At 37.9% G+C, this 107,639-nt stretch overlaps 4 protein-coding genes across 10 annotated transcripts; 1 reads left to right on the top strand and 3 right to left on the bottom strand.

Annotated features, from left to right (window-relative positions):
- Window positions 1–27,595: 27,595 nt before the first annotated feature.
- LOC104602129 (Core-2/I-branching beta-1,6-N-acetylglucosaminyltransferase family protein) lies at window positions 27,596–41,226 on the bottom strand. The gene is made up of 4 exons (XM_010265709.3): window positions 40,501–41,226; window positions 40,302–40,377; window positions 40,054–40,169; window positions 27,596–28,486 (listed from the first exon to the last, which is right to left on the bottom strand). The coding sequence occupies exons 1-4, from the start codon at window positions 41,069–41,071 to the stop codon at window positions 27,912–27,914; spliced, it is 1,338 nt and encodes a 445-aa protein (XP_010264011.1). The 5' UTR covers window positions 41,072–41,226; the 3' UTR covers window positions 27,596–27,911.
- Window positions 41,227–41,355: 129 nt separating this feature from the next.
- LOC104602130 (hydroxyethylthiazole kinase family protein) lies at window positions 41,356–48,618 on the top strand. 2 transcript variants are annotated; one of them, XM_010265710.3, is made up of 3 exons: window positions 41,356–41,945; window positions 44,262–44,677; window positions 47,132–48,618. In XM_010265710.3, the coding sequence occupies exons 1-2, from the start codon at window positions 41,499–41,501 to the stop codon at window positions 44,652–44,654; spliced, it is 840 nt and encodes a 279-aa protein (XP_010264012.1). In that variant the 5' UTR covers window positions 41,356–41,498; the 3' UTR covers window positions 44,655–44,677; window positions 47,132–48,618. The 2 variants fall into 2 exon arrangements, with proteins under 2 accessions (XP_010264012.1, XP_019054127.1); XM_019198582.2 differs by lacking the exon at window positions 47,132–48,618 and having other exon boundaries at window positions 44,262–44,783.
- A 1,649-nt stretch (window positions 48,619–50,267) lies between these two features.
- Window positions 50,268–51,296, bottom strand: LOC104602127 (dirigent protein 16). The gene has a single exon (XM_010265702.2). The coding sequence runs from the start codon at window positions 51,248–51,250 to the stop codon at window positions 50,483–50,485; it is 768 nt and encodes a 255-aa protein (XP_010264004.1). The 5' UTR covers window positions 51,251–51,296; the 3' UTR covers window positions 50,268–50,482.
- Window positions 51,297–67,201: 15,905 nt separating this feature from the next.
- LOC104602128 (Serinc-domain containing serine and sphingolipid biosynthesis protein) lies at window positions 67,202–103,574 on the bottom strand. 6 transcript variants are annotated; one of them, XR_016083358.1, is made up of 14 exons: window positions 103,387–103,569; window positions 102,470–102,705; window positions 95,847–95,923; window positions 95,217–95,376; window positions 94,740–94,764; window positions 93,499–93,585; window positions 84,245–84,416; window positions 80,700–80,773; window positions 75,937–76,006; window positions 69,027–69,098; window positions 68,775–68,908; window positions 68,589–68,662; window positions 68,141–68,323; window positions 67,202–67,554 (listed from the first exon to the last, which is right to left on the bottom strand). XR_016083358.1 is itself a non-coding variant. In XM_010265705.3 (14 exons), the coding sequence occupies exons 2-13, from the start codon at window positions 102,702–102,704 to the stop codon at window positions 68,159–68,161; spliced, it is 1,266 nt and encodes a 421-aa protein (XP_010264007.1). In that variant the 5' UTR covers window position 102,705; window positions 103,387–103,569; the 3' UTR covers window positions 67,202–67,554; window positions 68,141–68,158. The 6 variants fall into 6 exon arrangements, 4 of the variants coding, with proteins under 4 accessions (XP_010264007.1, XP_010264008.1, XP_088755638.1 ...); XM_010265705.3 differs by having other exon boundaries at window positions 68,141–68,244; XM_010265706.3 differs by having other exon boundaries at window positions 67,202–67,538; window positions 68,141–68,244.
- Window positions 103,575–107,639: the final 4,065 nt, after the last annotated feature.

Genomic DNA, 107,639 nt, shown 5'->3' with positions numbered 1-107,639 from the left:
TGACCAGTTTATTTTTGCACTTACCTAGTGGGCTGTTTTCCAAATACATCGGTGTACTTTTATATTTATACTAGATCCAAACGTAGCGTAAGGGACCTGATAACATTTGAAACCGAAAAGTTTACTAGCTTGTCTTTTAATGAATAAGATTTTAATAGAAATTGGTTGTTTTTATAAAGTCATTCAGTTAAGCAACTTCAAAACCCTATATAGGTTGAACACCAACATTGGATAATGACATTTAATTGAAGTTTTACCATCCCTCCCTTCTCATAAAAATTTGGGTTCAATAAAGAAAAGAGACATGAGATTCAGCTCATCTACCCAAATGAAGGCGACAATGGCAGCAATGAAATTGATTAGCAAGTCAGCATAGCTCCATCCAAATTAAGGGTACATTTGGTTTGCAGTTAAAATTAGAATTGGTTTTTTTTTAAATCAGAATCAGAATGATTCATTCTCATAATCTATTTGGTTCAGATAGAAATGAAAATGGGAATTAGAATTAACAGGAATGGGATTTCATTCGTAAGGAAAAAAACAGGAAATGGCCATTCTCTTAAATGGGGAATGCCATTTCAGCAGGAATAGAAATAGGATTCTAATTCCCAGAAGAGCCTATTCCAATTTTAATTCCAAACCCCTATTCCTGTGAACCAAACAAGGCCTTAATTATGATGAATTATCTAACCCCATATAATTGGGACAAGGCTTTCTTGAGTTGAGTTTAGGTACCTCCACTGTGTTGGAAAAGATTTTCAAAACTGAATTTGCCTCAAAAGGTAAAGCTTAGTGGATGTGTGCACTACTGTTATTAGTGGCTGAACCCACATCCACCTAATCCCACTATCACATTTGGACCCCTGACAGCCCAAGGTCCGATATCAAAATTATGGTAGGGCCAACCAGTACCCATCACGTCATTTAAGTCCTTAACGAAGACCCGACACAACCACCAATGCCCACGTGACACAATTGACATGGTGTATGATTGTAACTCAGGTAATTTGTACCTAGAAGAACACATATATTTTAGAAGTTTAGGGTGTGTTTGGTTTGAAAGAAAAGCTAGAAAATGAAAGAAAGGGTAGAAATACCAAAATTCTTAACGAATCTTATATAAATTTTCCTAATTAGAGAGAGAGAGAGCGCTTCTTTAGTTACTAGCACCAATGTAAATGCTAAAGCTAATGTGGGTGGGCCATTTAAAGGTACAATCTGATCGATCTACAGCTCACACTTAATGCCACCATCTTCCTAGCTAGTGCAATTTCTTGCAACCACCCAATAGAATGTCGACAGGTTGCTGTTTTAAATTCAAAAGCATCAGGTGATTTTTCTTCTTTGTGAGATTTTATTCTTACAAACAAACGGGGTGCGGTACGCTAAACCTAATTAGTGAGTTAGTGGGGTAAGTGACAGGGCGTATCCACTGCACAACATCAAGAACTTGTCGGCCTATGCCTTGTCACCAACTCCATTGTGAGTGGATTGCAATGTGCCAACCAAGTTATTGATAACGTCATCATCGGGAATGTTCCTAATACATGACGGGGATGTGTTGTGAGGCATTGTGGAATGGTCTCTTGTGAGGCAGAGATGTAATTTTCTATTTGTCGTAATCTGTTTGCACCCGGATGAGTTGAGGGATGGGCTATCCCCCAGTAATCCTTACATTTTTCCTTCAAACCAAATATAACCTAAGAAGACATTAAAAAAAAAAGCGAATGGATTGCTTTTAGGTTAAGGTTAGATTGTTGATATGTATGTTATTATTGTGCAGTCATAACTAAGAAAGTGTTGTAACCGTGAGTAGGCATGAACAAATCTTTTGATCTGTTTAGGAATATGAGGAATAGTAACAAGTCAAGCCAGTGATAATTGACAAAGGGAAATTCTGAAGAGGAAAAGAGGCCATCTTTGGTTCCATGAAATACGGAACCTACAAAATTGGAGTGTCATGTACTTTAATCAAGCAATTGGTAACTTGGAATATCCTCCACGTTATAATGATCATACTATTAAACCACCCACCAATTGATAGAATGCAAATCAGGCATCCAGTTTAAATATTTTATATTTTAAATTTTGACAAAATTACAACTGTTCAATTTACCCCAATAAATCTTAGATCCACCGTACAGTTGGGATAAGTAATAGCTGAGAATTAATGCGAATGTATGAGCAGGTATTGGTATCAAAGAGACTTAGGAAAAATCTAAATCTGGTCCCAACAGCCATTGCAGTACACCAGGAACATCTCGCTTGTCCATCACAATGAGATGTTACCAATGTACGGCTACTTTTGCTGATGGGACTGTGTGTTGGGACCACAGACTTAGTGGAGGTGTGAATTGGTTCAATTGGAAGTATCTCAACCTCGATTGTGTAGCCCCTTCCTCTCTTTTCTAACAAAAAATAGAAATAGACTCAAGAGGCTAGGGTATTAGGTGCATATAAGGCATTCCTTATAGTCTCGTAGACACTAGAGTTCGTTCAGTGGGCTTGATCTTGCACTTCCACCATTTTTTGAAATAGACAATTAAAGATCTAAACCAAAAAATTAGAGATGGTCGTTCAATGGAGACAGGATTTTTCTGAAAGCAAAATCCATGCAAACATCCTGAAAGCATCGCATCTAATCAGTAATCACGCATTGGTAATATCATCTCCCCATCAATTTAACATATAAGCATGGAGGTGTTCTGATGCGCGACAGAATGGCTTTCAGGGGACTGGGTTCAGTCCAATGCGCGACTGAATACAGTTGAACCAATGTGCGAACACTGACATCCCATGTGCTGTGTTTGCCTCAACCCAAATCCAATCCAGACCGGTTAAACAAAGGGATGATAGAAGTATAGAACACCAATTCATTTGTCTTATATATAGTATATGTATACTCAACAAAGCCTATAATTACAAATATTTCATTTCTACAATATCAATGGGCTGGATTTAGCACAGATCCACCTCAACCCTGGATCCAGGGGACCTAGGGGAGCCATGCCCCCCCCCCCCCCTCCCCCATGGTCCAAAAATCCCCATTTATGATTAGGGGTATCTATAGTTCGGTTAATTGAATTGTGGGCAATTTTTGTAAATTAAATTAGTATCATTATTTTTTCATTTCTCTAAACCGAAATTGAACTGGTACCATCGGTTAATCAGTTCATCAGTTACAGTTTTTGATCAGTTTGGTTTTTTAGTTTTTTATATTTATAATATATATTATATAAATATATGTATAATATTATATTATAAATATTATAAAAATATATAATATTTATATAAATAGATTGTTATAAATATAATACATGTATATATTTATATATAATATATAGAAAATATGTGACATATATGAAAAATATATATAAAATATACATATAAATATATATACCAGTCGGTTCGGTTAACTGCCAGTTTTTTTTGTAGGTTAAACAAAAATCGAACTGATCATTTGGTTTTTCAAAAATATCAAATTGATCAATTCAATTAACCACATTTTCTAATTCGATTTTTCGGTTTTTCATGGACACCCCTAGTTATGATACACTGTTCCATGTAAATTTTCCCATCTCATTCCCCACCCCAATGGGTTGCCCCTATGACCATCCATATTTATTCTCCCCCTCCCCCTCCCAATTTATCTTAGGTTTTGGCCTCTCTCATAAAAATTTTCTAACTTTGCCCCTACCCGGATCAATCCTAAAACCCAATAGGGCTGGTTAAGTATGGATTTACCACTTAGCCCGATCTACTGACTACTGGCATCTAGACTTGTTTATGGGTCGGCCCCGCCCCCAAACGGGCTTGAACAAGAATATGGGCCAACGGGATTAACCTCGGGCCAAAAAGCCCGGCCTGCAATAAATTCGAGCCGGGCTCGGGATTTGCCAAAATAGCCCGGCCCGAGCCCAGCCCGGCCCAACCTATAATTAAACCTAAAAACCCTAGTCGAATACCCTTCTTTTTTTCACCTCTTTGCCTCTTTCCCTTCTTTTTCTAGCCGAACCCTTCTTCTCCACATCCTCTTTCCCTTTTTTATATTCTTTTTTTAATGTAAATAAGTTCTGATTTATATTGATTATTGAATTCAGAATTTATATTATTTTTTAATGTAAATAAATTCTTATTTATATTGATTATTGAATTCAGAATTTATATTCTTTTTTTAATGTAAATAAATTCTGATTTATATTGATTATTGAATAGGGAAAAATTCTAATTCTTTTATTAGGTCGGGATTCGGGCTTTTTGTCAAAGTCGGGCTCGGCCCAAATTATAGGCCCGTTGGTCGGATCGAACTCAGGCCCAAGTTGTAGGCCCATTGGTCGGACCGGGCTCGGACTCGAGCCTAACATATTTCCATTAATAAAGAATAAAAGCCCAGCCCAAGCCCGGCCCGGCCCATGAAGAGGTCTAAATAAAACTATCATTATTCATTCATGAATGCTCAAGGATGGTTGATGATGAAGGGAAATTTGGCCCGACCTCACAATCGCCCGACACATGGCAAAGGCTAACAACTCGGGACAGTAGAGCGCCCGAAGCGAACATCGGAAGCAAGTCCAAGCTCACTACCGAGCCCGAACTCCAGACCGCTCTACTAGGAGTCCGAGCTCCCTATTAAGAGCGAGCTCCCTACTGAACCCGAGCTCCCTGCAAGGAGCACGAACTATACTGGGCCCCAAGCCTCACAAAGCTGTGACCCGAGCTGGCCCATGGCAGCTCGGAACACTCTCCAAACCGAACTCAAGACACCTCGCTCGCCACTCCAACACTTAGCTTCCGAAACACCAGGCTGACCAAACGTACCTGACACCAAGGACGTCCATATCCAAGGGCGACGCACTTGACTGATTTGGGATCTGACGCCTGACAGCCGCACTTCAAACGGCCTCCTTCTACCGCCACCTGCAACCGTCATTACTAGCCGCAGAGACGGCTCCGACAAAGGGAGCAGTGGCGGTTCTGTCCGGCCAGAGGAAATGGCATCCGAACTGGCAGGGGTTCAGAAGTAATCATGCTCGATCTGACGGAAGCCTGGAAGTGAGTGCGCGAGGTGGTTATAAAAGGCTCCTACCCCCCAGGAACGAGGTATGCTAATTTTTGCGCTATCTGGTCTATCTTGCCTTTGAAAGACTCTAACTTGAGCTTCGGAGCCCTTATGCCGGGTTTTCCCCGGAGCTTCTCTTCTCATTCCGTTCCAGGTCCCTGCCACTCAGTTCAGAGGCAAGATCGTTGACAGCTAAGATCGGCCGGATTGTGCATCATCTGTTGACATGAAACATATTGGCACCACACCCATGCTTGACCCACCTGCTTAAGTTACGCTTACAATCCATTAGAAACCAAAATTTTAAATGGATCCCACGTTACAATTACGAATTCCTATTCTCTCATTAATATAATTCAATTTTTTATTTTTCTGAAGGAAAGGCAAACTTGTAATTTGGGGCCGGAAGGAGGGCCATAAGTGAGTGGGCAAAATCAAAAGGGCTAAAAGAGGCGGGCCACTTACGCAACGCTCTTCCCCCTACGCGACGACCTCAACGATGCTCGCTCCGATGAGTTCGACACTGACACGTCGTATCCTCCAATCACACGCCGACACGTACCCTCTCCCTCCGCACGTGGCGGCAACGATCATGTGAGCTCCCTCCACGTGTTGGTCCAAAGTATCTAGTCATATTTTAATTAGATAGCGCCTACCAACAATCAGAGGCACACTCAAGACAGTCAGACTTAACTTCAATTCTTCAGAGCTCAGAGCCACGGTGTGAACCAACGTTGCCACGTGTCTATCATTCCTTACCTACCGGTTCAGCCGCCCCCTGGCCGGCTCAGGGCTACTATCAAGAGGGGTCCCATTCCCACATGTGAGGTCAACCATATATAGACGTAAGATTGGGATCTACTCAAAACTCTAACATCCCTACCCCACCTTAGTATCGTCATGGGTCTCATCTTGAACCAATCCGGCGGTGGAAAGTTGGCCCTCCTCATGTGAGAGATGAGAATGAGAGGTCTGTATATAAATTTTTGAAATGGAGGTGGGTGACGTCCGGACGTGAAGACAATTCAGGAAAGTGCTACGAAAACAGGACAATTGATGGTGTCCTTATTAGGCTAAAACCATTGACTAGGACTTTTGATCTCTGACTGCTCCACTAAAGGGACAAGGTGGCTATGACCAGAGACCGAAGATTTTACTAAGAGAGTTGTTAGAGTCCGTTTGGATCGTAGGAGTGGAGTGGAGTGGATTTGAATTTGAAGTCCGTTTGGATCGTAGAAGTGGAATGGATTTGAATTTCAACTTTAACTTTATGTTTTCCGTGAATTAGTGCTGTGCTGGTACAATTCCATTGAAATTGGGTCAAATAAACCTGAAAGAATTGAAATTGTTACCAAAAATAAATAAATAAATCGATTAAAAATATCATTTCCAAATAGTGTCGATTTAACAAATTTGCAAGTTTTCTTTTTGTCAAATTAATTACAAGCTAAAAATAGGTTTTCGATTATAATCAGGTCTACTCTGGCCCAATAGTTCTAATTGATAATTGGGTTGGTTCTGGGTTTGTAATAACAGACTTACAGACTCTATAGGGTTTGGTAGTGCGTGTAATTGATCTGAGTCGAGTCGAGTTCCGGGTGGTTCGACTTAAAACTCGAAACTCGAAACTTGATTCCGGTTCGAGTTTTGAGTTTCACATTCGATGACTTGGCTCGAGTTAATTATAAATAAACTGCTATTAAAAATTAGAAATAAATTAACATTATAAATAAAAAATATATTAAAAAATTTTGATTATAAATTAATTTATTTATATTATATATAAAAATTTATTGAAAAATAATATTTATTAAATGCTCAATTAGACTTATAAACTATTCGAATCATGTAATACAAGACTCGAACTTGTACTTAACTTGAATTAAGCTTGACTCAACTCGATAATCTTCGAGCTGTGTAGTACAAAGCTCGAACTTGACTCAACTAATTATTTGACTTAGTAAAGCTCGACTTGACTCGATCATCTTAGTTACGTCCACTATATTTATAATCCCCCATCCCCAAAGTTGGTGGTTGAAGGATTTGAATCTTTATCTCTGTTGTAAAACGTAATGAACTGGCTAACATACAAACTGAGCCACCCCTAGTTGGTGTAGACGGCACTAACTTAGGTCTACTCTATCAAACTCCATTATTTATTTTTAATGATTTCACCCATTTGATAATGGCTGAACTAAATGAATTATCGCCTTGTCTTTTAATGGATAAAATATTGTAGGGGCATATGATGATCAATCTAACTTCAGTTTCAGCCATTAAAGAATTCATAATCTCCTTAATAATTTATTCACTAAAAGATAAAGTAATAAATCATTTAAGTTTCATTTGGCATGTCTTTCCATATGGGTTATCGTATGTTTAGAAGCCTGGTAGCTTGTGTTTTGATATTTTCTTATTTGGTTGGAAAAAGATCTAATCATTAAAAGATGACTCTCCAAAAAGATGCACGAAGCCCGTTTTGGGCTATTTTCAGGAAAATCCAAGTTAAGCTTTTCGACCTTTTTCATCACGTCTTCGCATGGGAAGACACGCTTTAACCAAATGGCCTTCAAGCTGCTAAAATCTTAATGCAAAAGCTCACATCATTCATTGACTATCAAATCTACCGAAAAATCTTTCAAAAAAGGCTACCAAATGGTACCTTAATTAAGCCAGTTCAACTATCATCAAATGGCCTTTTAATGAAGCTATTTCTCATTGATAATCCAAATCTAATGGGTTGATCTCAAGTAGAACATAGGCTATACAAATGTTGTGACTCGGATCGCATATGACAATAGATCATGAAAACTTGGTTAAATGACAGTTTTTATGGGTTAAAACGGTCTAACCACCTAGTTAACTGATAAAACTGACCCATTGAGGAATTCAAATCAGCCCCCCACAAGATTGCCTCCCACAACGTTCCATAGCACACCTCTGCCGTGTATTGGAAATATCTCCCGATGATGACATCATCATTTCTGATATTATCATCGGAAGATGTTTTCAATACACAACGGAAATGTGTTTTGGGACGTTGTGAGAGACAATCTTGTAAAGGACTGATTTGATCTCCCCATTAAGCATTCCAATTTTTAGTCCAGTCGAATCCTACACGTTACAACATTGGGCTATACAAGGAGGGGAATAGGGTGTCAAGGTCAATTCAATGTGATGGTAGAAAAATTCTATCCCATCCGTGTGAGGGACTCCTATTAAATCACAACCCTTTGGATTTTCTTCCTTTTCAAATTCAATCTGACCAAATCAATATAATAATTTCCTTAGTGTCTTATGTCTAAATGCATGTATTGATGTGGATCTTAAAATTTTGATTCAATGAGAAACCCCTCACATGGGGCTAGTCTTTTCTCTATTTGTTTGGGATCCACTTACTAGACACTCCATGTGAGGATCTCCCTAATACTGATCCTTGGCCTCTTGTATCAAATCAACCATTAGAAAGATGGCTCCTTTAGGGGCCCCCATTGGATCGTGACCTTTTTGGTTTTTCATTGATGCAAATTGTCAAACAGGTTAGCCCCACATGATTTAAGTCTTACCCTCCTCAAATCAAGTTTAAGTTTGATTCGCAATTGGAATCAGAATTGGGATGGTCTATTTTTATAGTTTCTTTGTGATGAGGGGTAATTTGACACGACATAGGAAGTAAAGGTCACGTGAACGTGATTTTCCCATAGGATGACAACTCAGCAAGAGGAGTCTAGTCAATAGTTTTCAGAGCTCGGGTGTTCAGTCATCTCGGGACAAAGCTACCTCGGTATAGAGTCACGTCGGTATGGGGGCACCTCGGCACCTAAGCCAGTTCAGGGCCCAGGGACCGAAGTGACACATAATCGACTCCAAAAGCTTCTCAATGGACTCCAAGCCTCCTGGGATCATGCCACGTAACGACAAGCCTTATCCTCTCCCCACCCAGATCGAACAGTAATGGTAGACCTCATTAACTGATACGTTACTCCCCATCTAAAGCAGAAACAAATCTCATCTACTCAGACCGAAGATACCGGAACCATTTTGTGAGACCCATGACAACTCAACTATATAAGGGCATCAACCCCTCCAATGCCCAGGTACACACGATTATTTACATTCTAGCTCTCTAGCATTCAAGCTTTTAGCTCGCAACCACAACAAGAATACTAACTTAAGTATCAGAGCGACTTCACCGGGTCATCCACCCCGGTCTCTCTAATCCCTGTTTTGTAGTTTGATCCAGCTCACCACGTGAGGAACGTCCAAACAACCTTCCAGCTAGGAGCTTCCAAATCGTGCATCATCAATTTGGTTCAGACAAGAATTAGAATGAGAATTAGAATCAGCTGAAATAAGATTTCATTCCCAAGGAAGGGGGAAGGAATGGTCATTCCACCACGAATGAAGATGAGATTCCAATTCCACCCAAACAAACAGAGCGACCTCACCGGGTCATCCACCCCGGTCTCTCTAATCCCTGTTTTGTAGTTTGATCTAGCTCACCACGTGAGGAACGTCCAAGCAACCTTCCAGCTAGGAGCTTCCAAATCATGCATCATCAATTTGGTTCAGACAAGAATCAGAATGAGAATTAGAATCAGCTGAAATAAGATTTCATTCCCAAGGAAGGGGGAATGAATGGTCATTCCACCATGAATGAATATGAGATTCCAATTCCACCCAAACAAACAGTTGAAATCATTCCGGTTTTAATTCCAAACCCTTATTCCTGTGAACTAAACGGGCTCCTAAAATCATTTGATGGATACATTAATTGATAAAACATAGCAAGCATTATGACTAGGGGTTACTAGAAACAATATGATGGGTTTTGATAGATGATGGCTCAGAAGCCAAAGCCCTAATTGTAGCCCAATTGCAAGGATTTTAAAATTGAATCAGACAATGAACCAGTTAGGGGTCCAGTTCCTAGGTTGAATGGTCCAATCGTTCAAACTGAACGGATGGCCCATTTTGACAAAAAATATTAAAAAAATAAAAAAAATAAATAAAAACCACTAAAACTGTTGGATATTTCGAACAGTTTGACTACTTGGATCAATGGTTTTTGACAAAATAACGGTTCTAGGGTAAAACGGAATCGGTTCCCAGTTTTTTCTGGTCCAACTGTCCGGTCCAATCTAGTTTTGAAAATCATGCCCAATTGCATATCCAATAATAAAAGAAAAGGAAGATCAGCCTGAGGTTGACATTCAAATCTGCTACATGGTTTTATTGGTTCACTGGGCGGTTCACTCATTCTGACTCTGAAAATTAGGACCCAGAATGGTCATTGGATCATCGAATCATTGGTTCAACCGTCCAGTCCGATCCAACTCGGACAAATCGACTCAACAGTGAGCACCAAAGAGGACCGGCACCCCTAACAATTATGGATTCCTCTGTTGGAAAGATGATGATAGTCTTGTTTTCTCCCCTTTTATCATCAAAATGAATTACATCATTAATATGTTGGAGTGGAGAGAGAGAGTTTGATCAGAGGCCATGTTTGGGAGCAGTGCGATTGTCTAGTGTTTCCACATCAGTCAAGGCCTATTCTAAGATCATCGAATTGACGTCTCAATCTAGGGGACATGAAGCAACCCCTTAGTAAAGTGGCATATTGCGCAAAAAAATGAATTTGCTTAGTTTTCTGATTTGTCCAATTGTAATTACTTTTAGTTCCACCAAACACGTTTTTAATGCATTTAAGGAAGAAAATGTTGAAACATGAGTAGTCATTGTTTTCCTAACCTTTTTTTTTATTATTTTTTTCTAGAAGATCACATGCTAATTGGAGCTGGTGAGACAAAATAGAATTATTTATGTCTGATCAAGTATTTAATTTAAATAACGTTAAGTCTGTGTTATATATATATATATATCTATATATATATATATATATATATATATTAAAGGAAGGTCTTCAGGTTATATCCCTCATCATTCAGACATATAGCATTATCATTTTTCTGAAAAGTTAGACGTGTCATTTTTTGAGTAGTTGCTGTTAAAGCCCACAACCCACTACCACCATTGTAACTTTCTCATTTTCTGGAAAGCTAGACATGTGGCATTTTCTAAGAATTTGTTGTTAAAACTCACAACCCACTACCATCATTCAGACTAGTGGCATCCTATTGATTCAATAAATACCACCTAGGGGAAAGTTGCCAACACTTGAATGGGACAAAAATGCCCCTTTTAATAATATTTTTTTTATGGCTAAAATGGTCTTACTTTATTTACATGAGAAATAAAAAAACATTGGTAAATGCACTTACCTGGGTAAGTGTTTCGTAGGAAAAACTTACCCAAGTAACTGCATTTACTTGGGTAAGTAACTTACCAAAAAGCGAACGGGGCCTAAGTTCATCCTACTTTTTTTTTATGAGTATACAAAGTTCAACAAACTTAACAACATGATTTGTGTAGTAAGCTGGGTTTCTACTTAAATAACACTATGGAGAATATAAAGAAACTTATTTTTTCAATTGATAAAAAAATGCACAATGGGGTTAATAGGCATAACCTTAGAAATTAGGAAAATTAGTGCATGGATTTCATTGCACTATACTTGATATTAAATCAAGGATTAAGGTATTGATATGACACTCCCGATATGGGGCATATCGTATCCGTATCCATGTATATAGGATACGCTACAACTGGATACGTATCCTATGATTCGTGTGTATCAGTACGATATGCCTCTGTTTCGGGTCATATCGCATCATATCGGTGGATACGGTCCGATACACACCGATATGGAGGTGTATTTGTGTCTAGTTTGACAAAATTGTACATTGAGTGCTTTTGGATTATTTTTCATCTTTAATACAAGTTAAAAAATAGTATTATGAAAACTGAAATAAATATTTTAAGATTTATTTTTTCTAAAAAATTAATAAAAACTAAAAATGATAAAAATAATATATTTTATCTACCATAGATGATTTGTATATTTTATTTTACACATAATTATATGTTAAAAGTGAAAACATATTATTTGAAAAAATAAAGTTATTATATAAAAATATTAAATAAATAAAATTTCCCAACAAAATTAATGGAAAACAGAAAATGATAATTATAAAAACTAAACCAAATAATTGAAGATTTAATTTTCCCAAAAAAATAAATAAAAACTGAAAATTAAATATAATTTATTTTATCTACCTTAAATGATTTATTTGTTTTGTTTTACAATTATGTGTAAAATAAAAATATTATATGTTAAAAATTAAAATATATTTAATATTTAAAAAATAATTGTTATTTAAATGAAATACTAAATTAATAAATATTCCCAAAAATTAATAAAAATTGAAAATTATAATTATAAAATTGAAAGAGTGATAATTGCTGTACAATGTTTGAATGTTCTAGAGTCCCGGTATTGCTTATTGTAATATTTCTCTTCATATAATCTATTGGAGTATGTATTTTTCATGTGTTTATATCTTGTTCAAAGATAATTCAGCTTTTGGTTTAGTATGACTAATGTATTTATGTGATTTGTATGCATTTCACTAGTGTATCTAAGTACTTCTATATCTTTCGTTCGTATCCATGCATTTCCAAAGTGTATCCATATTGATATCCGTATCTAATTTATCAAATACGATATCCAATACCGATGTATCTAGTTCAAGTGATGATAACAACACAACCTATTTTTAATCTGATCAATTAAGGCTGCATTTGGCATTTTTTATTTTAGGCTTAGTTTGGAAGGAGTATAAATATAAAAATGTAGAATGCAAAACTTTATATTTTGTATTATTTTGTATATATTTTTACTGTACATATTTGTATTCATAATCTTATCAAACTGAGCCTTAAGGACTTATCTCCTTTTGTGGTTAAATTGCCCCTATGAACACTGAATTTTTATCTGTAGAAAGGAGATAAGTCCTTAAAATAAAGAATGCCAAATTCAGCCTAAGAGTAAAAAATTGTACAAATTTAAAAGATAAAACCATTAGATCTGAAAGGATCACAAATTGATGGATTTATGGGTTGGTGAATTAACAAAATGTAAAATTCCTACAACCAGATGTATCTAGTTCAAGTAGTGATAACCAAGGTTCAAAATATCGATACGTATCGTATCGAGAGCTTCCCGATGCGCCTCTACAAAGGGTGTATCGAGGTTTTGACCAGTTCAGGGGGTGGACAGACCTTAAACTGACCCCTCTAAACCGGATTTGAAAAAGAAAAAACCACCAATACTGCCCGATACACCTTTACCAGTGTATCGATATTTTGAACCTTGGTGATAACAAAACAGCCTAAAAGAATCTGTTCAATATGGATGCATTTGGCATTTGGTGATTTATCTCTTTTTTGTGGTTAAAATGCCCTAGTGAACACTGAATTTTTTTAGCGTAAAATGGAGACAAATCCTTAAAATAACGAATGCCAAATGCAACATAAGAGTAAAAATGTCAAAATTTAAAAGATAAAACTTAGATAACATCTAAATCTGCAATCAATTCTCTCTCATATTAAAATGGGGATCACATCATCTTTCTTCCTGTTTCACTTGCACACAAATAACCCTCCTTGCACCTTCATTCTCTTTCATATAAGGTGAGGGCTACATTATTTTACTCCTCACAAAATATAAGACCAAGTCAAACCTGTTACACTCAGCCAATTTCCGCTCCCAAGCATTTACACCAATGCAAATGAAATTCATACCATAAACATGTTGAGCCTAGACCTGTTCATGGGCCGGGTGGCCCGACGGGCCGGCCCAGCCCCCGGATGGGCTTGAATGTGGTTATAGGCCCGCAGGCCTAAATTCGAGCCAAAAAGCCCAGCCTGCAATAAATTCGAGCCATGCTCGGGTTTTGTCAAAATAGCCCGGCCCGAGCCCGGCCTGACCCGACCCGACCTAATATTAGACTTAAAGTGAGTAATGTGATTATGTCCATTTGAATAAATTTTTTGACTTAAGAATGTTAAATTGTGTTTTAAAATATAAAAGAAAGGGAAAAAAACCTTCTTGTAGGCCCATTGTTCATTTAAATAGGAAAAAAACTATCTGAATTTTTAATTCTAATTTGAATAGGGAAAATTGTTTTTTTTTTATTAGGTCAGGCTTCAGGCTCGGGCTCGGGCTTCGGGCTTTTTATCAGGGCCGGGCTCGGGCCCAAGTTATAGGCCCATTGGTTGGGCCGGGCTCGGGCTCGGGCCTAGCATATTTCCCTTAATGACAAGTGAAAGCCCGGCCCGAGCCCGGCCCGGCCCATGAACAGGTCTAGTTGAGCCTAAGGATCCAAACTGTAATCTGATCTAAGTACTTAAGATGGATTGAACTAAAGATACACATTATAAGATCTTATGATGATTCGAGTCTGGTTTAAAATTCCTACTAAAACATGATGAAGGTTTATGTAATCCCTTTCATACTCCCTCTAAATGGTGGATCTGTAAATCTGTAAATGCTTTCCTAATATTCTAGGGTGATCTTTCTTAGCTGGTTAGCTCGATGCGACCAAAACCCTCCTGTAAATTTTGATAAATACCACCTGATTGGTTGTCATTTTTATGATACCGGTTTATTGGTTACAAGGTTTTTTGGTATCATAGTTCAACCCATCGTATTAAGCATAACTTATGTTTTATATATAAGTTTTCTCCGGGTGTGGGCTGGCTTGGGCCTAGGGCTACGTTAAGCCCTAAGCTCCTTCATTCTATTCTAGGTGCTAAGCATGGCCCAATCTGTGATAAACCCTAATATGTTAAGCACTTTTTGTTTGGGAAAATTCCCGATTAGTACCATGTACTTTGTGTCTAGTGCCACTTTGGTCCCCAAACTTTCAAAACATGACAATTCGGTACCTATCATTAATCCCGATTAGTACTATGTATTTTTAAGTGATACTTAAAAATGATACAATGCCCTTTAAGTGTCATTTAATTTTCTTTATCAAACATCTAAATGTTGACAAAAAAGAAAATAACAGTCCCAAATCATTATTTCTTCCATTCAAAAAAGTTGAGGTAATCAGGAATTTTTCCTTTTTTTCTTTTTTTATTTGCTGTGAGAATGCAGCTTTTGTGCCCCATAGGGGAGGGACACCCTAGACCTAGTTAGAGGTTTAGTGTAATAGGGTGCATGTGGGTGCTCACTAGCACTACATAGGAAGGTTGTCATTTCACGCATTTTGTCAAAAGTGATGGATGCCCACGATAATATGTATTCACTTACTATATATATATATATAGGCTTTTCATGCATTTGAGTTTATACGATGTTGAAAAGCAACCCTAACCCCAAAGGAGCCTTAAGATTCAGAGTCAATCCATCAAATCTTGATCATCCCACAAAATTATGAAAAGGGGATATTGATTCTAGTTGGCATTAAACCATGGTTTTGAAAACCAGACCGAACTGGATGGTCAGACTGATTCACTTAGGAACCAGTCAGGTAAACTGGTTCTGTTTCACCTTAAAATAGTTTTTTGGTCAAAAATCATTGATTTAATCAATGACCCACTAATTCGGGAGGTCAAACTTCAAACTGTACGTAGACAATGGTTTTTGACTATTTTTTGTTTTATTTATTTATTTTTTAAATTAGAACTAACTGTCTGTTCGAATCAGATGGTCGGACTGTTCAACCCAGGAATCGGTCCCTAAAATAATCCCGTGTCTGGTCTGGTTTCTAAAACCTTCATTAAACAGAACATAATGGCAATGGCAAAACAGAATTCATGTTAAGTGTAGCAGATCTCATATAATTGGGATGATGATGATGATGGCCATTGCTTCTCTAGTACACAAGTTGTCATCTTGCAGTGCAATCTTTAGTGCAATAGAGCTAGCTTCTTGTATTACTTTAAAAGACAGGGCATTAATTTCATGAAAATCACAGACTGCTAATAATTGAAACTAATCAACCGACATCATAGACTTTTTTTAGAGAGAATTGATGTAGGAGGAAGGTGGTGTAAATTATGCATCAGTTTTTGGGACGTAAAACTTGCATTGCCGGTGAGTGCAAATTTGACAAAAATCAGGCAGGAGTGCAAATCACAGTTAGAGACAAACAGATGCAAAACTGAAGTGGGTACAATATTGGTATGTGAGTCAGATTTGCACCTGCATCTATATCTATCTATACTAAGTGTCAATGAGGTGTAGATTCTGGATTTTTTTATTAAAATACTCCTATTTTTTAATTTGATTTGTCTTTATTATGTGGTCAAAAAATGTAATTTGAATTACTATTTTTATTAAATTCATTCTCTTCCTTCTCATTAAGTCTTATATTTATATTTCCTTTCACTAAATCCTAATATCTAAGGTACATTAAATAGATGGACTCTGTGGACTTTTCTTGAGTAAAACATCCCTCCTTATAAATTTGCTCCCTCTGTAACTTTGTTGGCTGCTTTCCACTTCATTCAATTCCCTCTCAGTAAAATGTTGACTCCCATTCTCTCTCCTTAGATGCTTTATTTAAAGTATTCTTTTTATCACCAAAAAAAATTATACTAATTAAAGTTATGTTTAATATTTTTAATAATATAAATTGAAACATGTGTTCAAAACCAAAATGATGAAAAATAAACCACCCATTTTGTCTTGTTGGCAAGTAAGTAGTTCAACAATGTTCAAACCGAACAGGCATCGACCCAAAAAAGGGAGAGAGGTTCATGGGTAAAAGGTTCAACTGGGGTCATGTGTGTGTGTGTCAAAAAATGTAATTTGAATTACTACTTTATATAAAAGATAATGGAGGTAAGAGGAGGGTTTGTTTGTTTGGGAATGAGGTAAGAAGTAGGATGATGTGATTCCCATGTTATATGAAAGAGAGGGCTTTGACTATAATGCCAGGAAGATATGATACCAGAAAAACTTATAACCAATCAACCAACATCATAAAAGTCTTAACCAATGAGGATGCTTTTTATCAAAATTTTAGTATCATATCTGATGCAGTACAATCTAGGCACTCCTAACTGGCTGAGACTTGGCTCCTAGCTGTGACGAACGACACCTGAGAGGAAGAGGGAGGTGAAGGGTTCCCGGGGAGTTCTCCCGGCAGGAACACTCCGATGGCTAAGTTAGAACTCAGAAGAAACTCAAAGAAGACACAGAGAGTTAAGAGTGCTGAAAGTGCTAGCTTCAATACCTTTGCTTCGTGAGGGTCGGGCTCCTTTTATACCGGAGCTCGGTCACATCAGGCGCAACCGCCACTACCCTAGTCGTTACTGCCAGGGCTGGGGTGGCAGGTACAGGCTGCTACCGCAGGGTACGGACTCGTCAGGCGTGCCATGCTTTTTAGAGACGGCAGGCAGAACGCCGCCTGGCAAGGGATGCGGGCACTACCACCCGGGGCAGGTTTGCCTTGCACTAAGTGCTGAGGTACGCCAGGGTGCTCGCATTGGAGGCGAGCCTTAAGCAAGTACGAACAGGAGTCTTGACGGTGCTGTCCCGAGGTGTTTCTTCCTCGGGACACTTAGCCAAAAGCTGGGGTGCTCCCTTCTTAGGAAGGGAGAGCTCGGGTCTCAAGAGGAGCTCGGGTCCCTTTGCACGGGGGGGAGCTCGGGGTGCCCCACCCTCAGGCTCGGGGCGAGCTGGGCCTTTCTTCTCGGCAAGCTGTCACACCCACCGAGTCATTTGGTCGGGCCTCGGCGAGCTTGCTACGCCTAGTTGTGGCCAGGCTGTCGCGCTGAGTTGTCACTTAGGCCAGGTCATATACACGTGTCCCCGTACTACGAGGTTGGGCCAAATCACCCTATATCAATTGCCCCCCACTCCCCATGCTAGGGGTTCTGACCCAGCGCAGGGAGTCCGCGATCTGTCGGGTGGATTTGGCTCGAGTCTTGAGCTTTCGTACTCACCCATAACCTGATTGACCACGAGCTGGGAATCGCTGCGGACGATAATGTGTTTGGCTTTCACTTCCTTTGCCAGATCCAGCCCGACTAGTAGTGCCTCATACTCTGCTTCGTTGTTGGATGCCGCGAACTCAAAGCGTAGTGCGTACTCCAGTTTCACACCACTTGGCCCATACAGAATGATCCCAGCTCCGCCGCCCTGCCGGTTTGACGAGCCATCTACGTGAAGGATCCAGGGTTCCTCGTCCCAGTTCGCGCTCAGCCTAACTAGGAAGGAGGTCGCGCTGGTTGCTACTTCACGACGCTCGAGCTAAATCAGCCCGGGAACCCCGGGCTCACCTGCACTGGGGGCCTCGTGTTCCATCGACCTGGGGACTTCGAAGCTAAAGGTGCATTTTGTGACAAAGTCTGCTAAGGCCTGGGCCTTGATAGCTGTTCACGACTTATACTGTCGTTCATATTCCCTGAGCTCGATGGTCCACTTTGTCAGCCTTCCCGAGACCTCGGGCTTGAGCAATACTTGCCTCAGAGGTTTGTTGGTAAGGACAACGATGGTGTGAGCTTGGAAGTACGGGCAGAGCTTTCGGGCTGCTATGACCAGTAAATAGGCAAACTTTTCTATCTCTGGGTACCTTGTCTCTGCTCCCTGCAACACTTTACTAACATAATAGACATGTCATTGGACCCGATCTACTTCTCTTATTAGTACCGAGCTGACCACCTCGTCACTTGCCAAGAGGTATAGCTCTAAAACATCACCCTCTTCGGGTCGGGTTAAGACTGGGATGCTGGCGAGGTGCTTTTTGAGCTCGTCGAACGCGAGCTGGCACTCTTCGGTCCATTCGAAACCTTTGCTCTTTATGGCCTTAAAGAAGGGCAGGCAGCAATCTGCTGACTTGGACATGAAGTGGCTCAAGGCGGCTAACCGGCCGTTCAACTTCTGAACCTCCTTTAATTTCCGGGGTGGTCTCATTTCTAGGATGACTTTGATTTTGTCTGGGTTGGCCTCAATGCCTCGCCGATTAATGATGTACCCTAGGAATTTACCCGAGGTGACACCGAAGACACACTTGTTTGGATTTTGTTTCATATTAAATCTACACAAAATTTCAAAAACAGAATGTAAATCTTGTATTAAATCATGTGAAAATTGGGTTTTGACGACCATATCATCTACATAACACTCTACTTTTTTGCCAATTAGTGGCTTAAACAGTTTGTTTACAAGTCTTTGAAAAGTGACCACAGCGTTTTTCAACCCGAAGGGCATGACCTTGTAACATTACAGGCCGAACTCTGTTATGAAAGCAGTTTTCTCTTCATCAGTTGGGTCCATCCTGATCTGATTGTAGCTCGAATAGGCATCCAGGAAGCTCAGCAACTCGTGCCCCGAGGTCGCGTCCACTAGACGGTCGATCCTGGGAAGTGGGAAGCAGTCCTTTGGGCAAGCTTGGTTTAGGTCGGTGTAGTTGACGCATATGCGCAATTTACCGTTGGCCTTTTTCACCAGAACGGGGTTGGCCACCTAGCTCGGGTAATGAACCTCCCTGATAAAATCGGTTGCAAGGAGCTTCCCGACCTCCTTGTCGTCTGCCCTCCATTGCTTTGGGGCTAGGTTACGTTTCTTCTGTCTAATGGGCCTAACTACAGGATCAGTGCCGAGCCTATGAGTTATAACGCTGGGGTCAATGCCGGGCATTTCTGCCGCTGACCATGCAAAAACATCTAAATTTTCGAGTAAGAAACTTACCAGTTGAGACCGCAGGGTTCCTCAATAGAAGAGCCGATCTGAAGTACTCGAGTTGGGTCCTCTGCCGAAGTCGGGATGGGGATGGTCTCTTCGGTAGGCGCGGCTCGCTCCACGAACTGCTCCGTGGGTCGCTCTAGCTCGAGGTCGTCTGCTACCTTGGCCTTTCCTTTGAAGGCGACTACGTAGCACTTGTGGGACTCGAGCTGATCACCTCGCGTCACTCCGACTCCGAAGTCTGTAGTGAACTTCATTGCCAGATGGTAGGTGGAGACTGCTGCTCGTAAGGCATGGGTGATGGGCTTTCCTACTATTGCATTGTACGAGGAGGGGGTCGCGACCACCAGGAACTCGTGGCTGAGCCTTACCACACTAGGCCAAGTGCTGACCTCCACCGGTACAGTGACTCTCCCTAAAGGCCTGACCTCCTCACCGCTGAATCCTACAAGCGGAGTGTTTGCGGGCTTCAGATCGCTTTCCTGGAGTTGAAACTGATCGAAGGTTGCCTTGAAGAGAATATCTACTGAGCTACCCAAGTCGACTAGGACTCTTCTGACCTCGAAGTCGTTGATCTTAATCTTTAAGACGAGCGCGTCATCATGGGGGTAATGGACTCCCCGCGCATCGTCTTCAGTGAAGAAGATTGGTTCCTCCATCCTTGGCCGCTTTGGGAGGTTAAGCTCTTCCCTAGCGGCCTCGCGGGCTGATGACCGAGTTGCTGCTGAAGTGCAGCCCGCAAATATTGATCCTCCGACAATTACATAGATGGTCCCCCGGACTGGTCTCTCATCGGGAGGCTGCTTTTGCGGCTGCTTTGCTTGTCTGCTGGACTCGGAAGCCTCTTTACTCTGCTCCCCGTGCCGACCTGCTTTATTATTATTATTATTATGCTGTACAAAATTTCTAAGATGTCCACAACGGGTAAGTTCTTCTATCTCGTCGTAGAGGTTTTTACAATTTTTGGTACTATGACCGTGATCTTTATGAAAACTACAATATAAGTTTTTATTCCTAACATTGGGATCGGCCTTAAGCCGAGGTGGCCACTTCACATATGGGGCGTCCTTGATCGCCATGAGGATCTCGGCCCGCTTTGTGTTGAGGGGCGTATAATCCCTTTCTGTTGCCGGAGCTCGGAAAGGCTGAATTGGCTTTGCCCCCCGAGTTTGGTCCTTCTTCTTCTTGCTTTCACTTGGAGCCGGGGGCTCCGTTTCCCTTTTTCTTTTTTCAAGGGCCTGCTCGCCCTTTTGGTTGATCTCCTCCTCTGTCCCTATGAACTGATCTACCAGTTCAAGGAACTCGGTCACGGTCTTGGGTTGGTTGACAATCACGTGCCATCTGAACTCCTTATGGGTGATGCCCCGCTTGGCCGCAGTGAGCCGAACTGCAGGGTCTAGGTCGGGTATCTACAGGCAAGCGTCATTAAACCACTTGATGTAGTTCCGGATGGACTCTCCTTCCCTCTGGACTATGCTGAGGAGGCTTTCTTGGGTCCTTGGGCACCTTTTACTGGTGACGAAGTGGGATGTGAAGACCTGCACGAACTGCACCCAACTCCTTATTGAACCTGGTGCGAGGTTTCGGTACCAAGTGCGGACTACTCCTTTGAAAGTGGTGGAGAAGGCCATGCACATGCAAGACTCGCTCGCTCTGGCCAAATGTTTCTGGGACTGAAAGGCGTCCACATGGTCAATGGGATCGAAGGACCCATCATACTTGTCCAGCGGGGGGAGCTTGATGTCCCTTGGCATGGGGACAGCAAGGAGCTCTGGTGATAGGGGGGAGGGAACTGAAAGAAGCGGTATAGCTTTTACCTTGCCCAAACTCACCTCTACCTTGCCTTTGAGCTCGAGCAGGTCGCGAGTGACAGCTCGGTGAGCTCGGCGATGCCTTCGCTGCTTCTTAGCCGGCTCGACGTTGGTGCTACTGTTCTCGGTATTACTGAGCTCGATGGGCTCAGAGAAATGCTCGGACGGCTGTCGGTAGCTGCGAACAGAGTGACCTTGTTCCAGGTCGTCGGCCAGCACTTCGAACCGGTTTTCGGCAAGCAGAGGTTCAAACTGCGAGCGTTGAGGTGATACCGGTCTAACCGGATGGGAGGCCCTTGACCTAACTGCAGGCCGCAAGGCGGGGGTAGGGGGTCTTTCCTTCCTTCCATGGGATGATACCGAGGTCTCTCCTCGGCGGGAAGGAAGTTCACTTCGGCGGTGAGGCTTGGTTGGCTGCACAGTTGGATGCCGAGGAGGGAGTGAAGGAAACTGTTGCTGATACTGATATTGGGAAACTTGGTGCAACACTTGCTGTTGGTGGAACTGGAGTTGTTGGAACTGTTGCATTTGAGCCTGCATGGCTCGCATGCACTGCATCAGATCCTCAAGCTGACCTTGGCTGGCCACCGGAGGGAGGATGGCGAGTTCAGCGAAGGTTGTTATGACTGCAGAAGGTAGTGGAACAGTCACGGGTGCTATCGTTTGAGGCACATTCGGACTTGGAACCCCATCCACAGAGAGGGGGACAGTGAACTGCCCAATGCAGACGGTGGGTGGCTGGGGTTGATCCTCAGAGGTGTTCTGGTGTCCGGCGTTGCTGGAGGAAGCCATAGGTGTTGGTAATACTGATGAGTTCTTTGAAGAGAGTTGCACAGAAGTTAATGAAGGCCTTTTGAAGCGTTTCCCATAAACGGCGCCAAATGATGCAACACAATCTGGGCACTCCTAGCTGGTTGAGACTTGGCTCCTAGTTGTGACGGACGGCACCCGAGAGGAAGAGGGAGGTGAAGGGTTCCCGGGGAGTTCTCCCGGCGGGAACACTCCGATGGCTAAGTTAGAATTCTGAGGAAACTCAAAGAAGACATAGAGAGTTAAGAGTGCTGAAAGTGCTAGCTTCAATACCTTTGCTTCGTGAGGGTCGGGGTCCTTTTATACCGGAGCTCGATCACATTAGGCGCAACCGCCACTGCCCTATCCGTTACTGCCAGGGCTGGGGTGGCAGTACAGGCTGTTGTTGCAGGCTGCTACCGTAGGGTACGGACTCGTCAGGCGTGCCATGCTTTTCAGAGACGGTAGGCAGAACACCGCCCGGCAAGGGATGCGGGCACTGCCACCGGATCCGGCAGGTATGGATGTCAGGCAGATCTCCCCTGCAGTCTGCCGAGCTACTATACACTGAACCACTTGGGGCAGGTTTGCCTTGCACCGAGGTGCCGAGGTACGCCAGGGTGCTCACACTGGAGGTTAGCCTTAAGCAAGTATGAACAGGAGTCTCGACGGTGCTGTCCCGAGGTGTTTCTCCCTCAGGACACTTAGCCAAAAGCTGGGGTGCTCCCTTCTTAGGAAGGGAGAGCTCGGGGTGCTCCACCCTCAGGCTCGGGGCGAGCTGGGCCTTGCTTCTCGGCGAGCTGTCACACCCGCCGAGTCGTCTGGTCGGGCCTCGGCGAGCTCGCTACGCCTAGTTGTGGCCAGGCTGTCGCTCTGAGTTGTCACTTATGCCAGGTCATATACACATGTCCCCGTACTACGAGTTCGGGCCAAATCACCCTACATCAATATCTTTCCAGCATCATATACTTTTCTGAGAGAGAATTGATGTAGGAGGAAGGTGGTGTAAATCATGCATAATTTTTTGAGATGTAAAATTTGCACTGTCAATGAGTGCAAATGTGACAAAAATCAGGCAAGAGTGCAAATCACAGTTAGAAATGAACAGATGCAAAACTGAACTAGGTGCAATATTGGTATCTGACTCAGATTTGCACGACAAACAAATACATCTATATCCATCTATACGAAGTGTCAATGAGGTGTAGATTTTGGATTTTTTTGACTAAAATACCTTTATTTTTTAATTTGATTAATTTTTATTATGAGGTCAAAAACATAATTTGAATTACTACTTTTATTAATTCTTTCTATTCTCTCTCATTGAACCCTATATTTATGGTATTAACTCTTATTTCCTCTCATTAAATCCAATATTTAAGGTGCATTAAATAGATGATCTTTGTGGACTTTTATTGAGTAAAACGTCCCTCCTAATAAATTGGTATCATTCTAACTTTGTGAGTGGGCAATTTAATTTGAAGTACTATTACTTTCCACTTCATTTAATTCCCTCTCATTAAGGTGTTAACTCTCATTCTCTCTCCTTAGATATTTTATTTAAAATATTTTTTATCACAAAAAAATTCTACTAATTAAAGCTATATTTAATATTTTTAATGATATAAAACCTATGTTCAAACCCAAAAGGAAAAATAAACCACCCTTTTGTCTTGGTGGCGGGTAAGTAGTTCAACCAATGTTAAAAAAAACAGACCAGGCATAGATGCAAAAAAGGGAGAGAGGTTCATGGGTCAAGTGTTCAACTGGGATCGAACTATAGGTCAAACTAGAGGTCAAACCATGTATGTATGTATGAAATAATTATAAATTATATATTAGATTATAGTATATTCAAATTATATAATTATATTCTTCTAGAACATATATTCCTACATTTTAGTTTCAATTTTTATATTAAAAATTAAAATTGGAGTCCAAAAAAGGCATTTTTAAAAAACTTAGTGGGACAAGGTGCCTTCATTCCCTCAAGAACAAGTAGATCTTGAAAAGTTACCCAACATAAAAAAAAAACGATCCCTCCAATTGCACATCCAAGCACAACATTATGCATTTATATGCTAAAAAATTTCAAAAAACTAGCTAGTTTTCTAAAAGTGGGATTAGTTCATCAGTTTTCCAGTTCGACCATCCAGGTTGGTAGTCAGTTTTTTATCCAATCCGATTTGGGGTATGACTGAACCAACTAGGGGCCCAAGTCGTGGTTCAATCGGCCCAACTAGCCAGTGTGGTTCAATTTTCTAGACAACCAACCACATCTCTAGTATTATATATTTATTGAATTAAACAACAATTAAGTATGACAAATAAGAAGTGTTTTTATTAGTGATGGAAATGGAATATAAGATTTAAAACTAACCCAAAAATCAAATATTTCAAATTCAAATTGTATATGGTTCAACCTTTTAAGTCAAATAGGTCAACCCATGTTGTCATGATTAAATAATAAAAATTAAAAAAATAAATACACAAAAAATTATTAAACATATAGAAATTTTGTAAAACACAATTAAGTGCTTCTCTAATATTATCTATTCATCATATTAAACAAAAAAAAAAGTGTAATAACTAAGAATTATTTTTGTTAATGATAGAAATAGAATAAAAAAGTAAACTTCAATCACTTTTGCATTTAATTGGTGGTCAATGGCCCATAGAGATGCAAATTGGGTGGACTTAACTTGAGCCCGATTGACCCCGGCTCACAACTTTAGATAGGCTAGCTTGGATTTCACTTAGGCTCAAAAGTTTGGGCTTTTTATACTTTTCGTGTTGGGCTTAAGCCTAACCCTTAGGTAGCCCAAGTCAAGCCTAACTATATACATATAATTATATCAAATTTTGTTGTGAGACTGATTTACAAATCCAAGTCTAAGCCTAACCCAAATGTAACAGGTCGAGCTTAACCTTGGTCTCGAGCCTTAGGCCCAATACATAGGGTTGGGCATAGGTCGAGTTTAAATTTAGCCCAACCAACTTGACTTGCACCATAATGGTCCAATCGTTTGGGTAAAATGGATCAACCAATGGTGCCATAATTAATAATAAAAAATAAAACAATATAAAAATTTCAAAACTTCAAAATACATAAAATTTGTGGAAAAACTAACTATTTAACATATAATAAATTTATCGTATTAAACGAAGCTAAGTACGATAAACAAGAATTACTTTTAGAATTAATTATAAAAATGGAATAGAAAATTTAAAGTTGCCAAAAAATGAGATCTCTTTTTATTTCAACTCAAATAGGTTAACACTTGATCCATTTGTATTGGACTCACATTGGACTGGATCGGATAGAATCAAATCTAGAAACAACGATACTCCATCTCAAAACCTTAAAGATCCAAAAACAAACAACGATACTCCATCTCGAAACTCAAGGCCCAGGTTATGTTTCTTGATATCATCTCAGTTTTTGCTTTGTTCTTCATTAGTCTCATCATCTTTCTTTCTCATCTCCGGTACCGCTGACCCCACTCTGGCACCACCCCTTTCAATTTTGGCACTCCGCTGAAGCTGCCGAGGTTTAACTTCTGAGAGTGAGAGATTCAGTTGATCACAAATTGATTTAGGTTGCGTTTGGCATTCTTGATTTTAAGGACTTATCTCCTTTTTGCCGTTATAACTTCAGTGTTCATAAGGGCATTTTAACTACAAAAAGGAGATAAGTCCTTAAAATAAATAATGCCAAATGCAACCTTAGTGACGCTAAATTGATTGAAAAAAATGGGTATGAGACTATATATTAGGGTATTCTATGTGCTAGAAAGTCAGTTGCTATGTAGGGGTGACTACGAGCTGAGCTTCTCACGAGTTGTTCGAGCTTGGCTCAGCTTAGTTTAAACCAAGCTCCGAGCCAAACTCGAGCCTGATATATAGGCTTGTTTGCTAATCAAGTTGAGCTCAAGCGTAGTGAAACTCGGCTCATTAGGCTCGCGAGCCTAATCGAGCCTATTATAATAAATAAATAATTTTTTATTATATACATACTTACATATACATATAAATATATATAATAAATCATTTTTATTATATATATAATAATATTTTTATTTTTTATGTATAATAGTAAATAATTTTTATAATCCTTATTTTGTGTATGTAAAATAAAAATATTTTTTATATGTATAGTGATAAATAATTTTTATAATTCTTAATTTTTTATATATGAAATAAAAAATATTTTTATATATATAATTTTTATTTTTTAGAAAAAAAATTGGCTTACGGTTAAGTTTGAGCCAAGACAAACTCAAACTTGCGAGCTTTGAACCGAGTCAAGCTCAAGACTTGAGCTTAAACTCGAGCCTAATACAATTTTAGCAAGCTGAGCTCGAATAATTAAATATTTGACTCAACTCGACTCAAATCCACCCCTATTGCTATGAAGAAGTTGGATATATCATTGTTGCAAGTGGATATGTTAGTTTCAAAATGAATTTCAGATTTTAGGTGATTTGACGTTGCTATTTGCTATTTCATCATCACTTGAAGTATTAGCAAAAGGTGTTTCGAAACGATTCAAAGGGTTTAAATGCCAACAACTACAGCGGAGACGTTTTAGAATTCTAAACTTCTCTGTTTCTCATTCGCTATAAAAAAAGAAGAGAAAATAAAAAAAGAGAAAAAATGATGAATGTCACATCAGACCATTCCGTTTTCATATATAAACTAGAGAATGACCCTGTACTAAGTATGGGGTAACTAAATGTGTGTATAATTAGTTATCAAAAATTAAATGAAAAAAATTAATTTGGGTCTTGCATCTTTGTAATTGACAATCTATTCTAACCTATTTTATTTAAAACCCATTATTAATTTATGATTTTTTTAATTTAATATTAGATATTAAATGAGATCTTATTGGTAAACAATAACCCACTTTATTTGGTATTTACTATTCATCTAATAAATCTATTTTGAGTTATTTATTTTTAAAATTTATATTAAGTTGCTTCCTAAAAGTTAAATCAAATTTATAATTAATAGACTGTGGATAAACATGTGTTAAACTAATAAATAACTATCTATTGAGAATGTTTAAGAGTGAAACTATCCACTTTTTGAATCCTATTAATTGATATGGGAAAGTTATTTATTCACTTAAGATATTAAGTGATACCTTGGAAAATAAACGTTCCATTGTCCCCCTATAAATCTGAAAAACAGAACATGGGATTCTTACTCAATGGGAACCAAAATCCCACTGACCAACTTTTTCCCCTCTCAAAATCCAAAAAAAGAAAGTCCCCTTAGTACTAAATTTGTTGAGTTGCTGTGCAGAGAGTTCATTCACACAAATTTTGGGTTAACGTAAGTGGTTCATTTTCTAGTCCATTTGATAACAATGTCAGGTTTCATAAGATGATCAATACATTTTAGTTAGATAAAGAATTGACAGACGCTCAAGTGTGCATTAATTGGAACCAATGTTGACCTGCTAAAGCATGTGGATCATAATCTGACCGCCCAACCCAACCACCCAACTGTATGAATAGGAAAGACAAAAGAAGGAAAAACCCTATAATTATAAAGTAAAAATATTATAAACCGAGGAAAAAACGCTAATTTTCAGACATTTTGAAGTATTGGTTAATCCTTTATTAAAACAACTGCCTATTCAGTCAACCGAGTTTTGGTCCGAGGTGACATTCTGGGCAGTCTGACTATCCTCCTCGGTCAGGGTTTCAGAACATTGATTAACATGTAATGTACCATTTGAGAGCAATTCAACAATTCGTTTTTCAAGTCTTTTGGCCCCTGGACCAGGCCTGAGCACAGCTGTGTCTCCCCAAACTGTACATGGATCATTATTGGAGTCACTTATACACCAACCTCCAGGGATGATCTTACCAGCAGTACGGTTCAAGATCTCTTCATCGATGCGGTCAAGAACTGGATCATTTTGGAGGAATTGACTACCAAAGGCTGCTCCACTGTGAATCATCTCATCAAAGTCATTAAGAGTAAGAATGCATGGCTCCTGTCTGGGGGGCTTATCCCATGACACATATTGCAGGTTGTGGTTGACTGTTGTCTTTTTGAACTCCTGAGAGTTACACAGTACGGTTTGGAAGTAGCTGGCAAGTGATGAAGGCATATTTGAGAAGAACATGAGTAGAACCCTTGGTAGATTGTCTGAACCCAAGATACAGAACTCCACAAACTTGCGACTTAGAATAGCAGATGCTGAACCTGCAAAATTTTAAGGCATAAATCTCAAACTGGAGCTAAGGGAGAGTACTAAGTTTTAATTCATTCTAACACATCCCTCCTGCATGCCATGCAGGCAAGCTGCTTTTGGCTCACTGAACAATGCCAGAGAACAAAATTTAGTGGTCCATTTGGGAATTTCACCATATATATTTTTTTTCCTAGCTGTTGATTAAATCTATTAGGGTTGGGATAAAATTCATTCAACCAGGCCAAGTTTTTGGTTGATCCAGATCTACCAGAGGGGTAGGTGAAATATGAATTTCATACTGCACTAAGATGCTACTTCTTTGTGGAAAATTAGCATTCACAAAGAAACAACAACAATGGATTCAATCTCCTTCGGACTACCCATGATTTTGGATGTGATGGCTATTCACTTCATGACAATTCACTCCATGACAATCTATGAATGTAGTAATGTGGTATAAAGTATAAAATGGTTAAAACCACGATTATCAATTTTCTGCACAGGGCACTATGTAATTGAACAATGGGAAACCCATTGATCCAAATAAGTATTGTTTTAAAAAATAAAAAATAGGAATTTAACGCAAAGAGTTCTGAAAAAGCTAGCATCTAAGAGTTTGCATGTAAAAAGTTCTTAAAATGAAAAATATAATAAATAACTATATTATTATCAGTAATTGCATAATATCAGCCAATAAAGAATGACTTGGAGGCCACTTGACAACAACTGAAAGGACTGGACTGAACTGAACGACCTATTGCTTTGTCTTTTAGTGATTAATTTAATGAGGAGGTTGTGAGCTCCTTAATGGCTGAAAATGAAGTTTGGTTATTTACCATACACTCCAATATTCTATTTTTAACTATCTTACCCACTGAAAGAGAAAGCAGCAAGATATTTGGTTCTGCCAATGTGTTTACCTTCAGAAGGAGGGGGTGGAGGGAAGAGAAGAAAATAGCAAATCTGATGTTAATCAAATGGACTCCTAAAGTATGAAGGTGCACTGTGAGTCTGTGATGAAGACTTGAGCTCCAAACAATCTATAATCCTCCAGGAAGACCCACAGTAACTGATTGATAAAACTCAGATGAGCCAGTAGGATTTGGTATAAATGATGACAAAAGAAGAAAGAATGCTCAAAGGGGAATATGATAGTTATAGACGTTCCGAATATCATGGGGAATAAAAAAAAAGCTACCAGTACACATGGACTAATACCACACAAGCCAAGAAGACATTAAATACATCCAGTAAATCATACACTTGTAACCTTGTCACTGCTCAGCTCTTAATCAGGATTTAGGACTCCAACAATAAGTTGGAAACAGTGAATTGTAAGCTAAATCCATGCAATCCATCCAATTGCTATTAAGCATCAATTATCAATAATTGTTGCTCAACCTCCATTTCAAATAAGCCCTACTACTGCAACAAACATTACCACCTGGCCTACATAAAATATAAAATTACGTCTCATCATCAAGAAATAACCACCTCCTGCCTTCTTTATTTCCAACTTTATAAGGCATACGAGATGTTGGTTTCCAGTAATAACTTGATATTTTGACAGACAGACTTCAAAAAAATTTTGAATGTTTATTAATGAATGAAAGGAACCACTTGAAACATGATAAACGCACCCCTTATGATAAAGAACAACTCTCCGTATGAAACCCCTTGAACCAGAGCTTTGGCATGAGGTGATAGTCAGCATTCATGGCTTGGTGGCAAATGGCTGGGACACTATACTCGACCCTAGGGCATCACACTCTTCTTTTTGGGAAGCTATCCTTGGCACTTTACCCTCCATTCTGTTTATAAGGTATAATGCTTGTTCTGATAATAAAGTCCTCTTCTGGGAAGATTTTTGGCTTGGGGAATCCCCCCTTAAGGATCATTTTCCTTCTCTTTACTCTACTCTGTCTTTACATAAGTTAACACCCATTTCTTTCATCCGTAGTGGTGGGGTGTTGTGGGACTTGGGTCCAAGGAGAGGGCTTAGGGAAGTTGAAATGGGGGCCATTGATGAATTCTCTCTTCTGAGTAATCTTGGACCAATCTTGTCCAGAGAGCAGGATCTGGATGGCCTGCCCTTCTAGCTCCATCTCTTGTGCTTCTTTCTCCACTGCCCTTCTCAGCTCCTCTAGTCAGGCTTTGTCCTTTCCAAATAAAGAAGTGTGGTGTAATCCAGTGCCTCCTAAGATCAGGGATTTTTACTGGGAAGCAGCATAGGATTAACACTTGTGATATGCTTCAGAAAAGAAGGCCATCTTGGTGCTTTTCTCCTCACATCTGTATCCTTAGCAATAAGTCAATAACTGTGGTGAGACAATAACACACTAATCTCCTATTCATTTGTTTTTAGTATTTGGGCATAGTTTTCCTCTCTCTTTGGTTGTAGGCAGTCTCCTCTTTCTATGGCAGCTCTGTTTGATGCTAGCTTTCTTAGACAACCAAAGAAGAGAGGAACGTTTTTGTGGAGAGCCACTAGTGAAGCAATCTTGTGGATAGTTTGGGAAGAAAAGAACAATCATATTTTTCAAGGTTCAATAAAATCTGAGGAACTAATAGAAGACATTGCCTTCAAAGTAGCACACTAGGTAAAACAAGCAAATTGTTCAAGGTTTTTTTTTTGATAAATCAAGTTGTTCAAGGATTTTTCCGTGCAAGATATAGTTAGGGGATAGTATTTAGTAGCTAACTCTTCTTCTATCAAGGATGTGATTCAGGAAAGTTAGGTCCCTTCAGCAATTCAAAGAATTAAGCTTAACTTTGATGGGAACTCTTTTGGAAACCCAGGACCATCTGGTATTGTTGGAGTCTTTAGAGATGAAGAAGGAAGGGTTTTGGCTCTTTACTCAGGTCCAATAAGGGTGGGAGACTCTTTGAGAGCAGAAACCATGGCCCTCCTCTATGGGCTGAAATTGGCCAAACAGTTGGGACTTCAGCAAAGAGAAATGGAAGGTGATTCTAATTTAGTGGTAGGGTGGATGCAAATTCAATCCACCTTCTCCATTCGATACCAAAACCCACTCTTTTGAGCATGTAGTCAACAAAATTCCATTGGACATGGTCATTGGCCTTTTCCATGTCCAATTTCACCATCACACCAGGCTGACCAGCTCTTAATCTAAAGTCAGTGCATTCATTGGCTATCAAGGATCCATCAATTATTCCCTTCAATGAATACCCCTTGTGAAGGTGAGATGATTTGGTTAAGGACTTTTCTCAACTGATTTCCAATAGGTTAGCTATTATCTTATAAATGCTACTGATTAGACTGATGCGTCAACTCAACTGCTCCTTGCAATTTGGGAATAAGAACTAAGAATGTTACATTTCTTGGAAACAGCCTCCCTGTATATGCAGGGTTAAGACTGCTTACATCTATCCCTCCCCAGACCCCACATTGGTGGGCGCCTAGTGCACTGGACTAAAAATGTTGCATTGGCCGTCTCTGATAATGTTACATTAGAATGAAATTCAGTCAGTACTTATCTTAAAGGATAAAATAAATTCAAAACAAGCTTTTATCAGTTTCATCTGTCCCCCTTCATTAAATCCCTTATCTTCTTACCTCCTCCATTTTTCCTTATTCTAATTACTATACTTACCCCACTCAGCTTCACTCCCTCTATCAACCTACCTACTCTACCTCCAATAACAACAAATTCATTAGCATCCTCAAACCCTGAATCTATATCTAACTTACCTTTCATAGGATGAGAGTCACCATCCCTATTTATGCTCCAGTCTTATCTATGTGCTTCTCATAATTCTGCCTTTCTCTTCCATTGAAAAACTTCTAGCAAAATCATCCCAACCCAAAAAACAGGATTCAAACTTTTCTTTTCTTTTCTTTTTTTTTTTTTTTTCGATTGCTAAAACAGATCCAAAAGTTTATCTACTTCAGCTTTTGTATGAAGTATGAACTACCTTCTTCAAATAAATTTTCCTATTTAATTTATAAATTCATTCTAAAGGAATTCTATCTTCCCCATCTTGCTCTTCAAAATCAACTTCTTGCTCCTTTTCTTTTTAATTTCTTGTTCCTCCTCTTCCCCAATCCCTCTTCCACTTTACTTTTCTTCATCTTCAGTCTCACTTAAATTTTCTTCAATTGGACAAGTCTGGTAACTCTTTCTTTGAAAGAGAAAAGCTTTCCAGAACTCTGAACTTCATTTTTACCTAATAAAATAGCTCTTCTAACATCCTCTGCCACCAAAAGCTCATCTCCAACCACACAACTAGTAACAAATCACCCTATCAGGATCATGAGTTTCCAAAGAATTGGAATTGGTGGTAAAAGTTTTTATTGGCCTTAAATGTTATGACTCCTGTACATGTTTTTAAAATCGTGCAGTCCATGATTTGAATAGTACGATTCATAACAAAGCGACCCCAAAACGATTCAATCGCATGTACTAATCATTTTTTAAATTAATTGTGTGATTTATGTTCAAATCATTGTATCAAATTGTAAATCGTGATTCAGAACCAATTTTAACAATTAGAACCAGAAACATAATTTGGAAAAAAGACAATTTAGTCCTTCACTTTTTAAAAGCTACACATTTACATCAAGGGGCACTATTGTCATTTTCTTTTTTATAACTTAAATAGCCTCTTTAATCAATTGAAAGAGTGAAAGAGGCTTACTAACGAAGGAAATTCTTGGGTGGGAGACTGGAAGAGTTGAAACCCTCCTGCATTGAAGCTCCAACCCTCCTCTCCTTATTTGCATGAAGGTAAGGGTTCTTCTTCTTCTTTTGATGCAAAACAGGGGCTCTGCCCCACTTCTTCTTCTTCTTCTTCTTTTGATGCAAAATTCATTCTGTTTTTGCATGGTTTTTTTGCAATGAAAACAAGGGCTCCACCCTGTTGCATTTTCCTCTTTTTTTTGTTTTTTGCGTCATTTTAGTCCTTTTTCTTTTGCATAGGCTCTGCCCTATTTCATTTTCCCTTTTATTATGCAAAAAAACAGGGGCTTCAACCTCTTAACTTTTTCCTCTTTTTCTGATGCAAATTATGTTTTCATTATTTCATAAGACTTTTCATTTTATCTATGTGTTTTATTTTAATTTTTAAGTTGGTTGTTCTTCTTGTTAGGTGTCCTTTTTTTTATAAATGGTTGGAGGCAATGATAGAATAGGGCATCTTCGCATCTGAACACTGAAGAACTCTATATTCCTTGTTGATCAATGAGGATTTCTTTGTTAGCTTCAGCCTTCAAGCCTTTATTTATGCTGGTTTAGTGGATATAGATTTGTAATTTATTATACTTGTCCACATAGAATCTCTTTGGTTGTTTATCTATTTATGTCAATGGAATGTGCTTATGAGTTGCTGATTGGGGGAAAACAGTGCTTATGAGTTATGTCCAATTATGCAATGGTATTAGTTACAAAAAAAATTATTAAATTTCAGAATTTAATTTCTTTAATTGCATTATTTCACTATTGTACTCTTGTATTGATGATTTAATGTGTGTATTTTGTTGAATTATCATGTTTTTGGATGTGTGAGACTCAAGTTATTGAAACTTGATAAGATTCAAATTATCATCTTATTGTATTTGTTGAGTTTGGGCCGATTTTAAGTTATTGGGCCAGCTTTGTTTTATTTTTATTTAAGTTATTAAGTTAGGAAGTTATTGGGCCTTAGGCCCATTAGTTTATGTTATTTTAAGTTGTGACTGTTCAGCTACTTAAAGTAGCTGCCCTAGTAAGGGTATTTTTGTAATGTTTCATTCTTTTATTTTAAGTATATAAGTCAAAAGGGGTTGGCGGCCAGATCTATTCAATTCTGGCGACATCCCACTCTCTTTTCTTCTTCTCTCTCTTTCTCTCTTGCTGAAGCCTTTCATTTTCTACTACTTTTCTTCACAAAGCATACATCAGAATTATTTATCAGCAATTTCTACTGTATTGATAATTTGTCTTAAATTATTGAAACTTGAAAGACGAAACATTAGGAATTAGAATATTAGATAACCTTTTAGTTCTTTTTTGTTGAGCCTTGGGGATGAAGAGTGAAGACAAGAACATGATGCCATGTAAAGCTCATATTTATATAATTATATGGTCATATCAAATAGCAATACAATTAAGGATATAGTTTTTTATTGCTTAAAATTGAAGTTGAACTTGATCATACCCATGGCATTTATTGAATTATGATTCATGAAAGTGGTGTAATTGTCAAACTCACTACCAGTCTACTACTACAGTACACTACCTGTTTATGTTATGTCTATAGGCTAAAAATTGGTAAAAAGTCATTGTTTTTCCTAATTTTTGAGGGAGTTAGCTATTTTTATAGTTTTTTGACAATTTTAGAAAAATCAGCAACAATCTTACGATTTACGATAGATAACGACTTTCAAAACATTGCTTCTGTGTTTAGTTAAAACTCTGTTTGGGGGTAGGTGATAAGACACTATATAGATCAATTGTAGGACTCACCAAAATAATAAATAAATAAAGATCACTTGTAGGCTTGGAAGCATTTTTATCTGTTTACATTGATGAAATACTTTTTGATTGCTTATTTTAATTTTCAAGGCCTTCACATTGAAATCCCAGTCACACCTCCAGCCTTCAAAAACAATGTTCACAAAGTAAATTAGAAGAAAATGATGAAAAAACATATGCTTGCTAAAGTGTTAATACAGATAACAAATTTAAAAAGTTTGTATCCTTAGTACCTAAGTTGTAGCAAAGGCATTGATTGCATCCCTACTTTGAACAAAGAGGGAGAGAGAGAGAGAGAGAGAGAGAGAGAGATTACATTCTTTTTATCATTAAATAAAAAGAATCTCCCGGCCATGACTCAGGTTCCCAAAGCTTTTGTTTCTGAAATGCCATCCACATAGTCCCCTCCCCCCCCATCATTCAAATGCTTTTTGAAAACACAACTGACTAAAATGAATGTTTCACAGCCTTAAAGCAACATGTGTTAAACATTAATATGTAACTTACATTAAATGATTAATAACTGGTCAGTCACATAGGTCAACCGAAATATCAGACTTAACTATGCAATGTTAAATATTCTGTTATTTTTTAGTTTAACACCTATAGATGGGATTTTGGAAAGGATTAATAAGCAACAATCATTCCAATTGAGCTTTCCAAGCAAATACCATTACTCTTCTAAAATATAACTGTCATGTGATGGTTTCTATCTCTTAGTTAGGCATCACAAATGTCTCTTCCATTCCAAACTCCTTTCAACTCTCCTGCTTTTTTGTGGTACTCTTTTCTTTCAAAATGAAATGGATAAAAAGGTAATGTTCTCCTCTCCAACTAACAAATGGAAAAAAAAAACCCTAGATTAGCTACAAACTAGTCACATATCTCGGTTCGCAATATTGACGATATTTGGTGACATATCCCCAAACTACCCCCATTTGCTAGGTGGCGATACGAAATCTTCCAAGAATCATTTTTTTTTTCAAATACCCCTGGTATTTTTCTGATATGTCAGCGATATTTCAGATTTCATTGATAGACTAAGGCAGCCCAGCTCATAAGGCTCCCATCAATGCAATTTCATTGATAGACTATATATTTATTTAACATTTAAAATTTTAGAACATTATTATAAACTTTTCAATATTTCATTAAAATTATCATTTTTTAAAACTATTTTCCCAAAAGACCCGACAAGGAATTGGTGAATGGATAATTGACTTACTACTTTGTTGAAGGCATTTTTTTAATCCAAATAACATTAATAATTTAATAACCCAAATAAATGGGTTGGCTAGTCTGCTAGCCAAATCATCAAAACTATAAAAAAGTATCCTGTATGGGAATTCCCTCTCTTTAAGTGGAAGGGGCAAGTGTCCTTCACCTAGGTGGAGGTACCCACTCCCTATTTAAGCTCCTTAAGGGGAAGCTAGAGGCACTGACGGGCAAACTCTTTAGGGAAAATTATCTCAAGAGATTCTTAAGAAAATCAAAGATAAAGAAAGTAGAAAAGAGAAGTTTTCATGGGAAGGCAAGGAAGGAAAAGAAGTCTCAATAATACAGGTAGGAAAAGGAAAGTCCTCTTCATGAATACTTATTATATATGTCTTCTGCTATATATCATTCTCTCTCTCTCTCTTTTATTTACACTTTTGAGAAAGGAAATAGAGGGAAATAAACCATCTACAACCAGGTGCCTCTACTTGGTTGATTATGGTCCCTCTTTCAAGACAAAGTTAGGGATTAAACCATCTATAGTCTAATTCTCAAGGGCTGATTATGGTTCCCTTCAAATGAAAATGAAGAACAAAGGGATAAAAATTGTCTACAATCAAATATTCAGTTTGATTGATTATGGCATGGTTTTTAAAACTGACCCGGAGACCGAACCAGTTAGGGGTCCGGTTACTGGGTCGAACGGTCCAACTGTTTGAACCGAACACTCGGCCCATTCTGACAAAAAAATAAAAAACGGTTTGAACGGTTAACTGCCCAGTTCAGCAGTTTGCTGACCAAAATCAACGGCTTTTGAAGAAAATCCGGTTTTGGGGGAAAATGGAACTGGTCAGGTGACCGGTTCCCGGTTTTTTCTGTCTGACAGACTGGTCCGGTCCAGTTTTGAAAACCATGGATTACGGTTCCCATTTTGTATGCAAAAATCCAAGGATTAAGGTTGTCTACAGTCAGAACTTCATCTGATTGACTACAACTTATTGTGAATAAAGGAGTGAGAAGGAAATTTTCTTTGTATCAAAAGGAAAAGAGAGAAATGTATTGTTGTGTAGTTTTCTCAATTGTATTTTCTTTTTCTTTCTTCTCATTCTTGTACACTTGATGTAAAAGAAACAAAAATGAAAAGTTCTTTTTTAAGTACCCTATTGTTCTTTTCTTTTGTTCTATGCATTCATTTCTCCAAGTAAGAATCAAAAGGTGTTCTCTACTTTCTTGTGGAGATGTAATTAAAGGGAATAATCTGTATGATTCCCTGAATGGGCCTTACCCAAAATAATAAAAACTCAATCACTTGATTGAGTGAATTATGTTGCATGAGAATTTATTAAAATTTTCACACCAACATACTTTGATATGATTCACTTACCAAGTCACTATAATTTTCAAAAGAAATAAAATTGCATATGACTTCAAAGGAGCATTTTCAATCTAATCAAAACATATAGTAACAATAAAGACAAAAGTTAAAATGGCAAATAATGACATATATAAAGAAGAGAAGATGGCCAAAGACCAAAAGGGAGACAAAGAGAAATGTACCTATTACAATCTCTTAAATTTTCCTATTTGATTTATATAGTTCTTTGCTATGGTTTTGAGCCTTACATGGTGCAATTATATTTCTTCTAATGATCTCTTGAAGGTTTATTAACTAATTCCATGTTTCTATAAAACTTTTTTGAATTTTTAGATTTTCCAAATATCTTAGCAAAATGTCTCCAACTCTACATGGCAAAATGTTCATCGATATTGAATTACAAACCACAATTCTCACCAAACACTTTAAAGCAGCAGCTTTTATCAATGAACTGTCCCTTTTTACTCTAATCAGACTCATTAACGATCTGCCTTTCCTCACTCTATCACCAGATTAAAGTTGCAGTCCAGGTCACCACCCTAATCCTACTTATTGAAATGCAAAGAAAATAGAGGGGGGAAAGACTAACCCTTGATCTCTTCCATGTCCCATCAAGAATATAACATAATGTTATTCATCCAAACAACCAACAGTGTATCATTTACGAACCACTTCTTCTTGAAAGGAATATTTTTGCACCATGTTCTGAAGGAATCTATGGATAGACCATTGTAGATCTGACAATTATCTATCCAGTCATCACATGTTTCTTTCCCTCCTTGGATTTTCTGGCATCCCAGTTTGGCAATCTTCTAGTGCCCAATTTAGCAACCCTTGAGCTCGTGAATCTTTTCTTCCTTGTATAGGAGTATAAGATAGCAAGACTACTATTTTAAATATCCATAGGTATCTTGGCATAGACATAACCAATAACCATTACCCCCAGTTCTAATTCTTTATCATTCACCAATCATTAGTACCTCTACTCTAGCTATTATTAACATTACACCAAAAAACCCCTTCAAGCAGAGACCTTTATAGGAGTCACAAGAAAAGAGCCCTGAAGGTAAGGAGGAACAAACCCAGCAGTCAAAGGAGGAAGAATGAAGAAAAACCACCCTCAAGGAGTGAAAGGAGTTCCAAAACTGAGGGCATCTCAAAATCTATGGATGGACCATTGTAGATCTGACAATTATCTATCCAATCATCACATGTTTCTTTCCCTCCTTGGATTTTCTGGCATCCCAGTTTGGCAATCTTCTAGTGCCCAATTTAGCAACCCTTGAGCTCATGAATCTTTTCTTCCTTGTATAGGAGTATAAGATAGCAAGACTACTATTTCAAATATCCATAGGTATCTTGGCATAGACATAACCAATAACCATTATCCCCAGTTCTAATACTTCATCACTCACTAATCATTAGTACCTCTACTCTAGCTATTATCAACATTACATCGAAAAAACCCCTCAAGCAGAGACCTTTATAGGAATCACAAGAAAAGAGCCCAGAAGGTAAGGGGGAACAAATCCAGCAGTCAGAGGAAGGATGAAGAAAAACCACCCTCAAGAAGTGAAAGGAGCTCCAAAACTGAGGGCATCTCAAAATCTCTAAGGCCCCTCAGAAGACCCAAATCCCATGTTGTAACTGTTAACTTTTAATTCAGTAGAAAACTGAGGAATTTCCACAAATTACATAACTAGATATGATACTACCATCATTGAGGACTCAAACCACCAATATGCTGCATAGAATCTAGTATCTGTTTTCATGCTACTACCAAGTACAGAAACTAGAAGTATAGGCCATCTAATGCTTAACCTTTTTCATTTAAGTGACTAACAACTGCCAAAAGCATTGCCAATGAACTTTAGCCGAATCAGAAATCTAGTCACAATGGTGGACTCTTTGGCTAAACAAGGGACTGTTAGACAACAAATGTTTTGGGCAAAACTTTAAATCTATTTCTTGATGGAGATTTTTCCACCTTGCTGTAATACCTGAGTTTGAATTTAATAAAATTTCTCTTTATTGATAAAAAAAATGGTAAACTCAATTGTATTAAGTACATATATGTTTTATAGGGATTTAAAATGGGGTAAAAAAAAAGAAATCTAGTCACTCTAGTTGGTGGGAATTCGGAAAGCAGAATTACTGAAGGAATGTATGCATACTGTAATAATTGAAATACTTGAACTATTTCATCGTGATAAATTCACAGCTATTTCTTCTTGACGTGAGCACTAAAATTTTAGCCTTGGAAAACTTCTTGATACTTCATGATTTTAGGTGAACAAGTCTGACACTTTAACAGGGGTATGGCTTTAAATAGAACAGATTGACGAAACAGGATTCATGTAGCCGACCCCATATAGTTGGGATAAGGCATGGATGATGATGATGAACTCTGGTTGTAACAATAAGTATGAATTTGACATCTAAAAACCTTGTACATGGAACACAAATAATCACCTTTATCATTCTAATGCACTAAAAAGAATACACAAATACTAACCTGTGAACAATCTATAAGCTTGCGGCAACTCCCGCTTCTGTGTAACGTAAAATATGTCGCTCTTAGCGGAAAGATAAAGACCAGGATCAACAATAATGGGTTTCATTCTCCGAGATCTGTAACATCAAGCATATTTAAAATCTTCATGTTAGGACAAAGAAGCTCATCCATCTACATTCCTGTAAATCTCAATCAAAAAAATTCAATAACAAAATTTGAATTAACAAATAGAGCATCAACTCTCTTACTCTCTCCACCCAATGCGACTGGTATGATTTACAAAATTTAGATCTTTTGGCAAGAACGACAATATGTGGAGTAGATCTGCAAAACCCATAAAAAACCCAGATCAGATTAGCGGTTGAAACGCAGAAAAATTAAAAGAAAATTCTTAAAGAATCAAATAAAGGGAATGGGAACTCTTTCGGGGATACTAGACACACAGACCATCTTGGGTGACGAGAGGGTAGTCTGCAGCAGAGAGGTTAATGAACCAATCCCAACTGGAAGAGAAGCGGAGCAGAATGGCAGCACCATGGAGAGTAGAGGAAATGGCGGAGGACCCACGGGAGTAAGCAAAATCGGCTTTGCCAACGACGTTGACATTCTGAACGGCACGGAAGATGGGGACGGATTGTACAGAGAGAGCGAGCTGGTGACGTTGGGACTGATTAGCGGTGAGATCGAGGTGGAGCAGGTATTGGTTTCTTGGGTGATAAATGGCGAAGAGGAGCCGAAGTATGCGCTCGGAGTCGCCATTGGAGCCCGTGATGAAGTAGGCAATTGAAGGGGGTGTTGGGGTGAGCGAATTGGGCTGTTGTTGTTGAAGATGATGCGAGGATAAGGCGAATGGAGAAGACCCAGATGAAGAAGAAGAAGAAGCGGGGTTGGTAGACGAAGAAAAGGAGAGGATAAAGAGTAGAGAAAGCAGAGAGGTGGCTAAGAGGCAGTAGAGATTTCGGGCCTCTTTGCTGGTGGTGGTGCCGGTGGCGGTGGTGGGTAATGTTGCGCTTAGCATTTTTCTTCTTCGAGGTTGTTCCTCTACATTTGAGGCTGCTGTTGCTCTCTCCCACTCAGGTGGTTGCAACAGAAATTTGGGCGAAGAGGATGGAGCTAATGGTAGTTGAGATCACCCCCACCTGATTCGGTTCCCTTTATCCTCTGAACACCCCCACCTCACCACCGCCCTGTTGACTCCCAAAAAAAATCAGCTATACCCATCGGTGTAGCTTTGGCTAAAACTGTGAGATCACTGCCATCGATTGGCCCCACCTTAACGTCACTTCATCAACTCAGTGTGGGGCCTCAGGGGTCGTGATTCACGGTTTTAGCACAAAGCTACGACAATGGGAGTAGCTGGTTTTTCTCTGTTTGCATTATTTATGAAGGAAGAAGAACGGGAGAGTGCTGACTTCTGAGATAGACAGAGTAAGAATTAGAGCAGCATGGGAGAGAGAGCAAGCGAGGGGGAAGCACGAGAGTGGGGCGCAACGGCATGGAGAATATTAACGGCTGTGAGAGAACGGTCGCCGCTGATCCAGTGCATCACCAACTACGTATCGATGGATCTGATGGCCAACACGTTGTTGGCCGCCGGTGCATCACCGGCCATGCTCCACTGCCTGCAAGAGATCCCAGACTTCACCCCTCACGCCCAAGCGCTCTGCATCAACGTCGGTACTCTCTCGCCCGACTGGATACCGTCCATGAAGACCGCCGCTGAGTTGGCGACTCGGTTGGGTAAACCATGGGTTCTCGACCCGGTTGCCGCTTCGGCTTCCGAGTTCCGATTGAGGGCGTGCCTCGACCTCGTTCAGCTCAAGCCTGTTGTTCTTAGAGGAAATGCCTCTGAGATTCTCGCGCTTTCAAATGCTTCTTTGGGGCCCAGTAAGGTATTACGCTTGAAACAATTTAAATGAGGGATTATGTAATACATTGATACTTATTACATCTCTCTTGCTGCTCTTTCTTAAATTACGTCTTTCGTTTTTCCCTTAAAATTATTCTGTTAATTGTTTATTGATTTATTTTTGCTGGGTGGTTGATGAGTTGATGCTTAAACCAAGTGAAAGTAGTTGTAGATATTGAACCCTTCATGGGTTTTGGGATCTTTTGGCAATTCAAGAATTAATTTAGGTTCGTCTGGAATTTTGGTTAAGCTCATCAGTTCTTTTTCCTTTTTTCTGGTTCAGAAAAAGCTCTTGTTACAGTCACAGAAAACGGATGAATTATCAACTTTTTTTTTGAGAAAAGGATAACTTTTCATTAAAAACAGAGGATTTGCATGAGGAGATGTGCAAAACACAAGCCGGAACATACCCAAAACCCAAAAAATGAAATCACCAAGGATTAAACTATCAACTTATTCCCACTTCTTAAAATCAAGTTAAAGCTGACCAGTTGTATGCTACTGCTCCGACCATTTAAATTGGCACCACCCAACGTACACTTCATAGAAAAACATGAGTTGGTGCTTAAAACAAGTGAAAGTAGTGGTTGGCAATTCAAGAATTAGTTTAGGTTCCTTTGGAATTTCGGTAAAGCTCATCAGTTTTTTCCCCTCCAGTAAATGCTCTTGTTAGAGTCATAGAAAATGGATAAATTATCAACTTATTGCAAAAAAGAACAAAAAAAAAAAACTGTCTATTATGGTATATACTCAGTTGTAGGTTTTTTCTTGCTCTAATGAAAAGAAATTCCAACAAAGTGTAATTGTCAAGAAACAGATATAATCTTGGTTTTATGAGGATGAGGAATTCTTGAAAATGGAGCATCTGCATTTTCTTTGGTTATCATAGATGATAGAACCTATGCAATGCAGATATCAAACCTGTGGACATGGGATATAGGTACTCTCTAAGCTCAGTCTGCCAATTGTTACAATCCTGTGGACATTTTGTACGTTGGACTTAAACAAACAATTAATTTCCAACCTCTTTTTACTGGAAAAGTATGGCTCAGATATGCTATCCACGAGCTGTTACCACATCTCTACCCACGAGACTTTACAGCTGCGTGTTGGGAATATCTCCCTTATCATTCATGGGGAGATGTTCTCAATACATAGTAGTGGTGGTCTGTGGGTAGGAATGTGGGAACAACTTGTGGGTAGCAGATCCCAAGTGGAAAAATGTAAAAGAATATTCTTGGATAGTTATTGATGGATGTGCAGAGCATTTGGTGCTACCTGGTTCCTCTGTCATTTCATAGTGGAATCCAGATCTCTGGCATCTAGAGAGATCTCATTCAAGTGGATTCAAAGTTTGCAAAATATCTCAAGGACAATTTTATGGGTGGTGGGGAGGAAAGCATCTTGAGTAGTAGCTGTGTTGGTATTCCATGGTGCTGAGTTTCATTGTTTTTCCTCCTGCTTGGCATTGTTGTATCTGATGGTTTTCAGTTGGTCTGAGGAACTGTTGATAATATTGTGTCTGGCTTATCTTGTACTCATGCATTCTTGTATTGTATCCTAATGAAACCTCTATCTATCTTTCATCTGTAAAAGAAAAAGAAAAAAGAAAGAACAAGAAAAAATGAATAAAGTCTTCCAGGAGGAAAGACAACCAAAAAAAAAAGCCTTACAAAGCCAAACTAAAAGCAAGCTACAGAAATAGTGCATAAGCTGAAATGTTGCAAGGCTGTTTGGGGAAGATGATCCTCAATACAACTCATTCTTCTCTAATTATCCATTGGCAAATCAGACACATATTGCATGCTGTTACCTTGTTGTGGCACTTCCTACAGGACCTACACAAGTAGTTTGTGTATATTGAAGGGTTCGGGTATCATCCTGTGATACATCCATGTCTTGCTGAGTAAACTTCATGTCTTTTCTGTTTTCCGTGCATAAGGCAGACAAAAGTTTGGAATTCTTGCTTCAATTCAAGTTTCTGAATTTTAATATTCAGGACATATTGATAACCTTTTAAGTGGGTAGGAGTATGCCGATAAACTTGTTCCATTTATACTTGTCCATGTGTCCAGTTTACTTGTCTTTATTATTTGATGATCATCTTTCTGAACCAATTGTCTTGAGTTTTAGATGTCAGATAAATGCTGAATACATGACTGGCTTTTCTCAACCTGACAACCTCTGCTTGGAGTAGTAATCTTTAGCTTGAATGGCACTCCTGATTAAATTTGGTGCATAGTTACTGTATCCTACATATGCTACAATTTGCTTAATCTCCTCTTGACACTTTCTCTAGGGGGTTGATAGTTCCCACAGATCGGTGGATGCAGTGGAAGCAGCAAAATCCTTGGCTCAAGGAAGTGGTTCTGTAATCGCTGTTTCTGGAGCTGTTGACATAATTACAGATGGGCAACGGGTGGTGGGTGTGAAAAATGGTGTGGCCATGTTGCAAAAGATCACAGCTGCAGGGTGTGCGGTCACAGCCCTCATTGCTGCCTTTGTTGCAGTTGACCCTTTGCATGCTTTAGAAGCCACAGCTTCAGCACTTTCCATATTTGGTCTTGCTGCTGAGATGGGGATGGACATGGCTAGAGGTCCTGCTTCACTGCGAATTCACTTGATAGATTCACTACATGGGCTTGATCAGGCTGCTGTATTCTCCAGGGTTAGCATCACTAGCATGTCATAGGGGGACTTACAGTTAACTGGAAGGCATGTTATTCCTAAACATCCATAGGAATGTGGCTTTCTTTTGTTTTTTGGTGCCATGATGTATGTGAATGTTACTAATAAAGTAAGGTTAAAAAATTTACTGGCATCAGGATCAATTCATTAATTTTTCCAGCAACTTCCTGCCAAAATGTGCTAATCGATAACTAGTAACTACTCTGCACAGGTTTCTCTTATTGGTATTTTACCTTAACTCTCGCACTTCTGCTGCTTTCCTAGTTAAAGAAAACTCCATCATCTTAGAAGAATTGCAAGCAAACATTCAAGAACATAGACAGCACGCCAGAGTCCTGTGAGCTAGTAATCGGTTTTGTCATGAACATTGGGATTTAAATGTACTTGTTTTTGATCAGTAGATTTAAAATAGACAAGTAAACAAATTCCAGGTTGAGATGGGTATTGGAGGTTGTTGAAGTTTCTGGCTGGTTTAGAGTTTTTTGTGTTTCTTCTGGTGAGAAGAATCTTGAAGGATGGTTTTGGGGTTTAAGTTTCTTTCTTGTGTTGGGGGATCTTTAGATCTGGAATTTTGATTTGTGGGGGATCTTTATTGTATTCATGGAAAGGTTTGGGGAGGGGGTGATGTTTGTTTTGAAAATTGTCCGTAGTGTTTGAGTTCTCTCTGTTGTTAGGCAGTTATTAGTCCGTTTTTCCTCTGGTGCCTACTTAATACCTTCCTTTTTTTCTTTTAATAAAATCCCATTTTTATTTTATCTTCAAAAAAAAGACGTTTTTGATTGGTGGATTTATAAATGTACATGTGCTAATAAATAAGCATGAAAAACAAACCATGACTTAGCTAAAATGTGAACTCTTAGGTTTCAGAAATGGGTTGATTTCTTGTTAGTTCTTTTTGACCTGGATTAATATCCTAAAAGATGGATAAGTCTATACTTATGGTGGGTTTTGATCCCTAAGCTCTGTAGTGCATAGCACCTTATTATCTGTTAAAGCATATTCATTCCCTTTAGCAGATTAACATGCTCCTAGACCCAGATTTTCAAGAGTAGGAGCCCGTTTGGATGGTATTCTAGAATCCAGATTCTAGACAAAATCTGATTCTATTCAACCTGGTTGCTATTTGGGTAGCATTCTAAAACTTCACTCCAACATCAAAGGCAAAAACAGGGTTGCCTATTTAAAAAATTAGTAAGACCATAGGTATTTAAGTAAAATAAAAATGAATGCTATTTTCATGATCATTATCTTTTGAACTGCTACTCATCAAATGTTACAACTTTTTGTTTTTAATGATATTATACTTTACCTGTCTCAAAAAAAAAAAAAAAATCTCTAATTGGCATTAGTTTGCCTTGATTCTTACATTACTGTTGGTTACCTAGCAAAAAGAATTTTGCTAGTTGTGAATGAGTAGTTACTTAATTGTTTGTTTCATGAGCGTTTAGATTAAATGGGATGTAGTTGTAAGCATGTAAAATGAATCATGTTTTAGCTAAAGCATAATGTCAATGTGAGTTGATTTCCTGTTGCTTTCGTTTGACCTTTAATTCGTTAATGTCCTTAAAAAAGGATGGCTTAATTTAGGCCCACTCACATGGGCTTTGACCCATAAGCTATATGGTGGCCTACTATCTATTAAACACTTGGTCCCTTATGCAAGTTAGCATGCTTCCAGCCCATTCAGTGTTTTTCCAGCTATCTGGGATCTTGGGAGGATGGACTGGATATGGACCTAACCGTTGGAATTTGGTTGAATGAAGTGGCCACATTCATCTCAAACCTGACATTCTCACATTTGTCAACCCAAGTTATAATCATTGCACCAACAATGACCACTTGTTAATATTCCTTTAATAGTCTAAAAAAAAAAGAATTCAGGTTTAGAGTCACTGACCTTTGACAATATGAATGGTATCTTGCTGAGATCAAAGCAGACAAAATCAGATGCTATTGACTTGCTGCTGTCTGGATGGCATTTTAAGGTGAAAGAGGGGCAAAACCCAAAACCTCTTATCTATCCCATGAATTACTCTGCTAGGTTTTCATAGTTTATACATGTTCTTTTTTCCTCATCCTCCTCTCTTACTGCTGAACCCCTTTTTCTCTAACAAAGTAGACATGATATTTATATTAAAAATTACAATGTGTATGGTGTGGATGAGTGATTCTATCCCTGCATTAACTTGCAGGTTACAGTTAATGCAAGTTTATTTTGTGAATCATAATTTAATATTAAATTGTTTCAATTAGTTGTCTTTGTTTAATTCTGCCCCTAGATATGCCGGAGCCAGACAATTTATATATAACTTCCCTCTTTTCTTAATGAAATCTTATATCTTTTCAGTTATCAATTACAGAAGTACTAAAAAATAAATTTGGCCTTCTTGTGACTTTAAACCCTCAAAAAACTCTTGATATCTTTTTCCAGCAATAATGTTTAATATCATCAAGCTATCTTATGTTTCATTCTTTTTACAGGTTTTATAAGCTAAGGATATTGTGATCCTCTCTCTCTAGTTGCAAGGCCAGGTAACTGAGGAACGTTGTATCAGGTTGTAAGCCAGCAATTAAAATAAAAAATGCCAAGTGGAATTGTGAAGTAGGATTTGTGTAGCCTAACCAAAACCCCAGAGGCTAAGACGGGCAGTTGATACAAAGGCGAACTCTGTTATACTTGAATAAACCATTACCTCTAATACTCGTTTTGGGATGCCAACAATAAAAAAAGGTCCTTTTGCATTTTTGCAACCCAAAAGAAAAAAGAAGGATTAGATGAGCTACAGAGCTCTACTTTAATTACCCCTTCTTCAAAGAAACAATATTATTGAGGGGATGATAAGAGGAGAAAGATCTCTTAATTTGATTGAAAATAACTTTGAGGCAGCTCATAGAAGCTAAGTGCAGGACTGGGCACTATAGTTGGTAATCTATTCTTCTTCGAGCTCCTGTGGTACGAGCTTTTGGTACCAGTGAAGGCAGGAGGATTCTTCTCTGCAAGATCAAACGGTGTGTGCTGATCAAGCCCCAAGTCAAGTTTTCCCAGCTTGTTTCAACTGGTCTGAGATAAGAAGACCTCAAGTTCTTGTTGGACACCTCCACCTCAAGGGTTTACCAAACTGAATTTTGATGGCAGCAGCATGGGTAATCCAGGGCCTTCCGGAATAGGGGGAGTGATAAGAGATGAAAAGGGAACTTGTTAGCTATGTATTCCGGTCCAATTGGTGTGTTGAGAATCTATTCTTCTTCGAGCTCCTGTGGTACGAGCTTTTGGTACCAGTGAAGGCAGGAGGATTCTTCTCTGCAAGGTCAAACGGTGTGTGCTGATCAAGCCCCAAGTCAAGTTTACCCAGCTTGTTTCAACTGGTCTGAGATAAGAAGACCTCAAGTTCTTGTTGGACACCTCCACCTCAAGGGTTTACCAAACTGAATTTTGATGGCAGCAGCATGAATACAGGGCCTTCCGGAATAGGGGGAGTGATAAGAGATGAAAAAGGGAACTTGTTAGCTATGTATTCCGGTCCAATTGGGGTGGACGATTCTTTGAGGGCTGAGATTCTAGGAGCTCTTGAAGGGATCCAAAGGGCTAAGGACATGCATATTAAAAAACTGATCATAGAAGGTGATTCTGAAATTGTGGTGAATTGGCTAAAAGAGGATAGCTCTAAGCTCTGGATTTACAACAATGAAAAGCAGAAGTTTAAGTGGCTGACCAAGGACATCAAAGTTCATTGCACATGGATAAAAAGAAGTGCAAATTCCTTGGCAGATGGACTAGCTAGACAAGGGGTGAACAAAAACTCTCTTTTGGGCTGTTGTAAGTTTTTCATGGTTTGGGTGTACATTGGTATAGTAGGGAGTTAAGATCCTTTAGCTCCTTTTCTATGTAACTTCCTAAGTTCTCAATTATTAATAAAATTTACTGTTATTGATAAAAAAAAAAAAAAAAACTGGTCTGAGTTAAGAAAGCAACCATCTCTGAGTTCCATATAAGGATATGGAATCTGAAACTCTTCTCAAATTTCCTTGGTTAACTTAAATCCTTTTATGCAGCTCTTGAGTGGGAAGTGTGGACTAGTAACCTTTCTGTTGGGACTTGGAAGCGAATAGTAGAATTGTATTCTGATCAGTATTCAACCCCATATATTTGGGATAAGGCATGGATGATGATGACGATGATCAGTGACCAAGATAGAATTGCTGTCTAACGTTTGTGTTATGTGCTTTAGTATTGGAGTAAGTTCAATACTTGTCCATTGTAGATGTTCAGTTTCAATCCGGTGGCAGTTTATTAAGCCAAGGAAAAAGGTTTTTCAGTTTTCAAACTTTGTAATGGGTGGAGTTCTGGTTTGAACTTTGAATCTTGGCCAAGGATGTGTATTTGATGCCGATGAGAGGGTAGTCTGATACTCTGATCCTCGTATTTGGGTTTTCATCCGTTTCAATTGGCTACAAAATTCTCGTGGCTTTATAAAAGAAGGGCATTTTCTTGACAGGAAGTGCCCTTTCATGAAGGTGGTGTTTGCTAATGTGGTTTTCTTGAGGTAGTTTTCAAGAAAAAAGGGCTGTCCTAATTAGGCCATATGTGGTAGTACTTCAAGTTTTGAGCACATTTTTTTTTTTTGTTATTTGGTGCCAAATGTCAAACAAAAAGGAGCAAATATTACAATAAACGTTATTTTGACATTTTCTCACGGACCTTACTTGAAGAACTGTTTGACAACACTTAAAATTATGTGTAGAGAGGAGAAAACACCTCTCTACATAAGAGAATTGTTCAACCTTACTTGAAACTGTTTTCATTTTTACAATATGAAAACAGTGAAAAGTAATTCTGGAATCTTAATTTGGTTTTTATTTTCAATAATAGGTAGCATATGTTAAGTTAGCAAAAGTTAAACAAAATAGATAAAAAAAAAAGTGGGTTCCACTGAGATGACAACTTGTTTTCAATCTTTCAAACCGTCTTCTTTTACCCACTTTATTTGGGCACATTTTATTTTTTGATAAAATGGCTACATCTCTAGTGGAAACTCAAATAATGATTATAAAAGGTCATTAGAGGGGGCTTTTCTTTCTTCCGAAAGATGTGATATTTGAATCATGCTTAGGATGTTCTCTCTTCATAAATAAGAGTCTACTACCTACACCATTCCCCTTGAATAGAAAGTACTTTTTCCCTTTTTTTAATGAAGAATATCTTGAGAAAGAGAATAAGATAAATTGGGTTCCTCATGAAGAACAAGCACCTCTTTCATCTAAGAACAGAATGTTTCTGATGAACTAGAGAAGAGGATGAGAGAAAAAATGAATAAATAAAAACATGAGGAAGACAAAAAAAGATGAAAATAGAGGAAACTAATTGGTATATGATTATGGTTCCACCTTCACCTTCTTCTGTTGTTAACTTGTTCATCTCCAATGTGCGGTTACTGTAGTTCCTTTTGTTGTTTATTGGTTTTAAGCTATCCAGATACTAAAACCTTTGCCAAATTCTTATAGTCATGTTAGGGTATCCCTCAAACAGGCGAAACAGGATTTATGATGATGACAATGATTTCTATATCAGGATCCTCAACCAATATGGATCAATAGGTTTATCCATGGACTTTCTGGATGGACATGCACTGAGAATAACATACCACAGTTTGATCAAGAGAAATCACTTCAATATGTTTCTAGACAGGATTACAATTACAACAGCTGATACACTTTTAAATGTTACTTCACTCAACAATCACAAGATTAAAGAAACCATTTGATCATCTCACATTCATTTCCAGACAAAACAAACAAACACCCACATGTGCTTTTCCATCTCCAGGAGCAGATTCAGTAGGTGAGATGGACTGTGATTCTGAGCAATGTCTCTGCTCCACCAGTGACACTCTGACCGGACGGGACTAGCGACCGGACCTCGGCAAATCCGCAGGCATTCTTGAACTTTCCAGTCCCGCCAGTCACCGATAAACGAGACATGGCACTTTGAACCTTGTAAACCCCAAAGAGATTAACAGTATCACCATATTCCCCACCCTCTAGCATGGCTGTGAATGCCATCATTTGTGTGGTTCCATCAGCAGAGCTTGCTACATACACTCCCTGGGCTTTTCCAATTGACTGTGAGCCCAATTCAGGCCCAGATGTGAGGATGTCATCAATTACTGTTATTGTCCCAAAGCCCAGTCCCAGACCATCTGGTCCCAGTTGGGCCCCGTTCTGACCATTGATGGCTTGACCATTTGCAGAAAAGGTTGTGCCAGCCAGACCAGTGCCTAGAGGGACACCATTGACATTCACAGTTGGTATTGCACCATTGGCATTTGGGATTGGGACACCATTCTTGGGTGGAATGAATCCTACTGGCCTAGCAAAGGGCACTTGACCACTGTAGATGTTTCCTAGTAAGCCAGTTATTGGCCTAGCTGTGGGACTGCTACCACCCAGGATGTCATGCATGTACAACTCCAGGGTGGGTTCTCCGGCACCGGCAGCGGCGGCAGTGGCGGCACCACCAGCTGCAGCTGCGATCCTCACCAGCTGCACCATGGCAACTAGCATCAGAAGGGAGGCCGACGAGAACTCATGCTCGGAAAACATCTTGATATGTGATTGTTTCTAGTCTCCGAAATGTGATGGACGAGTGGATGTGTTTGGATGAGAATGCAAATGAGTGCTAGCTTGGCTGATTAAATAGAGGAAATTCAGATGGAACCGTTGGAGGAACCCAACAACAGTGAAGCAGTTGGGGATCATGGAGTTAGTTAGGGAGGGTATTTCATACAGTAATGGCTGTCTATAAGAGGTTGGGAATTGAGTTGGAACATATGTAGCGTGTGGGGACTGGGAGTGGGGACTAATAATGGGTGGGTCCACTTTGGAGGATTAACTGGTTCAGGCCTATAGACTTATGTTACTGTGTGCAAGACTAGGACCACAAAAGGTTTTCTGCTTTCTCTCCAGCAGAGTTGCATTTGGTGCCCAACAAGGGGCAAGGGACCATGGTGAGTGTTTCTGGTACAACCAAACCACATTAACACAATACCATCATCAATCCATAGCATGTGGGACCATTCATAACAGGGAGAGATCTCTCCCGTAGGATGTGGTCTATGAAATTTCCATGTCCCTGTAGTGCTGGAACACTGTCGATCAAGTACGTTTTCTTGATGGGTAATCTTGGAGTCTATGGAGGGTCTGGGTCCCAATAACTTGCCACCTGTTCCAGACTTCCAGTTATCAAGATCAAGACCAAATTGATTGGGTCCCATCTATGTATTATAAATTACTGTTTTTATTATCCAAAAAAACAAAAAAAAAAGAGAAAAACCTTTAGGCCGTGTTTATTTCGATGTAGCGGCGGAATACAGACTCGTAGCTCCCTTGGATTCACATGAATCCTTTGATCTGTTGATGCCATGTTTTGATTTCTAAGTCATATTATGCACAAATTTATATTTATATTATACTAAAAGTGTGGATGGGGTGTAGATTTTAGAATTTTTATATTAAAATACCCTTATTTCTTTTAACTTGATCTCGCTGTATTATGAAAACAAAAAACATAATTTGGACTACTAATTTCATTAAATTCGTTATATTCCCTATCAATAAATTCCTAAAGTATTAACTCTCATTTTTTTTATTAATTTTTATATTTAAGGCACATTAAATAAATGAGTTTTATGAATTATGTTTTACTAAAATGCCTCTATTTATGAATTTAATTCCTCTTTAATTGTGTGGACAAAAAATGTAATTTAAAGTATTATTACTTTTCACTTCATTAAATCTCTCCCACTAAGGTATTAACTTTCATTCTCTCTCCTTAAAATACTTTATTTGAAGTATTGTTGTTTCTCATCAATAAATTATACAAATTAAATCTATATCCAATACTTTTAATAATATAAAACTTATGCTCAAAACCAATATGAAAAATAATTAAATAAACCACCTTTTTGTCTTAGTGGCAAGTAAATATTTCAACCATCTGCATCAAACGGGTCAACCAATGTTCTTATATTTAATAGTAAAAACTTAAAAATAAATATAAATATAAATATTACAAAAATTATAAAAAAAATATGAAAAAATATAGGCACATTCTAATATTATCTATTTATCATATCAAACAGCAATAAGCATATGCTAAATAAAAGTATTTATATTCAATGGAATGAAATACAAGATTTAAAGTTGACCCAAAAGCAAAACCATTTTCCTATTCAAGTGGTTGGTTAATGGTTCAACCTTTTATGTTAAATGGATCAACCCATGATATCATAAATAAATAATAAAAATTTAAAAAGACAGAGACACAAAAATTATTAAAAGCATAAAAAATTTTGAATAAAAACATTTGGGTGCATCTCTAATATTATGTATTCATCATATTAAACAATTATAAGTGTGATAGATAAAAGTTATTTTTATTAATGATAGAAATATAATTAAAACCAAACTAACTTGAAAAACAGTTTTTGCATCTAATTGATGATTAATTGTCCATAAGGAGGCAAATTAGGTGGGATTAACTTAAGCGTGAATCAACCCAACTTGTAATCTTGGACAAGGTAGCTTTGATTTTCAGTCCTCGACTTGGGTTCAAGCCTAGCTCTTAGGTAACTAAAGTCATGCCTAATTATATACATGCAATCATAAATACATATATAGCACATATTTGAATACATGCATGTATATACAACTATACACTTACATTTTATGTCAAATTTTGTCATGGGACTAATTAACAAACCCAAGCCCAAGACTAACCCAAGTGCATCAAATTTCAATGCAGGTTGGAGGTTGAGCTCAAGTTGGGTAGATCTTTTTTTTAGGTAATAAATGAGATAAAGAAAGACAACAAAGGAAAAACTAAAAAAAAAAAAAAGTAAACCCAAAACTAAGAAAAGGACGAACCCCCAGACAAAGTGGGAAGTTAAGAAAGAGGTTGGGCAAGACCAACTTTCTTCTAACCCAACAACACCTTTTGCAGCCAAAGCGTGAGCCGAGCTATTAACCTCTCTGCACACAAAACTAAATACAATTGCATCATTGATCAACTTATAAATATCTTCTGAAAGATGCCACACCTGTGGGTGAATATCAAAAGATTTTGAAGATAACACTTTTACAAGAGGCAGATTGTCACTTTAAAAATATATATATATATATATATAGACACAAATCCCAACTATCTAGCAGCTAAACAACTTTCTCTGATAGCAAAAGTTTTAGCAAAAAGAGGAGAAACCACCTTGCAAACACCACACTTTCCAAAAAAAACTCCAACAACATTTCTAAACAAAAAACCAAACCCACTATGGTTTCAATAGAAACTTCCACCTATATTAACTTTAACAATCGAACCATTTGGTGGAGACCAAAACGTAGGAGCCTCACCCGGGACCACACTAAGAGGAGAATCAGTTTATCCTTGAAGGGAAGCTTTCATTACTTCCTCCATCCACCTGATGGCAATGACAACTGAAAGACTTAGGGTTAGGAATTAAATCATTAAAAACAAAACAATTTCTAGCCTTCCAAATGTACCACAACAGATAAACAGAAAAAGTAATCATATTAAGCTCCACTACATTGTTTTTTATTTCCTGTTCTAACCACTAACCCCACCACTGAGCAAAGGAAGAGAACATAGGGATATCTTTGAAAGTTAAACCTAAAGGAGAGCCGAACTGGATATAGCTCAAGCATTGCTGCATTGAAAAAGAGCAAACATAGTTGACTTTGAATCCTTAGAGCACAAAGGGCATAGGTGAACTTGTTCAATTCTTCTTTTATCCGGTTCACGGCAAGGCTATTAATGTAGCAACTCCATAAAAATGATTTCAGTTTTGGGGGTATGTTCAACTACCAGGTTTTCTTCCAGGTAGTTGAAGTTAGAACATAGTGATTGAAGCCATTATTATTGGTCAAAGATAACTGCAACACTGACTGATAAGTTGATTTTATAGAAAACTGCCCCTTAGAATATGGGAGACACATAAGCCTATCCGCACCACCAAACAAAGGAAGGTCTAGAGAGTAGATTTTCTCAACTAACATCTCTTCAAGCATAGAGGAAATATTCTCAATTTTCCAAGTATTGAAAACTAGATCTATTAAATCTGCCACTTTCACCCCATAACTCGAGGCCATATAAGGTCCAATTGGTTTATAGAAAGGAACTTCAAGGATCCAAGGGTCTTCTAAGGTATCAACATTCTATCTAGTTGCCATCTTCCAATAGGCTCCTTCTTTTAAGATATCCCTCCTTGCAAGCAAGCTTCTGAACCCCTAAGAATAGTTTGAGAGAGCTTTGATAGACCTAAATCTTTTAGTATTTACCTTCTAGCACTCTAGACCACAGACAAGATTTGTTCACCACAAACCTTTAAAGGCATGAGGATCTCAGAATCCCAACCTTCCATTGAATTTGCTCTTACAAGAGGTCTTCCAACTGACCCAGTTAACCTTCCTCTTTTGAGAGGTCTCACCCCAAAAAAGTCTTCTTTGATGTCTTGCAATTTAATGACAAATATCCATAGAGATTAGGTAGTAGGAGTGCAGGACATGGTGTAAGTTGGAATTGAGGTTAGAACAAATTTTATTAAAACCTCCTTTCCAGCCAAAGACAAACTAAAAACTTTCAATTATTTGTTTTTTGTTCAAATCTATCTAGTAAAAAATTGAAAAGCTCTTTTTTTTTTTATTTACCCATGATTGGAGGGAACCCTAGGTAAGAGGTGGGTTTAGCTACTACCTTCACTTTAAGAACCCTTGATATTATTTTCTTGAATTTATTAAGAATTCTTGGGCTAAAAAAACCTTGAATTTTGAAAAGTTAACCTTTTGGCCTGAGACCTGCCCATATTGCTTCAAGATCTCCACTATAATTCCACCTTCAACTATGTTGGCTTTGGAGAAGATGTACGAATCATCTATGAAAAAGAGATGGGTAATTACAGGACAAGAATTATTAATTTGGATATTAGAGATAGCACCTTTATATTGTAAATGAATCAGAGCCATTGATAAAACTTCAAGGCAAAGGAGAAGTAGGTAAGGGCACAAGGGATCATCCTATCTAAGGCCTCTAGAAGGGTTGATTATTTTGTTAGGGCTTTCATTCACCAAAATTTGGCAGGTGGCAGAGGTGATACACTATATAATCCATCCTATAAATTTATGATTAAATCCAAACATCTCTATGACCAATTTAACACTCCACCCTATTGTAGGCCTTATTCATATCTAGTTTAATTGTCATGTACCCTTGCCTTTGCCTAGTTGTCCTCATAAAGTGAATTATCTCATGGTGATTAAGATATTATCAAATATAAGCCTACCCGGCAGAAATGCTTTCTAGTTCTGACTTATGATTTGGGGCAAAATGGGCTTTATCATATTGACTAAGATTTTTGAAATTATTTTTATAGACTATATTGCATAGGTTGATGGGTCTAATTTGACTAGGGATTTTTGGCCTATTGCATTTAGGAATCAAGGCAATAAATGCATTGTTAAGTTTCTTATGTAGGATCCCAGTTTGAAAGAATTCTTCCATTACTTTTGTCACTGTACTCTACACTATATCCCAATAATGTTGGAAAAAGAAGTTTGGGAAGCCATCAGGTCCTAGACCCTTTTGGGGGTGCATTTGAAAAAGGCCAACTCTAATCTCCTCATCCTCAGGATCCTTCACTAAAAGTTTGTTGTTTTCTTCCAACACAATCCTTAAAAGCCTGTCCAAAAGATTAGTATTATCAAAGGAATTTTAGGACTTAAAGATCTCTTTAAAGTGAAAGACAAGGACTTTTGTGACTTGATCCTGACCCTCAACCCAATAACCACCATCATCCTTGAGAGATACAATTCTATTTCTTTCTCTTCTCCATATGGTAGCTTAATGGAAGTACCTTATGTTTCTATCCCCCAACTTCAACCAATTTTTCCTTGACTTTTGAACCCAAAGCATTTCCTCTATCTTAAATTCTTTATCCAAAGAAATTCCTATCTCATTCAGTCTTGATTTAGAGAAAGAACTTATTATAGGCTTGTTTTCTTTCCATGCTCAACTCCAATTGCAATGCTTTAGTATTGTTTTGAACGCGGCTACCATTTACTTGTTCCACTTTCTTAGCTCACCTCTCAACATCTTTTGGCTTTTGTTCACCCTAACTTGGAAACTCCCCATTTCCTTTGTATTTCATGCATTATTTACTAATTCTGCACAATCATTATAAGTGACCCATAAATTTTCAAACCCAAATGATTTTTTTATTCTTACTCTTGGTGGACAAGTGTCTAATAGAATTGGGATGTGGTCCAAGCTTGTAGATGGGTAATGCATAACTCTAGCTTCCTCAAATCTATCATTCTAACTACTATTTTCTAAGAGAGCGAAGTCTATTTTTCTCCTTTACGTGCACTAAGCCTTATCTCCTGTCGGTCTATGGGAACCTTGGATCATGACTCACTATGGGTTCTATCCCTATTGACTTAGAAAATTTTTTTCAGACTTGACTTCTCACTATTTGCTTGGTTTCCTCCAATCTTATCATGGAGATCAAAAACCAAATTGAAGTCCCCTATGCATAGTTCCCTTTTTCCAACCCACTCATTGAGTGAGCTAGCCTTGATAGTACAAATTTAATGGAGTACATGCAAGCTCTTGATTCAGAGGTTTGTTTGGTAAGGCAGGGGGAAGCTCTGCACTACAATTCATATCTGATCCACCTATTCTTATCAAGGTTCGGAGGAGTTTTAAGGGAGTAGCACTTTGTTATTTTAACCCACAGGCCTTGAATTAAGTTTGCACAATTCTTCCACAATCTTAGAAATTCTTTTCTCGAACTTTTATTTGGTTTCCCATAAGTAAATGAAGACCACGGATCTTCATTTTCCTCTTGCACTAAAGCCAAAATCATCCTTTCACAAGTAGCTTTAATTGAAACTTTTAGCTCCGCATTGCATAATAACAATAATCACCCAACTAAACCACAAAAGTCAACACCCCAACACTCCTAGCTTCTAAGCAATTTCAGTTTTGTTTACACACCAAAACTGAACATTTTGTTTCTATTAAAAATTTATTTTTGTTTTTTTTTTCATGTAAACTTTCCTGAGTGCTCAAACTGTCAAGGGAGAGTCCAGCCCTTGACAGTTCCAACTAAGGATTAACATGGCCCCATAGGGGGCTATGAAAGGGCAACCATCCACACCTTGTTATTGTAGTGAGAGGAAACTGAAATGGTCACCAAATCGTGAACTCTATTACCCTTGAGTCTCTTTAATGCTATTAAAATTTTTGAGCCACGGTCCTTTAACAATAGAGATTTGCCATCCTTTTTCACTTTTTTCATTCTGTTAAATCCTGGGGAGAGTGAAATGCTCACCAATTCTTACTTTTATTTTTTCCATGTGATCAAAACTGATACAATTTTGGAGTTTATAACCGAATTTACTACAAATTTCATAGCCAAAGAACAAATTACCTCCATATCTTGTTGACTTTCATGCGCAGTTCTAGCACCTTCTTCTTTAGTGGTCATGGGGATAGAATTTTCAATTGCATCACTGCCTGATGTCTCTTTTGAGTTCTCAGACCTAGTATTGTCTACCTCTATCTGTTCTGTATCATCACCCAAGGTGCCTTTCTTATTTATAATCTGTTCATCTTGTGCCTCAAGGATTCTCTCCTCTTCCCCCTCCGCTCCACTAATATGCAATTTCACTCTTTTAGGTCCAAAATCAACATCATTAGACAGAACCAAATCCACTTGCCAACTCCTCTTTTTGTGTGACCCGATGTTTGAACTGTTATTCGAAGAAGATTATGCTACAAAACTAGTCACCACCATCACCTCTTTGACCTTCGAATAAGCTCCCTTCTCAACATTTTGTTTGTTGGCATCTTCTAGAGAATCTACTATTTCACTAGATTTAGTGATAGAGTAGATTGTGTGAGATCTTTGATTTGGACTATGTTGGTAACCAAATGAGAACCATCCTACTAACATGTCACCTTTGGGCTGACAGTCTCAAACGAGTGGACCCACTTCTTGCGCAAACCATATTTCCCATGTTCCAACACCATAATAAAATCTCTCCCCAGACTTTTAATCAAATGTTGCCTATTTTGCCATTGATCTTGCTTGGTTTTCATGCAAATCTAGTGGACCACCAACTCCCAAATTTTTAGTCGACGATATGACCACTTCAAAGCTTGTAAATACTAGGAACCGTACTGCTTTCTACTCTTGGAAACTGACTTGATTCACCAGTAAAGAGGCATCGTAGAGTGTTTGGTATGCTCTCCCTGACTCTGATCGTCTACCTGAGTTCCAGTAACAATATCTTACCGAGTATTCATCTCCGACGGAAGTACCCCTACAGCATTTTTCACATCCGAACCTCCAAAATTCTGGCTCTATAGCCACGTTTGCCTAAAGTTCACTGATGTTTCCTTTGAACTCAAGAATTGTTGATCTTTTATACCCTTTGCCTTCAACCAGGGCCCATACCTACATCATTGCATTCATAGAGTCATTTTTTTTGGAATTCTAGCATACTTGTTATTTGTCCAACTAGGTCTTCTCCCCAGAAAGCACACAATTCACTTGAATATGCCTTAAGTCTTCCACAGTTGAAACACGGAACCGACAAACATTCATACTATACCAAATACGAAATTTATTTGCCTTCCAACAATTTCCTCTTCACCACACACGTTAGTGGTTTTAATATATCTACTCTAACTTCGATTCGAACAAACATACTTGCTATGTGTGAATTAGTATTTGTTCACAATCTCCTCTCTCCAACAAGAATAACCTCACCAATATACTTGGATAAACTTTCTCCTATTACTAAGGTCATGCTTTCAACCGAAATATCTAATATTCTTGCCCACATCATGATTTTATTGTTCAACATTCCTTTGATACTCATTTCTGGCTCTCATTCCTTTAGTAAAAAAGGAAGTTCTTATAAAACCAAGGTTCTTTGCTTATATATTCTTCCTTGTCCTCCTTACAATGGAATTTAAACCATAGACCCCCCCTAACTAGGGAGTTTTACCTTGTACCCTCTCCCCCAATTTACCCATATTCCTTGCTCTTTCCCATGGGCCTTTCATATTTAGTTTCTTGCTCTGTAACACTTTTCCAAAAACACTATTCCTACATTTTTCCAATGCCATGTCTTCTTGCCTAAACTCTTCTCCATCAAAGTCACCTTCCTTTTCTCTTAAGACTTATCTTCTCTCCTTTAATCAAAACAATCTTGCCCTGTCCCAAGTTTGTTGATGAGGAAACACTAACAGCTCCAATAGAGCACACTATCTCACATGTTAAGAGCACATCGCTCAGAGCAATGTACATTGACTTTGATCTGAAGCCTTAGGTCCAATGCATAAGGTTGGGCCTTAGTAAGCTTAAATGCAACCCAACCTACTTTACTTGCACCATAATAGTCCAATCATTTAGGTAAATGGGTTAACCAATGAGGTCATAAATAAATAATAAAAATTTGAAAAATGAAACACAAAAAAATAAAAATATATACATAAAATTTATAGAAAATTTTGACATTTCTAAGATATTATAAAATTATCATATTAAACAAAAATAAGTGTAACAAACAAGAATGTTTTTTAGAATTAATTATGTAAATGGAATAAAATTTAAGTTACCAAAAAGTGAGATTGCTTATTTTCTAGTCAAATAGGCTAGCACATGATGCCATAATTATATAAAAAAAACTCAAAAACTAGATATAAATTGAAAAAATATATATATAGAAAACACAAAAACTTGTCTATAAAATTAGTGCACATCTCTAATTTTATATATTTATCATATTAAACAAAAATAAATATAATAAAAAAGTACTTTTATTAACAATGAAAATGAAATATAAAATCTAAATCCACCAGCACACCATGCTTTGATTGCTTATCCTTTTTAAATGGTTCTAATAAGGATATTGAAATTATTAATGTTATCTAAAATTGTTACATTCAACACACATGCATATTTACTAGTTTGCATAAAAATTGGGAATCAATAGTCTTTCTGGTTAAATTTCGATTTCCTTGAGTTGAATGAGTTAGGCTAATTGCCCTATTAATCGGGAAAATCATAGGGATGGAAATTTTTTTCCATTAAACTGGCCCCATCCCATCCTAAATGGGACCGGTTTTCCTTGATCTTAAATGAAGATGTGGTAGGGACAAGAAACTTTTTTCCCCCAAATCAAGGATGGGATTGGCATATAATTCCTTGAACTTGATGGTAAATTATTCAAATATCCCCAAATTTATTATTATTTCTAAAATTTTCCTAAATTTCCTTCAAATTTCCAAAACCCTAGTATCCCATAATCCCATTTCTAAAATACCCCCTAAATTTGATCTATTTTTAGGCAGTTGCCTCGAGGTGGGGAAAATTTGGGGATGGGGCAAGGATGGGGTAGGAGAACTTGTCTATAGGGCAGAGACAAGGAGGGTGTGTCCAGCCCCAAACCCACCATATTGTCATTCCTATAAAATCATGACCCATGGAGCATTCCAATTTTTAGTCTAAACATTGGTTAAAACTGGTAAAAAAAGCATATTTCAATAGTTTATTTAAATGGTGTATCATTGGGATGAACTTCGATTTGCTCCCCATAAAGCACTCCAACACCAACCCCACAACACATAACAGCCATGCATCGGGAATATCTCCCACACCAGCCCCACATACAATTATTGGAAATGTTATTAAGGCTCATGAGTTTGAAAAGAGCGGTGTAAAACCTGTATATTGTATTTCTAAACCTTGTATTTGTGCTATGCATATTTATATTTGTACTCTTCCCAAACTGTGACTAATGCATGACTGCAATGTGCTTTGGGGTTGGTGTGGGAGCAAATATGAGTTGGGTCAGGATACACATAAGAAATCATGTTAAGAAATGGTGGAAGAAGTAACCTGTTCATGGGTTGGGCTCGGCTTATCTTTTGCCAAAATTAGAATGGGCCCAGCCTGATACCTAAGCTAGAGCTTAACCCCAAATGTATGAAGAGGATTTCTTTTTGGGAGAAGGAAAGCAATATTTATTTAGAAAAAGAAGAGAAAAGGATATTACATCCGGTGATCTTGAAATTTCTAAAGTTGTGTTTGGTTTGAAGGAAAAATTAAGGAAAGGAAGGACAAGTTGGGGAAACCTTTACAAACCATGTATGAGTTTCCCTCTCTTTCCTTTCCTTTCCCTACTTTTCTTCAAACCAAACATATCCTAAGGTCATCCAAAACAAGATGGGAAAGCTCTACCGGAAAGGCCAAGGAACCAAAACCATTTGATTTACACCCATACACAACTTTGACAAAAGATTGGCTACTTCATTAAATCCCCAACCACATTGGCAAAAGAAATAGATTTAAAAAGAAGCCTTAATGCCTGAATTTCCACAATATGCCACCAAATCTTCCAAGGATCCGAAGAGACCCCATTAAGGCAACGAGGGGATTAGATTGAACCAAGAGATTCTTTATCCCTCAATCGGAAGCTTCGGTAACATGTCTACAAATAGCTTTGACTTTGTAAATCAAAATAGGAGTAACCTTTGCTCCCACCACCAAAGCACAAATAGGAGACCCATGATGGTCCCGTAAAATATAACCAAAACTACTTCTAGGCTCATTGAGAAATTCATCCACTTTAGTGCAAATAACCACAATTGGAGGAGTCTAGGCATGCCAAGATTCACTGAGAGTGAAAAAGCGGGTCTTCAATTTTCAACATTTAAAGAATTCTCTATTACTAGAGGAGTCAAGGGTCTAAGAGATACAACCCTCAACACACCCCAAGACATCTGCCAGAAGTAGTTGTACCAACACATTAGGGGGTAAAGTAATTTTGGCAAACCCTTCTATTATGTTTAGCCTATAGATGGTAAACTGTTGTAGTCCATGTTAAGCAAAAACCTTCCTTCTATTATGTTTGTCAAACTGTTGTAGTCAAGTAGATCAAACTCAAAGATAGAAAGAAATCCCAAGATAGAACTTCTGGCCATAGAAGAGCATACCCAAGGAGAATAATCCTCCAAACACTGCAAGAAAAAGGGCATAAGATGAACAAATGATCATGGGGTTCCTGGTCTTGACAACAGAGAACACGGCAAGATATCACGAATATGAACTCTATTGCTGCCAAGGATGGGCCGAGGGCAACAATGTAATTATACTTCCACAGACGAGGGATAATTGAGTCCGAGGGCTTCAATGTCTGACCTGTAAGCAAGGAAACATATCAGAGGCCCCGGGTGTTATCCCAGGGGTGGAGATTCTGACAGTCAAGTTAGTAAACACGTAACAAGGGGTCAGACAAGGCCTGAGTAGAGATATCTCAGATGAGGCCTTCAGGGAGCTTAAGAATAATAGAAGGCAAGATAGCTTACATAGAGAGTGATGCCACTTATTTATACTTGAACCTGCCAGGAGTATTTAGCAGCGGACGGCCAGGATGGCTTCCTAGCCCTGCCACGTGGTGCGATCTGGACCCTGCCACATGTGCCTATATCAAACTTCATGGGAATTTAACAGATCCTTAGTAGAGAGAACCCGGAGGCTAGCAAACCAAGCAATAAAAGCATGGCGAGGAATGTCTCCTGGATACCATACCAAAGAAGCAGGGAGCCATGCTTGCTATCGCTATCTAATTCCATGATAACTTCACCGTGAAGGAGACATGAGGGTTCGATAGACAAGCAACTTTGTCCTCCTAGTTCTTTAAAATAGAGATGGAAAGAGATTCATCCCAAATGGATTGGAGCAGGGGAAAACCGAGATTCTATAGGGCTCCACCTATGATCCTACACCATACAACTCACTGTAGACATCCTTGAGGCCCAAATTATTCCACATTGGGCGACTTCAATGATTTCACCTGGAATACCTCTGTCGTGCCAAGGATCAAGTGATAACAATGTACTTTTACCATTCCCAATGAAATACTAAACATGAGGTTGAGAAGCAAGCTACAAACCCAAGTATCTAATGGGAAAGTTACCAATTTATGCTTGGAAGAGTGTTTTTCCTATGGGTTTAACTATAATGGTGGAAATACATGACACAAGAAAACCTTATAACTGATCAACTGACATCATAAAAGTAGTAACCAATCAGGTGGGTATTCATCAAAATTCACGAGGGGGTTGATTGGTCAAACCCTTCCCACTATAATCTTCCAGCATAGAATTTCCCTTTTTCTATTGGTTTCCAAAATTTACAGTTCTTGGAATCTAAAGAGGATTTAAGCTTGGAAGAGTCAAACGCAGCAATCTTAAATGTTAATGGAGTCCAATTGAGTACTGTTAAATGGATTGGCTCACCATTCACCTTATGTTTCTATTGGTTACTGGCTAGAATGTTAGTGGTGAGAATATGTCTAGTGGGAGCTATAACCACTAGGTAGAGAAACGTCTGAGTAGGGTAGGATTTTTGAGATTGGATGGTCTCCTCATAGAGCACGCCCCACATCCCATCTCCCCCATGCATTGGGAACATCTTCCGTTGTTGTCATAGGGAGATGTTCCTAATTCACGGAGGGAATGGACTGTGGGGCATGCTCTATGGAAAGCCCATTCCGTCCCAGGATTTATTTGGGTAACCGGATTCATCATGCATCAAGTGTATCATATTGATATTTTAAATCATATATACCAAGTTCATTCAATGCATTTGGATCTGCTACCCATAAGTGTAGCTGCAACTGCCGCCCATCTAGAATATCTCCCCATGACTGACATTATACAAGGATGGGAAGTGTTTCCAATACATAGCCACAATGTATTGTGGATAGGTGTGAATAGCGTTCTTATGGTTAGAAGATCCAGAATCTCATTCAGAGAGGAAGTGCACACGACCCAAGGATCTTCCCCATGGCAATTTGGTTTAAGGCCCAAAAGGAGTTGTGTTTATTTTATGCCTTTTTTGTTCAACTAGATGGTAATTGCTTCGATGCATAGTTTTGAAGAACCACAACATTAGTCCCATTTCTACCCTACCCAGCAAGGATCAAAATTTCATTACCTACCGGCTCGTATCGGCTAAGAAATAATAGGACATTAAATGTGGGTTCTAAACCCAACCCGCCTCTACCCTTGAATGCAAGGAGGGTAGGGTCAGGGAGGGTTTTGCTTTTTCATGTGCGGAAAGGGTTTTGATTCTCAAAATCCAGCCTGCCATAGGTTTTGGGGCGGGTATGGATTGAGAGGTTTAGAGAGGCGAATAGGATCTAAAATTTACAAAACCCTCCCCGAACCCACCTTGTTGCCATCCCTAGTCCCACATGACAGAAATAAGTGAAGGCGTAAAAGGAAGGGGGAGGCCCTACTTTAGAGCTCGGACCTGCCACCCACACATACCCATAACACAATATAGCCATGCATTGGGAACGTCTCCACATGATAACTAGCAAATGAACACATGCAATGTATGAGATTGAATAGAAATTTGATAAAATCCTATGTACACCAACTCATAAAAAAAATGAATCTAAGGACGGTATAAGACAAGGCTCAGTTTGGAAAGAGTACAAATACAAATATGTATTGTGCAAATACATACAAAAGCATTTTTTTCAAAACCGGACTGGACTGGAAAAATCGGGAACCAATGACCGGTTTTGTTTCCCCCCATAACCGGATTTTCTCAAAAAAAGCGTTGATTTTAGTCAACAAACTGCTGAACCGAGTGGTTAATCATTCAAACGGTTTTGACCATTTTTCAATTTTTTTAATTTTTTTGTCAGAACGGGCCGACCATTCGGGTCAAACGACCCAATAACTGGACCCCTGACCAGTTCGGTCTCCGGGTCGATTTTAAAAACTATGTATAAAATAATACAAAATACAAGGCTTTGCACTCTACATATACATATTTGTACTCCTTCCAAACTGAGCCCAAGAAAAAATCCTAAGATATCATTGGCTGATTGTTTTATAGTGTTTGGGTGATGATTAGATATAAAACTGAAATAAATAATCATTTATAATCAATGCTTATATTAAAATAAACAAAAAATCAAAGAAAAGGGAAATTATCATTTCTCATGGATAGTTTTAGTTTTATAAATCTAACCAACCCACCTAAGATCTACCAAACCCCTCCGATCCCATCTCAAATTGTATTGGGTTAAGCCGAGGTGAGATTTGGGTTGACAACCTTGTATTTTGACCTAAATCTGGCACCAGGCTAGAGGTCTATGTCTATGGTTGGGCTTGGGTTGACCCTACGCGACCCAACCTATCCAAATTATCTCTTACTTTATTAGAGTGACAGAGAGAGAGAGGATAATAAAGGTGATGGAATCTCCTGCAAGCAAAAATTCTGCATACACTCTGTATGCATGGCATCCAGCAATGGCACATGTGGGGCATGCTCTGTGTCTGTGCGGAGCCAATATAATTTGCAGCTAACCACGCATTAGGAACGTCTTCCTACAAATTTAACTAGAGGAGATATTCTCAATGTGCAGGTGGATATCGTGCAAGATTCAAAATATTGATATGCCTGATACGCCTCTACCGGTCAGACCTCCGATACACCCATTATAGGGGCATATCAGAAGGGTCCCAAAATGATACGTATTGGCCGATACGTGTCGATCCTTTGAACCTTGATGCCATGTACACAGCTTTTGCTTGTAGGATTTGGGCTCATAATAAAGGTTTTATTAGAGAGAATTAAGACTCAAGAAGGTTGTTATTGTGATTTTTTTGTTTTCAATTTAAAATAAATAAAAATTGTGACAAGGCAAGGAGAAAAAGGTCCATGTAAGCATGGAGGTGAGAAGATTCTTGGCTTCCCTCTTTCCTCTATGTAATACAAATATAGATAAACCACCTCCATCATTTGATTGGGCTGTTGCTCCGCTTGGGAAAACTGCAAACACAAATCTGTAGAGTGCATTCTGGTTCATGTAAATGCAAAGTTGGTGTGGTTTTGCAGTGATAAACTTACCTTCTTGCCAAAAGATTTTTATTTGTAATGGGTGTAAACACGAATCTGAGATTGAAATAGACCTTTTCAAAATGGATGCAAACTTTGCTCTCATTTTGGATGCACACATGCCTTCAAATTCGTGGAAATTGTCACTTTCGGCTCAGTTTGGAAGGAGTACAAATACAAATATGTACAGTGCAAATGCATACAAAATAATACAAAATACAAGGTTTTGTACTCCTTCCAAACATAGCCTTCAGTACATAAATGCATTCTTACCCAAACACTAGCTAAACTGACCAGAGTACATATATGCCCCGAACTGGCATTTGCACTTCCAAAACGGAGCCTTATGCATTACATTTGTAACAATGGCAGCAGAAAGCATGTATTTAAGAGCTTTTGCAATAAAAAAAAAAAAAAAACACATTTGGTTCATGAGTAGTACAGCTTGCAGGAATACTGAATAGACAAAATGGAGCCTTCCACAACTTGATTTTGTTTAAGAAAGAAGCCAAGCAATCAAAAATTATTTTGGCATGCACTGAGCCTTCAGTTGGTTCCAATTTCCAATCTGTCATAATTCAATTCTAATGAACAGAACTAATCCAGTGAACACTTGAGCCAAAATAACTATTTGTGTTACCATGCTAGCTCATATTGCAGTTTAATGGACTGAGGGCTAACATTTGTAACAATGGCAGCAGAAAGCATGTATTTAAGAGCTTTTGCAATAAAAAAAAACACATTTGGTTCATGAGTAGTACAGCTTGCAGGAATACTGAATAGACAAAATGGAGCCTTCCACAACTTGATTTTGTTTAAGAAAGACGCCAAGCAATCAAAAATTATTTTGGCATGCACTGAGCCTTCAGTTGGTTCCAACTTCCAATCTGTCATAATTCAATTCTAATGAACAGAATTAATCCAGTGAACACTTGAGCCAAAATAACTATTTGTGTTACCATGCTAGCTCATATTGCAGTTTAATGGACTGAGGGCTAACATTTTTTACAGGTTCTTCTAAGAGGATACTGATTCAGCTTTCATTTACATGAAGAGAAGAACTGGACTATACTCAAGTTCATTACCCAATGCCATCTGGGGCCTTAGATGGGGTGGACTGGGTAGGGATCCAAGCTTTGGCATTTTTTGGCGCAAATTGACTTCTCTCAGACTCAAACCTGCTTTCTCACTGTCTCACTTGCCAGACTGAAATTTCACCATTACACCAAAAAATGAACCATGCTCAAGGCCCGGAAGATATTTGACTTCCATCAGTGGCAACATAGATTATGAAAATGAGGAAATATCATAAAACAATATTTTATTCAGGTTGCTTGATATGTTAATAATGACATTTTAACCCTTATTAGGATCTTACACCAACTTGAAAATAGGCATTCCTGTAAATAATAAAGAATTTAAATAATAACAGAAGCTACATTTTGCCTTTGATTTAAGTAGAAAGCTGAGACCAAGGACTGACTAGTACCTCATATGGCATTTACAGTCAAGTTGTTTCAATTGTATGCTGCATTTGATCTTCATGATCTATGATTCTGTTTTGCATTACAACAGGGGAGATCAATTTCCACACTGCACATGGTTGAAAAAACATATTCAACATAACTTGGCATTTGTCGGTCCATTTGATTCAGTTTCTGGCTTCATCCAACTAGGAAAGAGATATGTGACTATAAGGCAGCATACATTTTGAATCAAATAAAAAAAGAATTAACATGCATTTCTGAATCAACTGGCATAATTATTTTGCAAGTAAAATTATGATGATTAAAGAACTAAAATGCATGTCAGAACCTGATCATGAAAGCAATTTTAAAAAGATGGTATTAATGGAAGAAAACTGCACAAATTCTCCATGCATGGGCAAGAAAATCCTTTATTGAAGGAATTTATTAATGAATATGGAGTTTGCTTACAGTATATAGTAGCTGCAAACCACTCGTTGATAATTTTCACCCATGTACTAGCCCAGCCAACATCAATGCTCCATCTGATTGTCATAAATGCACAAGTAGAGCAAATATATCAAGATGTCTATGAAGTATAAACTACCAAATATGTATACCTGGATAGAATGGAAACTGTAGAAACTAGTTCCATACTTCCTGGTTGAATGATCAAGCTGCCAGCTGACAAATAACATGCCAAAATACATGGACCCCATTGAAAATATGAAGTGGAAGAACCCATACTTATATGGGATATCATCTTCCCCTTGAACTTCATCCTTGCGAAACTGAAAATCATATCAGGAATGCTCTCTATTATTTCCAAAGATAAAATAGGAAGAAGGACTATCTTATTTTCCTGCCAGAACTTGAGGTTGATAAGATCACTAGCAGATCCAATCTCACCCGAAAGGATTCTGAGTCTATTCCAGTGGAAAAAGTTGCCATGACGATTGCACAAATTGCAATTAGGAAGCCCTGGAAGCAGCATCAAGGCAATGAAGACAAAATCCAGCAAGGAGGTCAGGAGAAAAAAGGAAACAAAGGAACATGAGCAACTGATTAAACAAGATATGTTAGTATAACAATTTTTCCAACTATTTGATGGATGAAGGCAGTGTTAGAACAGTGTGATATTTTGGATTGCTATTCACACTTGAATAATTTAACATTCCTCTTGCAACTTGTTTTCTTAGTAAAATGATCAAAGGACAGTAGGAAGAGGAGAGAAGAGGGAAGGGAGAAGAGAGAAGATAAAGATTTGGAGTAAAAAAGATGGGCTGGTGGCACCAGCATTTCTATTTATATTAGGGCGACATAAAGAAAAGAATACAATGACAAAAATGCCCCTGCAGCATAGTACAACTACTATTAACTCTCCCCCTCATGTTGGGACATTGATATCAATCATGCCCAACTTGTCCACAAAATTTCAGCAACACCATGAGACATGGCTCTATATTCTACTTCTACACTAGATCTCGCAACCACACTTTTCTTCTTACTCCTCCATGTGACAAGATTTCCACCCATAAAAGTGCAATACTCACTAGTGGATTTCCTATCATTTACAAACCCAACCCAGTCAGCATTTGTATACACCTTCACCTTCAAATTCCATGCTTCTAGAAGAGTAAACCAGCCCCTAGATACTTCTTGAGATACCCAAGGATCCTCTCTGCAGCCTCCATGTGGGCAGCTCTTGGTGCATGCATGAACTGGCTGAGGACACCTATTGTATATGCAATGTCTGGTCTACAATAGCTTTCCCACAATCTTTGGAACTTTTTCACATATTTTATTGTCTCCTCATCAGAATCACCTAATTTGTATTAGGATCAATAGGAGAATCAACTAGCTTCACCCCCAGTTTACTAGTGTCCTGAAGAAGATCTAGGATGTATTTCCTTTGAGAAATGAAGATACTTTTTTTTTGAGTGAGCAACTTTAATTCCAAGAAAATGCCTCAAAGGGCCTAAATCTTTCACTTCAAATTGAGTAGCTAAAAATATCTTCAGCTTCACAATCTCACTTGACCAATCTCCAATGACAACTATATCATCAACATACATAATTACTACTACAATTTTTCCTTCTCCTCTCTTCATAAATAATGTATGAGCAGATTGACACTGCTTGAAACCAATCTGTTGCATAGCTAAGTGGAACTTACTGAACTAGGCTCTTAGTGATTGTTTTAAGCCATACATAGATTTTTTTATTTTGCACACTTTTTGTTCACTGCCCTTAGCACAAAAACCAGGAGGTTGGGCCATTCAAAAAAGCATTCTTAATATCTAATTGATGAAGTTCCCGGTCAAAGTTGGTAGCCAAGGAAATGAAGACTCTAATGGAGTTCATCTTGGCCATTGAAGCAAAAGTCTCAGCATAATCAACTCCATATACCTATGTGAACCCCTTTTTCCACCAACCTAGCTTTATATCTTTCTACTGTGCCATCAACTCTATGTTTCATTGTAAATACTCACTTACACCCTATTGGTTCTTTACGATCAAGAAGGTCCACCAACTCCTATGTATCATTTTTGTGTAGAGCACTGATTTCCTCTCTCATTGCATCCCTCAGGAACTAACAAGGCATCTGCTACATTCTTAGGGATAGGAACATTGTCAATGAAGGAAAGAAAAGCACGGAAAGAAGGTGAGATGTTCTCATAGGAAACAAAATGGGAGACAAGGTATTTGGTGGAACAAGATCTAACACCCTTTCTTTTAGCAATAAGAATGTCAAGATCATTAGCAATAGAGGTGTCTATATCAAGGGGTTCAGGCATATCAATGGGAATAATGGTACTTGGTAGGGAAGGATTTTCCCCAGAGATTCCGATGATGTCATTGCTATGGCTTCAGGTTGCTCTACTACTTCTGAACTCAGCCAGTCCTTTCAGAGACAAAGAAAAACACAGAATGGAGAAGGATCAAGAAGAGAAGGAAGATGCACTTGCTTGTGTTTATCCTCAACCCTACTCTCCCTCTAAGGAGAAACAAGAAAGTAAGGCTCACTCTCAAAGAAAGACACATCCATAGAGATAGTATTTCCGAGAAACATGGTCATAACAATGATAACCCTTTTGGGAAGAAGGGTAACCCAAGAAAACACACAGAAAAGCATGGGTATCAAGTTTACCATGGGAGAAAGAGAGATCATGAAGAAAACAATGACAAGCAAAAATACACATGGGAATGGAGAAAAATGGAGCTTTGGAAAGCAAAAGCTGATGTAGGGCCTTGTACCCTAACACATGAGATGGCATACATTTAATGAGATAGGTAGTAGATAAGATGGCATCCATCCAGAAGCATTTAGGGACATTCATATGAATTAACAACCCATGAGAAACTTCAAGAAGGTAACGGTTTTTTCTTTCTACAACCCCATTTTGTTGGAGTGTTCTAGCACATGAACTGTGGTGAAAGGATCCATGTGAGGTGAGAACTTATTGAGATCATAATGGAATTATTCCTTTGCATTATCAGACTGGAAATTTTGAATTTTAGTCTGAAACTAGGTAAATATCATACACCGGAAATCTTTCACAACCTTTAGAACTTCATCTCTAGAACGCAATGGGTATACCCACACATATTTGGAATGGTCATCAATAAGAGTAATAAAATACTTATAACTAGTCTCAGAGGATAAAGTAACAGGGCCCCAAATAATAGAATGAATAATATGAAAAGGAAATTCGGTTTTATACTCTTTGAAGAAAAAGGATTTCTACAATGTTTACTCAACTGACAAGTTTGCATTTCAATTCAGACATAGACACCGACTCAAACAAGTTTGGAAACAAAATTTTCAATGACCCAAAAGACAAAAGGTCAAGGCGATTATGCCATAAATAGACCTGACTCATAGACTCTGTAGCTGCAAGACCCAACTCTATAACTTCAAAACCAGATTTATTCTCCAACACATAGAGACCATCAACCATACTCCCTCTACCAATCATCACCCCCGAAGTAAAATTTTGTATAACACAAGAGGACAGAAAGAAGGGTACTGAGTAGTTCAATGAATTTGTAATATTACTAATGGAAAATAAGTTTATGGGAAGTTTAGGTACATGCAATACATTTGAAAGAGTAAGGCCCAATGGGAGACAAAGGGTTCCTTGACCAGCTATGGTGGAGAAAGAACCATCAACAAGCCTTTCCTCATCTCTCCTAGAAAGAAGACAATATGACTGAAATAAATTGGACTTGTCATATAGTTTGATGCACCAGAGTCAATAATCCAAGGAGACTCTGAGGTAAGAGAGGATACATGGAAGGCTGTAGCAAAGTTACCTGATGCGGGTGCAAAAGAAGTGGAGGGAGTAGTGCCAGAATCCATCTGATGAAGTGTTCTACCATACAGCTCAAGATGATCATGGAACGAGTTGATGATATCTTCCTTTGGATAAGAACCAGAAGGGTGGTCTTGGTTAAAAGTAGGACCTGAAGTTTGATGCTCTTGTGAAACCCTGTTTGCTGCATTGTATTTCTTCTGGCCTTACTAAATAGGCTTCTTATTCTGTTCCTGGACTGACTTCTCACTCAATTCTTGTGCCCACTTAGGCTTTCCATGAAGATTCCAAAAAGTGTCCCTAGTGTGCCTAGGTCGTTGACAATGAGTGCACCATAACTTATCTTTGCCATCCACCCATTTTTGAGTATCGATACCCTTAAAAAGCACCTCCACTACTTGAATTTGTACCTCCCTTAACAGCTAGAGCAACTGGCTCCCCCTTTGATCAATTCATAACATTCCTCCTGCTTTCTTCTGATTGTACTAGGGCATATACTTCCTGCAGATGGAAGCTCTTTATTTCCCAATATCTAAACCCTAATAGATTCGACATTGGGTTCAGCCCCAAAAGGAAGGCAAAAACCCATTGCTGAGAGACAAGAGATTTGTAGGCCTTAGCATCCTCATCACATTTCCGGCCCACACTTTGATAGTGGTCCAATCCCTTCCAGATGGAGGTCAAATTTGAGTAATATGTGGAGAGACTTCTTTCCCCTTGCTTGTAAGTTGAAGAGGTGACTTGCAACTGATAAGTCTTCTCATAATGCCATTGTTTTGAATAAGTAGATTTAGCTTGTTCCCATATCTCAAACGCAGTTTCAGCTCACATGAAGGTTTTTCTTACTTGTGGCAGCATAGACAACAATAGCCACAACATTATCATGTTGTTTTCTCGGTCCCACCTATCATGTTCTGCACTTCCTGACCTTGGCTCTTTTGTTTTACCACTGATATAACCTATTGTTCCCCTTGCAGTTATGTAGAGTTTAATCCCCTTTGACCATTCTATGTAATTAAGGCCATCAAATGGGATTACAGCCATAGGCAAATTCATGCATAATGCCCCACTCATTCTGCTGTAGCCAGAAGACCCCCCAAGAAACCACTGAATCCTCAGAAAACATCGATAGAAAGAGCTGATAGCACTATTTCAGTCACAAAAAACAGTATGCACAACAGGAAGAAAAACAAACTATTCACCACTATCACAAGAATACTTGGGTTCACATAAACCAGAACTGTAGGTCAATTTCTGTTCGATCAAAAGCACAAGAATATACACTTCTACACTGCTGAAATGAAATCCAGAGAAGAGACAGTCAAATTTCTGGTCTAGACGGTCCCTACAAGGACCAATATACTCTATTTCAGGCCACACGAGCACTCCAAACACCACAAACAAATCGTAAGATTGCTGTTACAGCAGACACAGGTCGTCCAGACCAGCACAACCCAGTTACAGGGTACAAAACAGGATCACACAATCCACATAGAACTGAAAACGCTCTTCACAGCATGAATTCACCCCTTTTTTAGGGGGTTCTTGGAACATGACCAAGAAAGGAAAGAAAAGAAAAAACACTTACAGGTCAGTCGATGTGTTTTCCCACTGGTTTCAATCGGAAGAAGAAGGAATCTGAAGAGATAAGATGATCGAATTGTCTTTAATCTTAGAATCAATGCTCTGATACCATGTTTACTTAGTAAAATGATCAAAGAACAGTAGGAAGAAGAGAGAAGAGAGAAGAGAAAGATTTGGAGTCAAAAAGATGATCTTCCCACACCTACATTTCTATTTATATTAAGGCGACATAAAGAAAAGAATACAATGACAAAAATGCCCCTGTGGCATAGTATAGATATTGTTAACACAACTAATTTTATGTGCTCCATCAAAACATCCTTCTTTATCTAATAAGTATAATCAGGACTTAAACAGATCAAACACTTGTTATATTGACCCCAATCTAACAGTAATATCAAGACCATTGTTAGAAAGTTTGCAGCTCAATTATGTCCAGAAATTTATGGATGGTCAAAAGATACAAAGTTTACAACTTTGCAGTATGGTTAGCAATCTCTTTTCAATCAAAAGTATACAAAGATTGTCAAACTATACCAACTCGTTAGTAAAATGAACAAATAAAATTTCAAGAACTGTTAGATGGGTGAAGATTGTTGGAAATATAATTTCCATATGCTCATTTAAAGCCATTTTATGCCTTCGTTTTGTTTCTTTATTTAATAAAATTGGGGCTTTTGCTTGTAGCTATTTATAATTGTTTAGTCCGGAGGTCAAATTGTAGGACATTTAGGTAATGAGTGAGAGTTATCACAGAAGAGCTGGATGGCACGGTTCCTTGTGAACCTAGAATATCCCAACTATGGGTGGACTTGAGCAGTTCACTTTAAGGTTGGCATGTGGACAGCTTCCATTATAGTGATATCTCAACTATTGGGGTGAGACTCCAAACTGCCATGTGGGTGTGTATTAGATACACATTGATACCGATCCAACTAAGTCTGATCCATCATAGGATCTGTCTATCATTATCAATGATTTGGATCACTCAAATGCAAAGACTTTTCTGCCCTTGGACATAAAGGATTCTCAAGATTGTGGTATCATGATTAACCACTTTGATATACTATGGATGAGGTTGCTATTGGATTTTAACTAACATACTCTGTATGTTGGGAGGTTGAAAGTGATATTACAATTATGGGGATTACCAACAAGGGATTTACACCCTCAAGCAAAAGGAGAGTGTCACAGCCAATAAGTTGGTCTGAACTAGGTCTCTGGCAGTGGAATCCTAGTGAGAGTAGGACTCCTATACAAGAGACTCCTTGTAGCACTAGGACTCATAGGAAAGTTTCTAGGGATTGTCCTGCACTGTCTTGATTAATTTGAGAATCCCTGACATGCCTGGGTTATCATTTTCTACCAGTGGCTGAACTGAATGACTCATTGCTTTGTCTTTTAGTGGATAAGATAATTAAGTAATAAAATATTTGATGATATGGCAATGAATTCAATTTCAACTTCATCTATTAAGGAGATCACAACCTCCTTAATAACTTAGGTTGCATTTGGATAAGCTTCAGGATCTGTGCTTTTAAAGCCCAAAAAGCACAAAACCCAATTTTAGGATTTCTGTTTTGGGGCTTACAAGTGCTTTGGATTTAGATTATAATGTTTTAAAATAAACTCTCACCAAGCACTCAAAAACTTTGTGGATTAATTCTGTTTTCCGAAAACCAAAGCTCAAACTCAAAATAATATCCAAAGAAACCTTGTTCAACTAAAAGGAAGACAATAAATCATTCAGTTCAGTCATTTCAGATGTAATCAAGTGGCCCTAAACAGAAGCTCATACATTCAATTAATGTTAGAGAAATCCAAGTGAAATAGCATAACGCAAATTATTATCTATGGAAATATCCTCCAACTCATGTTGGAGGAAAATAAGGAAGAAAGAAAGAGAATTGTTGTCTTACAAGTACAGTTGTCCAGTCACTTTTTCCAGGAATCTCCTTTTGAGGGCTGCATTTCTCAAAGGCAGGTTCACTACAAAGTCAAGAGTAGAAAAAATACTCACTTTATGCCCAAAGACCACAAAATTTTCCATGTAAGAAAATATATATCTACATTGGAACATGCTGTAATTTTGTGCTTGGATGAGGAAATCTAAATAATATATTCCTGACTTTCACAGAAAAAAAAAAAACTTCCATTTAACTGGGAAGCTTCATATATTTGAATTTCAAGATCATGTTATTTTGTGATTTATTGCAAACTAAGAAGTTTCATAAGAAAAATATAACAAATTCAACCACATTGTCAACAAAATTTCTCTCAGGACATGCAGAATGAATAGAGAATGGAGATAAAAATGGCTGATGACTCAATATCAAGAAGAGAAAAACAAGTGGTAATTTATGGTGAAAGATTTCATTTGATTTCTTATAATGACTTTTATCTGTATACATAGGGACAAACATACATGACCAATTGATTTTCAGAAGCAGGTTATTGGCAATTTGTTCTTCCTTTCTAGCTCATTATCTGCTTCTTTGGTTATCAGTCTTCCCTTCTTTCTTTATTTTTTTATATGGAGCACCACACAACTTCTGATTTGGCTATTTTCTGATACAGTTTTCATGACAATGCGGGTCACTATAATTAAATTTATCCTGTACTTACATGTGAGTTATCTTTTGTTTTGTTCTCCTCGCCTTCTTTCTTTTTCATATGGAATACCACATTACTGCTGAGTAGACTATTTTTTGATGTCAGAGTCAGATTGAAAAGGACAAAGAGAGAGAGAGAGAGAGAGAGAGAGAGAGAGAAAAGAGAAAACAGCAGTTTGGTGGGTGTGTCACCTCATGGCTGTCGATACCCTAAAAGAAATATTTATATTAAAGAAAGTAAAAGGACAAATCTACCCTTAGTGTACAAAAGATAGTGTACAAATAAAAAGATGTACAAAAAGAAAGTAAAAGTACAAAAATATCCCTACGGCTAGTTCTTCTCTGTCCCTACACTCCCCCTCAAACTGATGCCTATGAATGAGCATCAGTTTGTCCATGAGAAATAAGTGTCGGGCCCGAGCCATTGCTTTTGTCAACAGGTCTGCTAGTTGGAGGCTGGAGGGGACATGAGGAAGAGAAATGGTACCCTCAAGAAGGAGATCATAGATGAAGTAGCAATCAACTTCTATATGTTTGGTGTGCTCATGGAAAACGGGGTTGGATGCAATTTTGATTGCACTAACATTGTCTGCATAGAGAGGAACTGACAGTGATGGCTCATTAAGGATGTCAATAAGGAGAGCTCAGAGCCATATAATTTCACAGCACACTGAGGACATTGCTATGTATTCGGCTTCAGTGGAAGATTTTGATACAGTAGGTTGTTTCTTGCACTTCCACGAAATAAAAGAGTTGCCTAAGAATGTCAACTCCTATTTGGTACTGTCTAGAGGTGTTCGATTGTTGATATACTTTCTCAAGATACTTATACATCTCATAGGCAGTCCTATATCCTCTCATAGGGATTGGAATGCTAGTTTCAACTGATCCTAGTATCCATGATGCAATTTTTGCATTGTCAATCTTTCATTGATTAAGAGCCTTGATGTCTAAGTCATCAGGTTTAACCACAGATATATCCAAATATACCCAAAGTCCCTTTGCCTCAACATGGAATTGAAAATTAAACTTCCATAATGCATAGTTCGTACCATTGAACTTAATAGGGAGAACATCCATCCTTTCTGATGCCATTGAAAGACAAGAAACAGCAGTGCACACTTCCAAACAAAGGATATAATTCAAATCAGAAGATAGAAAGAAGTACCTTTCAGTCAATTTCCAGAAAAGGAAATTGTAATGGTCTGCCAAACTCATAAGTAGATCAAAACCCTTCTAAATCAAAGCCAATCCAAAGCAAACCAAAGGGAATCATATCTGCTCTGGGCGACACTAGATCTAAAATTTCAGACTGATCTGATGTCTCTACAAAGAGATCCAATGAGAAAAAGAAATCTGATGGCGCAACAGTCCAGAAAACTGGTCTGTAAAGTTCAGATCAAAAGAAGCCCTAGAAAGGAGATTCAGGGGCACTTGAGAGTTTCCCAAATACCGCTAGGGAGTCCTCAAGAGAACAGTAAAAGAAAGAGTTGAGGAGAGACTGAATGCAGATCAGATTATGACCTGCTTTGATACCATGTCAGAGTCAGATCGAAAAGGACAGAGAGAGAGAGAGAGAAAAGAGAAATCAGTTTGGTGGGTGTGTCACCTCGTGAATGTCGACACCCTAAAATAAATATATATATATATATATATAAATATTAAAGAAAGTAAAAGGACAAATCTGCCCTTAGTGTACAAAAGATAGTGTACAAATAAAAAAGATGTACAAAAAGGAAGTAAAAGTACAAAAACAGCCATGCGGCTAGTTCTTCTCACAGTCCCTACATTTAATACAGTGTTCATGACACTTTGGGTTGTGGTATTAAATTTCTCCTCTCCTTATATGTGATTTAAGATCTATTTTATTCTATTTCGGAAAATGTACCAAAATCATCCTGATCACAAAATTGAAACTTCTATGGTGATTAGGTTATGGAGATCACCTCCAAAGATTCTTATCTCATCTAAGTTATTTTTGTGTTTCTCATTATCTCTGATATTAATGCAGCAACCAAAATATAGCTACTATTCTAAGATGTAACAAGCAGGGCCAATGAGTAATCCTGATGTACAGTCCTTAAAAGCCTAAACTACTTCTTAAGTTTAGAGAAGAAGGGGCTGAGTTCTAGCAGAGTTGAAAACACTAGGGCCTGAAGAATCTGACAGAAATAAGGACCAACGTCCTCTGGTTTTGCACAGGAAAAACAGAGAAAAGAACAAGAAAAAAAAAGTAAATAAACCGTCTTTGTTACTTCCAGGAAAAAAAAACTGCCTTACAATCTGTTCTATCTGTCTTAAATAGACCTTACCATACTTAAGACTTGGAAAACAACTTGAAAGCAATGTTAGAAAGACTGCTAAACTGAAAATAGCTCTTATGATAAGAATCTTAAACTAACTCTTATGAGAAGAATCTTAAACTGACAAAATAACTTCTATAATAAGAATTCTAAACTGACAAAATAACTCTTATAATAATAATCCTAAATTAGCACCTAAAAGGGGCTGTTCAAAAATAAACCAAAGATAACATGGGGCCCACTTGGTTAAACTAACGGGGATGATTTAGGAATTAGGACTGGTATCACCCTCTTAAAGAATACACCTTAGCCACCTTGGGGTAGTCCCACTGTTTAAAGAACTTACTTGTGGCCTGTTGGAGGGTCTTATGGAGATTGGATGGGCTGCAATTTATTATTTTGGGGCAGCATAGGTTGATGCTTTGCATCTGATATGTTATATATTTAAATACATTGGATAAAGGAATAAAAAAAAAAAGATCATCATTCTGATTGGAAAAATAAGACTAAAATATGTAATTGCCAAACTCCTACCAGGGTAAGGATATTAAAAAATATATACAAAATGATAAAGTATGAAATTACCGAAGTCCTATAAGACAAAGAAGATTAAAAATCTATATAATTATGTAGGTAGACTTTCTACACCTAACATAGAAAACAGGACCTAGTTGTCTTTTATCCATTCTGCTTTATCATTTCTTACTCTAGTGTATCAAGGATTTCGTCTCATTTGTCAGAATTGTCTAGTTCCTACTCAAGGAAGGAAAGGCACTGTTGATCTCATTTATGTATGATGGATAATGTGGACCTTAGATTTTTTTGGAGTGTTTTTGAGTTGTCACATTAGATATTTAGGCTCAGTTTGGAAAGAATACAAATACAAATATGCAGAGTACAAACCTTGTATTTTGTATTATTTTGTATGTATTTGTATTGTACACATTGGTATTTGTACTCTTTCCAAACTGAGCCTTAGGTATCTTAGATTTTATATAAACCCTAATGAGTGAAAAGGTATTAATAAAAATCTATGTGGAAAATCCCTAAAATTAGTGAATTTCATTTCTATTAGACAACCTAAGTTTTCAAACTCCCTAGTTGCTTTCCCCATCAAATTGTTAAGTTCAGTGTGGATTTCATAACATATCCTGGTCAGTCTCAGCAAAAACTTTTAACTGTGCCATGTCAACCTAGTTGAAATCCTGGGTGTTGAAACCTTTTTTTTTCATGAGTAACTTGATAAAAGCAGTTTACTGGAAGAAAGAATTTAGCACAAGACTTTTCTACTCTAGATATGAATGGAATAATCATAAAAGGAAAAAAAAAGAAAACAAAAACATCCACAAAGAGGCTGATCAATTTAAAAATTTTATACATGTTTACCCCTGCAAGACATCAGCAAGCACAAAGGTTCTCTTTGAACTCCAGGCCTAACTAAGTCATCTAGTAGTATATCTAGGTATTCAGATGAATGCACTGTTTGAAAAATGGACAGCACATTTTTTATCAGAAATCAGTCACACATTTGAGCATTCATTTTAGATTTGTATGTCATGTTCATGGATGTTATAATACAATATTTAAATCTCTTGTGCTTTACATGATGAAAAAAATTCTAGGGGTCAAAACTGAATTGCAGTTACTCATTCACATAATCAAGAATGAAAGAGACTACTTGTTCAATAAAAAATATTCATATTTATTTAAAAAAAAGTCATTTAATTCATTCTTGAAGCAACTCAATAAAAAAGCATGGAACTCTACCTTCTAATAGCAGACCAACAAAGGAAGACAATGTATGAAGCCATAATCCCTGAAGATAAAAGCCCTCTATTAACCTGTGTTAAGTAGCCCAATATAACCACATTTCAGATGCCTAGTACAGTGGAAATTACATAAAAGAAACTTGATAGAAGAGTGATCCTTATTTCTAAGTTATATTTTTGTTTTTGTTTTGACCTTGGGGCTAAATTGAATGATATACTTACAGAAATACATCAAAACTACAAAAAGTAATATTGGATTGTAGGAGTGTAGAATAAGCAAGAATGTGCATATTATATGCTAAAAGGTTGCAACTTATAGGAATAGAAAGTAATGGTGCAAAGCAAACTTAACAAATAAAAAGGTATTTCAGTTTACATGAACAAATTTATATAACCAACGATACTCTTTAAAATATTATAGGGGGCCTGGGGGCTTGTATGTGGATTTTCTGTTGATTCTTTCTTCAACAAATTAATAGAGCCAAGAGGTGTCAAAGTGACATTCTTCCTATGGACACTGGTCAGAATTATCACTATTAATCATTTGCAAATTGCAAATAAGAGTTATGGTGTTGGAACCTATGAAGCCTCTATGGTTCAGAAAGAGAATTAATTCCACATCTACAGATTCACTGAAGTTTCACTAATAGCAGTTGGGTTCTAGGTTGAATTTTGGGAAATATATGCTTACACCATTTTAATTCTTCATTATCACAAGAATAAATTCCACATAATTGATGTAGAATAATAGGAAGTCCCAGTGGGGGTGTATTGTTGGTAATCTTCCTGGATTTATTCTTTCGGAAATATGGAAGGAGTGTAACAGGAGATATATGGAGGGAAAAAGTAAACGCTCGGAAGAAATTATTAGCAAGATCTCATTTTGGATTAAGGAAATCTCTCAATTCATTGTATTTAAGAGGGATCTTTCTTCTATTCATCAGGCTCATGTGAGTTCTCTGGGTGTGCAAATTCAACTTATTCCTTCTCATAGATATAATCTTGTTTTCTGTTTACCTCCATCCTCAGTGGAAGTCATGATTAATATTGATGGGGTAGGAGGGGCAATCCTGGAATTAGTGGTGGGAAAGGCATCATACAGGACAGTCATAACAATGTTCTTTTGGCATTTCCTCATAGCTATAGAGTTACTACTAATATTGTGGCCAAATGTACAGGGCTATTTTGGATGGCCTATCATAGGCCAAAGTGTTTGGTTTTCTTACAGTTGCAGTGTGCTTGGACTCTAAAGTCATGATTGTTATTTTACAGGGGTCAGCTAAAGCACATTGGAGTATTTGGTATTGGGTGGAATATATTCGGTGACAGTTGGAAGCTTTTTCCTTATTTCTCATACATAATCAAAGAGATAGCAATCAGGTGGTGGACTTCCTAGATGACTTGGCCTGTGACAGGGTTGAAGGTTTGTATATGGATTTTCTAGAGGAGTAAGGTTTTTATGTCCCCCCCCCTTTTCCCAGGTTCTCCCCTCCGGTAAATTTTAAAAGAAAAAGATGTAGGATGCCAAATTCCCTTAATTATGTGCATATTACCAAATTTGTGCTGCATCAACTTTGGTATTAGATAGTTTGTCCTACTCCAACTAATGAACTAACGCTTTTGTATCCATGGTTTTCTCTTCATGTGCAAGAAAGTTTCTAATACTTCAATGAATTTATGATGTAACCATGTGATCATCCATTGTTATGCTTTGTGCCTTGAATTCTTTATTCAGTTTATTGTGATCCGCTTCATGACCCGATCTGAATTAAGTTGAGAAAAACCTAAAGGCAAAATTCATAGTGGTTTCTAGTGGAAGTGTAGGGTGGTGCAGGGTGCCCCTGCAGAAGTTTGAGTCCAATCTATATTCAGCTTATGGGTCCAACCCGAATATGAAGAGTTATGTAGTTTGGAGGTTCTCTCTTGTATATATCTTTTTGGCTTAGATATAAGTTGAGAGGTTTTGGCGTTTTTGGGGTTTAGGGTTTTCAAGTAGAGGTTGTTCCAAACTTTGTGCTCTTCACAATTGTTGATTTTATAGTGAATTTCTGCTCCTCCTTCTCCTGTGGGCATAGGCTATAAGCCAATCCACGTAAATCTATGTGTTGTCTATGTTTTACTTCTCTTTATCTCTGTTTTCACTTCCTTTTTGGGTGCCATTTGAATCTATATTTCTGGGTTTTGTGCAACATCCTCATGATTTTCTCTATGCAACCCAACTAAGGAAAATCTTTACTGTCTGAGATCATCTGCGTAAATCTTTGATGCAGGAGCCAAAGAGCCAAATATAGCATGCATCTTTGTATTTTTAGACAGTAGGGCCAGGGGTATCCATTCAACTTTCTCAAAGGATTGAAGCTGACCTAGGTAAGTTTCCCTTTTAAATGTCATCAAAACCTGATATTTTTCCATTCTGTCCATTTTCATCTTTTTCATTTTGTGCCAAACCATCTCTGATCCCCCCCCCCATATTTTGATGCTCTCATATGCTTACATAATTTCATCCCTGCAGATATTATCCCAAATTTCTACCTAGAACCCTAGATTCTGTCTAGGAAAAATCTACATATAAAGCTTCATTAAAAACCTATTTTCCCAATTGAAACTTTTCACAATTTTGGGAAAATCTGTAATTCTTGCAATTAAGCACTGAGACCTTTTCTAGCCTAACTACTCCCTGTATTTGATTCTAAAATCACTATTAAATCCATCATAACCTTTCTAGAGTCATCCTTTTGGTCATTCAAGTCCTACATCAATTGCTATTAGAGCAGGTTGTCCAACATGAATCCAACTTTGCAATTATACTTTGTCATAGGGTCATATTTTACATTAAATGTTTTCTCCTCAAATGATTTCTCACTACCTCAATTCATGTCTTTCATTCTTCCTTCTATCCCTTGGAGCCTACAATTTGCACAGTGACTACTCACTAGTGCAGTAATACTGTAACAGTCTTTGTTGCACATGATTGACCTTTTCCCATCTTGTTATCTATAGGGACTACATCTAGGTTCTCAGTGAAGTGTTCATTTCTAATTTTTGATATTCTTGTTAGCTGTCATGAGGGCAGCCCAGTGCATGATGCCCCGCCAATGTGGGGTCTGGGGAGGGACAGATGTACACAGCCTTACCCCTGCAGATACACAGGGTAATGTCAATATACTATATTTTAATATGAAAAGGAATAATAACAATGAAAAGAGAATCCCAGGCTAACCAATAACCAAAGTCATGCTCTTTACATAAAATGTGTCTTCCTCAACTAGGAAGTTTTACATCCCAATAGAGTGTGCTGAAAACAAGCCTTATTTCAAGACATTTGTAAGAGTTGCTAATTGTGGAACCTTAAGAAACAAGGTTTTCACTTCGAACATCAAAAAGTTAAAGAATGTGCCTCCCTATTGCATATGCATTATATTTTGTGTTGATCAAGGAATAGTAGAAATTTTCTTGTAATGTGAAATTTATAACCTGTAATATCAAATGTCTGGCCAAATTTTTCTTATGAGAACTACATAGGACATTTGCTAAATAGCGTACCTTTGAATGAAGTGATATAACCATCATTACAGTAAGCAATATCGCAGTCCATGTGATGAAAAATATATTGAGAGTACATGAAGCCCTTGGGGCATACAGCAAGTACATCAACAGAATTCCGCATATAGAAGCAACGTAAAAAATGGTTGACATGATTAATCCAAGGAAGCAGCTGTCAACATAGAGAGGTTGACTTATCAGCCACTTCAAAATCTGGAATTTTAAAGAAGACAAGACAATACAAGCATGATAAAACAAGAAAGTACCATCTTCAGAAAGTTCTTGGTACATTGAAAGTGGAGCATGGAGAAAGGAGAATACTGATGAAATATAGTTTATTTTGGATTACTCTGTATTTATATTTTTTTAAACATGATGCCGTTTTAGTAGCAAGTATATTAATTGTCATTTTCTGTAACTTACTTAGAATTATGTAGATTTATATTTGTTTCTCATATAAAAGGCTTTAACTTATGTCTCAATCACCTAACTTTCAATAGAATAGATATGATGTTTGTAGAGATGTAGACAGGGATACCTAGTTGGTTCTATATGTTTGTTAGGTGCAGAAATATGCTCCCCATCCTTACTTGTTTTGTTTCAGACTGCTGTACTTATTTTTTCTTTCTGTCACAGTCAACAAGGGTATTTTTGTCATTGTATCTTCTTTTTCTCAAGCAATATAAAAGCCAATGAAGGGGGCGGCAGAACCAATTCATTCTGCTTTATCTTTCTCTCATTCCTTCTTTTCCTCTCCCTCTTCTTCTCTTCTTCTTTCTTCTTTTCTTCTCTTGAACAGATCTCGAACTAACCTAGGACTGCTGCATCTGTGTTTCAAGTTGGTATCAGAGCAGGTTTAGGTTTAGTTTAGTTCTCATGTATGCTTAGCCCAGCCGGCTGCATGGGACTCTATTAGGGCTGGAGTTTCAACCTTTTTTTGCCTGATTCTTGGAGGTCAGTGGAGTTCAGTGAATTGTTATTACACCTCCCTGTTTTTTCTGTTTTTCCCAGTGACCATGAAGAATCAGAGAGACCTGTTCAGTTGAGGTTTAGGGGATAAACCTCAGTATTTTCTGGGTAGTTTTTTGACTTGTTTAGAGATCAACTACGAGTGTAGAGCTTTCTGAAGTCTCTGGAAGTTGCGGTTGGATCTTCTCTTGTTCCTTGCTGGAACAACCAGTTTTGTGCTGCAGCCGATTGGTTTCAGCTTGACTGATATTTTTAAAGAGGAAATCACTTCTCTTATCAGAAAAGTTCTGGGAAGTGTGATATTTTTGCTCAGTCCAGGATGGAGAATATGGGAAATGAGTTTCAATCAATCAGGGAAGGATTTGTAGGGGCTGGTAGTGTGACAGACAGCAGATCCTTCCAGATTACGACCATTAAGTTTGATGGAGAAAACTATCTTGAGTGGGCTCAATCTGCAATGATGGCCATTAGAGGAAGGAGTAAGTTAGGGTATGTAAATGGTGACACTAAGATGCCAGCCAAGGAAGACCCTTCCTATGTGAAGTGGGTTCAAGAAAATTACTTAGTCATGACTTGGCTTTGCAACTCAATGCAGCCTCATATCAGTAGAAACTATATGTGGGCAAAGACTGCCAAAGACATCTGGGACAATATGAAAGAAACTTACTCTCAGCCCCTTGATGTCATCATGGTTTAAAATGTCCCTAATTTCCCTAATATTTCCATGACATATTTCCATTTCCATGGGTAGCGACATGAAATTTTACTGGAATCAACATTTCCCCAATGAACACTACCAACACTATGTGGAGTACAAGAGATAGTTTCCATGACATACTTCCATTTCCACTTCCATAGGTAGCAACATGAAATTTTATCAATACTATGTGGAGTACAAGAGATAGTATTATAACATAATTTGGTAACAATATTGTAGGTATGTGAAGTAGCAAGTTATTGTACACCTAACTTATATGACTACCACTTTGAGCTAACTCAATACTCATTTCAAATATAAAGTTAAATATTAGTTTTTGTTTGTGTAATAGATTATTTGGGTAATCTATTACAACCATTTACATTTTCTATGAGTTCAAATTTTGCTTCAACTCATTTTATCATGAAGCTCCAAATCTTAAGGTTTAGAGGGCAACTTAGAACATATTCTTTTGTCTATAACCATAGTTTCTTAGCTTTGTTTAATGATTTAGAATAAGATAATAATTTAAAAAGGTGTGCCTATGCTTCTTTTATCATTTCATAAAATAACATTCTATATTTTGCACATTTTACAATGGTTCCACCATATCTATAATTTTTACAATATTTTCGTGCGATATTTCCGGAATTTCCGACATATTTGGATGACCCACATTTCCACCTACATCGACATTTCAAACCTTGGATGTAGCAAGGGCCTATGAGCTGAAAGTTGAAGTGACAATTCTGAAACAGGGGGAGAAACCTGTGTCAATTTACTTATCAACCTTGAAGTCTCTATGGCATAAAATTGATCAGTTGGAGACAATTGAATGGGAAAGTCAGAAGGACGCAACAACATATAACAAATTGGTGGAAAGAAACAAGGTTTTTGAATTTCTTGCAGGGCTAAATTCTAAATATGATATAATGAGACAACAACTTCTTACTATGGAGAGTGTTTCCTTGTCTCAAGCATATTCTTTAGTGCACAGTGAGGAGAGTAGGAGGAAAGTTATGCTACAAAACTCTCAGATTGAAATAGCTTTAGCAGCTATGAAGCCCAAGCATTATGTGACAAGGAGAGAGAGGTAAGGAAGGAAGAAAAAAGGGAGATTATATGTGACTATTGCAAGAATCCTAGACACACTAAAGAGACCTGTTGGAAGCTCCATCCTTAGTTGACACCTTCAAGAATTAAGAATAAGAAGAGAAATGCAAATGTTGCCACTACTACAGATGTTTCACCCTTTACTAGAGCTAGATCTACCTCCTTGGATGCCTTGTCTGCTATTAGGGCAGTCCTGACATAGTTGGAGAATGAGACTAGCATTTCTAGACCATCTTAGTCTACCTCAAGCCCTCCTACCTCCACTTTGGCTTTTGCTCACTCAGATACTAGAGCTACTGCCTATCATTCCTCGACTCTAGGTAACACTGATCTTGTTTGGATTGTAGATCCGAGTGCCTCTAACCATATGACAAATTTAGCCTCATTGTTTTCTTCTTATCATTTGTCCTTTGGTAGAGATAAGCTCTCTATTGTTGATGGCTCTCTTGTTCCCATTTCTGCAGGGGGGACATTAGAGTTTTTGGTGCACTTTCCTTATCATCATATTTACATGTGCCCAAATTTAGTACTAACCTTCTTTTTGTTAGTAGCATTACTAAAAGTCAGAATTGTTCAATGACCTTTTTTCTTGATCATTGTGTTTTCCAAGATCTGATGACAAAAAAGGTGACTAGGACTGGCCATGAGGCAGATGGGATCTACTTGCTTGAGCATCCACCTAGAAGAAATGAGGGAGTTGGAAAGTCTTTTGTCTCTCAATCTGTGAGTCAAATTATGCTCTGGCATAATAGGTTAGGTCATTTGTGCTTTGGGTCTTTAAGGAGTCTTTTTACTACTTTGTTTGAATCAATCCAAGTGTCCAATCTAAAGTGTGAAAGTTGTGAGTTGGCAAAACATTGTAGATCAGTCTATACTTTTAGTAATAAAAGAAGCATTATTCCTTTTGAAATTGTGCATAATGATGTTTGGGGACCATATCATATCACTGCTATGGGGGGATATAAGTATTTCTTGTTATTTGTTGATGATTATTCTTGTTTCTCTTGGGTTTATCTCATGCGTTCCCGTGATGTGGTCCCTACTTTGACCGGTGACTTCCACCAATTGGTTCTCAATCAATTTGGGGTGAGGATCAAAACCTTTAGATCTAATAGTGTCAACGAGTACTTCACTAAATCATTGAACTCGTACTTCCTTGAAAATTCATCAGAGCACCTGTCCTCATACCCCTCAACAAAATGGGTTAGTTGAGAGAAAGAACAGACACATCCTTTAGGTTGCAAGAAGCATTATGCTTAATTCAAATGCTCCTTTACGTTTTTGGGGGGATGCAATTCATACGGCTGTGTATCTCATTAACTGAGCTCCCTCTTGTATCTTGGGTACGAAAGCTCCTTTCACTTTATTGTATCCTGAGAAAAACTTGTTTACTATCCCTCTTAAAGTCTTTGGGTGCACATGTTTTGTTCAGATTTTGGGGCCTATCGTTCTAAATTTGATCCAAAAGCCTCCAAATGCATTTTCCTTGGTTATGCACAAAATCAAAAGGGAATTTTCTATTATGACCCAATTTCTAGTTCTCGATTTGTGTCTATGGATGTAACCTTTTTTGAGGATGATCCTTTTTATCCGGGAGTTTCATATCAAGTGGAGAGAGAAGAGAGGGGTGTGTTTGTTCTTGAAGTTCCCCTTCCTATTCCTGTTCTTAAATAGGAATTATGTTAGGAGGGTCACCATCTGAAATGTAAGGAGTTGAAGGTTTTCCATAGGAGATGGAGGCAAGTTGATTTTGGTGCTCTTGACTAGCCCAGGCCAGTTCCAGTTTCCTCTACAGCACCTGATCCAGATACTACCACTTCACCTTCCACTCTTGAGACTACCACCACTGAGCCATTGTCTTCTACTAATGATCTTGACCTTCCCATTGCAATCCATAAAGGGAAACGGAGATGTACCACATCCATTGCTCATTGCATATCTTAGTTTCTTTCATATGACCACCTTTCCCCATCCTATAAATCCTATTTGGCATCCATTTTTGCTATATCTATTCCTAAAACTATGCAGGAAGCTCTCTCTATGCCTGAATGGAAAGATGCAATCAAGGAGGAAATGAATGCACTCATTAATAATGAGACATGGGAGCTGGTGGATCAACCTGAAGGAAAGAAACCAGTTGGGTGTAGATGGGTGTTCACTATGAAGCATAGTGTAGATAGATCAGTTGAAAGATATAAAGCCCACCTTGTGGAAAAGGGGTACACACAGACCTATGGCATTGATTACTCTAAGACCTTTGCACTAGTTGCTAAGATGAATACTATCCATGTTTTATTATCTCTAGCTACAAACTATTCATGGCCCATGTTCCAAATGGATGTCAAGAACGCTTTCCTCAATGGTGATTTACAAGAGGAAGTGTATATGGAGTTGCCCCTAGTTTCTATGATGCAAATGCAAGCAAGAAAGTTTGCAGACTGAAGAAGGCATTGTATGGTTTAAAGCAATCTCCAAGGGCTTGGTTTGACAGGTTTAGACTTTCTCTAGAGAAATTTAGGTATATACAGGCTCACTCAAACCACACACTTTTTATCAAGAGGAGTGGTTCCTCTCTGACACTCCTTGCTATACATGTAGATGATATTGTGGCAACAGGCAGTGATGTTGATGAGATTAATTCCCTCAAGCAATTACTTCACAAAGAGTTTGAGGTGAAAGATTTGGGTCATCTCCGATATTTTATGGGAATTGAGGTGGCTAGATCTAAACATGGTATTTTCATTTCTTGGAGGAAATATGTCCTTGACCTTTTGGAGGAAACATGAAAATTGGGAGTTAAACTTCCAGATACTCCCATTGAATTGCATCATAAGATAAGTGCAGAAGAAGGTGAACCTCTTGATGACATGACCATGTATCAATGGCTGGTTGGGAAACTTTTGTATCTTTGTATGACTCGGCCTGACATTTCTTATGTTGCCAGTGTTGTTAGTCAATACATGCACTCTCCAAGAACCACTCATTTGTTCGCCGTTGAGCGGATCCTAGCATATCTCAAGAGGTGTCTAGGTCATGGAATACTCTTCAAGAATAATGGTCATATGAAGATTGAGGTGTACACTTTGTGGATTGGGCTGGATGTGTAGATGACAAGAGGTCTACCTCTAGGTACTGTGCCTTTGTTGGAGGAAATCTGGTTTCATGGTGAAGTAAGAAACAAAATGCGGTAGCTCATTCAAGTTGTAAAGCAGAATACAGATCTATGGCTCATGGAGTGGCATAAGTTCTATGGCTGAAACCCTTACTTGAAGAACTTGGAATTGAGCATGAGAAGCCCTTAATGCTGTATTGTGACAATCAAGCTACTATTAATATTGCCCATAACCCAATATAGCATGACAGGATGAAACACATTGAAGTGGATTGACACTTTATTAGGGAGAGAGTAGCCTCCCAAGAAGTGTGCTTGCCATATATTGCCTCTGATATGCAATTCTTATTTTTCTGTAATTTATGATTTTTTGTTGAAATATATAAATTTTGAAAATTTTATGATTTTAGGTATTTTATGCAATTCTTATTTTTTTATCTTTTTTTGTTTTTTTATAATTTCTCAATTGAAATATATATATATTTATTTTGATTTTTTATCAATTTGTGTATTTTATTCAATTTCTACTTTTTTGAAATATATATTTTAAAATTTCCTTGTTTTCTGCAATTTTATTGTTTTTGTTGTGATTTTTTTTTGCAAATTTTGTGTTTTTATTATTTCTTTGTATTTTTTTGTCTTTTTTCTGTAATTTTTTAATATTTATAGAGTTATTTGGTATAATATTTATATTTTCTTAATATTTTCATTGGGTTAATGGGTCATATGGGTGGGTCAGGGTCAAGGTGGGTTGTGACCCACTAATACCCAATAAATATGGGTGGCAATGGGTCAATGGGTCAATATGGGTGGGTTGGTACTCAACCCACACCCAACCCAACCCAACCCAACCCACCCATTTGCCACCCCTACTCTTCACCAAGGCAGTCCCTAAAGTCAAGATGGAAACAGATTTACACAAGTTGGGAATGCTCAATATCTATTCCCAACTTGAGGGGGAGTGTAGAGATGTAGACAGGGATACCTAGTTGGTTCTATATGTTTGTTAGGTGCAGAAATATGCTCCCCATCCTTATTTGTTTTGTTTCAGACTGCTGTACTTATTTTTTCTCTGTCACAGTCAATAGGGGTATTTTTGTCATCATATCTTCTTTTTCTCAAGTAATATAAAATCCAATGAAGGGGGTGGCAGAACCAATTCATTCTACTCTCTTTCTCTCATTTCTTCTTTTCCTCTCCCTCTCTTCTTTTTCTTCCCTTCTTCTTTCTTCTTCTTTTGTTCTCTTGAACAGATCTCGAACTAAGCTAGGACTGCTGCAGTGTGTTTCAAGTATGTTGAATAGATATCGACCAATACTTCTCCCACGGTCTTACGGCCTAACTTGGTAGTAGAGTAGGGGAGTTGGAAGAAGTAAGTTGAATGTACTTTGGATGAAAATTGCTAGTTAATTTGTTATTGAATAGCGTAATTTTAGTCCTTTTATTTTTTTCATTATATTTCAGTCCGAGTTGGTATAGCTTCTTCACTTCTTTTTACTTAAAAAAATCTTCTCATTTCTCAAACTAGGGTTAGCAGATTTAGGATGGCTTAAACATTAGTATACATCGGTATCAAGTTATGGTGTTTTAGGAGTAGTATACTTGTGTTACACCAAAATATTCTACCCAAGGTTCAAAAAATCATTACGTATCAGCCAATACATATCATATCGGGAGTGCCTCGATATGCCCATACAGAGGGTGTATCGGGGACTGGTTCAAGGGGTGGAGGAACCTTAAACCGGACCTCCCGAACCGGATTTGAAAAACAAAAGTAAAAAAATAAAAAAACAATACTGATACTGCCCGATACGCCCCTACTGGCGTATCGGGTGTATAACCTTGATTCTACCTTTTAAACTTAGAATTGTTAGAGAATAAAAACCTATATTCATGTACCTCACCTAACAGCTTAAGCTTTTAGGCTGAATGGTTCCTTGAGATGGTAACAGAGCCTGTTTGACCAAGTAGTAGTGTTCAATCCTAGTTGCCCCCATTATAATTAACTAAATTTCAGCACAAGGTATGGGTAGGCCTGTGCTTATCCACGTTTCAAGCCTGATGGGATTTTGCGTGAGGGGATGTGTTAGAGAATAAAATCCTATTCAGGGACCTCACCTAACAGCTTAAGCTTTTAGGTTAAACGGTTCCTTGATAAGAATCAGTGGTACATGTGTAATACATATGAATAAGAATGTTGGGTTTGGATTGGATCAGGTTTCTTGAGGCCTCAACCCTAACCCAATTCAAAGCTAAATTGGGTTCATAATATTCAAACCTAACACTAATCAGACCTTCAACTTAACCCAACTTTTTGGGTTGGTTTGGGCTAACCAAGACCCAGGTTGTACCTCTAATCTCTAATTAGGTCCCAAACACCTCCACAATTAAGGGAAAACAAGTTTTTTTTTTATGCGACTCACGTGAGCAATCAAGGTTATCTAAGGAAGTCAAGTTCTAGGTAAGTGTTGCTCAAATATGATGGCAGCATATTTTGGGACTACAGTAGCCCTATTGGGGATGCAGATTCTACCAAGTTTGAGAGTCTGACATCCTCATAGGCTCTCAGATTTCCAAGAAATCTAATGTCACATCCCTTATAGTGGAAGGTAATTCAATGAATGTCACTGGATGGACCCAAGGAAAGGGTAGAGGTTCATGGAGTCCCGATCTCCTGCCTACGTTTGCCCACATAACATCACAGCCACACACGGAGAATATCTCATCCTCCTGCAGAGTATTATGCAGGGGGAGATGTTCCCAATTCACGGGGGTAGTGTGTTGTGAGTCGTGGGCAGGAGATCCCACATCAGGTTCATGGCACCTACATCAGTTTAAGAATCAGAGAGGTGTTGGCTGCATGCTTTGCCGATAGCAGATGGGTTCATGGATAACTTAACTCTATTACCAACGGTCTAATTAGATCTGTAGTGAAAGGGGCCATTATGTATGGCAAAAGGTCCTTATCACCTAGTTTTTGCTTGGAGGTCTGTTATTCCACATTTTTGTGCATTTGTTGTATCTTGTTAGGTCTGTGGCATAAAAGGGCTCCTTTGTATAGAGTTAGACATCGTTTGCATAAAATTATGTTCTTAAAGCTTTAGATCAACTTTTAGAATTATCTCTTAGCAACTTACTTTAAGTTTGGAAGTTCATCAAGTTATTACATGAGTTTAATGTCCATCCTAGAGGATAATTTGAAATGAAAACACATTTTGTAGATGTAATAACTTTTCAGAAGAAAATTTGTTATCCAAAATATATTTCTATAAGAGGTTTGGTTGACCATGCCCAAAAAATGCCACAGTTGAAAAGTGTAAAGAGAATATTTATAATATTGTTCTAAGAATACTAAATATATACCTTTGCCTTTCTGGATCAGGCATCCAGTAGTTATTCCACCACGTTATGAATTCTATCACACTTATAAGTTGAAGAAGGAGAAAGGTCCTGTATCACATAGATTACAGAATTACATATCACATTTCTGTAGATTTTGAAGATTTGAAAGAAGAAAGAATTTGTTTGATAATTTCTCATGTTTCTTTCTTCTTTTTGAGGTGGGGGTGGATAGTAGGGTGTGAGGTTGGGAGGTGAACATGAAACATAACACAAATAAAGCAAGAAATTCATAACCTAACGCCCATTTGTATATTATACATCTAGAAGCATAAGCTTTGGGCAGGAACTACTATCTCCAAGTGTATTTTTTCTTTTGATAGCACTCAAACGTGTCATAATATTAAATTTCTTAACTCATTATGACTTTTCAGCGTAGTGGAGCTTAAAAATCAATCTCCACTGACCTTACATCAACTAAGTACTTAACTAAGAAGAAAAATTCTAAAACTTTTTTTGTTGATGAAAAAACAATTCACTATTCATTTTTTTGTTTTTGGCTGAAAGAAAGTACATCCATATTGGCACATATCTTATTTTCCCTTGTATGTATCTTGGAATTTTTCCAACTCTGAGATAGTTGTCAGAAGAAAAAGATGATGATGATGATGATGATGTTGATTTATCAGCCAAAATTATGGCCTTGAAGAATGTATTTTCTATTTTTCTATGATCACAATATTTTGAAATATGGCATCATATTAAATTAATGTAACTATTCCAAAGTTTGTTAGCTTAACCAAGTTAGTTAAGATGTAACATAATTGTAATATTTGATCCCCTATATTTACTTTTTCAAGAAATAATTATTCTAAGATATTTGTCGACTTTATTTTTATTTTGAGGTCATATAGTCTTTGTTCTTTTTTCCCTGGATGTTACTCAGGAAAGGTTTGGTTCTTTTGCATAATTCTTCACTATTCATACTTGAGGAATAACCGTCCAGTTTTCCTCTAACCTTGACAGACACTGAGCCATAAGGACGGGAAAACCTGTTTACAACTTATGTAATAATGTTCCAAGAGTCGACGTCTATATCTTGTTAATAGAAAAAATAAGCATATTTGGAAAAGAAAGTTTTAATAGGAAAATGAGCATATTTTCTCAGCAATTAAAGTATTCTGCGGACATTAATAGAATAGGTTCAAGAAACCTATAGCAGACACATAAAATAGAAGCATATAAGAGAAGGATCTGAAGATCACCCTGCACCAATGCGAGCAGCTTCACCTGCAAGAAAATGGTTACAAAATTGTTATATACTGCTACTACAACTCCTTGCCACATTCTAGTATTGATGGTTCATAGTATTAGGGCTTGAAACTGGGTTGATTTGAAAACAATGTTGAACAACAGAACGGAAACAAAAATTTAAGTGAAGATTTGAAGTACTTCCATGGTTTTGGAAAACTTCCAAAATGATTTCTGCCCTTTCAACTTTTATATGTAATAGACAAATAAGAATCCCAAGCTCTTCAACAAAACTATGGAAGTGCCATGGTAATATAGACTCAACTCCATATAGAAAGTTTTCATGGATCAGAAGATCAAATTGCCACCTTCATCTCCATCTCCAAGATGCAAAAAAAAATAATAATAATAATAATAATAATGGAGGTAAAGATGGCAGGGAGAAAGTTTAGGCTTTGGAATGTTTTTGAATGCCACTACGTTAAGCTTACCATATAATTCAATGAAAGACAAAGGGAAGAAGAATGGTACTGCCAGTGATATCATCAACAGGATAAACTTCAATGACCACCATCTGGAATGCCATATATTGCGAGTTCCATATAACTTTCTGGTTTTGCATGTTGTCAAGAACATTAACAAGAAAAATATCTAGACATTTTGTCAAGGATATGCAAGATATCAGTGAAAATTCTATGGAAAAAAAAATCCACACAGGCAAAGGAAAAAAAATCATATGAATTGGAATGTTCCAGTTTTTGAACTGACAGCTTTTCATATCAAACATCAATCATTGGGTTTAAACCTTTCATCATTTTTTTATTAGTAGGAGGTTCACCATCAAATCAATGTCAACTAATAATATATGACATCAAAATTTTGTATTCAGGTTAAAAATATCTTATAAATTTATGATTAGTAGCTTATACTCATAGGCTATAATTAGAACCATATCCCAAATAACTATAAATTAGAATAAGATTTCAATGACAAACAATGAAAAATTAAGATGATCCTCACTCCCTCACACACCATAAAAAAAGCACCACTCACACAAGAAATCCTTAAAAAGACAAGAGAACCCTTTACATTATTTTGTTTCTTAAAAGAAGAAAAGATACGAAGCATCCTAAACTGACACGGAGTACCCCCATAGTATGAAAACAATCATTTCCTCCATTTCCACAAGCTTTTATATCTGCAAAAAGAAAAAAAAATCATAGTAAGAAAAACTTTGAACAAAAACCTGGAACAGAATCCCAACAACGTGTTCAACTGAAAACAATTTTGCCTCATATATGAACAGAAAGATTAGGAACAGAAGTTTTCCAACTACAGAGATGAAGAGAATCTACAAAATTGACTAAATATTGGGTCATTGTAAGGGAGTCAACAAATGTAAAATGGTGAAGATCAGTTTGTCTTTTTACAATTATGGATTCATCTAACATGTTAAATATTTTGGTCCAACATGCAAGTTAAATATAAAGTTTTGCCTCTTTGGAAACATGTTATCATTCATGTTCCATCTAGAATATAGATGCCTGAATAACTCAATCATGAATTTCACCTAAGGATTATGAAAATTATAAATGCATCAGAAATCTTAATGAGAAGCTAGAAAATGAGGAATGCAAACAGAATGTGGTTTCAGAGAAGAGGCCCTAGAAATTCAGGTAACTAGTTGGAATTTGGTAATGAACTTTTTCTTCTAAACAAAATATCAAAATCTTGAGGTTTTCAGGAAGAGATTGAAATATCTTTCAAATGATCTGCATTCAATGTTTCTCTTGGACAAGTTATTTTTCCAAAGATTTATTCATTGTCAAAATGCACAACCATTGCTCTTGGTTCAAACTTTTCTTCTAAAAAAGCTATTGACCATTTGACAAGAAAAGGCAAAAGAAAAAATACAAAGAAAAAAAGGACACAGAGTACTAATAAGCTAGGAATTCAATGATCTAAAAATCATAATATTATCATAAATCATAGATGAAGATGATCAAGACTGCTATCAGTCTTGGGCACTAAGGAATTTCTGGTTCGAACAGAAGAGAAAGTGAAGAAGAAAGAGGAGAAAGATTAGTGAGAGAGCAGTAGAACACAGGTTTGAAAGAAAGGACAGATTCTGAATAATCTGCCGCCGCCACTTCAATTTAATATTTATATGTTATGCTAGTTACATGAAAGGACATATCTGCCCTTGGTGTTTACATCATAACACTTAACAATATAAAAAACTGAAACGTAAATAACAGAACTAGAATAACAGAATAACATAACAGATAGACAAGGTATATTCTACCCTACGGACAGAGTGGCCCCACAGCTGTGGGGCCCACATCAGTTTCTCTACACTCCCCCTCAAGTTGGGAGTAAATGTTTATCATTCCCAACTTGGATAGATCCACTTCTAGCTTCTTTCTTGATACAGCTTTAGTGAGGATATCTGCTAGTTGCATACTGGATGTGATGTAAGGGAGGCATATTTCTTGAGATGAGACACTCTCTCGTACAAAATGTCGGTCAACTTCAATGTGTTTGGTTCTGTCATGCTGCACTGGATTATGTGCTATATTAATGGCTGCTTGATTATCACAATACAACATCAGAGGCTTCTCATACTCAATACCCAACTCCTCAAGTAGAGATCTTAGCCATAGGATTTCAGCCACTCCGTTGGCCATGGACCTGTATTCTGCTTCAGCACTAGACCGGGAGACAACACTTTGTTTCTTACTTCTCCAGGAGACAATGTTTCCTCCCACAAGGGCACAATATCCTAAGGTAGACCGTCTGTCATCAACACTCCCAGCCCAATCGGCATCTGTATAGACCTCCACCTTCATGTGGTTATTGTTTTTGAATAGTATACCCCTACCCGGGCATCTCTTCAAGTAGGCTAGAATTCATTCTGCCGCAAGAAGATGTGTGGTTCTAGGAGAATGCATGTACTGGCTAACAACACTAACAGCATAAGTAATATCCGGTCGAGTGAGGCAGAGATATAGGAGCTTTCCTACCAACTGCTGAAACATAACTTTGTCTTCAAGCAGCTCCCCACTCTCTACACTAATCCTGTGGTTCTGTTCAATGGGTGTATCTGCAGGTTTGACACCCAGCTTTCCAGTTTCAGCCAACAGATCTAAAACATATTTCCTCTGAGAGACAAAGATCCCCTGTTTAGATCTAGCAACCTCAATGCTCAAAAAATACCGTAGTGTACCCAGATCTTTCACCTCAAACTCTTGATGAATGAGCTATTTGAGGGACTCAATCTCATGGCTGTCATTTCCTGTCACCACAATATCATCAACATATACTGCAAGTAGTGTCAATGAAGACTCCACCCTCTTGATGAACAGTGTATGATCTGACTGGGCCTGTACATAACCGAACTTTCCAAGAGCTAGTCTAAATCTGTCGAACCAAGCTCTAGGTGATTGCTTCAAACCATACAATGCCTTATTGAGCCGGTAGACCTTCTTACCTGTCTCTGTATCATAGTATCCAGGAGGCAACTGCATGTAAACCTCTTCCTGCAAGTCCCCATTCAGGAAGGCATTTTTAACATCCATTTGGTACAAAGGCCAAGTGTGGCTTGCTGCAAGAGATAATAGAACCCGAATGGTGGTCATCTTGGCTACCGGGGCAAATGTCTCCAAGTAATCTATACCATAAGTCTAAGTGAACCCTTTTGCAACTAGCCGAGCTTTGTACCTCTCAATGGATCCATCTGCATTGTGCTTCACAGTAAATACCCATCTGCATCCAACTGGTTTCTTTCCTTTGGGCAAGTCAACTAGCTCCCAGGTATTATTTTTCAACAGGGCATCCATTTCAATTTGCATTGCACCTCTCCACTCCGGGACTGATAGGGCCTCTTGCACTGTTCTTGGAATAGAGACATTGGAAATGGAACTAAGGTAGGACCTGTAGGTAGGAGATAGGCGATCATAGGATAAAAAATGGGAAATACAGTGGGCTGTAGATGTGGTACAATGTCGTTTCCCTTTACGGACTGCAATCGGAAGATCAAGGTCATCTGTAGGAGGTGAAATGGCAACAATAGAAGAAGTCTCTGTGGGTCCTGGGACTGTAATGTCTGAACCTGGGGCCGTAGATGAGATTGGAGCTGGCCTGGACTGCTGATGATCGGGATCAACCTGCCTGCACCGCCTGTGATAGACCCTCAACTCCTGATCCCTCTGACCACCCTCACCATTGCAGCTCCCCCTCAACTCCTGATCCCTCTGACCACCCTCACCATTGCAGCTCCCATCACCCAATGGAATAGGTAAAGGAACTACCCAACTCTCACTGCTCTCCCCCTGAGGAGAAACCCGAAGATAATAGGGTGTCTCCTCAAAGAAAGTGACATCCATGGAGACGAACTTCCTTCCTGTGACAGGATCATAGCAGCAATACCCCTTTTGAGTTTGTGCATAACCAAGGAAAATGCATTTGGAGGCCTTGGGTTCAAACTTGGAGTGATGGGGTCCGAGAAGCTGAACAAAACAGGTACAACCGAATGTTTTAAGGGGAATAGAAAACAACTCCTCATGTGGGTATAGAAAAGGAGATCGCAAATCAAGAACCCGGGAAGGAATCCGATTAATAAGATATACTGCCGTGAGGATAGCATCACCCCAAAAGCGAATAGGGACATTGGAGGTAAACATAAGACTTCTAGCTACCTCCAAGATGTGTCTATTCTTCCTTTCTGCTGAGGTGTATGAGGAAAAGAGCTCTGATGGATAACCCCATGAGTAAGAAGGTAAGATGCCAATGACTTAGCAAAGTATTCCTTTGCATTATCAGATCTAAGAACTTTAATCTTGACATCAAACTGAGTTAGGATCATTTGGTGAAAGTTTTGGGTCAGGGCGGGAACCTCATCTCGTGAACGCATAAGATAAACCCAAGAAAACCGGGTATGGTCATCAACAAATAACAAAAAATATCTGTACCCACTCATAGAAGGAATGTGATATGGCCCCCAAACATCCGTATGCACAAGATCAAAAGGACGATTACTCCTTTTATTACTCAATGAATAAGAGTTTCTACAATGTTTAGCAAACTCACAGCTTTCACATTGCAACTGGGACAACTCAACAGACTCAAACAAAGTAGGAAACAGACTCTTTAAGGACCGAAAAGACAAATGACCCAATCGGTTATGCCAAAGCATAACCGAACTCACACTCTGGGAAACAAGTGACCTCTTACCCACTGACTCTTCCCGACGAGAACTCTCCCCGAGCAGATAGATCCCATTCGTATCATGGCCAGTCCCAATCACCTTCTTCGTCTCCAAGTCCTGAAAAACACACCGGTCAGGAAAGAAAGTTATTGAGCAGTTCATGTGTTTGGTAATACTACTGACTGAAAGGAGGTTAGTATCAAGCTTAGGAACATGTAAGACAGAAGACAAGGAGATCGTATCTGATAACTTAATGTCCCCCTTCCCAAAAATAGGAACCAAGGAGCCATCAGCAATAGATACTTTATCCCTACCAGATGACAAATGGTAAGAGATAAACAGTGAAGGCAAGCTAGTCATGTGGTCGGATGCACCTAAATCTATTACCCAACAAGGTTCAGTAGGCTGAAGCTAGAGTACCTGAATTTACGGTTGTAATCTGACCACCCATCTCAGAAACACTGCCATAACTGATGCTCCCAAAGCTGCCTTCTGCCTGATTTTTAAACTCCATCTCGGTTAAGTCTTAAAACAGCACTTGGAATACCAATCACAATCAAAAATAGTATAGGCCTGATATGTATTCACAGTGTATGTGCACAAAACTGGGATAACTCTGATCTGAAATCAACCAACAAACACAACAGTGGCTGTCCGTAGAGCTCTAACCCCTTTAAGAGAGTTTGAAAACCCCAAAAAACTCTGAACAACAGCTTAGAAGGAGGTCTGATTTGCCTTTGCAGAATTAGGGTTTTAATCAGTCCTTAATGTAATCAATTCAGTTGCACAATCTAATCAGTACTGTATAGATAGACTTGCAGTAGGGTTAATATGAAACCCTAGAATCTGATCAATGCTAACAATAAACTTGAGGACAGCTCTAGATAGATCACAAGATTCAGTCCAGCACTAGGGCTTGCCACAAGATCACTTTCAAACTCTAGTGCAGAAAGAAACAAGGCTGAGACAGTTCGGTGTAAAACAGTAGGGTTTTAGTCACAGCAGAACAGTAGGGTTTGCTGTAAAACCCTGAATCGAAGTGTAAAAACAGTAGGGTTTTAATCACAGCAGAACAGTAGGGTTTGCTGTAAAACCCTAGTGAATCAAAGAGATGAAAACCTAGAACGGTTCAGCCTTCCTCTCCAGATAGGTCCAACCTATCTTTTCTTAGAAAAGTAGATGACTTGCAAGAAAAGAATTGTTCGCTGCCTTCTAGGGTTACCTGAACCCTAGTCTTCTCTGATCCTTCCTGACCACCAATACTCTGCAACCATGACAAACTTCCAACAGCTGCTAGCACTTCTGGTGATCTCCAAGAATCAATCTGCGAACTCCACCTTTTCAACTTCTAGTCCTAGGAGATTCTCATGTGGTCGGCTGGTATTAGATTCACATAAGAAACCCTAACTTGGCTCTGATACCATGAAGATGATCAAGACTGCTATCAGTCTTGGGCACTAAGGAATTTCTGGTTCGAACAGAAGAGAAAGTGAAGAAGAAAGAGGAGAAAGATTAGTGAGAGAGCAGTAGAACACAGGTTTGAAAGAAATGGCAGATTCTGAATAATCTGCCGCCGCCACTTCAATTTAATATTTATATGTTATGCTAGTTACATGAAAGGACATATCTGCCCTTGGTGTTTACATCATAACACTTAACAATATAAAAAACTGAAACATAAATAACAGAACTAGAATAACAGAATAACATAACAGATAGACTAGGTATATTCTACCCTACGGACAGAGTGGCCCCACAGCTGTGGGGCCCACATCAGTTTCTCTACAATAGAGAAAGTTAAATCCAATTGAATTGTGAATGGCATTGTTAGTTTTTCAAAAGAAAAATAAAAATAGATATGCTAAAGTTGAAATGTATACACAAAAGTGATCTTGCCTTGTTTTCTATCCATATCTACCATAAACAATAGAATTTACCACTTGTACACTAGAAGCCTAAGATGATATAATTAAGTTTGACTTGAAAGCCAAGTCATCCACATAGAATGGCTCTTTAATCTACATACGAAGAAATGACAAAGTGGAGAATCAAGTCTAAATAGAATAATCACAAGATGTTTACAGAAGAAGATTCAGAAATAAGATTTAAATCAAAACCTTTGGGATTCATGAATCATATTGTAAGGTTTTGACAACTATGGCTAGGAAAGCTTTGTCATTATAGAAAAACTGATCAAAGAATCAGGAGCAATTATAACCCAAGAATTGCAGGCATGATCAAAGATAAAAAAGAATAATAACAAAAAAGAGATCTTTAAAGCCAATGCATAGACAATTCAGGAACATATCTGGGAGGTGGGTTGGATATACAAGAGATAAGAATTGAAATCACTAGAATATGAAGCTAGTTGTCATTGTATTTCATAAATGTTTATAAGAAATTGGATTATCTACACAACTATGACAAAAGCATTGAATTTTTAGAAAAAGATATTTGCCTTGCATCCCCAGGATAGCAGGTGAATTAGTTCTAATAGGTGAAATTCAATAGTTTAAGAAAGGGAGAACTCTGACTTACAATGGAGCTCAGGGAGAATCTTATGTCCATAGTCACGGAAGAACCAAGCAATAAGATTTGTTAACAAGAATATAAAACCATAAACATAGCGAGCTTGCAGAGATTTCTTCCTTTCTATGGAATATAGAACACTCTTTCCTGTATATGCATTTTTTTCTTCGCATGTAATTACATCTGAACTCGTAGGATTAGCTCTTACCACATCAGTCTCTATATCCTCAGTTAACTCATTCATTCTGCAATTTCACGCATGGAAAACAATCAAATATAATGAAGAGAAATGGTGAAAATGTAACAAGTTGGACCAAAACCAACTAATCTTTCTTCACCCAACAATGTCTAAGGAAATTTCCAGTGAATTAAACTGTATGGGAACAAAACCAGTTTCTTGAATTGAACCAGAAGAATAATGAATGGATAACGGAAGTGATTGCATCAGAAGAGAAACAATACCCATATGCAAATACTAAATGACTAATAGATTGTATTAAAAGAAAACTTCATATGCAGCTTATTTATACTGAAGAAATTACAGAAAAAAAAAACGGAACAATAAATCATCTCTTAAAACTGAACTGGATTTCCAGTGAATTAAACTGCATGGGAACAAAACCAATTTCTTGAATTGAACCAGAAGAATAATGAATGGCTAACGTGAAGTTGCATCAGAAGATAAACAATACCCATAAGCAAATGCTAAGTGGCATAGATTGTATTAAAAGAATACTCAAAATGCAGCTTATTCATACTGAATGAATTAAAAAAAAAAAAAAAACAATGAATAAACCCTTGAAACTGAACTTGTAATGCTGATTAGTACATGCAATGAGTGATTGTATTTTGATCCAAAACATGGAAAAGTAGTAAAGACAGTGGAAAAACTGAAAGGACTCAGCGAAATGAGACAGGAAACTCACTCTCTATTGATTTCTGAATGAGACTGAGCTCAGGAACAAACGAAGCTCGTTTCGTCCTCTCAGCACTCACCAGTCTCCACACTCCACTTAAAATATGAATCACTTTTCTTTTCTTGAACCTCACATGAACAATTCCCTCTCCTGAAAGAAACAGTTTGAAAAGGACCTCGATAATTTGATTAACACCATATGTTCAAGTGGGCCCATGATTTAGGACCGTCTGATTGATCAAAATGATGTCCCAAGTCCCAGCATCAGAAACTAGTGGGCCACGCATTTTCCGTAAAGATGAAAGGTATGATCTTTTATTGGTCCCACCATATCTGCCAAATCAAAAGGTGTAGCAACCAAAAGTCATTAGTAGAACACACTGAATCAGAATTGGGGAGGTAAGCTTAGTAGTTTACAGATGTACCGGAAGAGAAAAACAAGCGGAGCAAGACAAGGTGGTGGGACCCACAAGTGTTAACCAATGCTTAGATCCCTGTCTTTCTAGAATTAGTGGTGGGGTCCATCTTAACGCGTCTGTGGAGGCGCTGGTGACCGTTGGGTAATTAAGGGAAATAGGGAATGTATTGTAATGTAACTGGCGCTTTTGAAAAGCTGTTGCCCATAAGTAACCGTTTGCGTGACATTGGACCGACTATAGAGGCGTCCCACTGTAGACACTAAGAACGGTCTGGTAGGTAGCTCTACAGTAATACTACTTCAGTGAACAAAAGTACAAAGCAGAACAGTTGGAAAACAAAGACCCGTTTGGGGCCCCACCAAATCAACAAACAATCTGAGAAGGGGTAGAGGTGGTTGATATTATTGGGTTGTCAAGATCATGGGATTGGTCTGATGGTTGACTAAGATGCTTTCCTAAACAGGACTGATGGACAGATGGACCAATCTCTGTGTTCTATCCAATTATGTTTTTAACTTAAATCTCTGATTATACTTTGATTTTTGCTTTTTGATTTTCTTACTTTATTATTATATTGAGGTGTTGTTGGGTATTATATTATTGGGTTTAGTTATGGCTTCAAGTAATCCCTACTTCCTAGGGAAATGCATTTTGAAAAGGGGTAGTGGGTTTGGTGGAACTGACAGGAAAATAAGGAGATTAGCCGACCAGGGACTCTTCTATAAAATATAAATATTATATATTTTCTAGTATAAAAAGTAACTTTTAAATAATACTTAATTTTCAATTGATTACCCTAGCTCCAAAAAGACCATATAGAGCTAATGTTATAATTCTAAACAAAAGAATTCTTAAATGTAGCAAACTTCTTTCTCAATTTATTTCTTCACCATGACATTACTTGTACTTGGGGTTAGATTACAGTTTTACCCACATGAACAAAGGTTTGATTTCTCTAGCTCCTCCTAAAGTTTGGATGGTGACCCCCAATAGAACCAGAAGATATTGATGCAAAGAAGATAGTTCAGGCTCTAATGCTCCTATATGAATGATATAACAAAAAAATGACAAGTCTATTTACTATTAGGTCTGCAAGTCAGGTTGCGCAATTTGAATTGCATCATGTTCGAGTTAGGGTTTGGTCTCATTCAAAAATTAACAAATTTTCAACCCAAACTGACCCAAGTTGCACCTCCGTATGCTATTCAATGAAATAGTTGTGTTGCTTGATTAATATATCAATTGGGTTCCCCCATTGACATTGTATGTTTTATATGAAATGGGTATTAAGGCCCTTTAACAAAATGATAGAAGGTATTAATGGCAACATGAAACCTTAGAGGAATAAAAGGGTGTTTGATTGCGTACACTGGTATATATAGACATATGTCACATATCATTGGGTGATGATCATGATATGGGGTTGGCTACATGAATCTTAGAGAGATAGAGAGATTCTACTCATGAACCAAATGCCATCTTAGAAAGAGGTCTAGGATGATTATGATCCAAAGATATAAGAAATAAAAAAAAAGAAAGAAAAAAGAAAGATCATTATAGTATTCCATAATCATTTCCAGACTATGATAATTGTTAATAAAACTGCTAATAACTTGAAGTTTCCAAATATCTAATTCTAGTGCACTAAGATTTGTATTTTTTCTGTTAAATTGAGTTAGGTTGCTTTTTAATAAAATTATAAAATTGAGAAAAAGGTTTGACAAGGATTATATATTTATAAGTCAAGGGAGGGAGCTGTCAAAGAACTAAGGGTCCATTTGGTTCTCAATCGAAATCAAAATCCTTCAGAATTGGAATTGAAATGCAATTCGGATTCCAATTCCAAACCCCTATTTCCATGAACCAAATGGGCCTTAAAAATTTAGTCATTTATTCTTATTCCAATTCTGGTTGTAGCAGAGATTTCCCTAACTTCTGCTAGTGTAAGAGTTTCAAATGTTGCCCCCAACCCGGGTGAGGGTGGGATTTGATCCCAAGTCTCTGCTACAACCAGCTGGAAACTTTACCAGCAGGCTAAGCTGGTGCCTTCCCCCAGGTTGGGGACATTTTGGTCTCTCAAAACAAGTTTTTTTTTTTCACTAAAAATTAGGGCTTTTCGTGGTCGATCAAAAATGAGATTTTCAGTTAGTCTCTTTTACCAAGCAAGGCAAGGCTGTATCAGTTTGTAGAGCCACAAATGGGTCTGATCAAATTGGAGGTTTGCTAATATTCGGATTTGGATGGAATTTTATCTATAGAATTTAGATCAGTTTTGGATTTAATTGAATGCCATTAATGTGTTAAGCTAAACAATAAAATGAACTAAAACTTGATATTGTATATCATGGATACAATGAAATGGAAAGAATTTTGCACATAGTTGCAAGGATCCAGCGATGGATTCAGTGAGAAGATGGAGAGTTGAGAGACAAGGATTGAATCGAAGAAGTCGATCTTAGAAGAGGGAAGAAGCAAGAATCTGTCGGTTCTCAAAGTAAGAGAAGAGAGAAGAGCAACTATGTTTTTATGTTTTTATGTTTTTAATAGGAGAGGCTACACAGTGGCTGAAAGGTTTCATTGATGGAGCACGTCTCTCAGTAAAGAAAAATGGGTAGATGAGTTCGTTGGAGCTTCCAAGGAGATATCAAGTGATGCTGAAATACAATAAAAAAGGATGGTTCGTGGCAGTGATTGAGTTTTTTTGGTAGGGATGACAATTCCTACCCTACCCAGTGAGTATCCACCTCTACCCTTCCCGATGGGGCGGGTTTTTTTTTTTTTTTGCTTAAATGACGGGTTTTGGGGCGGGTGCAGGTTTTGGGATTCTACAACCCATGTGGGTACAGGTAAGGTATGGTATTAGGCTAAACTTGACCCTCCCTGACCCACATATTGTTGGAAAGTATATAAACTTTATGTATTAAATGTTGAATTTAATAATATTTTGAATTTTATGTGAAGGATAATTGATAGTTTATGTGTTATTTACATGTCTTAATCAAATAATTAGAAATCTTGATTTTATTTGTGTTATTTTACTTATTTATTGCTTATATATGACCAGAAATAATAAGAAATTAGAGGCGGGTTTTAAACACAACCTGCCCCTACCCTTGAATGTGGAGAGGGTAGGGTCAAGGAGGGTTTTGCACTTTCATGATTGGGTGGGTGGGGGGGGGGGGTTTACAAAACCCTCCCCGAGCCCACCCCGTTGCCATCCCTATTTTTTGATAACAACAGAAAACAATCAGTATGCCTTCTAGTTGGAGCTTGATTGCAATACAAGTTGGGAGGTCTAGAGAGGCAAGTAGGGTCTAGAAGTTACAAAACCCTCCCCGAGCCCACCCCGTTGCCATCCCTATTTTTTGATAACAACAGAAAACAATCAGTATGCCTTTTAGTTGGAGCTTGATTGCTTAGAAGTTGCAAGAATTTGTGGAGATGAATGCAAATACAATAACCGATGGTGGAAAGTCAAAGAATAAGCAAGAGAAAGAATTTGAACAAGAAGTGTTTGTAAGTAGTGCAAACAAAGTGCATAAAGCTATTACTGGAAGGAAACGGAGAAGAATGGGATAGAACATTGGTCTTGGAAGCAATCAAGGAGATTTTGGATTGGGGGATCATTTCAAATTTGCTGAAAAAGAAACTACAGATGGATTCAGGAATTGTGATTGCTCCTTTCAACAAAAAACGAGCTCTGTTGAAAGTGGAAGAGAAAATAGTGGATTTTGACAGGTTAGACACAAAGTGAGATGTGATTCTAGTGCGGAAATGGTTTGTATCCTAAAACAGCAAGATGCTTCACAATGGAGTTTTTGCTACGAGATTATTTGGTTTGCCT

This window comes from Nelumbo nucifera, chromosome 3 (genome assembly GCF_055504915.1).
Source record: "Nelumbo nucifera cultivar China Antique chromosome 3, China Antique-T2T, whole genome shotgun sequence".
NCBI classification, from domain to species: Eukaryota; Viridiplantae; Streptophyta; class Magnoliopsida; order Proteales; family Nelumbonaceae; genus Nelumbo; species Nelumbo nucifera.
Note: the sequence above shows the minus strand (reverse complement) of the source record. Positions and strands in the feature narration are given on the sequence as shown.

Excerpts from the sequence above, each read along its gene's own strand:
- LOC104602127 (XM_010265702.2), bottom strand. The coding sequence starts at position 51,250 with ATGTTTTCCGAGCATGAGTTCTCGTCGGCCTCCCTTCTGATGCTAGTT.
- LOC104602130 (XM_010265710.3), top strand. The coding sequence starts at position 41,499 with ATGGGAGAGAGAGCAAGCGAGGGGGAAGCACGAGAGTGGGGCGCAACG. Across the intron at positions 41,946-44,261 it reads CTTCTTTGGGGCCCAGTAAG|GGGGTTGATAGTTCCCACAG; the intron begins GTATTACGCTTG and ends CACTTTCTCTAG.
- LOC104602129 (XM_010265709.3), bottom strand. The coding sequence starts at position 41,071 with ATGCTAAGCGCAACATTACCCACCACCGCCACCGGCACCACCACCAGC. Across the intron at positions 40,170-40,301 it reads AGTCGCATTGGGTGGAGAGA|ATCTCGGAGAATGAAACCCA; the intron begins GTAAGAGAGTTG and ends TTGATGTTACAG. Across the intron at positions 28,487-40,053 it reads AGCTTATAGATTGTTCACAG|GTTCAGCATCTGCTATTCTA; the intron begins GTTAGTATTTGT and ends AAAATTTTGCAG.
- LOC104602128 (XM_088899512.1), bottom strand. The coding sequence starts at position 102,704 with ATGAATGAGTTAACTGAGGATATAGAGACTGATGTGGTAAGAGCTAAT. Across the intron at positions 76,007-80,699 it reads TGTTGGTCTGCTATTAGAAG|TGAACCTGCCTTTGAGAAAT; the intron begins GTAGAGTTCCAT and ends TTGACTTTGTAG. Across the intron at positions 68,245-68,588 it reads GTTTGCAGCTACTATATACT|TGTGGAAATTGATCTCCCCT; the intron begins GTAAGCAAACTC and ends AACCATGTGCAG.